The following is a 144,179-nucleotide window of genomic DNA, read 5'->3' on the forward strand; positions in this document are numbered from 1 at the left end:
GATAAACTTTTGTAGGTCCTGTGGTTCTTGAGTTATGTTGTAAAGAGGGCTGAAACAACACTTTTGTAAAACGTACATAACTCATTCACAACAATAAATCAAAGTATATGATTTGTAGAATGAACTTTTGCAAAACATCAAAGCATTATTTTTCAATAATATATTGATTCAGATAATGAAAAGCAATTATTTGGCTGCTTCGACCAACAATACCTCATATACCCTTAAGGGTACTACTCCTTTCACTGTGGACCAGTTTTTTTCTTCATGAATTGGCTTGTTTTTCATATGTGACACGATCTGGTCCATGGGGGCCAAAGGAGGCATTTTTGAAAATTGAGTTACTGTAATTATTACACTACACATACAATAGGCTATCATTTACTGAAAAGCCCAAAGGTCTAGCATACTTGGTTCTTAAGTTATGAAATTTTTTGATGTCTATTTTCTTATGTATTTTATTGTTTTTTACTCCATATTTTTACCTTTATCTCAGTTTCAAATTTGCAGCCTTTGGCCCCATGGACCAGATCGTGTCACATATGCTAACACAGTTACTGAGATTGTCAAACACTTTGCCCCTCCCCCTCCTTTTTTCAAGAATTCTGTGTCTACAGATTGTTTGGCTTAAAATTGTTGTAAATTATTCTGATTTTTGTTACTGCATACGTCAATTAAGTTCAAACCCAAACTCGTGTAAATGCATATGTGACCATCCAGCACAACTGAGCCCTGAAGTCGCCAATCATCATTTTTGAGATATTCAACCAAAATATTCTGCTTGAAATTAGCTTTAAAATGATGTATATCATGTTTATAGTACTTGACATTTAAGTAGTGAAAAATCAATAAAACAGTCAATAAATCCTTTGTTTCCTATTGTTTATTATTAAGTTCAATCCGGGCTCAGTTGTGGTGGATGGTCACATATAAGACGAACATATTTTGTGCCGGTTTGACTGGGACATTTGCGGACTAAATACATGAAAATATTTAAAATTCAAACTATTTTCGCCCAAAATGAAGATCAATGTTGGTATTTTTGATGTGCAATTTTTGCCCAAAACCTTTTGTTTTGAGGGCTCAAAGGAAGATGCACAGTGCAATTATTGGTTTAATTTGTTTTCTATTAGGATTATTGGGGGATGTCGCCGTATTTGTGGACATGTCCTCCCGTCCCCCACTTCCGCCGCCTAAGAGTTTCAAGCCTGTACCTTTGTGTCAACATGTCACTATATCTGCCGTTGACCCTTAATATCCCTACACCGTGATGGCAAATTGGGCTATTCCAGTTAAAATCCACAAACCTTCTATGGAAGACATTACCTTCATTCGCTACTTGCACGGTTCCGCCATTATGCACTATGTGCGGGGAGAGCCTCGAACTGGCAGCATACATGAAAGGAAGAATTATGTAACCTTACACAGAACGTTATGACTAGTTCAATTCCCATTCATGTATGCTGCCAGTTCGAGGCTCTCCCACATAGTGCATAATGGCGGAACTGCAAGTAGCTAATATCGCACACAGGGGTGCAGATTTCAAATGACATCACTCATTCAGATAACTCCATTTGAAATTCACACTCCCTGTGTGGTAGATTAAAGTCATGTCTTCCATAGGGGGTGTGTGGATTTCTATTGAAATAGCTGATTTGACAGAGCACGGTTAAGACATTTAATATTTATTCACATACAGGAAAAACAATATAAAAATTTAATAATATAAAAAATACAATATAATAATTTTATATAATAATAATGCCATTCAATAAATTCCAATAATTTCTACATTTTCATCAGCAAGATGCACTTTTTAGCACTTGATTAAATCAAACACCAAGATTTAACAAATCCAAATACTGTAATATAATAAAAAATATACAATATCAACATAATATTTAGAATATGTTGATGCTGAGTGCTATACAATAGCTATTATAAAAAACTGCCCTCCCATGACAAAAGAAAGTATGGGACAATTTTTTCAAAATGCCTTTTTTGGCTAAAATTAACTGTTTATATCCCTGTTTTTTGTAATAAAAGTTTGGCTAAGTTATATCTTCAAAAAGTAGGTAAATTGCTAAAAGAAGACTTGCTTCCTCAGATTTGTACACACAAAATATAGGGATTTGGCAAAAAACCACCACAAAAGGAAGTATGGGACATACAATTGTACAATTGTGATGATTTTACGTAAATAATAAATTTTTTTAAGGAAATTGATACCAGTTAATAAGGTACACTGATTTAACACCATATAGTATGAATATTACATAAAATATTTAATAAATCAAGGAAAATCTGGTTTTTGCGCCATATCTCAATAACATCAATTTGTCCCATACTTCCTTTTGTCATGGGAGGGCATAATACATCAATGATCTTGAGGATCCAGAGCAGGGATCCTCAACTGGTGGCAAGAGCCATACTTGGGCTATTAAGTATTATACCACATTCCAAACAGCACATGATGGCTAGTAAGGGGGAATTTGTTTGCTTGTACCTTGATTAATCAAATATTATGTTCAAGGGGAGCCATCCTAACCAATATAAAAAGGCGAAAATCCAAGAACTTTGGGGGGAATGACCTCAGGACCCCCAGTGGTGAGTTGCCCATGGATTCCACCAGAGGTCCTAAAGCTAGACCATGAACCCCTCCCGTTAGTCAATCACCTCCACTCTCAGTAGTGGGGCTTTTGAATTCTTTACATTTTTAAGTTGCACTTATTATGGAATTTAGTTGAGGACCCCTGACCTAGGGCATATTAACTTTATAGGTACAAAATATGTACCTTGCTTTGATACATAGTAGATGATGATAAAATAACTAAAATATTAGAATATTCTCCATGTAACATTTGATATTGGCAAAATGGAATATTTTCACAAAGTACCAGTGTCACACAAAACAGATGCATGTACATGCTGTATCAAAATGATTGGTATCCATCAATGTTGATGGTTATTGAAAAATCTTCCAAATGCAACATTGGATACTCTTGAAATGTCCAGAATGTATAGTTTATGACTTATACAATTAATCGACCAATTTTTTGGATATTAATATGTTAAATTATGATGTGTCAGACTCATCCCATATCAACAAAAATGACTGTGACTTGTACAGAAAATGAACCTTATTCTGATCTCAAAAATAAAGCTGAAATTGGTTAACACCATTCACATTTTTTATCTGAGTCAGGTGTAACTTTACTTTTAATATCTATTACCAGTACCAATACATATAATAAATCTCTATATTCACAAATATATATCTGCTATATAAATGAAGTAAAATGCTATGATATTCAAAATAACCTAAACATACTACTGTGATAATCAAGATTTATTCAAATGGCACCTCTTAAGCATGATGGTCAATGTAGTTGACTGAAAAATAAAGTGAAAATGAGCAAAATTAAAAACCATCTGTACAATGTTGAAAATATGCTACATATGATCACTTTAAAACTTCTGTGTACTGTTTATGTAGTTATTTTTGCATTTAGGCTTTGCGGATTTTGAATTGCTTTGCTTTTGTTTAATTTGCCATTATGAGTTTTCAATACATAAAAGAATATATTTACATGTTTTTATTTTCACTGTAGCTGGGCAAAAATTTCTTCTTTTAAGAGGTAAGACTGGAAAGTTCAGGCTCTGAATAACCAAATGCTATAGGATTGCCATATAGGATTGCTACACCTGGGAACCAAAATAGTGTATTGCTGGTATTTATTTTGACAAAGGCCCAAAGTCAAGCAATGATTGGTATCTTTTAACTTGAGCACTACAAAGGGTTTGTATGTTGTGCTCAGTGTCTGTTATCAGCACAATGTGAACACACTGATTGCAAACAAGTATCAATCATTAATATGTTTTGATGAATCCAAGTGTGCGAAAATATTGGATCCAAAATGTGATAATGATAAAATTGGATGTTTTACGCCCAATATTGATTGGTCTCACTTATGATTTTGGTCTTGCTGAGCGGCGTGCCACTTGGATCATGCCGCTTGCAGGTAAATGCATGTGGCATGATGAAGTATCACAATGCTCAGTGGCATGACGGTATGGAACCAGCGTTAACAATCATGTGAAACAAAAGTCGTCTCTCTTAAACTTTTAAGATGTTGTGCTTCTCATCTCCTGGAGACGTGAAACATACGTCATCCATTTCTGTCATTTCTTTGTTTTACATGGAATCAACAGCCATTCATCATTGATTCAAACGTTAACTGTCATGTTAACTTAGTCATACCTGCTTCTTATTATATTGTCCGTAGTTTTGTATGCGCCACTTCACGTCTCGCGGAGATGAACAGTAAAACCTTCTGCCTGTTTTACAAGTAGAGGAGCATTGGTCAAAATGTTTATAGAGTACTATACTATATACAAATATTGAGATGACTGTAGCTTACTAAAGGTTGTATAATCTTTGTATAATCATCTTTAGACTCCTGTTTGGTGTCAGGTGGTTGCTGGTAAGTGGGGCATTGGTCATGGGGCTCGTATTTGTTCCTCCTCTAAGCCAAGATTCAATGGATGAACGCTCGTAGGAATATCCGTCTGTAGTATGCAATCAGAAAATACACAGAATGGTTTAGAAACACTGGAACAACCATAGACTAATACAGACTATTTTCCTAGAGTCAAAAGTCCCTGTGCATTGTATACTGTGAATTTTCCGCATATTCTTTCATGGAACGATCGGCCTTCATTATCGGTTGATGCTAAGACTTAGACTGTTTGGAGTTTATCTGTACCTCTTTAGTCCATGGGAACAACATTCAAAAATTACATCAGGCAATGATCCTCAACACATCAGGTCCTGTCTAGAGAGGGGGTCATATACACATAGCTTATATGGTATATATATTTTTTATTAGTCCAGCGATGGATTGGAACATTCAGAGACTTACGACCTTCTCTTTCCAAACTGAATGCAAGTTTCATGCAAAGGTAAGGTTCTCTGTACACCAGTTCTCTAAGAATTGATATTATTAATATGATGGGGCTATTTTATCAATTTTCTTCAGAACATTCCAGTGAGTGTTGCAGATTTTACCAGGCTGTTTTACAATGTACAGAGGCGAATTGCGCCATCGCCACCATGCATATTGCTGAAATTCATCTGACATTCCCCAACATTCAGCAAACACCCAGCAAGTGGTCAATGTCGGGGATTGAATCCAGTGGCAGCACTATGGTGGGGAGGGGGACATTACTCCCAATATTTTTTGCCCCCCCCCCCCCATTTTAAGGAAAAAACCCCAAAATTACACAAATTTCCACTCTTTGCAGCAATTTTGTGCAAAATATGTTGATCCCCCCGAAATTCACTATTCCCCCAAAAACAATTTCCTGGTGCCGTCACTGTTGAATGATTACTCCGAGGCATATTCTTACCTGCTGCAATGACAGGGTCTCTCATAATTTCCCTGGTGATAGGACATAAGTACTCATCAGGTACCGTGTCATCTGAAACATACAAAATGAAGACACATTAACAAACTAATCTTTGCAAGTGTTCATGCTGAAGACATACTTGTAGGTGAAAAATAACATTTGTTCCCCGATTTCTCCATTTTGTATAAAGAATTTCCTCGCGGTGATGAGACAAGTAAGCAAAGAAAATGTGAGGAGAAAATTTTCATTAATAATTCACATCATTATCAGTCGGAGAATGCACTGATAAGTATAAACGAATCCGCTGAGCCAAGTGATGGTCAGAATTAACCCCCATAGCTGGGGGTCATCCGCGCCACACTAGCTTAGTTTGTTTGGATTGCGATCCAAGACGCCCACTATCGTGAGCGCATCGGAGCACGTAGCACTTGCGCCCGTGTCACAGGAGCAGTAAACGCTGCACGCCTATGATACTGGAGTCGCGTAAAATGGATGGAAGGCCCCCAGTTATGGCCCCCAGTGGGGTGTAGGAATGTGTCAAGTCGGATTTATGTATACTAGTCCCAAACTCTTCTGTCTTTCATGAGTTGTTGTATCTCTGATGGTTGTAGGCCAATATCACTCATGACGGTGTCATGGTATTGAAGTGCCCTTCAATCTTTATTTGATTTGCATCAAGAGGGTCCAGAAAATCTTTGAGACTGGCCAATTATATGCATGCAGTGGTCAGCAAACACATAAGCGACATTGTCCAATAAATGACTACACAAAGGGAATGTCACAATATACCACAAGTATTTAGAATGCGGTGTTGCGACCCAACATTTAGCACTCGATGTAAGTTGTGCTGCATTCATTATGGGATGAATTTTAAGGAGGTGCAAGGTCACTTACCAGTTGGTTGTCCAGTAGCAGTGTAGAACCCTTGTTCTCGGATCATCTGCACACCACGCAAAATCTTCTGACGATGACCTAGGGGCTCTGTACACAAGAAATTGCCAAAAAAAAGAAATTACTATTACAGTAAATTATTATTGCCTGCTGTCAAATTTGTAAACAAAATAATAGAGTTTACTTTATTAGTCCTACTTTACAAAACCTTCAAATTTCATGATCAGAATTAGTTTTGGAAATTAAAAAAAAAATTACCTTTAAATTTTGCCACATTTTTCAAGATTATGTCAATGAATTGCATAAACTTTTCCAAATGGTTGTCACAAAATAAATTTAAAAAAAAAAGATGCTTCAAATGTGTAATCTGTATTTTCTATAATATTTGTACTTTAGGCGAGTCCGTGACGTCAACCTGTTGAAGCACCTGCTTCTTTTTGGGCATACGCTTGTGATTTAAAGCTGCACCCATTGAAATGTCACTGATTCACTGAGAGTAAAAGTACTGCACATAGAGGTTTGATTAGGAGAGAGTAGACTTTATTCCATAGCCACATGTACGATTATATGGGAAAGCACCATAGTGGATTGTTACTATGGGGACCAAAACACTGTACTTATGGCATTTTGTGGTGGGGGAGTGAAATCCATTGATACTTAGCATCTTAAAGCTATAAACCTTACAAAGGTCTGCACATAAAATCGGCACAATGCATTGGACACAGACTGCAAACAAGCATGTACTAAAGTAACATTTTGACAGCTGCATTGAAAAACAATTTTGAGGTACTATATGAATTGACTCAGGCTACATGAATGACACACAAGCTCTCTTTATTCTAGTATCATTGATTTTCTATTTTCCCCTAAAATGAGTAACACATACATGGAGTCCAAGCTCACCTAATCAACATGGTGGAGTCATGTTCTCTTATTCTAACCTCTTTGAGTTTCTATTTCTCCTCCAAGTGACACAAAAACATTGCTCAGTCCAAGCTCTCTTATTCTAACCTCTTTGACTGTCTATTTTCCCCTATTATGAGTATGAGTAACACAAGCAGGGAGTCAAAGCTCTCCTAATCAACATGGTGGAGTCCAAGCTCTCTTATTCAAACCTCATCTATTTATCCTCTGCAAGTGACAGACACACAAACATGGTGGAGTTCAAGCTCTCTTATTGTAACCTCTATGATTTTCCCCATCCACACTCTCTTATTCTAACATCTATGATTTTCTATCATCCTCCAAAAGCATAATCAATTTACATTAATTTACTTACTGATTCCGAGATCACTCGTCAAATGTTTGGAATCCAGGGCTTGTAATTCCTTGCCGTCGATGTGATTCTCTTTAAACACATCACAGTACTGTTTCAAGTCAATATTCTCCAACCATTTGCATACTTCATCAATCGACCAATCAGAGAGCAGCTGAATGTGACATTCTTTAGGTGTGGTTGTTTCAGCAGCAGGTGCTGATGGCTTGATGACTGCTGTAGCTGATGACTCTCTAGAAGCTGTAGGTAATGAAAATAGAAGTTGATATTGTTAATGTACCCGTTAAGGATTTAAAACATTGATGAGATAACTTTCTTATTGACATCAGAAGCACTTATTATGGTAAACATATTTGACACTTGTAACTGTCATTGATTTGAACTCTCTTATAGACCTTTTTTCATGACGACACCATCAATCCAAACTGGGTCTGAGAGCCTGTAATCCCGGGCCTGTAATACATTGGTCTAGATGTAAACAATCAAGACACACAATGTGAAAAACAACTCATCACTTAAATGTTCTCATTAGTTTTTTATTTATTTTCACCTCAATTATCACAAAATAGTTTGTTCCAATGTGTTCCGCATTGTTTAAACTGGTTTGTGGCATCAGTGGCAAATTCAAAACTGCATTGCGCACCTGGTCACAGCGCATCACACAAACAGATCTTTCGCATTGGCTGTGTTTTGCGTTTTTACGCAGATCACTCTGAATTTTGTGTTTTCACACAGGTTGTCTCTTTTGTCCAATTTTAACTTCTGACATCACTGCATGGAAAAAGGTCTATAGAAATATAAGTAGATTTTGAGTAGAATTATTTTATGTCAAGACCTGGGCCTCGATGGAGACACCCTAAATAGGTGGATGAGTGGCTCGCTGAGACTGAGATATTTTACCTGCTGGTTGTTGACATGGTATTCCTGTATCATCTAATTGCCATATCCGTACTGTCTTGTCATTAGATCCAGAGGCCAAGTATCTACCATCTAATGAGAAAGCTACGCATGTCACATATCTAAGAAATGAAAAGCATGAGAAAAAAGGTCAGGCTGCAGAAAACTGATGAGGCCCCATATACACTGCGCACAAAAAGTATCCGTACACTTTCTTTTAGACACTAAAACTAAATTACAAAATAAAGTAGTCGATAGATGGAGAATTTTGTTCTGCATATTTTGATACCTCATTCGGTACGATACAGATTTATTTTTGCATTAATTGAACCAGTAACAAAAGGTAGCAGAAAGCACCTTGTCACTTTTGAAACTCGACCATTTGTCATTCAAATGAGTATAGTTTAGTGGAATAAAATAATATCGTGCAGAACAAAATTCACCATCTATCGACTACTTATTTCGCAATTTAGATTTAGTGTTTAGTGTAGATTTAGATATTGCTTTTGTTGTACATGTTCAGATACTTATTGTGTGCAGTATATTTTAAAACCACATGTCCGAATGGCCCTCGATTTATTCGGTTTATTTTAAGTGTCAGAGCTGCATCTTCTGACTTAATATCCAGAGGAGAACCAAAATCCATTTCCAAAATGTCATTGGGCAGGAAGAATCTCCTATGTGTCATTGGCCCCTGAACATGTTTAAAACAAAACCTCCTATATAACCTCTTGGCAGTTTTGTTTTATACAGGTTCAAGGGCCACAAGTACATAGGTGGCTTTTCCTGCCCACATGAAAAGTCTCTACACAAGCATCCTCTCCTCCTCAAAATATTCAGTGAAAAAAAATGTTACTGTACCTTTTGTGTCCTTCTAATGTGTAGAGCATCTGTCCCAAGATCTGAGGAAGAGAATGACATCATTAAAGTAGTATTTTAGTACTTTGTCAAAGTTGCTAGTTATCAGCTAATGTACCGTACCCTCTATGCCTTTCTTACAGTGTTTGTATTTCAGCTCAATCCTCTTCATCCCTACCACCATTCTTACCATGTTGCTAATTGGCTCAATAAACCATTATTGTCATCTTGTAACCAATCAGCAGGTAGTACTCATGTGGAGTTAAACAATTTCTCCAATAATATATATATATATATATCAGCATTTTCAGGGACATGCAGTTCTAAATATTCTGTGCAAAAACTGTTGATTAATTTTTTTTTGCAAAAAAAGTTTTGTGACCATAAAAGCTCATGATTTTTATCTTTAACAAACAAAATGAATGATACCAAAAATATGTTACACCCTATAATCCAGAAGATACATTATAAAGAAATAACCCACTTTCTTTAAGTGGCAATGCCACAGGGGTACAAATACTCTTTTCCCCCAGTAAAAACTCAAAATTATGCTTTTTGCAACAATTTTGCACTAAATATGGTGATTTTGTCCCCCTTGAAATTCACTCTGCCCACATGCCACCAAGGCACCTCCCTGTTTTCTTTACAGTGTGTCTGAAAATATTAGAAATATCTCTACAAGACCATGATTATTTCAAAATGTACTTACCGGATTCCAGACAATCACTAAACTATCACCAGCACTGGAATGGAAAAATGGATTGTAAATAGTTACTTAAGATATTATTCATAACCTCATGAATATACATGATGCATGTGATCCAATTATATTTTATTATTTGTGAATTACAAACTCAGTGTCATTACTAACTCAGTATTTTAAATTACCTTGTATCAGAGGTGTATGCACAGTTTTTTTACCCAGGGGCAGGACTTGTTTTGTGACTGAGCGAAGCAAGGCCCGTAACGGGTGGGATCCGGGGTTCGCATTGTACCGCAGAAAACGGGGCCCCCAAGTGCTCCTGGATTTTAATTGTTTTGAATGCATTGAGAAGTACCTCATGATCCTTACTTTTATGTAGATTTTTTTCCTTTTTTACAAGGTGCGCATGCCCTTTCACCACCCTGCTGGATACACGCCTTAATATTTTAAAATAACAACATTTATAAAATGTTGTTGTTGTATCTTTTTATATCAAACATTTAAGAAAAGTGATTTTGTGACCATTATATAACCCAATATCTAAATATTATTAAAACATTTTGACTAAAACACATAACATGTAAATATTAGTTTAAGAACATTTTTGCTAATAAGTTGATATCGAAGTGAACTGAAACGTTACAGGGTTCAAGAACATACTTACCCTGATGCTAGTAAGCTTCCATCAATAGAGAATGCCACTGACATAACTTTAGCTGTATGACCAGTCATCTTACAACGCAGTCTGGTGTTCACTTCTACATAAAGAAACAAAACAGGTGGTCCAATATAGCATGACCAGTGTTTCTAAATTTTAATTCTGGGAAAAACAGTATTTTTCATCTTTTCCATTTGGACTGACATAATTATATTGAATTGGCCAATTATGCTGAACACAGCCAGTATTTACTCACAGTTAATCAGAGGTTTCATCTGCCATGCAGATCATCAGAAAATTGAACATATCCGATTTGGGGCAAATTTTCATATTCTGGTGCCACCACGGATTGTACCACAAGCTACCACATTCTCTCACAAACCTCAACATTCAACATTTTAAAAACAAGAGAAGGTACATACATGTACAAGGCTAGTACAGGGCACAGTGGGCCTGGGCCCAGGGGGCACAATCGAGGAGGGGGGACTTTGAGAGGAAAAATAATAATAATAAAAAAAATTAATTAATTAAAAAAAAAAAAGACAGTAAGAGGATGTTGGAATAAGTTGTCATCCTTTGGCCCGGTTTTAGGCAGTGAGAACAACAGATGGGATGTAAAGTTCACTTTTTGAAATATTGAACAGGCAAATCAGGGATCCTTTGTTTTCTATAGTTCATTAAGAAGTTCAATGGACCTTATCCCAGCACTTGTTCTGCCGACATAATACGGCCCCTTTGTGGTGGCTGGTCACATTTTAGCACTAAATTTTCCAAAGAGTCTGGGGGTCTAATCATGTTGCTAGGCCCAGGGGCCAGCAAAAGGTAAATGCAGCCCTGGATACATACCTGGAAAGACATTGAGGTCCCATACTTTGACCAAGTTATCTGCTCCACAAGTTGCCAATAAGAAATGCCTCTTGTGTGAAATTGCATCTGGTATATAATTGGGATCTGCAAGAAAATAGGATTGTTGCGGAATGTAATTAATAGTGTAAGGCATGCACAATTTGCACATGTTGACATAAACTGGTCCCAAAAAGTAACTTACCAGGTAAGAAATTCGTCTGTCAAGTTCAAACGACAAATCGTATTATACTGAATAGCATATGAGTGGAAGCGGTGTACATTTACGGAGTTTGACACCTCATTTGTCGCAAACAGATCAAAACTTTTGAAGTTATGCTCATTTGAACAAGCCTACTATCAAATTTGAAAGTTGCAGGTCCGCCCCAATGAATTCACACAATAAACAGACACATGAAAGGATGTTCAGAACTTTTATTCTTTGTCAACTCACACTTTCCTGCTCAAACCTTCCTCACATGAACTTGGTCTTGTCAGGTCTTGAACCAACGACCACATGAACGCAATACTCTGGACACACCCCCCACCCAAGGTCCCCTAAATCCCTGGTCATCATATTGATTCTTTCATTCGACTTAATTTCTTCAGATGATTGAATAAGGACAATTGTCATTGAACTTTGATCATTCTTCATCCTCACAAGAAGCAATAGGAAAGTTAGTCATGCAAAGAAGAAGAGGAGAGCACTGATTACACCTGTATACTGCCAACCATCTCAAGTGGTATGAGTGCAACTTTCATTCCAGTGGATAGGTTCGGTTAAATAAGCATAACTTCAAAAATACTCATCCGTTTGCAACAAATGAGGTGTCAAAATTAGCGTAAATTAACACTGCTTCCACTCATATCCCATTTAGTGTAACACAATTTGTCGTTTGAATTTGACAGACAAATTTCTTACCTGGTAAGTTTCTTTTTTGGAGCAGTTTACATGATTAATATCAATATAGTACACTTTGTTGTCCTTATTCAAAACTTGTTGTCAGCTTGCTGCTCCAAACTTGTAGGTACAAAAAATGTGAACAGTATAGACATACATGTTTCTGCCACCTACATTTTCTTAAAGAGGAAGTACCGCCAAAGCAGTTCTTCTGGGGGTGAACCAAACCTGCCTGGTTATCAAATTAATCAGTGACAAGGTAATCTCTGAATTTGCCTGTGCTAATTGATGCAAAAACATTAAAACATCAATTAGCACCTGTCAAAACCTTGTCACTGATTAATTGGATAACCAGACAGGTTTGGTTCACCCCAGAAGAACTGCTCTGGTGGGACTTCCTTATGATACACCTCATGCGCCCCTCCAGCAATGTACGCAAAGTGTCTCCGCCCCTTCTGTCATTCAGACAGGGAAACGTGTGCATTGTTGGGGAAAATGTATGGAGCCATTAATTACAGACAGGGCCATTGCAATAAGAATTTCAACTTTTGAAAAAAAATATGGTACCCACTGTTTAATTTTTTTTGAGCAGTCCAGGGGATTTGCGACCCATGTCCCCCTTTCGAAAACCTGTGTACACCACTGCATCCCTTCCTACTATGCACCCCTACATCATTTTTTTGAGCAACATCAAAGCCCTCCCTTTTCATTGCATCTGTACAACCAAATTCCATCAAATGTCTGGATAAAATTACCTTAAACCTTCCAGTTCAGGATTATGATTAATTTAACTTTTTGATATGCTGCATTTGTTATGCAAGTAAATTCCCATTTGTATAACTTTCATTTCATAATTTGAGTAAGCTCCTCGTAAGCTCCCAAAACATTCATTAGCAGGGACTGTCTTTTGGACTTTGCAGAAGAGCATTAAATAGCTCTTCTGGAGCCTTCATGGAGAGGTGTTTAGAGCATTTACAATACAATGCAAGGAGAGAATGGTCAACTAAGGAGAGCTAAAAATCACTCCCCAGATTTAAGGAGAGCAGTAGAGAGTGATTGCTCGCACTATCCTCAAAGGCAGTCCCTGCTTTAGATTGAATACACAACCGATACACACTTACTTGCTGAACCATATGTCGGAGATATAACTAAAGCCGACACTCCCAAATCATTGCACTCAGAGTCTAAGTAAAGACACTTGTTCTGTCCATAGTTTGCGTCCCAGATACGTAGGTCTCCATCTGAAGATCCTGAGATGACATAGTTATTGTCAGGGGTGAAGGTACATGCTGCTACAGTGTTTTGATGACCCTCGAATTGCCTGCAATATATGTAAATAAAATAAAGATATAAATGTATTGTTATTCCTAATTATCTTTATTGAACTTCTTTTGCCATTAACTCAGCTCTTTCCTTGAAATAAGCCCAAATCTTCAGGGCTACATGTATTCATCAGGCCCTTGGGTGTTTTTTTTACACTTGTGCTGGGATCCTCCTAGCCTCATGCTCCAAACAACCAAGTTCAAGTATTTTAAATACTTGAACTTAAAAACCCTAACCCTGCCAATTACACCCACTCCACTCAAAATCACTCCAAAGAAAGGATTGATGCCCCCATTGCCCACCCTTAGCATGAGTGGGGGAGGTGGGTTCCAGGCACCTTAATTACTAAGAAAGGAGAAATATATCATCTTTTGTTTTACAGATTTTGGCGATTTTTGTAGGTCATTTGTAAAAAATAAATAAAGAGACAAACCCCCCCCCAAAAAAAAACCCCACCCAATTGCCCAAGTTCAACTGACCCTACTTTATAAAACCCTACTCTGCCAAATTAGAGTCACGCGGTAGCTTGACCAGCAAGTTTTAAAAAAAGCGACTGATAAAGAAGAATAAACAGATGCGCCATGAGACTATATTTACACGGAACAAAACGCTATTGTTCTATGATATTTTTTAAGCTGGGTACAAAATATATCTAAAACCATGCTCAATCTTATTTACTGTCCAAAGTGTCATATTTTAATAATTCATTATTTCAAAAAGTTACACCAATCTTACAGTCAATCCCATTGTTTGATAATAAACAAACATTCTTGCTTTATTTCACGCGTATTTCATAGCCAAAATTAGTGGAAAATCATAGCTAATCATACTGATATCCACAATCTTTAAGTCACTGCTACAGCCATACATGGCTGTCACTGTCGCTTACTACTTTTTGAGATTCACTTCCAAATATACCCTAGCATTTTCCTGGATACCCTCCATACAAATTCTAGATCCCATTCGCCAAAAAATCAAGTTTTTCACAATTCTTTTATTCTTTCCGGACCACAGCATACATTCATCATATTAATAAATACTCCACTTTTACACGTCGTTATATCGAGACGTCCCTGTGGCGAGCGGTTAAGGCCATGGACTTATTATTTGCTCAAGTTCAAACTTCCCACCACTTTTTTTTTTCAATGTTTTATTAACCAATTTATTGTCATAAATCAAGAATAACACCATTTTGAACACCCATTGCTATGGTGATATTATTTTTTTTCATCAAACAAAAATTTATCAGTGGCTCTGTTCACAGCTCAGACTGAAATTATATTTGGAATAAATATTATAAATTGTCACAAATTAAAATCACAAACCGCTAAAGATCGCCAACAACTGCAGCTAAATATTGATATCCAACTAGATTTCCCCACAGGGCTATAAAGAACCACAAACCGCGAAATTTGGATATCCAACTAGATTGTCCCGCAGGGCTACAAAGAATCACACACCACGAAATATGGATATCCAACAAGCTTAAATTATAAATTAGCTCCTGATAGAGGACAGGGCTTGATAAGGGAAATTCAAATCACAAACCGCGAAAGATCGCCGACAACCGCCTTTTAATAGGGATATCCAACTAGATTGCCCCGCAGGGCTACAAAGAACCACAAACCGCGAAATTTGGATATCCAACCAGATTGCCCGTAGGCCTATCGATTATAAAGAACCACAAACCGCGAAATATGGATATCCAACAAATTAAGACCACAAACCTCGAAAGATCGCCAACAACTGCTGCTCAATATTGATATCCAACTAAAGAACCACAAACCGCGAAATTTGGATATGCAACTATTGCCCCACAGGGCTTCAAAGAACCACAAACCACGAAATATGGATATCCAACAAGCTTAAACTATAAATTAGCTCCCGATAGAGGGCAGGGCTTGATGAGGTAAATTAAAACCACAAACCACAAAAAGATCGCCGATAACCGCCGCTTAATAGGGATATCCAACTAGATTGCCCCGTAGGACTACAAAGAACCACAAACCGCGAAATTTGGATATCCAACTAGATTGCCCGCAGGCCTATCGATTATAAAGAACCACAAGCCGTGAAATATGGATATCCAACAAATTAAGACCACAAACCGCGAAAGATCAACAGCAACTGCCGCTCAATATTGATATGCAACTAGATTGCCCGCAGGGCTATAAAGAACCACAAACAGCGAAATTTGGATATGCGACTAGATTGCCCCACAGGGCTACAAAGAACCACAAACTGGGAAATATGGATATCCAACAAGCTTAAACTATAAATTAGCTCCCGATAGAGGGCAGGGCTTGGTGAAAACAACAAACCACGAAAGATCGCCGACAACCGCCGCATAATTATCCAACTAGGTTGCCCGAAGAACTATACAAAGAACCACAAACCGCTTGAAATTCGGATAGCCAATTATATTGCCCCGCAGGGCTACAAAGAAGCACAAACATTAAAACACGATTATCTTGCCTAGTCGGGGCATTTAGACGCTTAAATATATGCGCATTAACCAGTTCCGACTTGAAGTAGGCCTAAATCGGACTTACTCTCTGTGTCTCTCTGGCATTGTCAACATTGGGTGTGTGTTATTCATATTTACATTTTCTTTACATATTTACGTTGCCTTGAATAATTAAAGTGTATTAAAATGTATATTAACATTACAGTCACGCGTGATGAGCAAGTTTTAAAAATAAACGACTGATAAAGTTTTGTTTAATTTATTTTGTATTGTCATGAATCAAGAATAGCAATCTCAAACATCTTTCCAAGCTTAGACATGATTGGCTACATTCATAAAAAGAAAAGAAATCTACCAAAAAAACGTTGACAACGTAAAGAAATCAGCAAGTTTAAAAAAACCCACCTCGGCTCACTTTTTGAAACTTGGTCCCATTTTGCCCACTGACAGCAAATCAGTGTTTTTATTTTATTTCAACAGAATACATCGTTTCCAATAAGATTACAAGCCTACTTGTTATTCGTTTAATTCAATCATTAATCATGATTATTATAAAACAAAACACAATAGGATATTGGTTTACCATGCAAGAACAAGATAATAACCTTTCAGGTCGTTTCAGAAAGCTTACAAATTAATATCGCATTTGCACATTAAAGATACATAACACTTCTGGAAATGTTTTAAATTTATATAAATATGATAAAGTTTAAATCAGTACCTTTTACAAATGGGACCAAGTTTCAAAAAGTGAGCGAGGTGGGTTTTTTAAACTTGCTGATTTCTTTACGTTGTCAACGTTTTTTGGTAGATCTCCTTTTACACCAACTCTACTCCCTAGAACGAGTGGGGGAGGTGTTCCTGGCACCTTAAGAAATGTCTGCCTAAAATGACCCCTCAACATTTGTGGTTACATTTCTATAAAGCCGACTAGCAGAGTCTTAACAATTTTCAAATTGTGTTGCAATTTATAAACTTACACAACTATCTTCAACATTACCTGATTAGGGTCTTTGTATTGACATTGACAAATATATCATCTTTTGTTTTACAGATTTTGGCGATTTTTGTAGGTCATTTGTAAAAAATAAATAAAGAGACAACCCCCCCCCCCCAAAAAAAAACACACCACCCAATTGCCCAAGTTCAACTGACCCTACTTTATAAAACCCTACTCTGCCAAATCTCCTTTTACACCCACTCCACTCAAAATAACTCTGGGGGGGAAATGATTTCTCATCCCTAGAACGAGTGGGGGAGGTGTTCCTGGCACCTTAAGAAATGTCTGCCTAAAATGACCCCTCAACATTTGTGGTTACATTTCTATAAAGCCGACTAGCAGAGTCTTAACAATTTTCAAATTGTGTTGCAATTTATAAACTTACACCACTACATGTATCTTCAACATTACCTGATTAGGGTCTTTGTATTGACATCCCATAAACACAGGCAATTATCTGTTCCACCACTGAGCAAAAGTGAAGAATCTGGTGAGAAAGCACAGATCCGTATGATCCCCTTCGACGGATGCTCCAATACGGCTACTGTTTCTCCATTTCTAGTGTTCCACAGGATAATTTTGCCGTCTGTCGAACATGATGCAAGCATAGTCCCAAATGGACTGAAGCAACACCAGTGTACATAGTAAGTGTGTCCTAGGAGAGGGGAGAATGATAGCTCTTTGAAGTCATCAAGGTTGAAGAGACGAACGGTTTTGTCCCCGGAGCATGATGCTAGTAGTGATGTTGAAAATGCACAGCAGTTGGTGTCAGAGCTGTGGGCTTTGACAACTTTCACCAAAGCTAACCCAGACATGGCGGCAATTTACATCAATTTATCTGCAATATTCAAAAACATTTTTAGTTATATAAAATATAGCTATAAATTTATGATGATATCTGTGGTTAGAACAAAAAAAAAAAAAGAGTTTTGCCTCAAAGCTCCTGCGTGCATTAGTTTATTCACCCACAGAATAGTAAAAAAAAATTGCCTCTTTTTATTATTTTTTTTTTCAAAAAAAAGTGTAAAAAATATGATCGAAATGCTGTTTTGACAATTTTAGACCCCCGGTTTAGACTCCTGCTCTTAGACTACTTCATTTCAATACAATAGCAGCATCACTTTATTGTTCATGAAATGCAAGTAATTTCGGGATATCCCCTGCAATCTAACATTTAAATCACAACATGCTTGTGCACGTTGTTCTCCATTGGTATTCTTTTTACCTTTTAGCCAATAGCTGCAGCCATAAAATGGCCAGTGTGGCGTATTCTTAAATCCCGTCATTTAAAACGGCCATTTAGGAAGCGCATTTTCACCGTCATACAATTCGTAAGAATAAGAATAGATGGATGAAAAATCAGAAAATCAAAATATAAATTACATGTGTAAACCTGTCCCAAATATCCTCCACTTATTTGAATAATATAGTCTTGTCTCATCATCTCAAAAATCTACTGGCCCGCCGGGCCAGCATTGTTGAATATTTACTGGCCCGATACAAAATCCACTGGCGCAGGACCCCCGCTAAAATCTGTCCCTGCTTCATACAGTGGAATAGGAGCTCGAGGTTTTTTCACATTTGAAAAAAATCTTTGGAAAAAAAATAAAAACTCATTTCGCATTAGTTTTTCAGAGTTGGATAGCATTGGAAAAAGACCTTATTTTTAATTTGGCCCCTTTAGTGAAACCAAACTCTGGGGGAGGGTAGTACGAGGAACCCATACCGTAGTAGCTCTGCACAACGGTATGGGATGAAGTGTATACAAAAAGCTAGTGCAACGTTGCACTAAAAATACAAGGCTCCTGTAGCTAAAATAGTTGCATGATTGTCATAATATTTTAATTACACAGCTTCTTGTACCGTTACTTCTTGTCTAAACTCTTATGCTTGCAATTGTAATTAATACCCCATTATTTATCCAGAATAAATAAAAATTCATTAACACATGATCCACATCGGCGCACCAAAACTGAGATGGCACTTCAGTGCAAACTTAGATAGGGCAGCACCAATACGAAAATGCCATACCGATAAATGATGTGTCTGTTTTGCCCGTTATTTAAGTTTGTGTTGCGAACTAGGCCAGGGGAGGGGGAGGAGGTATCACTAATTCTGTGGCATCCACAAGTTACATCATAAATGTCATATGATCATGATTATCAATGATATGCTATGTATTAAATGATGTATGTACAAATGTATAATGATCAGACAATTAAATATGATGATACACAGTCAGACCATACTGTGGGTACAATGTCATGTACAATGACTGTCAATGTGTAAATACTAGTAGATTGTAAACAAACATTTTTAACCATGTTTTCTTACAAATTTGGCTATACCATCGGTTCAAAATCCCGGATTTGATTACGATCATCTGTGAAGCAATGTAAGACAGTAATCTGGAAAAGGCTTGAAACTCTAAAGAAGTAAATTTGCATAAAAATAGCCTTGTTTCTTCCGATCCAGCACACTGACAGAGCCTGGACAGAGCTGATGATTGTCGATGATTCGTGATCACAGGTGAGTGATCATGTGTTTTAATGGGCTGTTCACGGTTTATTTGTTGCAACGCTTTCCAATGAGAGGTGTTGCAGTAGCATTCGGGAAACCACCTAACTTAATTGATTTAGTCTCAATGCTGTACTTTGATCGCTAAAAAAACGCCAAAGCGCAAACACTGTTGTAAATCGCGCAGTCCCAGCATCTGTAGCAGAGATTATCATTTGGCTACGTCATCTGCGTAATCGATCACGTGTATTCAGCCGGTCTTTGCAGCCATTATTCAACACACACAGCATCATGTCAGAAGAAGTAAGTAATTTTAAATCTGAAATAATAGCCTTAAAATAGCCTAAATTGTGAAATAAGTGCAACCGGTAGAATGAAAAGAAAGCGCAGATTTCTGCTAGACGTGATTTATAGCATTTACAGTTGAATGTTTAGTTATTTCGTGCAATTCTTGTCTGGTGCATTGTCGGGATTCATTGGAAAAGCGACGCGACATGCATGTTCACACTGTTCATCGTGCACATTCATGTGCCCATTGTTCTGTACGTGGTCATGATGCACAGCTGTTCAGAATGTTTGTGCAGATTGAACTTTGAAGTGAGCCTGATTCTGGTAACCAGGAGTGAAGGTTGATATGATGATTAATAAAGCTTCTTGACTTGTTTTAAGCATCCAGTTGCTGCCGGCTGAATCATTGGATTGATTGGAACAGGCTTTATTTTTAATTTTATATCATTTATTTTATGATTTTATATATAAATAGGGAGTCTCAGGGTGAAACACCAAAAATCCAATTCCTATCTGTTTGAAAATGCTCAAAAGTAATTTACCCATAAATAATTGAATTGGGAACGGGGAGGAATTGCTTAGCAAAAATGGATTTATATGTGCATTACTAAAAACAGCAAGCAAGATTTAATTTTTGTTCCAGCTTTAAATTTAAATAATTATTTATATTTATAATATTATATTGATACCTTCTGATTTTTAATTGTATAGTTTTGAAGTGAATTTTTTTTTCCGCTTCCACCAGACTGGTGTTGTTGCTGGGACTGGTGACAAATTCAAAAATCCATCTCAATACTTTGCTGGGTTTATAATATTTAAAAAAAAAAATGTGATGCGATCAATCAAAATCAGTCGGAACCTCGGAAATATTAAATTTTCAGTTTCTTTTTAGTAAAAAGCATTTAGAAAGCTGCATTTTGCAGAAAACCCCATTGAAATTGAACCACCAGTTCCAAAAATATGAGCAATTAATGATTTTCCAAAACAACAGGAAACAAAAGGAAATATTGCCTTTGCTTTGTCTGGCTACATCTCAAAATCAATATTTCTGAGTTCCGACTGATTTTGCTTCATCGCATCACATATGAAGATACAGGAAAAAATTAATTTGAGGCACTAAAAATCGATATTCCCTAAAGCCCTGTGACCTATCAGGTAATGACGTATTCGGGTACCCGAGGTAAATTTTGGGTGGGTAACCGGGTACCCGTATCAAACGTTTAAAAAAAAAATTAAAAAAAAAAAAAAATTTTGAATTAATAAGTAAACAATGAATGATCCGAGCATAAACTCAAGGTCCAGGGACACTACAAAGCTGGAAAAAAAATTTAAAAAAAAAAATTAAATCCGTAAATGGAATTTATATCCGGGTCTAGGGAAAAAAAGGGTAGGTACCGTGCTCGAATATCCGGGCTTGAGTCACTGTCTTAACTTCAACCATAGACACTGTGCCAGGGACTGCCTTTTGAGGAGAGCGAGAGCAATCGCTCTCTACTGCTCTCCTTAAATCTGATATAGGAGAGTGATTTTTAGCTCTCCTTAGTTGACCATTCTCTCCTTTGCGTCCATATCCCATGCATTTATTGCATGTAGACGCAGACAAAAATTTAATCATTAGTTGATGATGAAAATTAGAAATTTCCATTTCTAAATATTTTTAATAAAAGCCCCAAAATTTTGACCAACCTGCTAAGAATTGAAGTAAATGTAATTGCTTTTGTGGTTGATTAAAAAATAAATTCTAAGGACAAAAATTACTATACTGGTAATATAAGTTTGTTTCAAAAATGGACAAAGTTATAATTTGTATTCACTTCATAATCTTTTATTAGGCTCTTGAAACTTGGTTTCCTGTCACTTTTTTTCAGCTCATAAAGGTGATTTCCATTTCTCACAAAAATTAGTCCCTCTGGCCCCACCAAATACATGTATGAATATGATGTACAGATAGCAAAATGAAAAGGGGATCACTAAGGTCTTAAGCTGAATTTATACTCAATCGCTTTTGCAGAAAAGTGATTTTCACGCATGCTCAATGTTTACTTACATTTCCAGAGCGTCAAGCCGATCAATCGATTCAAATTACTGAGGCAAAAACGACGTCGCTTTTGCAAGTTGAAGAAATCTCAACTTCCCAGCGATATCGCTTGACACAGGAATGCGTCAACCAATCATATACAACCATCTGAATCTATTATTTTGCTAATTAATTTACCTTTCTCGATTATTAATTTTTGGTGATGAATTAATTCAAAGCAATAATTATTGACAGCAACTGATGTTTTAAACATGTATTTTGTGGCATTTAGAATATTTTAATTGTCGTCTGCAATCGCTATCAGCTGCTATCGCCGTGATAAGTATAAATGCAAAAGCGACGAGCGATGCATCGCAAAATTCGGCGATTGCAAATCGTTTTTTCAAAAGCGATTAATCGCATCGCTCGGCGATCAGAGTATAAATTCAGCTTTAGGCAGGATTTGAAGGTTTGGGTGTGTGTAACACAGAATTAGAGAAGGAGAACCGGGACTCCCTATACCGCCACATACAATCGCGCCGTCAGCTATGGGGAGAAAATTGGGGGTATTCGGGTCCTTGCCGACGGTGTGCGGAGACGAACAAAAACTATTCTGCGTCTCATCTGAAGCGTCTTGGTACTCGCGTGCAGGTCGCATCAAGTGCGTCGCTTAAATGCGCCCTTCATCCATGTCGCGCTTGTAGGCATAATCGGTATTGTAAAAACCGAAAACCGATAAACCGTCTGTGTAAAACCGATATAAACCGAAAAATCGGTTTTTGAAAAAAAAAAAAAAAATTGATTTTTTTTTTTTTTTTTTTTTTAAATTTTTTCACAAGTTTTTAATGTTTTTCCTACCCATAAACAAACTCTTAACCCTCCCCTAAACCTTACTACATAATATACAAACCCACCCAAGCCCAACTAACCTAACACCCATGTCACAACCCCAAAGGGGAATTGGGAAATTTAAATTTCACCTAAAAATCGGACCTACATGTATAAACATATAAAAATATTCTTTTTCAAATTTCAAATGTTACTTTGTTTTAATGTTTTTCTGACCTTAAACAAACTATAACCCTTTTTCCCAGGCCTTACTATAACTATGCAAACTCACCCAAGCCCAACTAACCTAACACCCCAGCCCCAACACCAAAGAGGGAATTAGAGGTAAATTGATTTCACCTAAAATCGGACCTAGACATGTTTAGTGTTATTAAATGCATAAATATATGTCAATAATATTTCAATTACCTTGTTTAGCCTCATCTCATCAAAATGGCTATTTTTATGGCTAATTATAAAAGGAGAAACATTTCACATAATTTTGAAATTTCAAAAAAAAATCTAAAATTCTGAAAATACAAAGAAAATACATTAGAGTGCACAAGTTGTTTTCTTCTAGGTAAGAATTTTTATCTTACATACACCAGTTTCTTTCTTGCAGGTTAGAAATTTGATAAATAGGCCCATGCATGAATTTTGTATATGATGACCTATTTATCAAATTTCTAACCTGCAAGAAAGAAACTGGTGCATGTAAGATAAAAATTCTTACCCAGAAGAAAAAACAACTTATGCACTTGAATGTATTTTTTTTTGTATTTTCAGAATTTTAGATTTTTTTTTGAAATTTCAAAAATTCTTTAAAGGTTTCTCTTTTATAATTTAGCAATAAAAATAGCAAATCGATGAAATAAGGCAAAATAAAGTAATTAAAACGTTATTAACACATTCATGCATTTAAAACATCCAAAAAATTAAATACCTGTCCGATTTTCAAGTTAAAATCAATTTGTCCCCTAATAAGGGGGCAAGGGTTTTGGGTTAGGTTAAAGGTTAGTTGGGCTTGGGTGGGTTTGTATAGTTATAGTAAGGTTTGGTAGAAGGGGTAGTCGTAAGGTTGGGGTGGGTTAGAGGGTTATAAGGTAAGGAAAAACATTTAAACAAAATAAAAAAAAAAAAAAAATATATATAGGTCCGATTTTTAGGTGAAATAAATTTCATCCCTAATTCCCGATTCGGCAAGGGTGTTAGGTTAGTTGGGCTTGGATGGGTTTGTATAGTTATAGTAAGGTTTGGCAGAAGGGGTAGTCGTAAGGTTGGGGTGGGTTAGAGGGTTATAAGGTTAGGAAAAACATTTAAAAAAAAAATAAAATAAAATAAAATAAAATCGATTTTTTTTTTTTTTTTTTTTTTTTCGGTTTTTCGGTTTTTGAAAAAACGGTCGGTATCGGTTTCGGTATTGATTTCAAACCGATATAAACCGCGAAGCTTGAATGACAACGAATGCCTCGAGTGCATTCCGAGGGAAACCGAATACCCCCAATTTTTGCTCCATGCCTGTATCAAGATGTCGGTCGAGTCCCGATTCTCTGTCTTTAATTAATTCTGTGGTGTGTAATTAAAAAAAACTGGGTGTGTAAATTTAAGATTTGTGTACAAAGTATAGTCCATGTGGGGAAAAACTGGGTGTGTATTTACAAATTTGGGTGTGTAAAACACTCCCTACACGGCTGGCTGCCTAAACCCTTGGGATCACTGAAGACTGAAATGTTTATGGTCATGTGTCTTATGGTGGGACCACAAAATACCTGGTGGCGTTACATTTTTCTCTTCCCTTTCTGATAAATTGTCACAAAGTTATTCTTTGTCCAATTGCATCAAGTTTGGGCTCATTATACAGCTTGATTATTCTAATTTTCAAATGTGTTTCACAATTTGGAATTCCAATTCGTTTAATTAGCGAAAAATATTAAAATGTTAACGAAGGTAAACCTGGTGGATATGTGGTAGAGGATATGTGGTAGAGGAGTATGTACAATCTCTATGGCAAATGCTTTGAAGACATGAAATCTTTTTGAATTTTAATTATATCATTGTCAAATTGTGTGCTATACATGCAAATCATACCTGAAATGAAAGCTTGTTTATTCATTATTCATATTCAGCTATTAATTTCATCTAATCGTGTTTACAAGTATTCACTGAGAACTGCAAGTCACAAGAACCACAATTTTTTACTATTCACTTACACACAAATGCAAAAATTTTCAGTCACAACATGCATTTTGGCTTTCAATTGTTGTATCTTGAGAATTATACACCCTAAGATAGGAAAATTATACATTTTTGGAAAGCTTTTTACCCCAGGAATCTAAATATGCAGTTAAAATAAATGTAGGATACACTCTAAAGAAAATATTTTCAAAAATGTAATCAACATTTTGTGCATGAAGTTATGTATATTTTCGCACCCTGTATCACCACTTTGGTCAGTCATAACATAGCAAAAGTATACATTTTATTAAAGCTCATAGTGTTGCCTGTCCCAAAATTAGATTTCATTTGAGGTATTCCATATCAGTAGCAAATGCCGTAAATAATCAATTTACTAGTAAAATTTAATTTTTTCATGATATCACCCTATATATTTTCTTACACACCCTGTAAACCAACTTCAAATTTACATAGTTGGATTCCTTGGAACATAAGCTTTCCAAAAATGTATAGTTTTGCTGGTGCGAGATGTTTAGTTTAGTCATGTATCAATTTTAGTGAAAAGGAAGACACATGATCAAAATCAGTGCTTGTAAAGCAAATGTGCCCCACCATAAGACACATGACCTTATTCCCTGCAGCTGCTTCCGAAGAACACTTTAAAAAAAAAATATTTAGGAAAAATAAAAAAAAAGTACTATTTTGCCAAATAATGAATTTTTTTATGATTCTTGGTTCACAACACGGGTGAAATTAAATAACATTTAGGCCTACATGTGACAGGAAACAGGAAATCAAGATGCAAGGTCCTTAAAGGATGACTCTGGCAATCACAACATTATGCCTTTTTATTGTTAGAAAAACAATTATCATTAATATCAAGCACAAATCCTTTAGATTAGAGAGCAAGTTGTGTATTAAAAAAAGTAGAGATCTAATTTTCCCTCGCATTTGCTCTCTCCCCTTCTGCTCAATTTTATATACAGCACGAGCCAGAACAAGTGCGAAAGCTTTTCTTGGGTGGACTCAACTTTGAGACGACAGAAGAGGACCTGAGGGAATACTTTGGCAAGTATGGAGAGATCACAGACACAGTCGTCATCAGGGACAAGGTGAACAAGAAGTCCAGGGGCTTTGGCTTTGTCACATTCAAGACGTTAGCCTCGGTAGACCATGTCATCAAGGATGGAAGGGAGAAGGCACAGCCAGACACAAAATCAGGACACAACATCAAAGGCAGATATATTGAGTGCAAAAGAGCCATTTCAAGAGAGGTTAGTGCAAATTTGTTAATACTGAAAATTTATTAGCGATGTTACTGATGCATGTTGACAGAGTCCGGTGTTGATCAAGTGTGATCATTACTGATCAACCTTTGTAACGCTCGATGGACTGAGATGCACGCATTGACGAGATTGGGCGCTGGAATGAAATAACAATTTTCTTTGTTTTATCTCATTAGTTTGGTTTCAAAATTAAATTTATATACTAGTGAAAGCGAACATTTTATGAAAAATACTGCATTACAAAATGATGCCTTGTGAAAATACATGGAAAGCAAAATGATGACAAAGTTCAATCCATTCTCTTAGTTTTGTGTGTATTTTCTTGCTATTACTTTGTTCATTGATTGACTCTTGGTGCTAGTGTTTTACTAAATGCTGATTGTCTCATTGAGCTGAAGTGTAGCAGGTGGTACAGACAGGGAGGTGCACTCTACCTCTTGAAACCAATGACGAATGGACGGCTCTGATTGCTGACATTAAAGTTTTGGAATCCAGCTTGCAGTGTCTGATTAATAACTTTCAATTTGGTTGATGAAGTCATTATATTAAGCCCAGGTTGGAATTCCCCGAAAGTCTGCTAGAATGTGAAGTATTTTTGTCTCATATATTTCAGGATTCAGAAAATGAAAACATGAAATTACCAAACAAGAAGATCTTCTTAGGTGGAATCGGTGAAGGGATCAAGAGGATGATCTCAAGAACTATTTTAGCAAATATGGTCAAGTGGAGCAGGTAGTCATTCCATTGGACAAAGATAAGAAGCAGAGGAGGGGTTTTGCATTTGTTGTATTCAATAACACAGACGATGTGGACAAAATCTGTGGTAAGTGGATTGGAAGGAAAGCAATGTTCAATTTAAGGAGGTACTACAACCATTCCCATACCTGCCAACTGTCCCTATTTTTACTGAAACAAAAAGCATAAAAGAGGGCGATTTTACAATGTGTCCCTATTTTTGCAAAAATATGACCCTATTTTCAGATTTTTTCTCACATTTGTCCCTATTTGTGAGGTTATAGGGTTGGAAGGTATGCATTCCATTTTGTTTGCATTTTTTTCTTCTTCATTTTGTGGTGAAATGAGAAAAAAAATTAGACAAAGTGCCAGTGGTATGCAAAATGAAGGGGCAAATCTTCTCGGTCTATTGGTGGCATCGGTATCAATGCAGCTTACTTGCTTTTACAGATAGTTCAAGCCAAAAAGTGGTACATCACTTTCAGGGGTAGCGTTTTAAGGGGTCTTGGGGTCCAGGACTCATTGATTTGGCAGGTCCCCGTGATTTAGACCCCTTATTTTTGTACATCTGTGTAGAGTTACATGCCTGGACCCCTGGACTCAGCAGGTCACCGCCAAACCTGGTCACTTTTCAATCGAAGATTCTGCTATGCAATATTCAGTTATATGTTTCTTTCTCTGTATAGGTTTCAAGACGCATGTCATTTGCGGTAAGAAGGTGGAAGCCAAGAAGGCTGTGCCGCAGAACCAAATGGAGAGAGGCGGTCGTGGTGGACGTGACGGATGGGGAGGTGGCGGTGGATTTGGAGGAGGTGGATTTGGAAGAAGGGGAGGTGGAGGTAAGCATTTCATGTCATTTTTCTTAACGCACGATCCATTCCATCCATCCCTAATTTTGGTTTTAGATTTGCCTTGATTTATCAATGATCAACATCCTTGCAGTGTGGTTCTATATGTTTGCAAGTTTCAACTATTGAAGTGTTGAGCAGGCCCTGTCTTTTGAAAATTGCTGGCGAGTGACAAATCACTCTCCTCAAAACTTGTCAGGTGAGCTGTAGGTGAGTGATTTTAATCACTTATATTAGTATTACACCAAATGTAGCGAGTGATAAAAAGCTCTCCTCAGCTTCATTTTAGGCGAGTGATTGCACTCACTCGCCTCAAAAGACAAGGCCTGGTTGAGTTGTCGCTCTCCTAACTTGCTCAGGAAGGTGACGATAAGCTCGCCTGGAATCTCAATGATCAACAATATCTTTTAATTGCTCCCCTGGCAGCTCCACTATTGAACATCCTTTTGGAGAATGATGTGAAGCTCACCTGCAAGTTTCAAAAGTCAACATCTGTTTTTTGTGTGAAACACAATTTTGTTTCAAAAATCACAACTGCTCACAGCTCACTAGTGCAATTTAACTACGAACACCAATTGAAAACACATCTGACCAACTATTCACCTGTAATATCTTCAAATAGAGAATCTAGGTACATTCATACTTCCTGTATGGAATTGCAGTGGTTGTGAAATAAGGTGAACCCTAATTAGGGGTGTCTACGTTTACACGTTTAACCGACTGTAAAATGCACTATCCGTTTAGGAAAATCTCGAACCGTTTAAAGTATTAAAAAAAATTTAAAAAATCACATACGTTTACACGGTTAACGGACCGGATTGTGATCTGTTTAAACCGTTAGACAAATAACCGTTAATTTACATCCCTAACCCTAATATAATATATACTAAATGCCAGATGTAGTTAATCTTTACAAAACAAATCACTAGATTTCCAGGAGGTAGGCTAAATGCAATCAACAACCTCTTTTCTTTTCAATTTTCTGCAGTTTACAGACATGCTAATATAGGTTTGCTTTTTAAATACCTTACTTACCTTTAAAAACTTGCCTCATAAGAAAGAAAAAAAGCAGGGGTCTTCACTCTGCTCTAGATACCAGACTTCTTGTTTTTCCTTGCACTCACTCTTTAACCAATGAAAAACCTTCTTTTTCTGCTGGACCAGCACAGTGGATTGAGTGGAATCTCCCTAAGTTACTATGGGAGAGTGAGTTGGCACAGCGGTTTTTCCCTCATCTTGCACCTCTGCTCCACAGTCTGGGGTTCAAGCTCCGGTCATGCCCAAGGACTGTATGTGCATTTGGTTTATCCGATCCAAGCTCGCTCTGGCAAGTTTTATCCGGGATCTCCGGTTTCCTCCTGCTTCAAAAATCGGTGATTAGTTGTTTGGTTATCAAAAACTTCCTTCCCAATGGAATTTGGGGAGCTGCTCAGATAATTGGTGGATGTTACAATCTAAGTGTGGATATGTTTCCGTCGCGCATCAGCTGCAAACCGGCCTAGTTGATGCGATCTGATTCTGGTGATTCACCAGTCGCAGCAAAATTACAGCGCTTAAATCCTCTGGGAAAATGCGCTATATAAATCCAAAATATTATTATTTATTTATTACTAACTCTGTGATCAGTATCACAAGTGTACATTACTTGAGAGCAGTATGTAACAAATGTTTTGTGTAGGCCTAGCAGTTTATTAGACTTACTGGCATGTGCAGGTACTAGGATTCCAATAAATTAGGAGGTTTTGTTTACAATTTTTGGCAGGTTTCTTTGGCGGCCCAGGGTTTGACGATATGAACGGATTTGGCCATGGTCCAGGTAAACCACCTGTGATAAAGTTGCTGTGTAATCTATTTATTTTTAATTATAAATATTTTTGTTTTGTTTTGTTATAAAAAGCAGATAGTTAAAATAATTAATGTGAGGCCTAGTTATTAAGTATTTTAGAAGTTAGATTTCCGAAACTGGTAAGTTGTAGAATTCTAGTTTGTGTTGAATTCCCTCCCCATGAAAGTTTAAACAAGATTGATAAGCATAACTTGCATGTTTGTTTGTTTTTTGTCTCACTGTCTAGCTCTTTGTGGCCATTGTAGTGGCATTCAGTTTTCCAAATATTTTATTTTTCCATATTCACATCACAGTTTCAAAATTACAGTAGGTGAGCTTGTACAGCGTTTACTTGATGGCATTTGTTTATTCCCAAAAGGCATGCTAAGTTGTCTGTCTAAATTTTTCTTAATTTGTAGTAGTCAAAACTGAATAAAAGCTAGAATTTCTCCCACCACAAAGGGTAAAGGTAAGTTTATATGCATTGAGTAACTCTGTGTGCATGTCAGGGTTGCCAAACCGGTGATTTGGTAGCCCAAATTGGTGACTTCTGAAGTTTTTCCCCACAATTTTGATCGTTTCCTCTCCTATAGAAAGCAATGGTGAAGAAAAAAATTCAACATTGCATGGCTCCCGCAACTTCTGGTAGTTTCCTGTCCCATAGAAACCAATGGTTAAGAGAGAAATGAGCAACTTTTCGATGATTTGACCGACGATTCGGGCTGAAAATGTTGGGCAACCCTGGTGTAGGAATGATGATATTAAAGATAATGTTTTCCATGTTCTGTTTTGCTTCCAGATCGGTTTGGAGGCGGTGATCGTTTTGGCGGCGGCGGTGGTCGTTTTGGCGGTGGCGGTAATGGAGGTGGACGCTTCGGTGGCGGAGGTGGTTACGGTGGTGGAGGCGGATATGGTAGCGGAGGCGGATATGGTGGTGGAGGCGGTGGATATGGAAGTGGCGGCGGAGGATATGGTGGAGGCGGAAGCAACTACAGTCAGGTATGTATTGGATTTGGCACTCAATATGCTCCGTTATTTAATTATCCTTGACACGGGTTGTGAAACCTGTGTGAATGAATACATGTACAATATACCTACTTTCTGTATCACCAAACTCATTGTATCATGTATTCAATACATAGGTCAACAAACTTGGGCGTAGTGAAGAGAATGCAGAGACGCCCAAACTGGTAAATATATAGAAAGTATTTTAGACCTGTATAATTGAATTCATGGTCCCCCCAAAAATCAAGCATAGTCTATGTCTAGTGAAACTTTCAATTGACATAACATTAGTTTCTGTGACACACAGTTGTGATGAGATCATGTCAGAATTTTCCAATCGATGCGATGTGTATCAAGTCGTGTACTATTGATTACCCAGGAGAGCCACCCTAGGGGCAACATTTGCACTCGTTCACTTGAATTCCAACATTACTTTCAAAGTACTCCAACACGAGGGACATGCAGAGATATATGGTACAAAATTGTTTACCCAAGGCCAAGAACCGATTTCTTTTCCATAGAAAGATAAATTGATGATGATACAATTCAGGCATTTCGGTCATAAAAATTTGGTGGCGCTGTCTGGTCAGCTAGCATACTTATGTTTTAAAATAGGGTTCCCAGCCACTTGGGGAAATTAGGGAAAATCAAAATACATTTTTCCAGACACAGAAAACTCGGGAATTTGGGAAAAGCTGCTTAAAGTAAAATTAGGGAAAACTTCCGAATATGATTGGCCTAAGAGAGCAATTGGTTTTCGACCGATTCAGTGCCCCTTCAAAGGGTGAATATGTACTTTTGTATGCGAAGGTAAAGAGCAAATATTTCTCATGGAGTTTTAAAACTTATCAGGGAAAAATCAGGGAATTTAGTTTTTGTAAAATGCTGGGAACCCTGGTTAAACATTGTTTCCAAATTTGCATGCCTTGCATGTGCACAGTTTGTTGTCCAAAGGGACAAAGGAAATTGGCATGTTCTAATATTTGTTATTTCAAGAAACATATGTTTTCGGTTGCTTCACTGCAGGGGTGGGAAACTGTAGGATAGGTACAAATAATCAGAAAAGTGCACAACATAGTGTGTGTCCATATAATTTGGTTCACGTCAAGTTTGGTAGTGACGTACGTTTGTATTTTGCCCGCCGCAGTATCGAATCACACGTAAGTTAAACATGCTGAGTATACATGCACGCATACAGGAGCGGTTTATCTGCACACTTGCGACACAACCGCAAAAAAAGCATTGTTGTCACTACCGAACTTGAGGTGAACCAAATTATAGTCGGTTAGTGTGCATTTAAAGGGATGTGCAGTAATTTAATTTTGATGCCTAAAATTTAAAAGGCTAGTTTGTTGGACTGGTCAAGACTGTGGTAAGTTGTAATCTGCGCTTACCACATATATAAGAAATCTAAATCCCAGATCATGAGATGTTATACCATCATGCAGTGGGAGGGACTCTTAATATTTATTCTGCATTCATATAATGTAAATTCCACCAGTACACCTGAAGGTTACTGGACTCAATTTGCATTGTGGGATACATGTATGTTGTAATCAAATCTGTCTACCTGGTGAATGTCACTAATCTAAATCCCAGATGATATCCCATCATGCAATGGGACTTAACACATATTCTGTATAATGCAGCGGTTCCCAATTATAGCGGCTCCCAATTATGTCACACACGCCAACCCAATTTTTGCCCGACTTACTTGTCACAACCCACAAACTATAGAGGTATACACCTGCAGAGTGCAGGTATCCAGAGGTAGGGGAAGGGTAGACAGTACGACCAAAATTTTGAGTTGTCTAGCTTATTAAACTAGTCGTATAAACTTTACAAAGGCAAACAAGTCGCATAAAATGTCAAGGTTGACTTAAAAAATAAGATGCAACTTGACATGAAATAAGTTCAAAACATGTTCAATAAGTGCCTACTGCTAAATCCACTGCGCAAGAAAATTTAGAATTCAGGTACACAATGCAGCTTTAAAACATGCCATAATGATAGCCTCATGATTTTCTATCGTAAGGGTTTTGCCTGTGACCCTTTTTTTTTTAACCGCTCGCATAATTTAAACTCCACCTGTGATGTGATGTGATGCTAGAACAGGCTGCCCCTGGATCATACCTGGTCAGTAGATCACCCTTTAATGCACCATAGTTGGTTTTGTTATAGAGCCACACATTGGGGTGGAGATGCTTCTAATAGCGGTGGTGCATATGGTGCAATAAAATCCTTTGTCTAGCTGGTGAATGTACCTAATTGGTCCTTGTAAAACTAATGCTGCCTGCCCTTCCTTGGCCTACGAAGGTCAAAATTCCAGTAACAGGTTACCTGAATTAAAAAAAGGAGAAGTTAAAGCCCCTAGACCCGAAATAACTTGTTACTCAAGGTTGGAAACCGGCAGGGGTAGCGCTAGAACAAAGCGCTCCAGAGTCCGCAGGGACCCCGAACTTGCAGAAAATCTGAAAGTAGGGGGTCCGTAATAGAGTTTGGCGAGTCAGAGTTGCACAAATGCAGCATAAATAGTATGTCTGCGGTAGCACTAGATTGAAAAGCTGGGGGTCTGCAGGGACCCCTGAACTCAGCAGAAAAGTTAAAAATAGGGGGTCCGAACTGTATTTTGGTGAGTCCGGGACCCCAAAAAGCAGCCTAGCACTACCCTTGGCAACCGTGAAATACTGCTACTAAAAAGTTTCATTTGGCATGATGGGCTCATGAATATTTATGAGGTTTAAGAATGTTACACATCTTGTCTTTATAATAATGAATTATTTATTTTTGATTTGTTCTTTCATCAGGGTGGCAACTTTGGAGGTGGCGGCGGCGGCGGGGATAACTATAGTAGTGGTGGTGGTGGTTACGGTGGAGGAGGAGGAGGATATGGACAGAATAGTGGAGGAGGTGGAGGATATGGAGGTGGAAACAGCGGATATGGTGGAGGCGGATATGGAGGAGGCCAAGGTAAGCCATGAGAATAATTATGATTGTTTAATAATATTTAATAGTAAACATAGCAAATGTGCCACTTCACATTATATTGCTATCCTAATCTTGTTATAATTTTCCCACCTAACTTTTTGGTGCATCAAGTGAAATAGGAATTTTCATTTGCAGTTGTAAATTAGTAACATTAAAAGATCTGCAACATGTGTAAAACATCTGATTTAATAAAAAAAATGCAGTCAGCAAGTCATGCATTGCGAATCATGTATTTTATAACCATTAAGAGATTCTTGATCAAACTTGCTCACTCCCAAATTGTACTTTTGTGCCATGCAGGATACGGCAATGGTGGAAGCAGCTTCAACAACGACAGCTTTGGTTCAAATTACGGTGGTAGCAACTCCAGTTATGGCCCCATGAAAGGAGGCGGTAGCTATGGCGGCGGAAGGGGACAAGGCCCATACCAATGTAAGTCTAATTCACACAGGTTGTTAAGCTCTGTCCAGGTGAAGTGATACAGGGTTTTTTACCTGTTCGTTGTGCTCGGGCCAGAGGATGATTGAAGTACTTCCCACAATCCGTCGAAAGGACCAAAAAAAAACCAAAAACGTACAGATAGTACAGAGGTACAAGTTAATTGTTGTATAGTGAAATTGCAGCTCAAATGACTGAAAATATACTGCATTCAAGATTGGTAGTGACATCACAGCGGGTTTGAGCTTTAAAATTCTTGGAATCGGCATAACACGCTCTGGGTAAAGGCGGCACAATCAGAATGCTTTCTCTCTCACATTTTGACGTCACTACCAATCTCCAGATGACAAGCAGTATGCAGGTGACCTTGGCCAGTTTGCTCCCAACGCAGTGGGTGATGGGAAGTGCTTCAACCAGACCTTTCCAAACTTTTTTCCGGGGACCCAAATTTCATCAGAAAAATATTTTGCGACAGAGGGGCACATCGTCCTGCTGACTGGCTCCCAGAATGGCTTGACCAGGACAAATGCGCAAAGCGGGCAACAATTTGCAAATTATGTCAGTGCTAAAATGGGTAAAAGTGTGGTTACTGACCAATACGATGGTACCCTGCACATAAATGCACAGATATGTATTTTATGTGGCTGCGGCCCCTAAAAGGGTCGCGACCCACAGTGTAGGAACCGCAGGCTTAAACCATCCTCTGGTGTTGACTATTACCATTTGCATTAATTTTACAGCTTCATTTGGTGGCGGCAGTGGTGGTTATGGCGGAGGTGGAGGAGGAATGGGAAGACGATTTTAAATGTGCACCAAAAAAAAAAACAGACATTCTGGAAAGGTAAGCACTATTGAGTGACATCAAGACGGCTTCATCATACGGCAAGTTAAAATACATTCAGGGAAACTCTAAACGCATCAAATGAAAGGGAGCTGTTAGTTATAAAGATGAACCTGGTAATATGAGGGGTATTAGTAATTTGGTAAAAAGCATTTAAATTTAGAAAGTGAAAATTTAGCATATTTAGTTATTGCACAAGATGATGAAGAACTGTTTGTAGAATATCTCCATGAGTGTTAGTATTAACCATGTAAAATTTGCTATCCATCCAATTCCACCACAGGAAATGATATGCCATGAGGGTTTAGCCAGCTAGCCAAGGGAAACAAAGAATGAAAGAAAGCTAGATCTCACTCACTCAGTCTTATATGGGATTACTAGTCAGAGCAGGAACAGAACAGGCCCACAAGCAGGCAGGCAGGCAGGAAGCAAGCTAAGTGAAAAGAACAGTTGTCAGGTCCTTAACCAGGTTCATATCTCCATAAACCAAGGTTATAACCCAGCAAACCAAGTTTTATAACCCAGCAACAGAGACTAGCTTTACCTATAGTGTAGACTTCATTCCATTGAAGAAATCAGTTGATAGTGATGTGCAAAATATTAGAAGGGAAGAACTCGCCATTCCAGCTGTAGGAACGCAACTTGATCCGAGAAAGTACAATTCCAGTTGAGGGCTAGATTAAAGTCCAGGATAGATCATTCCTCAGACTTCCGGTTATTATGTGCTGTGAACTGAATAGACTGGTTTGATCATGTGATTGATCATGTGACTGAACTTGATGTGCAAGTTAGTTTACCCCCAGTCTTGCATCATAGATTTTCTCACTTGCTCACGTAGGAAAAGACTTTCACAATACTTGTGTAGGCTTCTTGAATTAACCTCAACTCGTTTGATGACTCTGAATTTCCTAATAGCAATGCCCCAAAACTTGGGAATTTTGTGTAATAAATTATTTTATTTGTAAACTGATATGCTAGCTGAAAGCAACTTAAAGGTTATATTTATTAGGTTTGTTTGTTACATAAGAATGATTCAGTACAAAAATTATCCTACTGTTGGAACTGTGGCATATTGACTTCTACACATACTGTGGAAATAACGCATATTTAAAATTTGCAATGCTAGGGAATCTTTGACGGAAGGTTTTTCAGAATGGGCTCATGAAAGTATATAATTGTGTGATAAAATTATGGCATTTCATTTCCTTTTTTTCATAAAATTTTAATAATTCATAGACCTTTTATCATGCATTGTGTATAATACAAAGTTGTGGCCACAAAGCAATTCCGGCATGATTTTCAAATATTTTGTGATGGTATTAATGCATCAAAAGTGGTTACGTTAACCAGTTGATACCAGTGTCTTTTGTGTAGGTTTAGGATTATGTAGTTTATTTTAGTATGTTCAATGGAATCAGTGTCCCACAATGTAGTATTTGAAGAAGCAAAGGCAGGTTGACAAATTAATCAATAAATAGGGGCTTTAGCTGAGCCAACGACTCTTTCACAGACTTAGGCAGTTTGCTTTTGTAAATAGTTTTTATTGTGTCGATAGTCAGTGTTAGCGTATGTAGGCAAGCAAGCTAGGTCAGATCGATACAGAGGTGTTTTTTTATTACTATAATAATCATTGAAGAATTTCCCTGTTACAGATACAGAACTATTTATATTTTGAAAAACTTGCTTACCAGAGAGAAAAAAAATCATGCAGATGGAATTTGCTTGTGCTTTTTTATTCTTGTGCAGTTTGGTGTAATAAATGTTGAATAAGATAAAAACTTAAAATGATCCGCTTTCTTTTGAGTCATGATGGTGTTTTAGCTTCTTTTTTTCATTTTCAAATTGTGTATCGCTTTTCTCCTTAAAATACATATAATTTCAATATGTGTTAGAGAAAACCTTACGCATCGTAAGGGTTCCAATTAGGATCAAATTCCAGTTTGGCAATTTGGATTGAAAGAATTGCAATTCTATATTTTGCTGTGGTGCCACTTGGCAAATCAATGTGGGGGTGTTATGGTTATAATGGTTAGAAAGCACTTCAAGCTACAAGTATTTAGTGCTCTAGATTCACATGGTGCAGTTTCTTTTGCAATATGTGCCGGATTCAATTGTGAGTAACAGGTCTAGTCAGCTATGATCAGATATATGCATATATTTATCTTGAAACAGTCCAACCTCCCTTCATGGATTTGGCTCTCCAATAGCCATTTGATCTTCATAGAAAGAGGTTTTAATACTGCTTGAAAATTCATGCTCGTAAGCATTTTAAAAGGACATAATGTTATGCAAGACCCAATACCAGCTTTCAGTGTTATTACTTAGTGAATTTGTTGATTTAATATAGCATTTTAGATATATATACACATAATTCACTTATCCGGCCAATGTTTGGTTCCTTCTTGGCCAGATATAAGGGGTTGGACTGTACGTGGTTTCCATTGTTTGCTCAATGCTCAAAGAATTCATTTCGCCCTTGCAAATCATGTTCATGTAATTGCAAGGTAGCCAACCAAGCATTTACAAGTTGGGATACAGGAAATAGCAGTGTGTGAATAGGCTAGAAGTAAGTTTGCCTTGTGAACATTACCAAACAACAATATATATTACTGGTAGTGTTTCAATTCATTGTAGACTTGGGAGATGGACATTGAACCTTAATGAACAAAAACAAGATCAGAACGCCCCTATATTTATTTTCATTACTGATGATGATTACATTCTTTCGAAATGGATATTAGACATCATCCTTTGTAATATTGGAAGTTTGCTGCAAGTGACTATATGGAATCGTAAACAGACTGCATATAAAATAACAGGCCATTTCATACATAGTGAATTGTAGGTACATGGGATGTATGTACTAGCTCTACTATGTCAGGGATGTTAACAAGTGGCGTATAAGGCTATTCCAGTTAAAATCCATCCACCCCCTATGGAAGACATCTCCCACTCGAAGTGTGAATTTCAAATAGGGTTACCTGAATGGGCGACTCCATTCAAAATCTACACCCCCTGTGTGGGAGATTAAGATCATATCTTCCAAGGGGTGTGTGGATTTGAACTGGAATAGCCCATAGCAGTGAGCTGTATGTAAAGAGCAGTTAGTGGTGGTGTATCATTCAGGTAAATTCACCCGTTCCAATATGAAGTCAGGTGTAGACAGCGGGGAAAGTAATCCCGGTTTTAACAATGAGCCAAGTTTCTAGAGCAGCAGTATTTGTAGAATGAGGCATGTTTTACTTCAAACTTTTACTAGAACTCCGTTTATGAAGCCAGTGTGAGATGAGCAGTGTTTATAGAACAGTCAGCAATGTTTCTAGTGCAATTAGTGTTTCTTGAAAACACATTTTAAGAAACCAGTTTGAGATGAACATCGTTTCTTGATTGTTAGTGAACAGAAGAAAATGTTTAGCCAGTGTGCATCAACAGTATTTCTAGAGCAATTGAGCAGTGTTTCTAGAGAATTACCCAGTGTTTCTAGTGAAGTTGGCAGATAATAAGAAGGCAACTTGAGAAATAGGAAGATTGAGATCCATCTATCAGGCTAGCATTAGTGGTAGCAGGCAGGCAGGAAGGCTAGCAATACAGAATTGGAAAGCTTAAGATACTAGACGACTTGTAGCAGTTTAATGAGGGCCCATCCATCAGTTCATGGGTTCACTTCTTCATCCCAGATAGGACAAAAGCAGGTAGTATTTTAGTGAGTGTTAAATTGGTGAATATTGTCAATTTTAATTCAGTGTTAGATCAAAATCAGAGTTGCCATATTAGCAGTTAAAGCTCCCAAAGAGATTAGAAAATTGTCACAATTTTGTGATGGGTAGAGTTTAGGAACATGCTAGTGGAACTTGGGGTGGTCCTTTAGTTTAGCCTAAGATTCTTAGTGGGCATCTATGATGTATGGCAACACTGATTTGGCACTTAAATTTTGATGTAATAGATGAACTAGTTATTTGCACTTATTATGCAAATAAATAGGAACAGAATTTCATTGATGCACAGTTTTTATCAGTTTGTGTTAGAGCTGAGAGAGAAGTTCTTGGGTAGTTTCACAAATGTAGAGTATGATACAGCAGGAAGAGTGTTTCTAATTGCAGGAAGAGTGTTTCTAATTGCAGGAAGAGTGTTTCTAATGAGTGGTTTAGTGATTACAGTACAAGAGTGGGGTGGAAGACAGTTTTGAATGATTGTATATTTATGCTTTTGCATGCTTTTATATGTTGATACAATTTTGTGTACCTTGCAAAACGTGCATGAACTTGTTTGAAAATGGTAGATCAGAATCCTATGAAGTCATACACTGTAATAACACCATCTTGGTTGCTTTGCTTTAACAGTAGGATATCACAATTGTTTTCTTTTCTTTCCTTTCCATCATCTGTACATGGTCAACTGTTTGTTGCATGTCACTCTACAGGGTTCCCGCAGATGACGGAAAAGATAGTCGTGGAAATTTGGACAAAAATCATGAATAAATAAATTGAACATTGTTTTTTGGTCATGGTAAATTTCAGAGAAGGGTCAAATGTCAATAAAGTTTTTGAATTTTGGTCTGTGAAAAAACTGAAATGAAAGTTGTAGAAATAAATGTCAGAATTCATGGGAAAAGTCATGATTTTGGATTTTTGTTGTTGTAAAAGACAAACTGAGAATTGTATATAAATGTGAGCAGCAAGGTCAGGTCGACCAGGGATAGTAGCTGTTATATTGTCATATTCAAGGAAATGTTGTGATTATGTCATTGAAAAGTCATAGAATTCGAAAATCTGTGGGAACCCTGCTCCAGTGCTGTCGCTTACGGTCGAAAGTGCCGCCAAGACACTTTTACAGAAATCTTCTATTGAAGAATTATACAGCTTTATTCCATAAGCTGCTTAAACTTCCTCAGTTGAGTCTTTACACTAGTATAACACATAAATATCTTACACCAGTCGAATAGACCAAAAACAACATTGCTTAAATATTCTCTACCATATTTTGTTGGTTTGTGTTGTGATGTCAAATATGTCACCAAATGTTGATAAGTCACTAAATATCAAACATGTGCATGCTCAACAGCCGAAACCATTTCATACTGGGTTACGTTGTATTTGTCCACATTTCTTGCAGTGTCAAATCCATTAGAGAAGTGTGCTTCATTTGCTTTGTCTTCACCTAATCTTACAGGTTGTAAACCAAAGGAAATAAATCTGCTCTTTCTTTTCCTTCCACCCACATTAACCCATTTTTATGACGGTCCATGATTAACTTATTCACACCTTTTTTCATAACTCATTTATATGTATTGTAAGTCTCCTTCACGTTGACACATCTCTCTCCAAGTCCTTTGTATATCTGTTGTTCCTTATATCATTCATACCCTTACCCACTGTACAGTCTGGGACAGAAGGAAATGCATCTTATAGACAATTTTCGTAGTTGACCACTTTGTCGCGGTTGGCGGCGTTTTGCTCTGCTAACTCAATTTAGCGGAGCAGAAAACTGAATTGGAGTTAGCAGAGCCAAACGATGACCCAACGGTGACAAAGTGGTCAATTACGAAACTTGTCTATTGCTTTAAGGCGAGTCAGAATGACGGTGCCCGAGCTAGCGGTGTTTGTGTTCAAATATTGAGAAAAATATAGCCCACACTCACAGGGAAAGGTATGGGTTTCATCATGTGAGATCCCAAGGCTCATTGTAAGGCAAAAAAAAAAAAAAGGTTTGTCTCAAAGCTTGCGCAAGACGTTGTAAAATAGCATGATTTGACAAAAAAGAAATGCGGAAAATTTTTTTATTTCAAAATTATTATTTTTTTAGTTTTTTCCAGAAAAAACCAGCGAAAATCAGACTTTTTTTTTATCAAAATACCATGAAAAAGTCGGGAATAAAAAAAAAAATCGCATTTCGCATTTGTTTTTAAATTTCTTGTGAGCTTTGAGACAAACCTTTTTTTTTTTTTGGCCTAATGGGTTTAATTTTTCCTGGGAGGTGGAAAACTTTTGTTTTGGCCTATTATTTGTCATAACTCAATAGCTGCAATACAAAAAACTGCTTATTTTAGCAAAATAAATTATATTTTTTGTCGCGTAATACTAAGACTAATATTTTCTCTGGGCCTTAATCATGCAGCTTTATTAGATGCAGCAGAAGACAGTCACTTCATTGTCTTGCACTATACCCGCAATGTTAATTTGTCTAAAATTGGGAAAAGCTTGCTTTGTATGTGTCTGGGTTCAATTCATTGTTACTTGTTATATATATTCCCATTAAATGACCACCATAATTTTGAATTTTCTTGCACATGCAATTTCTGCAGTGGAATCATCTGTTGGGCAAAGCATGTCTCATTAATGTGATTATTTGTATTGATCAGGTCGGGATTAGTAAACATGGCCTAATATTTTATATTTGTTGGTTATTTGTACAGGTTGACTAACATGAATAGATATCACTGTAAGGTGCGTATGATGTCTTTCACACAACCAGGGTACTGCAGATGGAGGGTGCACTGTAAGTCCCACAACCAGGGTACTGCAGATGGACGGTTGCAGTATTCCAAGGGTGCTATGTAGATCATCCTACACCTCCTACATCATGGTACTGGGAAGAACGTCATCATGGATACATGAGACTTGCACCAAGGATATTTGGAGAGTGCTCATAGGGAGCTGTATGACAACTGGATGTGAATTTAAGCAGCATAGATGACAGTAATGCTGAGCAACATGTGGAAGGTACATGTATACATGATCCAAAAAAAGAAAAATGGCCCCCTCCCAATGTTGATGCCTGTATGTGGGTTTCTGACCAAATTAACCAGGATGAAAATCTTCCACCTGCAGGCATGAGAATTTTCAGTTTAAAAACTGAATTCAGTTTTTTTTATAGTCAAAATTTCCGCAACTTTATTTAATTTCAGCCTGTTTTTGGTACTTTTTGCCCAATTTCACGCGCATTTTCAGTTTTTTCAGTTTTTTTTAGGAAAGTGCAGTCTCATGCCTGCACCTGAAAATGACCTTTTTCAGCAAAATTGGCCATAAATCCATATTTTGTGGCTTCATGGTGCACAGTATGAGGTTTTAAATACAAAAATCATTAACTACAGACATTTTTACCCTAGAAATGGCATATTACAATATTTTTTATGGTTATTTTCACCCCTAAATTATTTTTTCACATTTTTGGCAGTGAACCCTGTCATAAACTTATTATGTCGCCGAAAGGTGCTTAATTCACTATACTTCAACAATTTTTTTCCAACCCCATCCCCCCATGTCAACAAGAAATCTACGCCACTGCTAATCGACAAGTCGCTAGCTTGCCCAAGCGTCAAGTCGCAAGCCAGTTTACTTCAAGGCAACTTTGACGCACCGATACTTGCTGCGATTGCACGCTGCTTGCGATTTTGAAAATGCGACCAGCGTCTGATTACAAGCATGAGAATTTTCAGTTTTAAAATTGAATTCATTTTTTTAGTCAAAATTTCCGCAACATTTAATTTGCCCAATTTCAAGCACATTTTCAATTTTTTTAGGAAAGTGCAGTCCCATGCCTGTGATTAATTGCATGTGCATGCTGTGCAACTTGTCAGACTATAAATTATTCTTGGTTTGAGGCATAAATCCTGATCAGAAAAACACCTTCATTATTTTAATCTAAATTATATGATTTCCTCTGTCCAGGAACAACTGCAGCGGATGTAATGGAAATTCTGGAAGACGATCAAGATTTGATACAACATCTACTTAGTATGTGATGTAAGTATTGAGCACCTAAGATTACCGGTTGAATAATTCAAGTACATGGGTTGCCGGGGAGAGGTGAATTTCGGGGAGTGGGGGATGGAGAAAAACTGACAATTAACCTAAAATTGAGAAAAAATGACAATTAACCGAAAATTGACCAAATTTGATATGTGTGCCTCCCTTTTTGGCCATTATAGCATTAATGGTCGATATTTTCACACAAGTTCACTCCCAGTAAAGTAATTTCAGAAGTGGGATAACTTAGTAATTTTGTTGCCATTGGAAATTTTGCATGGTGAGCCACTGTTCTCATCCCATGCCAGAGGAATGTGCAAAAAACTAGCTGTATAGATTAAAAAGGTTGTCCTGTTACAAGTAAAATACCATTGTATTTCAATTTGCCAAGTAATCACTCATTTTTACCCTTTAATTTTCTTACAGTGTTGGCCAAGAAATCTTTACGAATAACAGACCAAGAAGAATGTCAGATTAAAACATCAGAATTATCTACTGAATGACTTGGACTGTGAATACAATGAATGGATGGAATTCAAATGGCTTCCTCACCATAATCCACTGAATGGGTGTGATAATAGAACTTACTAGTATCAAAAAATTGATCAAAATCTTTACTAAAAAAAGTATCTGAAACTACAGTGGTAAATTGTTAACACAAACTCTATTCACACAAAGTGTTTGTGAAGTCCCAGGCATATATCTTTGTACATAATGACATACATGTTCAGTGGCAACTCTTTAACACGAACCCTCTTAACATGAAGTTCCTGATAACAAAAAGTATGTTTTACATTCCCAAGCATACATTTCACATGTTATTAGAACTAGATAACACAAACTACTGATAACAAGAAGTAAAATTTGAATTCCGCACAACTTCGTTTTAATGAGTTTCCACTGTAATAATTAAATTTTAATTACATATTAATGTTAACACAGCTCCACTGAAAAACTGGGGCCCAAATTAGGTTGAATGTAGTACAGTGTAATCGCCAATGAAGAGATTTACACATGTTGGTAGTAGAAATTAAAAGAAACATAAAAGTGGACGGCAACACTTGTATTGTTTGCTTAAAAAGTTACCTTTTTCAGAGTCTTGGTTAGCAGCGACGTAGCTTGCGACACCATCACGGCGTCTTCATTCAGCGTAGTGTTTACAATCCTCCGGTCAAGTGTCAGCAGATCATTGTAGATGGCGGGCAGGTCGTATCCGGCGTCCCTGTTGACCGGAGGATTGTAAACACTACGCTGAATGAAGACGCTGTGATGGTGTCGCCAGCTACGTCGCTGCTAACCAAGACTCTGAAAAAGGTAACTTTTTAAGCAAATGTCAAGAATGACACGAGTCCAATATCAGTATCCATGCTGCTACTTGTATTGTTCATCCGTAAATTGTCAATGTGCAGATTAGCATTTAGCTATATCTTCTACTATGGTTTCATTTGGCAGAACTTGATAATATTTTTTAATCCCAAACTTAGTGCTGTATTTTTCTGGAATGGAGAGTATGCACGCCACAGGCCAATGAGGCCATTCTTCCTGTTACAGCAAATAGACATCTTGTGCAGATGAACCATCAATAAGGTGTATGTACTGCAATGAATAGATCATCTAATAGTTTATTCAGCTGACTGACAAAATAAATAGTGCTTTAGCACTAATAAACCACTGAAATTGTGTTCTTTTGTTTAGAAGTTTGTAATTAACGGGTGACCCAATTGACGGCCTTATCCCCTTTTTTACCCCATCAAAATTGAAATTTTGGCATTGAAAAAAAAATTCATATTTATGTCTGAGCCTTGGTAAAATTAGCTGCGAAATATGAAATGTTTATGTACCATTTGTGCTACATGTTTTTGATGGTAGACCTTGTAGGTAGAAAATTATCTCCCTTTAAAGGTGGATGGTCCAATATTTTTGTATTGTTTTTTGTACCTCACATTGAGGCCTGTACCAAACTGATCCAAATCCCAAGTTTTGAGGTAAATTGCACTGGCCGTTTTGATATTAGAAGTAAATACATGTTTCACAACGTTCCATAGATTAGAAAGTATGTGTGTGGTGTACCGCAATAATTGGGGATGAGGCTATCAAGAGTGGGTTTTTAGTGGGTTTGCTGTCAGACAAGTTTAGAACTGTCAAGCTTTCGTCAGGAGTAGCTCCGACTTCTTCAGGACAAAGTACCTAAGAATGAGACATGTAGGCCGCCCTTTGCCTACTGATGGCTCTGAAAAGAGCCGTTCGCTGAAGACTGCCAGTTTGACAGTTCTAAACTTGTCCGACGGCGAACCCACTGAAAATCCACTAATTGTTATGAATTCCCACAATATGAGGCTATCACTTTTACATTCATAACATCCAAATGGAATTTATTTAGACCTAAAGTTTCACTAGGATTATGAGAAAAATGTGAGCCTTCCGATGCTAAAATCATCATTTCGATACAAAAAAGTGAGGGATGAGGCTGTCGATCAGGTCACCCACCTCTAAATGAAATGTTCAGATACAAAATGTGATAAACACCCTTTTCCAGCTTTTTGAAATAAGGTCACCAAGATTTACCCGATTATAGTACCTTTAAATTGAGACCATACTATAAATATTATGAAAAGCAGCACATTTTCTGTATTGCTTGATCAGTAACCTTTATATTTGCCAATATCCTAAATTGATAAAACTGGATATCGGTTTTGCATCTGAACTCCTCAAATAAAGACATTAAAAGAATTAAGGTATCAGTTGTACCCTAAACAAAGACAAATAAACTGGGCTCAAAAAAGAAATGAGGTCATATCTTAAAATCCTGTCCATCAAAATGAAACAAAATTTCACACAGGACTACTTCAATACTCATGTCTAAGGGAGTGTTCATAAATACTTTGGTGGGGGGTTGGAACCTCGGACGTCAAAAATTTGTTGATCCCCCCTAAAAGGGTGGATTTTTTATCCCCCCTTTTATTGTCTAAAAGTTTTTGATCCCCCCACGTCCTAAAAAAGAAACCAAAAATATACACCATTAAGGGATCCAAAATGAGCGTTTATTGCGTTTCGACAGTATTTTTGTGGGACATGAGAGCACCTCAGACCTATCGATGCATTCTGAATACTGAAGCATGTCTTTCTGATATCAAATAATTTTCATTTTTAAAAATCACAATATAATACAAATTTTATGACAAATTATAAAAATTTGATATTTTTCAAATTTTTGATATATAACAGTCCTCGAAGTAAATTATATAAATCTAATGATATATTCTTAAAGTGTATGTAGCAGGAGGAAAAGCCGACGGTCAATTGAAAATTTTGACCTTTCATATTGAAGATATGGATTTTTTCCCCAAAAGACCTAATTTTTTTATTGTTTTGGGAAAAAAATCCATATCTTCAATAATGAAAGGTCAAAATTTTCAATTGATCGTCGGCTTTTCATCCCACCTACATACACTTTAAGTGTAAATCATCAGATTTATAAAGTTTACTTCAAGTACTGTTAAATATCAAAAATATCAATTTTAATGATTTGCCATAAAATGTGTATTAAATTGCTAATTTCAAAAAATCAAAATTATTTGATATCAGAATGACATTCTTCATATTCAGAATGCAATTCATATGTCTGATGTGCTCTAATGTCCCAAAATAAATACTGTCCAAACGTTCATACCCCAGCCCTTAACAGTGGCATAGATTTCTTTTTGACATTGGGGTTGGAGGAAATTTCTTGGAAGTCCAGTGAATCCAGCACCTTTTGCAGACATAATAAGTTATGGTACATGTATATGTGCCATATTGAAGCTAAACTGGTGAAATATAGTACAAAATGGAATTAATTGGCACTTTTTTCAGACTGTGACATGTGATACAGCAAGCGGCTTCATGCCAGTGCATTTGTTAGTTGTTAGCAAGGTAACCATATGGATATTGACATGTAAAATATTGAAGTAATCCTGTGTGTAATTTTGGTTCATTTTCATGGACAGATTTTCAAGATATGACAAAAGTTTCTATGTGAACCAGTTTGTCAAAATTAAAACCAGCAGTTATGGCAGATTTAACCCATTGTAAGACATTTTCCAACAAATCCAGGCTGCTGGTCAGTCATCTACCAATGATGCATAATAGCCTGAATTTGTTTGAAAAATGTCCCACGATGGGTTGAATCTGCTTTAATACCTGTCCACTATAGGTCTGATTTAAAGCCTTTTTGTGTACGATTTCCTTCAAATTTTTAATTTGTTATTTTATGTATACTTAAAATGCTGAAATAATGCTAGTAATAATTATTGGGAAGGGTTTCTGTCCATTTTGAGCTGAAATAACAAGGTATAGTGAAAGAAACCCTGCTGGTTATTTTGGCCGTTTAACACGCATTTCTTTAGGACATAATTATGACATTATGTCGAACTTTGCTCTGTTGACCTACAAAACACAACAAGGTGCAAGTTGTGACATGTGTAAGCATTACAAATATGCCAAAAAATCAGGTTTGAAAAAATTAACCAATTTCATATAAGATCGTACATAATGGCTTTAAGACCTCATTTGTTGAAACCTGTTTAGAATTTAAGAAACTGATTGACAACCCAAGGAATGCTTTGTGTACAAATACATCATCCAATGGAGCAATCTGCATATTATGAATTTGCCTCTTCATTGGACTTTTGGATCAACATGTCTTGATTTCTTGACAGATTTCAGCAAATGTCTAAAATCCTAATAAAAAGATGCAGCTATTGGCTGCTGGTTCTAATTATGACGTATCTGTCTCTATTTAGGATATACAGGGGTGAAAAGCACTGGTAGCTTAATTCTTCAGCTGTCTGTATAGAATTGCAATTTTATTTCCTGCTGTCCATTGAAAAGGAACATTAATTATCATGATTATGAAGGAGGGAAATTGTGTAGGGGGGGGGGACAAGCAATTTTTGGCACATTTACATGGAACCTTTTAAATGCGACCTGCTCCTACAAAATGAGTGCAAAGTCGCAAGTTGGTAGTTTCAAGATTCCTGGCTGCCGAGTTGATTTTCTTTGCTTGACGCAGAGTACACCTCGTACAAGCCAGTAGTATGTCCTTTGTGAATCAGGGGTGAAAACAAGCACTGTGGATACTGACATAATTTCCTGAAACTGCTTTAGCATTCCCTGAAAATGTATATTTCCCTACTTTGTACAGGGAAGTTCCTGAAGATTTGCATCCCTGGTGAATGGCTCATGTGCCCTATTCACAGGGACGTACTACTGGCTTGAATAGGTGTGTGAAACAAAAACAATATCAATGCAGCAGCCAGGACTGAAACTACAACTTGCACAACTTTACCCTCATTTTGTGGTAGCAGGTAACAAATAACATGCTCCAAATGAGGCCTAGTAAAACTACAGAAATGTTCAAGGATATGCAAAATATTATACTTGCATAAACTTATGGGAACCCAAAAATTTGGCATGTGCAAAGGGAGTCAAAGATTTTTTGGGAGGCATGGGAGGGGGGACAAAATTTGATCAGACGTTTCTGTAAATTCTTTGCATAAATATCACACATCACAAAGTCAATGGAACTGAAATCGATCAACTAATGGAAGATCCACAATATTTTATTGCCATACAATGGATAAACATACAACATTGTAACAATTAAACATAAATTACTCAATTTAATTTTGGTAAGTAGCCATTATAGGTACCATTATTTCTACTTTGGTATACACTAGTTAGACTAGGTAAGATTGTTTCTATATTGATATGCACTAGTTTGACTAGGCAAGATTTTTGGTTTGTTGCAATACATTTGTATACTTTGATTGGTAGCAAATAAGCAAAATAATGTATATTGGATGTACCGTCTATAAAATGAACATGGTATGAATACTGCACACAGCTTGGTTCAAAGTCTTTGATAATCTTCATCATTGGATAACAATTTAGTATATTAAAAAGTAAAAATAGGTTCTGATTGTCTGAATGAGTCATCATCATCACATTGGCATAATTGGTTCTACAATGAAATTTTGTGATGTCTATTTTCTTTTGTAATTTATTGATTATTTGCTCCATATTTTCCCTTTATTTCAAATTTGCTGCCTTTGGCCTCCATGGACCAGATTGTGTCACATATTACTGTACATATACAATATATATATTTCAAAGTACATTATACAATGATCCAAGGACGTTAATGATGGCATGGGACTTGGTAGCTGTGGGACTTGGTAGCTGTGGGACTTGGTAGCTGAAACAGATAGGGCTTGATTTGCTTTAAAAAAAATTATATTGCAATTTTCAGTGAAACATTCTTTAGGTGATGTTCTTATGATATTTGTATATTGCTACAAACTTAAATTTGTGTAGTAGGTGAGTATTTTGCTCTGCTACACCAGGTAAATCGCATGCTGGAAATAGAGAACAATTTATCTGCATGACATTGCCAGATTTGATCGGATGTCAGGTTTAATGATAGAGCATACGTACATGTAATTGCTACGTAATTTATAAACAGATGCAGCATAGGACAAATTATAATACACCACAGTGGCAAGTTTCCCATGTTCTAAAAGGTCAAAGTCCAGTTTTTTCTGTCTTCTAAAAAATCCCAAAAATTCATCAATTCTAGGGAATTTGGTCAACTTTCTAGAAAAACACTGGGCCAAAAAGTAACAAAACAAAATGGCAGCTCATGGAAATTTCATTGGATTTGGGCTAGGGTTCAACATGTATGTACTATGGGCCTAAAGGCAAGAGTTTTCTTGGGCATGTTGCTGAATGTACATTCAAAATAGCCAAAATATTAGGTGGAAATAAGCATAATTTTGCATATTTCCCTTCTCTGTGTTTTCCCTGTACTACTACCGATTCTGTGATTTTTCCGTAAAACTTGCTATTAAATTTATAATACACAAATCTCTTGAATACTGCTACTTAACTGCAGCTGTGACTGTTCAATATGATACACAATCTCTTCATAACTGAACCAGCTCACTCCTATGTCATAATGATCAAAATATTAATATTGCTTGAACAATGCGATACCAATTCTTCCCAGGAAAACCACACATTTTTAATACATATAAAATTGTCATCAATTTTGTAATGCACACCTGCAAAGATACAATATGGTATTACAATAAAATATTGGTATTTTGGCAGACCGTTGCCAAATTTAAAAATAATCAAATTAAATGAATGATCCAAGAATACGGGATAGCTTCAATTAGCTTGAACAAAACACAATCTTTGTGCTATTTTGTCTCTGTAGATGTATTTTGCTTGGGAAGTTGGGATAGTACACATGACTGCAAAATTAGACTGTCACAAAACATAATGACATTGTACAGCCAACCTCCCTTATCCAGATCTCTCTACCTGGCTCTGTGATCCTCATAGGAAAACCAGTTTTTAATGCTGTGATACCTCACTTTCATGATTTGACTATGGACTTGATTTAATATACCTATGATATATATATATGATGCATACAGCCACAGACTATCCATTAACAGTCAAGAGTCCCTGTGCTTTGTATGTTGTGAATTCTTGCATATTCATGAGGGCCGATCGTGCGTGTCTAACAAGCACGCCAGCATTACGTGCCTTCGCGTGTATATGCGTAATAGTGTTATGTGTCTTTGTGGTAATGCAAAGGTCCTTCAAAATATGCGGTATATGCATAGCAGTTTCGATTGGTCCTCATTATCGGGCGATGTGGAGACTTGGTTAAAAATTTCACCGTTCTATGTTATTATTACCCTATTTTATGCAGCAATATTACTTTGTTGTTCCAAATTTTGCACATTAGACATTTAATACCTTTAACTGTAGATAATTCACTTATCCAACCACTCCATCATAGTTGGATAAAAGAGGTTGGGGACTGTACTTCGCCTTTACACAAACAGATACAAATTCTGTTCTAAATACACAGCTATAATGAGATGCACAAAGACATGTACATCTCATATCTATATAAAATTCAGTATATCTATATTAATTCTAAAAATAAACAACATTTAAGGGAGTACTACACCCCTGTGTTAAATTTGTGACTATTTTGGCATTTTTCTCAAAAATAAATAACACACTGGTAACAAAAGTTATGTATATTATTGGGGCAAGGAATCCAATTACTACACTGAAATTTCAGTGAATCAATACAAGTGGTTCAGTAAATATGATAGGAAACGAGGTACATCCTAGCGGTACCGGTACCTTATTTCTTATCATAAATAACGAACCGCTTATCTTGGGTCACTGAAATTCCAGTAGTAATTGGATTCCTTGCCATAACTTTTGTTACCAGTGTGTTATTAGTTTTTGAGAAAAATGCAAAAATAGACTCACATTTATTGAGGGGTGTAGTACCCCCTTAACAGCACACATATTAAACTACTCCATAATCAAAGAAATACATTCTATAATACTACACTCACACAGCAGAATATTGATTATGGTTGGTGGGATTACTATAATGGTGCAACAAACTGCCAGGGCAACAAACTAACATTAAATTAATAGAATGAAGCACTGTACATGTGAAATGACCATGCAAGTGAATGTTGCTTCCCCAAACATACATCACTTGTATACAATCTGATTTCAACTTCACGCCAGTTAAAAAATTGAAATAAATTAGCTTGAAGCAAAAGCAATTAAGTAGAAAATAATATATGTTATGTATATATTTAAAAACATGACCCACCTGGATGGTCAATTAATGATATTTCAGAAATTATTGCAAAATTGCAAACCCATCTGTATTTCAGACACATTTTTTTATATAACTTGGGTAAATGGACAGATAGCAGTTGGCTAGCTTACCAAGCTGAGGTTTTGCAAAATTGTAGCATAAATACGAACGGAAAATGAAAACATGATATGTTTGTTATAGACATTATGAAAGGGAATTAAATATTTGACAGGCCTTGTCTTCTAAATATTCATATTATTTGTTCATGTTGTTATTTGGGTTTGTGAATAAAAAGGAAAACAATGATGTTTGGATCATTTCAAGGCAAGACTTACATGTAATGATATTCCTTAATTTTCCTCCTCATCGAAATCACATAAGGATGACATATTCTATTGTGTACTATTCACTTATAATACAGTAAACTTATGCTGGTTTCATACTTTCCTGCCGCTTACCGCTTTGCCAACGATTTTGCTTCACTATGCAATCGCACCAGAAATGCTAGCGGTGACCAGCGACAAGATCACTCCACCATATTGCCCAAATCGGAAGATCACTAGGAGTTGAATTCAAGTTAACTCTGGAGCAGTGCTGCTCTGACGTATGAGAACAGGATACGAATTTTGGCCAATGAGCACAGAGCGGTGTTTAGCAGCAACATTGGCTTTCAGAGTCATACTGCTCCGCTTGCAGAAAAAGGCAAGCGGAATGATGAAGCGTCACACCGCTTAGCGGCATGTGGCGGAAAGTATGAAACCAGCATTTATACACTCATAATGACACAGATTCAAAATTGTCCAATACCATAATACCGCTCCAATTTGTTCTGGCAATTTCTGGCGGTGGATCAATTATTCATTTATTTATCAAGCAACTACCAAATATGCCTGAAAAGAACTTAGGATCACATACACACATGACAAAAGTTGCATAATGCAATTTTCTCACCTACACATTTTCTTTTGAAAAATAGCACCTTATAATTCTATAAAGTACGACTAGTTTAGCATCCTATTGGCCCTTTGAACAGTCATTTCAAAACAAGACTCTATCCCAAAGTGCATGATGTTTGTGCGTACGCCTTTCATAGGTGCTTTGCTAGAAAAGTAAAAAAAAAAACCCAACACTTTTACGCATGCATTTGCAGGAAGAACCTCGTTTTGGGACCCAGATGATAGATCTGTGCAAAGGGGTCAATCTAGATCATTTTTTTGATTATGGGAATAAAGATTGCATATGACATTTGCCGATGTGTCTTAGTGGTCCATTACTCTATATTACTGCTTGATGACACGGGGTGCAAGCATTGTGTTATGTGCATAGTATTTGCATTCTGCCGGTGGGCTGATAGGCATCGTGTCCCACGATATATTTTCTTTCTTGAAGCCAGCTTCGACTAATTGTGGTATCTGGGTTTCCTGCAAAGAAAAAAATAACAAAATGTTTTTATGTTTTCCATAGTTCATCACATATCCAACATTATGGGATCATCAAGTATAGATACCTGGCACACTGATGTGTATAATCTCTTCCACTGCTAGTTTGATTTACATTCTCTTCACAAACACCATCTCCCAATAATGCTACAGTGGAAACTCGTTAATACGAGATCGCTTAATGCGAGAAACCGCTTACTACGAACAGACACACATGGTCCCAATTTTCCCCTATTATTTACTGCTTTTTTTTGTTTTTTGTTTTCTATTGTTTTTACGACGGATAAAACGAGCTAATTTCTCAAGCTGGATTTATGATGTATATCATGTCAGGAGTTGACAAAATATTCGTTCGAAAAGTGACGAAAACTCAAAGCATGACTTCAAATGCAACTGCACTCTTGTACGTACAAATCAGTGCAAGGAGAACCAGACCAGGGCAAAAGGACCTCCGAGTACACTCGCGCCACAGAAAAATGCCTCTTACCGAAAATCAAAAAGGAACATTAGCCTATCATCATGATCATAACGATCGAGGGAATTTGGAACTGTGACATTGCTCCTGCAATGGCAGCTGCAAATCTAGTATATAAAATAATGATGTTTCGCTCGTAAAGTCTCACTGTGCCGACTTTCTTCCGACACATTTTTGGCATCTGACTTTTAAAATGAACTCCGCTTAATACGAGCTAAACATGCCGGCCCCGGCGATCTCGTATTAACGAGTTTCCACTGTAATACTGTGTTTCTTTTAAATCTTTCTTTGAGTGCACAATATGCTTCTTACAAGACCAAAATCATCGAAATTTATTTTTGTATATTTGTGACACGATCTGGTCTACGGGGGCCAAAGGAGGCATTTTTGAAAATTGAGTTACAATAATCATCACATTATACTAACAATAGGATATCATTTACTGAAAACACCATTTTGAAGGCCTAGCATACTTGGTTTTAAAGTTATGAAGATATTTGATGTCTATTTTCTTATGTATTTTTTTACTCCATATTTTTGGCTTTATCTCAGTTTCAAATTTGCCGCTTTTGGCCACCATGGACCAGATCGTGTCACATTTGTTTATTTCTTCGATAGTTACCATTCACCAACTCACCTGAAACATTTGTACAATGTCTGTGTATTTGCCCTTCATGTATTCACCCCATGATGTCAGGTTGCAGTACGATAAAACACCGCCAGGTTTAAGAAGCCTGGAAGCATGGCCCTTGATGAATTCAAACTGATGCGTGTGCCACGTTTCTTCTGACAATGGGTAGGTGTCATATAAAATACCTGCAATGAAAAACAACAGTATTTAGCACAACACTTAATTTTGTGCTCACTGGTAACTGATGACCGGGGGGCATTCAGAGAGGCACATGAACATATCGAGGGGTTAGTGCAACAAAGGGTTTTCAACAACTCTTCCTATACCTTTGTACAGGAGCCAACCGTTGTTAAACCGTGATGACCCCACACTTTTACTGTAGCGTATACTGCCGAAGCGAGACTACGCGTTCGCGAGAGCGTAAAATCCGTCCATGCCTGGAACCTTTGTGCGTATGCCAGCTTACAAGTTGAATTCAGTATTTTCCAGGTAGCGGCTAAACATTGCCGTTTTATTCTGTAGTTTTATTGCTGATATTAAAAAGAGAAATCATCGAAGTTTTTGTAAGGCTGAGTGGCAATGATTAACTGACATTCCTCGTAAAATAATCGTGAATTATACGATATTTAGCTTCTTTTCGTTGTTGAAAGGATTCAATCATGTTTCACCGTTGTTCATCACCGTTTAACAGCAGCGTCTGCGTGGTTTACTTCAGCGGGGCCGCGCTAAGTAAACCACGCAGACGACGCTGCTGCATCGTTGTTAAACGGTGATGAACAACGGTGAAACATGATTGAATCCCTAAATCTACAAATTGGGCATTTCGAGATATTAGCAAAAACGTTTACAAGTAGATAGCCCAGATGCAGCCCTTTGTTGCTGCTCTAAACACCAGAGACCCCCTGCAATGCATTCACAAACTCTATGGAAGGTTTGCAGATAGCCCTTTGTTGCACTATACACAAAATAGCACTTTTGCTCAGACCCACATTTGGGAATCATGCTCTAGTTATTCAGCCTAACCTAGAAGCAATGTCCACAATTTTATTTGTAGTTCTTAAGCTCTAATTTGGAAAACCATCAAATTGGCTATCTGGCACCACATCTTTCCACTAACCTGTAAAGGAGTAACTTTGGCCTACAACCACACCAGCATTGCATAGTCCAAGGAGTAGGACCTGATCTTTTCTTACAGTAGCTACAACACTATACTCACGACTATTATACTCACGACTATGATCACTACTAGTCTTATTACAAGACTGCCCTACCCCATCCCTAAACCCTGACCCTAAACTCGGTAAACGAGGACTGGTCCTGGACTCAAAGTCTAGCAAGTTGCACCATATTCGGTAATTATAGCTTAAATTGAGTACGGTAATGAGTATAGACATGTCGGACAACTTACCATCGAATTGGCCATCTGGCAGAGTTGGTACTACATCTTCCCACAGACCTAATAAAGGAGTCACTTTGTGTGGTTGAGCTTTGGCCCACTCCTTTAACCTGTCAAACACACCAGCGTTGCATTCTATGATCACATGCTCCTCAATATTGTGTTCCTCAATTTTAGTAGCAGCTATCGCCAATCCAAACCCAATCTCTAGAACTCGTCCACCTGTCAACAGGGATGGAAACAAGCACTGACATTATTTCCTGTAACTGTTTAAACATTTCCTGAACATGTGTATTTCCCTATACTTTGTACATGCAAGATCCAAGCAAAATTTCCTGATTTCCTCTGAAGATTTACATCCCTGAATTTACATCCCTACATGTATGTCAAAATAAATAAGTAGGACTTTACTCGTCCACCTGTTAACAGAGATGAAAACAAGCACTGACATTATTTCCTGAAACTGCTTTAACATTTCCTGAAACTGTGTATTTCCCTATACTTTGTACAGGGAAGATCCAAGCAAAATTTCCTGATTTCCTCTGCAGATTTACATCCCTGAATTTACATCCCTACATGTATGTCAAAATAAATAAGTAGTTACCGTACTCGTCCACCTGTCAACAGGGATGAAAACAAGCACTGACATAATTTCCTGAAACTGCTTTAACATTTCCTGAAAATGTGTATTTTCCTATACTTTGTACAGGGAAGATCCAAGCAAAAATTCCTGAAATCAGGAAATTTCCTGAAGATTTACATCCATGTGTCAAAATAAATCACTAGTCACATATACCGTATTTCGTCGAATAGTCGCCCCCCTCAAATAAACGCCCCCCACCACTTTTTTCAAACAAGATGTTTCAAAAATTCCGATATTTCCATGCTATCTTGTGTAGTAAGCTTACCAAGTTGCTCACATGGTCGCGAGTACATGTAGCAGCAATAAATGACTAAAATCTGCATCCGAACCCGGAAGTGAACCAAAAGTCAGTGTCAAAAGGTCATAGTTCGTCATTTTAGCGTGACTTTTAAGCTTACCTAATGAATTTAACGGGAATTTTCGTGCTAAAAATGACCTCTAATAAACGCCCTTGGGAAAATGTAACGCCCCCGGGGGCGTTTATTCAACGAAATACGGTAAAGTTTTCTGACGAGTAAAAGTAAAAAAATATTTTTGACCACATGTGGAGACACTTCCGGGTCAATCATGCATTGTCAGGTGATGTTTTCCCAGGCATTGCCATGGCTGTGCGGATTCAGCCAATGAGAGCTAGCTGCCCTCTCTCAGCTAAATTATATTGGGATTCAGGTTCCTCCCTCCTCAGTACGCTGTCGAATAGAAATTGGGTTGAGTATTTTCGCTCTTATCTTGGAATCCCCCTTTTTATTGATTTTCCTGGGTTGTTTGTTTTCCTGTGGCCTCAATTTGAAATTGGGGGAGGTCAGCGTAAAAAATGTGCCATGACACAAAAGACAATGTTTGGAGGTCCATTTATGTATAAAGGGAACCCCTAGGCTACAACTTGCTTCAAAAGATCCAGGACCAACTTGGGGTCAGAACTCCAAAAGTAAACATAATTTTATTGTCCACTTTTTCATTTTGCCATTGGTGACACTATCTATGGCATTCTCAAAAAGGGGCAAAGAATTGAATTACGTTAGTTCAATTTTATTGTTGAGCCTATAGGCCTATTACGGTACTTACAATTGATTGTCGGGAGTGTAACATTTTGGTCGAGCTATGAAAACTGAAGTGGTAGGAGAAAATTAGATGCAGGGAATTGCCAGTCTCCAGTAAATGCGCCGTATGATATCACCATTTTACCACATAGTTTAAGGGTCGGTTCATAGTGAATATTCGAAGGCGAATATTCGGCTTCGAATACGTTTTGGGCGTCAAAATATATGCGGCTTCGAATATAAAACTATGAACCGGAGAAAGATATATTTCTACAATTCACAGCGTTGCCCTACTGTTAACAAGTATTGCCCGTTGACCAAGGAAAGCAAAATTTAGAGAATTTCCTTAACGAAGTAAATAAAATCATAATAGGTAAACTCCATTGAACTATTGTCATGATTTAATGTCTATATAAATGGGTCTAAATAGGAGCAGTGGCGTAACCAGTGGGGGCCGGGGGGATGCAAGCTGCCCCCCGGAAAAAAACCCTGGAAGAGTAAAAAATTGGGAAGGGGAAAAGGGGGAAAGAGAGAAAAAGAGGGAAGGGAAGAGAAAGGGGAAAGAAGAGAAAAAAGGGGAAGGGAGAAGAGAAAAAAGGGAAAGAAAGAGGGAAGAGAAAGGGGAAAGAAGAAAAGAAAAAGGGAAAAAAAAGGGGAAGGGAGAAGAGAAAAGGGGAAGGGACTCAAGGGAGAAGAGAAAAGGGAAAGAAAGAGAGAAGAAGATCTATAGGCCTACTACTTTCATTGTGAAATTTGTACTCTGAAACACTGATATTTTCTAATATGCCAAAAACCAGGAGCTTCATGGCGCTCAGCCCCTTGACCCCCGCCTGGGCTTTGCCCCTGGACCCCGTAGTAGACCCCACCGACTCCACCCGCTTAACGCTTTTGGGGCATTTACGACCTGCCTGTAACAGGCGCGGAGGTTGACCCATACCTTCTTGTATGTTTCAACTGCAAAGCAAATCAAGAAATTAATGAGTCAATAGATATAAATAAATAAAAATAAATAAATAAGTCAATAAATACATAAATAATTAAATAAATAAATAAATAAATAAATAAATAAATAAATAAATAAATAAATAAATAAATAAATAAATAAATAAATATAAATAAATAAATAAATATATCAATATCATAAGATATGATTGAAGCGACGACAAATATGACAGCCCTCACAAGTGTTATATATGAGACCACCCACGGTGACCAACCAAATATATATATGGCTCAAAATAAGCTAAGGTGTCATAAAAGTGTAACACACAATTATTTTTCCAGCTCTTTTCTTTTGGTCTCCAACCAGGTTTAAATTATAGTATGCACATATATCGCTTCATAATACACTAAAAGAAAGATAAGTTATAGACCATTTACTTCACAAATTTAATTTTCTAGCCCTTGCGTCGTTATATTTGACAGACACAATTTTGATGATTTTCTGCAATCAAATAAAAATTTATAAAGTATTACATAAGGTATTTTGTGGTTATTTAGGTGTAGGACCTACAGCAACTGATTGTGGAAAAAAATGTGTCCAAAAATTACAATAAGGAGGATAAATTGTTATAAATAAAATATGTGTGTCCGTCAAGCCATAACATACGCAAGATGTCTGTCAAATGTAACATACAGAATAATAATTTGGCAAAAACAGTAGTTCAAGATGGGAAATTGAATAAAGATCACATGCAGTTTATAAATCACATGTTTTAAAACACTTTTATAAACTCTAAACTATCATCATAATGTGAACATCAAGTGATTTTTTATTTTTTTAAACGTATTGCGTATTTTACTTTTGACAGACACATACAAATCTTGCGTATGTTGCTTGCGTATAAATGTTTGACAGACAACACTTAACAATGGATTGTGTCATCAAAAAGCTTCTCCTCACAAAGTGATAGTGCCACAAAGCTAGGTGGAGCTAACTGCTATGTCATGTAGCATAATTAGCTGTATCACCCTAGTTTAGCAGGAATTACAACACCGTCTTGCGTATGTTACTATTTGACAGACATTTCAAGAAAAATTTTAAAATTGTTATATGTTCAAAAAAGATGGCAGCCACTTACAAATTGATTATAATATGGAGAAATGAAGTTATTTACAATAGATTTACCCTTTAGTTTATGCTTCAAGTCTTTGTTTATAAAAACTGAGGGACTTCAAAATCAATCAAAAGTTTGACAGACAATAGTAACATACGCAAGGCAAACTTTTAAATCCTTTTTTTGATCTGTTAACTTATAATTCATAATGCCTCTTTCTGTGTTTTTTGATTGATTTACTGCACCATTTTGGGAAACAGGTCACATGAATTTCTATAAGGATCCATAAAAAAAATTAAAAGCTGTTGAAAAAAGGTGTCTCTTGGCATGTTACAAATAAAAGTGTAAAAATAGGCATTTTTACAGCTATTTTTTATTATTTTTATTATTTAGAGTGAAAGGATTTTACTTAAATTGTGTATGCTATGTCTTTACTACCTAAACTTGCCACTAAACTAGCAAATATTCCATTTCTATAATTATTATTTGAAAAAAAAGATGTCAAAATATATGGCTATAATATGACACCTTAGCATATTTTGAGCCATCTGTCGAGTTCAACAAAATTCAACTCCTACAAATATATTTCAGGTGAATACTTTTTTCATTGGCTGATATCCACTTGAGATCGGTATCATCAAAGTAGTATTGCTCTCATTTCATGATTCATTGAGCAATCAATTTTGGCATTTGACCGAAATACGCGTCAAAAGATAAAAGGTCTCTGTTCGAACTTGTGTAGGCCTACATTGCTAGGGCCTAAATGTGTTTTAATGCCTGATTCACAAATTATAGAAATAAACAAGAATTTATTTTAAAAGAACACGCAATGATATGGTACCAACGCTCGTGGTTTTGGTTGTTCTACATAGTTTATGAAGATATTCATTGCAAAGCGCTATATATCCATTCCTACATATTACTTATTTTGCCCTCTTAATTATTAATTATAATTATGAATTTGACTGATAACAACGCATTACATCTTTATTCCGCCCAAAATAACATCGTTTATAGGTGCCAAAAGCGTCAAAGAATTCCGCTAGTGCGGAAAAGATGACAAAAATGGGTGAACCTCCATGGCAAATGCATTTTATATCAATAACCAATGATTTACCACCCCCCCCCCCCAGACCCTCACACATCCTCCGCCAGGGACAGATGCATATGGGGACCTAGAACTGGGGCCAAACATTATTTATGTAAAACCGGGGTGGAGGCATAAATCTGAATTTGGAGTATGGAAACATTCACTTGTACATTTAGGTTATGTTTGTAAGCCTAAATATCATATTATTTGCATAAAACATTACTTACCATCACTACAGCATTGGAATGCTATTGCCTGCCAGGCATTTTCCTTTATTTTCATAGCATATAAAAATGGGTATGCTTGTACTGCACTAATAAAGGGCACACCACTAAATCAATGCGCCATTTGTGTAACCCTAATGAGTTCCGGTAAAATACAGAAACTATTTGAGGCTTTAGACTTATTAATCAGAAAGAGTGTAGATCTTATAGCTTAAATAAAAGTGGAAAGCCTATACATAAATTTGAGTCACCAAAAAAGACGCATTTTTATCATTATTGAGAAAATAGGTACGCGAATTAAAAAATGGCAGAATCGGGTTTGCAGTCTTGAGAGCATGTCAAAACACCAAAAAAATTACGCTCTTTTTGGAAAAAAAATCCATATCTTCAATATGAAAGGGCAAAATGTTCAATTGATCGTCGGCTTTTCCTCCCAGCTACATACACTTTAGATTTATAATATTTACTTCGAGGACTGTTATATATCAATATGTGAAAAATATCAAATTTTAATAATTTGTCATGAAATTTGTATTATATCGTGAATTTCAAAAAATGAAAATTATTTGATATCAGAAAGACATTCTTCGTATTCATAATGTAATTCGATATGTCTGATGTGCTCTCATGTCCCACAAAAATACTGTCGAAACGCTCAAAACGCTCATTCCAGATGCCTTAATTTTCATTGGGGATTTTTGAAATCATCGTTCGTTGAACGATATTCAGGTGACCTCGAGCCTTTCATATAAATCAATAGTATCTCACTATCAGTTGCGCGATATTTAATCCGGTTCAACTCGGCGTGTCATCATATTTTATTCGTTGCCGTATATATTTTGACGTCACAAAAAGTATTCGCAGCCGAATATTCGCCTTCGAATATTCACTTTGAACCAGCCTTAACCCAGCGTTTGCAAAGACTATTTCGGGGTTTTCAATCAGCGTTTTACGATACAATTTGCCGGCCAGGATCGGCGTAAAAGTGCTAAAAATACGTCTCGGACATGAAAGATGACATTAAAACTATCCTAAATTTTCTTAAAAACCTGAAAAATGTGGAATAATGAAATATTTGATCGGCATTTCTTTTTGACCGGAGTCGGGTAACAGGAAACTGGGAATTTGTGTAAAAACAGAAATGTTGAAAAATATTGAGGGCGTTCTACTCAGCAAATGTTTATCTTACAATGGCTTTAAGGGACCCTTCACAAATAATTGTAACAGAGAGCCTGATGCAAAAAGAAAAATTCACATATTTTTTTCAGTCAGGGCCCGGCCGGCCCCCCTTTCAGACCTAAGGCTAAAATCACTTTCAGCCCCCCCCATCTTTTGGCCATTGATAAATGAACATCAAGTCAACCCCATATATGTGAGTGGACGCGGCGAATCAGCCGTAAACTCGGCAAATTGTATTCTGAGTTAAAGTGTAATGTATGTGAAGGTCGTATTCATAGGTGTATCAATTCGTTGCGACAAGTATCTTATCAAACGCTGTTTAAATCAATCAATAATACTACTGCTGAAGAGAAAAATAAGGCGTTTTGGGTCAAGCTGGGAGAAAAAAATCCCAGGTCGACCAAAAATAGCGTATCGCACACGATAGACCACCTAAGTTATCGTAAATCGGTTTCTCCCAGGTCGACCGTAAATTTTGGGTTGCCACATTCCCGCCACATTCGGCCCATAAGCGCCAGGATTTTTAGCCAAGTCAACCCATGACAAGCATGCAAATAGCCCTACATACGTGCCCGACCATGGCGATATAGGGGCCTACTACATGTGATGAGTATAAACCATTGAACGGCATTCATTCATAACTTTGTGCAAGCGCCGGTGTCAGCTGTGACTTCCGACATCAGTTTCAGTGTCTTGGCATCTAAATTAATTCAGTCATAAGCCCGGGTCATAAGCCTCTCATTTCAGTCGTATAAATTTAATAGAGCAGGCCCTATTCTTGTTTTAGTTTGCAAAATACAGAGGCAGATATAGTCCCGGGATATAGTCATACTTCCAAGTTTTCTTCTTTCTTGAATTTGCGTCAACATGTAGGCCTAAACTCGCTTAAGCTTACATCCAAGTTCGCATGGACGGTACTACGTCTACGACTCGATGTGTCAGACTTGTGAGAAAAGGAAAGAGGTCACAAATAGGATCAAATAAAATAATCCAACAAAAAATACCCTGCCTAAAGTGCCGGCCATATAGGCCTACATGTTATTTAACTTTATTATTATCCACCACGAATGGAGTGCCAATTTCTATTAGCCTAAGCTGTCTTTCTATCAACAAACGTGGAATCTCCCAGCTTGACCAATTTGGCGAAAATAAGCTTCTACCTATTTCTATAGAATAGTTCTTGTCTTTGTTTGCTTTGGCTAAATCCTGTTCAAGTGAACAAAGCATTGTATTTTGTCTAGGTACCGGGGGTATGTATAATCAACAATGAACAATGAGAGGATATTTCTGAACCTCGTTGACTTGGGGATGATTTGAAATGACCGCCAATTATGACTGTTGGATATTTATTACCAGAAATGTAGAAAAAGAGACACATGTAGAACCGATCAAAAATACAATTTTGTCGAAGGAACAGAGTTCAACAAATCATAACCCCGCTTTTGGATATCGTTTGAAGTCAAATGATATACCATTTTAAAGCTTATCGTATATATTTGCTAAACACGAAATAAAACAAAATTGACCGGGGCCGACTTTACGGCCGATTCGCCGCGTCCACTCACATATAGAAAATAGTATTGTAAACTCATGTTCATGTGTTCCACAAGAAAAATTATGCATTTTTGCATCAGCTCCCCCCTTACAAGTGTTCATGTGTTTGTGAACGGTCCCTAAATTCAGTAAGCTTATGAAAATTAATTTCAAATTACCAATAGCAACTCCGTTCGGCAGTGAGTACAAATAAATTTAGATCTGACTTAAGTTAACTTATTTCATAAACGGTAATAATTCGCAATTATCATGCTAGGTTAACACTATTATACTAGAGTAATAATTGAGAAAGTGCGTAAATGGTAAAGAAAATAATTAGTCCTCACCTTTGGAGGCCGCGACGGATGCAATCATGTGCATATAAGGAGTTTCCCATCTCTCCATCACAGGCTTTCCCATTATCTCTAAATGCGTGTTGGCTTCATTGAAATCTGCCCCTGCTTCCTTCCACGAAGTCTTGCAGTTTTCCCCCGAAGCAAAAATTGGTTGCGACATTTTCGTTCCTGAACAAATTATTGTACAATTTGAGAAAATACAAGACAACGGTGTTTTACGGTATAGCGGTACACGTGCTTGTCGCTCCGGAATCCTTGCCAAATAATCTCCGAAATGTCATCGATAAGTACAGTGTTGCCAGAAAACTATCCCTTTGCGAAATGCCTAATAAATAGACTGACTAAAGTCTTGTGCATCCTTCAGAAGAAATTATTGAAAGCAATAAACAAAAGAAAAAAAATTATAAAAAATAAAATTAAAAAAAAATTATGAATAATTGTTTGTGCGCCAAGTTGAACTCTTGTAAAATTCTGTCCATTTTGTTTGCTTGCTTTTTTTGCCCATGTTTAGGCGATAATTTGGTTCACCTCAAGAGTGATGCAAGCAGATTCCAGATCATTCCACCTGTAAAAAGTGCCCATCCACCATTCTGAAATGATTACCCCTTCTTTGGCTGTGTCTCGTGTCAAAAATCGTTACCCCCTGTCCCCCTCTTTTGATGTGCCAAAAATCTTTATCCCCATTTTACACATCCATTTTGAGGAAGCCAAATTTAAAAACTTTACTCTAGGCAAAAAATCAAGTGTTGTGTTGCTCTCAGCAATTGTCCCCAATCCTGAAAAATCAGGGTCACGATTTTTTTGAATGACGATACATTAAAAAAAATGTTTTTTACAACTGATAGGCCTATATTCTATTGAAAGGCTGGACAAAGAGGGCAAGTGCCGGGGAACAACCGTTACCGATTTGGCATAGCCTTATCAAATAGCTTACAACAAAGTACCGTATGCTGGTTTCATACTTTCCTGCCGCTTGCCGCTTTGCCGCTCTGAAGATGATTTTACTTCACTGCGCAATCTCACTAAAAACGCTAGCGGTGACCAGCGGCAAGCCGATATATCGATTACTCCACCGCTTTGCCGCGGCGGCAGCACCGCTGGGAGTTGAATTCAAGTCACCTCGGGCGGTGCACACCGTCATCATCCCTATATCTTCGTGTTAAAAATTGCCGTGGTAGTACGATGAATCCTCACGTTTTTCAACAACTACGCATGGTGATTTTTTTCGAGATAGGCCGTGCGACTCAGGCTATGCATACAATTTGAGATTTTGAGAGCCGGCCACACTGTTTCTATTCTATGTTTTACGATTTTCGCATGATCAGTATATGGCTGGCCGTAACCGCCACAACGTGGAGCTGCTACGCGTAGCTTACTTTTCGCTTCGCGGAGCTAAATTGACCAATCATGTTAGATCTTTTCATTACGCGGAGCCAGTTGATGCATCATCGTTCCAGAGAGAAAAACTCTTGCCAAAATTAATGTTTACTATGTGGATTTTAAATGAATCGAATGTAAATAAACCACAAACAGTTGTACAGGATCAATACCATTGTTTGATTAGTGTATAGTCAATGTTACCTTGCATGCATGTGCCATGTGTGTGGCGTGTTTGTTTGTTTGTCTACTGTGTCAGGCCAGGATCACTGACACCCACGGTACTGATACTGTCATACTATCACGGTGATCATATTGTTGAATGTTGTTGACTTTAAAATAATCATGATGCAGTCATGTCTACAGTAGAATTCACCACGACCTTAAACCCCATTAAAAGCTATTAAACCAAGATAACACTCAATGAAAACAGCTCAACTATGTTACATCAGATCTTCTCTGGTTAAATACACACTGCACTTGTGTCTGTTTTACCTGTGCAATGAACAATGAGCTGGTATTATAGTTTCAGTTGGGTGAATGATTATAAAGCGAATGCAAGGTAACAATACTGTCTGGGCTTTTGTTTACGAAATGAGACAATAGTCTGCTTATTGTTAACCAGCGTTCTTGAAAATGAGAAGCATAATGGTTTGCAGACTTAACACGGTTTAGAAATAATTTGTTCATATTTTTTGGTGTTATCTGTCGTTTACATATCCTTCCTAAAACACAAAAGTACCAATATTTCCAAACACCTAAATTAGCTAAAAATTTAGGAAATGTTACAAAACTATATTTTCTAGAATTTCAGAGAATACTTTAAATATTGACTGGTTATTTTTTACACAGTGACGTCATATAGGCAATGGCATAATACTTCTAACATACACTAGGTCACGCGTCAATGGTGAGCGCACTGAGTATTGTGTATAGGAAAACGGGCAGTACCGTAACTACAGTATGTATGGCCTACTACTAGTATATAAAGTAAATCCGAACTGGTTTGCTGAAGGTCGAATTCCGCAGGCCACGCCGCGCAAGATGTACAAATCAGCTCCCGGCGATCTGCAGATCGCAGAATTGTGTGCATGGTTTACCACCACTCTGCCTAGCTATATAGTTGTGTACAATACTGTATGAGTTTCTTGTGAGTGCATGTCCATCTTAATAATAAGTCGGTTCGTACTTTTCATAAATTACTTTTTGAATCATAACTATCGTGACCGAGGATATCTTGCAACTACGTGAAGCTCGTCTGGCAAATTCTTAATGACTAAATTCGCTTCACGTAATGAGTAAGTCGTACTTGATTGGTCAGTTTTACCTCCGAGTAATGAAAAACTCTAACATGATTGGTCAATTTGGCTCCACGGAACAAAAAGTCAGCTACGCGTAGCAGCTCCACGTTGTGGCGGTTGCGGCCTACCATATCAGTATCCCATATGATATTTCTATTGTAAGAAAATTTTATTTGTTGTCACGTAAATCACAGGTTTCGTTTAAATGTACTAACTGGAAATTAAATTAACTAATTAGTGAGGACCGGTATTTTGCTGTGGATATGTTTAACTGCAATTTTGATGTAAAACATTTGAAATCCGCTGTAAATATTTTGATAATATTCAACTCTTTGAGAAAATTATTTTATAAAGGAATGCTGGTAAAACCAGGTGCAATACAATGTACATTATTGACACACTATCACGCTCTTTATCTTCGTCAATAATAGAATAATCGATTTCAATCGAATTGAATGCATGAGTTTGTAGTTGACTACTGAGCGACCTAAGCGATCGATTGCTAGCCAATCAGATAGAACTCCTTTTCTTGCGTTCAGTGAAATACCACTCGCCTGTCGCTCACTACCACTCGCCCGTCGCTCACCAACGGAGTATTAAATTTATATTTATCGTATAGGACGTCGACACTGTGCGGTGCCGCTCTGACGTATGAGAACAAAATACGATTTTGGAGCGGTGCTGAGCGGCAAGAGTAGCTTTCAGAGTCATGCCGCTGCCGCTTAGCGGTGTGCCGCTCCGCTTGCAGAAAAGTACAAGCGGCATGATGAAGCGTCATGCCGCTCAGCGGCAAGCGGCAGAAAGTATGAAACCAGCTTAAAGGTCCGTTCATACTACCACCGCATTTGCGATGCGTTGCTTTGCGATGCCGATATATCGATTACTTTTGCCGCAACTCAACGCAACTCGTCGCATTTCCAGGTTAAAATGTATTTAACTTTATTGCGATATCGCAATGCAGTAGATGCGGTGCGACAACGCATCGCATCGCAAAGCAACGCATCGCAGATGCGGTGGTAGTATGAACGAACCTTAATGGCGCTATGATAGAGTTCATGGAAACGAGAGAGCGCCATCCCTGTAAATGCCACTGATCATTAAGGGTACGTGTAGTTAAAGGGTGAAACCTATCAACACATACAATTATGAACAAGATCGAACAAACTTGTTCATGAATGCGGTAATCATTCACCTGATACGTTGTGGCCCAGTGAGCAGAGCATTAGACTATAGTGCGAGGATAAAGAGAACTTGTGGAGAAGATTGATGGTTCGAATCTCATGCAGTAATTTCTGACAGATTGTGATGTCTGTCAATGTTTTTTTTTCTGATTTGAGCGGAAATTCTATTCTCTATTTTCTTGATTTTATCTTTAACATTGTTTATATAATTTTATTATTTTATCTGGTAGGCCTATGTGTCTTTTTTCATGATTCTTTGTTTTTATCGTTTCATTTTAGAGTAACTCAATCCATGTCCATTCAATCAAATGTTGTAATGAACCTATTTGATTGTATAGGCATTTGTTATGTGTCTGAGACGAACTGTCGCGTGCGACAAGTCTTTCAATTCGCGCGAGTGTCCTTGCCTATATGCATCAGTGGTCATAAGAGGTATATCATTTTATTCGAAGGGGGGGGGGTCCCAAATATACGGGGGTCATAATAAAGTCTTGGAAAGAATAATAGGAGGAGGTCATAAAATGTTTTATGACCAAAATGTAGGGAGTCACACGATGACCACAGAAAGTGTGTTATTTTATTCAAAAAGACTGATTTCAATACAATTTTGGGGTTTGGGATCATAACATTTTTGTTGCCGAAATAGTAGGTGCGCAATTTTATTGACGCCCCACCCCTTCCGAAAAAAATGATAGCACTCTAAGAGGATTCAGAAGATAACCTCTGCCCCAATAATCCCTAGCTATATTTGTTTGAAACTGTTCCGCGGAGGATGTATCATAATAGGCTCAGTCTTCAAATGATATAAAAAAAATTTGAATGAGTGAACGAACAAAATCATACAACGACCAACTGAATAGAGGCTGTGCATATGAAGTATATCCCCGGGAGTATATCATCCCGTAAATATGGCGGACTACTCAAATGCATTCAACAAAAGCATGATTGCATCTACCGCGACAGTTCGTCTCACACACATAACAAAATGCACTACGATCAAATAGGTTGATGACAACATTTGATTGAATGGACTGCACTGTGCCATGATTACGGGGAAGAAACCTGTTCAAATCCTTTGTTTGGAGCCAATCGATAAACGCAAGGCCTCAATAGCTATCATTGAATACTGGCTAGGATTCCACAACACAATGAGAACATGTTATAAGGCGATTTGGAAGACACACAATACGGCTTTCCATATTATGTGCACTCAATAACTATTCAGTATCGAAGCCCGGTATCAAAGTTACGTAATGTTACTATGTCAACGGAATCACGCGCTTAAGTAATGAACCACGATCGAAACAATCAGTACACAAAACAGGCATACCAAAATAGCGTGATCGTATAATGATCGCCATACAAACAGTGCTTGGTTCCGATACCATCACGGAGTTACGTAACTACTTCGTGGTCTGATAGTTACATGATCAATGGTCTGATCTACTTGGGTTCGATCCTTTTGAGAAAAGAAAAAATAGCTGATCATTTATAATGCATAAATGAATAAAGTAATGAAGTTACACAATTTGAAACATTGAGGCCGTTCTATTTTTCGAAGGTCATTTAACTGTTAAATGTAGTGGAATATATCACGCATTGATAGGTAGCAGGTGGAGCAAATTTTGTCAGCGGTTTTTGTTGCCGTTTGTTCGCAGTGCCTATTTATCTAAAAAAAATAAGAAAATTAGAATTAAATTTAAAAAATCACAATATTCGTTCGTAAAATGGGGACAAAATCCAAAAACATTTCTTGACCCTTCTTCACATAAAAGTGGGGGCAGAAATCAAGATTCGAACAAGTACCATTCACCATTCAAGGCGCACCCTCTACCGACTGAGCTAACGGGTCAGACAATATAGAAGGGTGTAATTTTGAACTGAAGAATATTAAAAAATATGAAGAAATTACAATGTTATAAAAAGATTTACCAAAATGAGTTAGGTATAACGTATGAATCGATTTACAAATTAAGTCCAATGGCATTTTGAGAAAGAATACCTGAAGAAACCCCAAAACATTTGCTGCTCTAGCAATTAACCTAGTGACCTAAAGTATTGGGTCATGTCACGATATTTTTTTCTGAGGCATTATGTCCAGTTTGCTCAATTTAACATATACGTATCCTTAATGCTGTTGAGATTTTACAAGGATGGCGCTCTCACATTTCTAAGAATCCAAAAGCGCCATTAGGCGAACGTTTACGGTAGCCTACAACACTTACAACAAAGGGCCTAAAAATCTCTTGAGTATCCGAAGGCGATCATCATCAGTCCTAAGGGGGGGGGGGAATAGGAGAAGTTGCGTGAGCAGGTCTTAAAAGTCATGCACAGGTCTCAAACCCCCCGATTGTTCTAAAATTTTCACCTTGCTTTGGTCGCTAATTCCCAAATATTTCCCCCGATTCAGGGTGCATTCCCGGGGTGCATTTCACTGACTTTTGACAAAAGTGGGGAGAGCATTCTCCCACCCCTTCGCATGTCACTGTGTAGAGTTCAGTTGGCAAGACTTCTTTACTGGCCCAGTACTGTCACTGGGGGCACCGTATGGGTATCTGCTCCAACCAGGCTGGCTCCAACCGAAACTTGACCCTTTTTTGTACCGCGCCGAAATCCAAAAGACTCCTTTTATTTCAAATAGAGCACTGAAAGATGCTTGATTTAAATTTCAACTCTAAAAGACCCCTAAATTCCTTATTCCTCACATTCCTGAGTTTTCACCAAGATTTTCAACCTGAAAGCCAAGAAACCCCTTACCCCTTTTAAGTTTTATTGCAAGTCTAAACACTTTTGAATGTTTTGGGTCTATTTGGCTTCGGCTTCTGAAATTTGGGCGCCAATCGTAATACTGCAGGCAAAACCGGAAATTTTACAGGAGGAAAAATTGACCTGGAAATTGAGGGATGGATTAAGGGGTCGGTCACCCAATTTTGCACATTATTATGTTTTGATGGATCCAAGTTGTGATAATATTGGATCCAAAACATAATAATGATAAAATTGATGCTTTACGCTAATATTTATTGGTCTCGCTATGAGTTGTAAATATTGGACTCGACTACGTCTCGTCCAATATTTTAAAACTCATAGCTCGACCAATAAATATGGGCTCAACCGATCCAATTTTATATCAGTATTTTTAGTGGGGCCTGTGAGTTAATGTCTTGGTTCTCGTCCAGAGGATTTTCATGAATGGATGAGGGAGGGAGGTTATTCCAATCCAATGTATATTAATGCGCATTGTCAGTAGTTTGCGGTATTTTCCAACAGTGCTCGAGGAAACGATGAGGCCTTATTTTTCAAATGTGTTCTGAGCCTGAAATCCCTTAGAGAAGCCTCCCGAGTAGCCTACTATCAGTGTAGTGTACCGTACAAAAAGTGAAGTGATCCGTGTTCGGGTCTCTAACAAACTTATTTTTATGTATGAACATTTCATAAACCATTCAAAAATCAAAAATCTAACAAAAATTAAAAATCTTAAAAAAATCATCATATCATTTTGTAAAGCGCTCTTTTTTAAAAGTCATAGTTCATTGAATTTAGGCCTACAACCGTATGACAAAACAGGCGAAAATAGTAACTTTTTGCAATTTAAAGAGAATTGACCATTGCTCATTCTAGTGACTCTAGTATGTAGACAATATTATATTAGTGTGCTTTTTCATTTAATGACATAAAAATATTGTAAGGAACACTTGAGGTTTTGACCTTTAAAACCTACATTTTTGTCAAAAAATGTGCTGATAGGTAGGCCTACCGTAGCTTTCAACAGATTTTCCACATTCGCCTTGCTATAACAGTATAACATTGAATTGTGTTATCTGTTGACCTACCCAACAAACACAAAAACGTTTTAAAAACGTTTTAAATAAGTTATATTTTGGCTTTTGGTTTAAGTAAAAACGTTTTAATAACATTAAAATGTCGGGTTATATAAAGGTCATGATAACGTTTTAAAACGTTTTGTATGAAAAACACTACAACAATATTTTTAAATGTTATTGTAAACTATTTTTGCCAACATTTTGGCCAAATATTGTGTCAATACTTAAATAACATTATGTTAAAATATTTGAACCCAGCAAACACAGAAATGTTCTTAAAATGTTTTTTTCAAAACGTTTTAATAACATTTAAATGTCGGGCTATATAAAGGTCATGAAAACGTTTTTAAAACGTTATTGAAAATATTTTGAGCAAACATTTTTCGCAAAATATTTTTTCAACCCCAAAATAACATCCTGATTAGAATGTTTTGTATCAAGTTTTCAAGAATGTTTTTGGAATGTTATTAAAACGTTTTTATACCCTTTATATAACCCGACATTTAAACGTTTTCTGTAAAACAGTTTTGTTTGCTTGAGCAGTAGATTATCAAAAAATGTTTTTTAAGGTTATGAAAACGTTTTATACTCTTAATATACCCTTTATATAACCCGACATTTAAATGTTTTCTGACAACCTTTTATAACCTTTTGCGAATGATGTCGAAAACGTTTTGTGTTTGCTGGGTAGTGACTAAAAGTGTTTTTAGGGGGAAGTATTAGCTTTCGTTTGATATAAAAAAAATTCTGATTGGATGAAGGGAACACTAGTTGTTTCGACAAAAACCAATCAAAGAGGCCCATTTTTTAGCTAGAAGCTTCACAGGTCCTACATTGCTATGCGCAACCGTAGTGTAATCAATGACTGTGGTGGAGACATTCGCTGCTTGGTGTTCTCTGCCCTCCGGGGGGGCATTTCAATTTGAAATGGATATAGGTGTAGGGCTGGCGCTTTCGCACTAAGGGGCATTCGGTGAGAGCAACATGTAAAAAATATGGGGTCATTGGGTGAGAGCATGATTTTTGGCATTCGGTGAGAGCAAAATGTAAAAAATATGGGGTCATTGGGTGAGAACATGACCTTTTTCTTGAATGGAATCTTTGGGTGAGAAATGGCTTCAAATTTCTTTATTTTTTCAAAATAAGTAACAAAATCAGAGATAAATGAAAGTTGCTGTTCAAATTGAACTTGTAAGGGTCTTTGGGTGACAGATCAAATGGAAAAATAGGGGGTCTTCGGGTGACAGAGCGCGGAGCGAGCATGTGTTCGTAAAAAAATATGGGGTCTTTGGGTGACAGCGATGCTGAAAAGGGGGGTCTTAACAGCCCTACATACGCGTTACCTCCAAAGTTGGAGTGCCCCCACCCCCGGGTAGGCCTAGTACTGTGCGCATGATGATGATGGTTTATAAGAGAATCGTTGTAAACCTTTCCATACCGTATGAATCCCTGAAATTGAGGAGGGAGGGAACAAGAACCAAAAACATTAATTTTATACGGCCGTACACGGTAAGCTTATGTACCCGGGGGGGGCACTCAACTTTTATAGAAGTGACGGGTAGGCCCTATGTGCCTACCGGAGTCGCGAAGTAGGGGTATATCGGGACACTTATTTTACAAACAAAATAAAAAAGGGGGTCAAATACTTTTTAAAAAAAAGGGATCATTGGTATAAGATTTCAAATTTTCCTAATTTCCAATACAATTTTTTTGAAATAAGAGAATTTGAAAGTTTCGGCATTTTGTGGCATTTTGATGATTCTATTCTATATAGGTCATTGGCTACCGTAAGCCGCAAGCAAATAAAGCTAAATAAGGGGGTCATTGGGGTAGCCGCAACTAAAAAGCGGGAGTCATTGGGTATGACTTTGCTATATAATTCGGCACATATAAATCAGAATTATTGCCCGAATTTGTCAGTTTTTGACTCAAGACGCAAGCTACTGTCTCAAGACTACGCACGCTAACGACTATCATATCTGTTCAAAATATATATTCAAGGGCAAGGAACCACATCTGGTTTCTTTTAATATACGAAATCATTTACGGGAGATACATGATCATTTTCTATCCCGGTATCCAATGATCCGGGCCAATGATTTTCTTCTCATATCAAACTCGTGCATAGCAAATTCCCGTGTATCGATCCCGGGTATTTATTTTAGTATCTCTGCTGACAAAGTAATTATTAGCCAAGCGATGTCGGTGTGCCCCCCATGTCAAAAAGAAATCTACGCCACTGATGGGGGCTTTGAGACGAACTATCAAATTAATGTAAGATAGCATAAAGTGCACACCCCCTAGAGTGACTTTTCCAAAATGGAAATGTCTGGATTTCCATGTTTGCTTTCTGAAAACGACTAGAATTCCAGTAGCCGATGTATCATGATGTATTGTAACTGGAAAAAACTTGGAAATACAATTAAATTGATTAAAAATCACGGAATTGTCAAAAAGAGCTCTCAAATGGAGGATTTCCGATTTTGAACTACTTTTCTGCTGTGTATTTTTCGCCTTTGGACACTTTAAAAGTCCACTGAACAATTATCTGATTTATAGAAAGTCTTCTCTGGCGGAAACGCACAATTAAGGGATTATGAACACGATGGGGATCAAAAATGTCAATACAACAAATTATAGGGATATACCGGTAAAAATCAATTTTAAAAAAGAAAAAGAAAAAAGGAAAGGGACCAAATGTCATCAAAACTATTTCTCAAAAGAAACTTTTGAGCCTTTGTTTTGACAAAAAGTCTATAGTCCTAAAAGAATACAGAGAGCAAAAATGTTTCTAAATCAAATATGGGGCTCAAAAGGGTTACAAATGTACTAATTAAAAAAATATAGGGATCTAAAGGTCAATAAATCAGAAATAGGGATCACACAGGTTAAAAAGTCAATAAAACAAGAAAGAAATTTTACTCAGGCTTTTGCAATCAATACAAAAGATGTCCCATTTAAGAAAGAAACATCACCATTATGCTAATTAGAGTTAGTGGTTTAACGGTTATAGGTTTGGGGGTCGTTTGCAGTGGCGGAGATTTCTTTTTGACATTGGGGGGATGGGGTTGAAAAAATTTCTTGAAGTATAGTAAATCCAGGACCTTTTGGCGACAGAATAAGTTTATGGTTGACATTTTGGCTAAACTTTACTATACCCTACCACATTTGGCCGTCGCCGAAGCTACCCTAGTTTTAGCCCTGCTACACCGACGGCGCGAAACTCAATGATATGATTACATTGAATAATGTATGGATTAACTCAGTGCAATAAATAAATCACTTAATTCAGCAAATTAAATAAACGCACGAGAGAGATTCAAAACAACATTGTAGTAATTTAATTAATAATGCCACTATACAATGAAGAAGAGGAACATTAGTAAATTTTAAATTTAATTAATTGCTTTGCTTCCCATAATCAGCCAGGAATCATAAATCTGCATAATGATCGGTTTCCATTCATTAATTATCTTATTTAAAGAAGAGATAAATAATTATTAATTAACTTAAAACATTAAATAAAAACATTAACTTTAAACAATACTCTGTCATTAATTACCGTATAATATGTAAATTATGATGCACACGAGGAAGGTTACCGTTGTTGCAGGGCTACAGGGACTTCGCAGTTTGATAATTAATCAATTAATTAACGTTCTTAAACAATCAACTTTTATCAATATTCAGTCATTAATGTTATCATGGTTATGCCCATGAGGAAGGTTATCGTTGTTGCAGGGCTACAGCGACATCGCCGTTTGATAATTAATGAATTAATTAACAAACAAACAAACAAACAAACTTTATAAATATTCACCCATTAATGCGATGCCTATGAGGAAGGTTATCGTTGTTGCAGGGCTACAGCGACATCGCCGTGTGAACTTTGAACGACAATTTCTCAACAACCCTACTACCGATTTCCATGATTTTTGTACCAAATTTCTTCTTTTTAAAAGACCTTGCTAAGTATAGGCCTAAATGATAAATATTATCATGATTTCACGTTGTTCATAAAGCGCCCCTACCACTCACAAGCTTTACGTTACATTGACCACATTCTTACGTTCAATACAAATCTGAATAAAGGTGGACGATAACAGTTCTGTTTCATTCACAATGTTTTGTTGAACTTGTAAAAGAAATGTCTTATGATGCTTATTTTTTCACCTAATTAGTCGGGACTGTATGACCATTTTCTTCTTAATTAACTTTTCAGTGGTCACGGTCCTGTTTTTATTTATAACAACTGCAAAGTATGAAATCACATAAACCAGTGTATACGTCGTTCATAAAAGGCCCCAACCAGTGATAACCAGGTGCAAAGTTCTGTTTCTTCTTAATTAACTTTTCAGTGGTCACGGTCCTGTTTTTATTTATAATATCTGGAAATTATGAAATCACATAAACCAGTGTTACGTCGTTCATAAAATGCCCCAACCAGTGACAACCAGGTGCAAACTAAGTTATGTGCATTATGCGCTTACCAATGACAACTTAACTTAATATTTCCTCTTGTCAACAAACAAGCAACTCCCCATTTCACATGTGCATCATATCATTTGCGGCGTCGCTGTAGCACAGCAACAGCGATACCTTCCTCCTCTTCATTACATTTAGTTGATCAAGTCATTACAAAATACGCAAAAAGTCTAGCTTTGCGCCGTCGCTGTAGCACAGCAACAACGATACCTTCCCGCCGTCGGTGTAGCCCAGTAAAAAGGTATAGCTTCGCGCCGTCGCTGTAGCACGGCAACAGCGATACCTTCCCGCCGTCGGTGTAGCCCAGTAAAAAGGTATAGCTTCGCGCCGTCGCTGTAGCACGGCAACAGCGATACATACCTCCCCTACATTCATTTGGTGACATGACCAAATAAGGTACACCTCAGTGCCACCGGTGTTAGCATACGAAAATAGGTATACCTTCGCGTCCTCGATTTATCCCCTCGAAAAGTCTAGCTTTGCGCCGTCGCTGTAGCACAGCAACAACGACACCTTCGCGCCGTCGGTGTAGCCCATTGAAAAGGTATAGCTTCGCGCCGTCGCTGTAGCACGGCAACAGCGATACCTTCGCGCCGTCGGTGTAGTCCTGTAAAAGGTCTAGCTTTGCGCCGTCGCTGTAGCACAGCAACAATGATAGCTTCGCGCCGTCGGTGTAGCCCAGTAAAAAGGTATAGCTTTGCGCCGTCGCTGTAGCACGGCAACAGCGATACCTTCCCGCCGTCGGTGTAGCCCCGTAAAAAGGTATAGCTTCGCGCCGTCGCTGTAGCACGGCAACAGCGATACATACCTCCCCTACATTCATTTGGTGACATGACCAAATAAGGTACACCTCAGTGCCACCGGTGTTAGCATACGAAAATAGGTATACCTTCGCGTCCTCGATTTATCCCCTCGAAAAGTCTAGCTTTGCGCCGTCGCTGTAGCACAGCAACAACGACACCTTCGCGCCGTCGGTGTAGCCCATTGAAAAGGTATAGCTTCGCGCCGTCGCTGTAGCACGGCAACAGCGATACCTTCGCGCCGTCGGTGTAGTCCTGTAAAAGGTCTAGCTTTGCACCGTCGCTGTAGCACGGCAACAACGATACCTTCCTCCACCACACTCATTTGCTAATATGACAACTTTAACAATTAGGCCTACATAAGGTGCACCCTTACGGAAATAGGTCTACCTTACCGCCGTCGGTGTAGGCCCCTCATAAAAGGTCTAGCTTTGCGCCGTCGCTGTAGCACGGCAACAGCGATATCTTTGCGGCGTCGCTGTAGCACAGCAACAACGATACCTTCATTCACCATCACATCATTATTCAATATTATGATACTTAACGTATTTACTCCATGAAATAAATGCTACTCATTCTTAATCAAACCACTCATTAACAATTAACATTCCTCTTATCAATATAACTTTAATCATTATTAACAATCATTGTTAATTACTTACAACAACCCTCTTATCCCTCACACTCATTATTATTATGTCATAATTATTAATTAACTACCATCGCCCTCTAATCCATCATAATAATTAGAATTATATAATCATTCATAATCAATTACAATCGGCCTCTTATACGTCACACTAATTATAATTATATCATGCTTATTAACATCATCTTTTGATGCGGTCATCATTTTTACTTGAGTACATTAAAATCTATTACGCATAATTAATACTTCTAAGCCATTATATAATGCAATATAGTTATTTCATTATGCTTAAATTAAATTCAAATGACATTACTATTATCTAGAAGTAACCACAATAATTTAATTGTACAGTCACTTATTACCTTGATGAATGCAAACTTCATTTAGTCAAACGCCGACATACTTTATTAAAAACCTGACTCATATAATACCTCTAACTTAATTTAAATCTATCCCATTAATAAGTCATTCGCGCCGACGTCGGTGTAGTTTTACAAAAAAAGGTGCAGCTTCGCGGCGCCGTCGATGTGGTAGGGTATTCTAAAGGTACTCCGACATTTTGCCACATTGAAGCTAATCAGATGAAATATGGTGCAAAAGTGGAATAATTTTGCACTTTTGGGCGTTTATCACGGATTAGGAACATTGATCAATTAGTTTTAGCATTCTAGGGGACTGGTGCAACTTTTGGCAGGTGGGTGCCAAATTTTGTGGCGATGTTTTGGGCACTGTTTTCTATAATGGCCTAAAACATGTTGAAAACGTTAGGAACACGCTCAAATATTTCCTGATAAAGACACTGAAGGTTTTGAATTTGGATTCCCACAATCTTGCACGTCTAAGAAGGGGGACATTTTTGGCAAAAGGGGGAGGGGGTAAGTTGAATGGGGTTCAATACAGTTTGGCAGACAACATTGAATTCAGCATCGTGAGATTTAAATGTCAGCTTTTACGCAAACTTGTAGGACGCAATTGAATAAGCATATTTCCGGAATATCATAGGTCATTTATCATCACTGGGTGACTTCAATTGACTCCTATCAAACACGACTTATTTGCCTAAACAATAAAATCCTTATCCATCTATCGTAAAAACAGGTAGCCAAATAACGTAAGAGAGACATTGACTAACGACTGACGAGCCAATAATATAAGGTGACGCCTTCAAACGAAATGAGTACTTTGTCGGGAAAACATTATTTCTGAAAATCGGATTATTTTCCATACCTTAAAACCACAATATACGATTTCCGTCAAATTTTATTATTCTTTAGCTTTATGCTTTATCAAATATTATGGAAAATCATTAGTAGGCCTACTATATACTGCCAGGAAGCTTTTCTGTCTCTTAAGGAGCCAAAATGAAAAACAAAAACAAAAACAAAAACAAAACGAAAAATAAAACCCTGGCGGACCTTTCAAGGATTAAGGGATCGGGAAAGAGCGTTTTGAGCGTTTTGACAGTATTTTTTATGGAACATGAGAGCACCTCAGACGTATCGAATTGCATTCTGAATACGAAGCATGTCTTTCTGATATCAAATAATTTTCATTTTTGAAAATCACGATATAATACAAATTTTATGACAAATTATAAAAATTTGATATTTTTCACATTTTTGATATATAACAGTCCTCGAAGCAAATTTTATCAATCTAATGATATATTCTTAAAGTGTATGTAGCTGGGAGGAAAAGCCGGCGATCAATTGAAATTTTGACCTTTCATATTGAAGATATGGATTTTTTCCCAATAAGACCTAATTTTTTTTGGTGTTTTTTTTTAAAATCCATATCTTCAATACGAAAGGTCAAAATTTTCAATTGATCGTCGGCTTTTCATCCCACCTATACATACACGTTAAGTATAAATCATCAGATTTATAAAGTTTACTTCGAGTACTGTTAAATATCAAAAATATCAATTTTAATGATTTGCTATAAAATGTGTAGGCCTATTACATTGCGAATTTCAAAAAATCTAAATTATTTGATATCAGAATGAAATTCTTCGTATTCAGAATGCAATTCGATATGTCTGATGTACTATAATGTCCCACAATAAATACTGTCCAAACGTTCATACCCCAGTCCCTTAGGGTCGGTCGGCTGGGCATTTTTTTAAGTATTATCAAATGACTTTAAATAAAAATTATAGGCCTATTTATAACAATTATGTGCTGATTGCATAATTTTTCTTTCGCTTTACTCGCGGTTTTTTCAGTCAAAATAAACTACTTTTTGCCCGAAAGCGGCTGATTTTACATGCATATTCATGCATATTCATATACAACAATTTCCGGAACTCGTCCATTGTCAGCCCAAAACGGCTAATTACATGCATATAGACCTGCAACAAATAAATAATAATAACATTTTTTTTTAAATCCGAAAACGGAAAATCTGGGTTGGACGGGCCCGTAGAACAGGGTTTTGTTTCTGTAGCCTTATAACGTGGAGTTCTACAAGTAATAAGGGGTTTTATATCCTATAATCAAGACAGTAATTCGAAATTGCCCTGTTTGATTCCAGTTAAGTATAGGGCCCAAGTTTGGACATAAACATGTATATGCCAAAAAAATCAGGTTAGAAAAAGATTACCAAATTCATTTTTATCTCCAAATCAATTTAAGCGACAAGCGACCTATTTGCAGGATCGTCTCACCAATGTTGTAATCAATGAATATCACTGGTTCGAGTCATAAAAATAGGAACACATAGTCTCATTTGTACGCTACGATATGTGCTTAAATTCACGAAGCCATATATATTTCTGACGTGAAAAGAAAGTTGAAACCTAGGTACGAGATTACGAGTTGGTTTTTGATGACACGGTCCTATTTTGGGGTGTGGTAACGCCCATTGTTTTACAATATAGACTATATTAAAGACTAAATTTGTTGTAGGGCGTTTAATTGGGTCAAGACAGTTGGATCTTGTTGTTTGGTTGGAGATGTTGACATCATTCTAGCTTCTGAACAACACGATGACGAGGATATTCTCGATATTACTCCTTTTTGGTAAGTTATTGTTATATGGTTTCTAACTTTCTATATTATTCTTCATATTCAAAGAAAGGCTGAGTCTTTTTAGGGATAAATGTTTCTTGTTGCATATTTATGGCATCTGATGTTAAGTTTGTTACCAGTAGGCCTACGTGACCTAAAATCCAAATGCGAAATGTGTTTATTTATTTTTAGAGTTAGGATTTATGGTAACAAACTTAACTTACGGTTCAATCAAGATGTAGACAATTGAAATGGTTTTAGCTGTTTTATTTTCATGGAGATGCAGGTTTTACTTTACACTAAGCCTTTGTATCGGGGCTTCCCAATTTCTTATTTCTCGACCCAAAAGGCTAAGAGCCTACAATTGATTTGTTGGCCTATCTGTTCCTTGCTTTTGTCTTCATTCTTTTGTTTCTTCTTTTTCTTCATACAGGCCAACATGCATTAAGCTTTCAAGCTTGGCTTGACTTGAGCATTTTGCTTGAGCCTGGTCCTATCCGGTGGGACCCAACCCAACGTGTGTCCACCCGGACAGACTGGTTAAACGTTTCCTTGGTGTATTTAATAAATGTTATAAGTATAGGGATATGAACTCTTACGTCGGCGCCCCCGGGCGGCGCCCCAATGAATTGTATCAGTAGTGCGGCTGCAGCGTATATAATAGAAGTTATGAACGATAAAAGAAGGAAGTTAAAAACAGGGAAAATATCGCACAACATGAGGGAATTTCACAAAACGTATAAACAAAGTTGCTGTTTTTAAACTTTGTTTATTCCCTCATATTTTCGATGTTTTTAATTTTATCCATTGTTAGTGTGGCACTGTTGTATCCTATTGGATCCATCCTTTGGTTCCCTGCTGGTCAGTTGGAACATATTTTCCCTGTTTTTATAAAAGAAGGAAGGAAAGAAGAAAAAAAGTAATAAATGGTTTATTTGATCTTGTTCAAAAATTAAGTTTCCGGTTGCTATAAAATAGAGAAAAAAATAGTAATTCATGTTCTGCCTTCCACCTCCTTCCATAGAGATCGAGTTTCTAAACTCCGACTATATAGAACAGAACTGCTTAATGAATTTGATTTTTACACCATAAAATTCTTCTCAGAGTAGTTTAATTAAGATAGGCTGATTTTTCAAAAATTCAAAAGTGCCCATTTTTGTGTGACCCTTAAGGGTATTGACCCTTAAGGGTATCCGTAGGGAGAACACTTTGTTTTACGGCCAGGTCTGGCCAGGTGCATGTTTGTTCGCAGTCTACAGGTGTAACTAGGTTGTTGTATATTCTATAATTTTCCTGGTGTGTTAACTGTGATTACATCTAGACACCAGTTTATTTTTTATTTGAACGGGACCCTAATTTAATGAGAAAAACGCCGAAAAAGAGAGGCCCGGCAAAAGCCGATTTGCAGACAATTTTGTAGCTACAGACAGCTCGTATTCCATATAACAACTACGGAAACCAATCAGTGCCAGAAGTGTTGATTTATATTTCATCCACTTAGGTTTGGCTTAACCCACTAAAAGGTAAAACTTTAAGGCTGATCATTTTAATTATAAATGTAGTGTGTGTGTAAAAGTATATTTCTCAAAATGGAGGAGAGCGCCTATGACTATTGTCCGTTCTGACTACATGGTCTATGATAATTATTTTCTTACCGAAATATATTCACTTAACACAGACCACGGTTGCCAAACAAATGAGGGCAAACCGCGGGTCAAATCATTGAAAAGTCGCCCAATATTTTTTTTATCAACCGTTGGTTTCTATGAGATAAAAAACTACCAGAAGTCGCGTAAGCCAATGTTGAGAAGTCATGCAATATTTTTCTTAACCATCAATTGGTGTCTATAGGACAGGAAATTGTCGCGAGGAAAATCTTCAAAACTCATCCTATTGACCTAGGCCTATTACATCGCGGGTTTGGCAACCCTGCAATATATACAGTTATATAACATCGCACCGCATTGTGAGGTGAACGAACTGAATGTTGACATTGTATTCAGGATTTAAAACAAGAACTGTCTTTAACCAGACAATGCGGTTGGTATAAAACATAGCGTGTGATATCATGATATCAACTTCAAAATCTAAAAACAAAAGTAAAGAAATAATTTAGGGCGAAATAAATAAACAGCGTACAGCAGGTGCTATCTTGTCAATAATGATAAGAGGAAGCTTGCAGAAAGGGGAAGTTTTGAAGAACTGAGTTGTTTTCCCGGCCCCTGTCTGTACAGAAAGTCAGTGAGGGTTATTTACTGGTGTGCACCCTAAAAGGCCCTTGTCATAACCCACACCACCTCAATGCCTTCGGCAAAATATTTCCCTAAGTTCAGGTGTGCCATTTGCGCATGCGCGAAAGTAGTTTGATTGACAGATTTCACCTCTGACCTCGATCAGCTGTTTTTGCGACAGTCATAACACTGACAGAAGTATTCAGTTGCGAAAATCGAATTATTTGCCTCATTTTAGCGACGTGCTTGGACTAGTTTGCAATAGTAATATTAGTATTCAATTCACTGAATATTTAGAGAAGCAAATGACATGATGGATAAGGACAGTTTAAGGCCACGGACATCGAATATACCACGAAAACTAGCTCGTTCACGTAGCGTTTTCGTTGTCCCACTGGCCTACTACACGTAGATTGCCTGGCGATCGGAGTGTTATCGTCAGAGCACCTCGGACTACACGAAAACATGACGAGATTTGTCCCATTCACCACTGCATCACACAGATCTGTTGTTCATGCACTGTCATGACTGTACATTCATGATCATTGCAATACAGTGTATGTCGTGTATGTGTATACCGTTCTCCTGGCTGAGTATGTTGGGTGTGTTGTTTGTACCTCGACTCTGCAAGGTGAGTTTCTTTTTATAACTCATTAATTTTTTAATGCACAAGTAAAACTAAACGACACAACATTAATTTTAACTGGCAGTGAGGATTCGCTATAGTATAGACGAATCCAACGAGCCAAGTCATGGTCAGGAATTGGTCGGCCATTAGGCCAAGTAAAATAAAAAACATGTTTCACGTCCGGTTTTCAAAAAAAGGAGGAAGAGGGTCTTTTATTTTCTATTTTTATCACAAAATTGGTGTAAATAGCCATACTTAGAGCTCAGTGTTTTAGCGTATACAATAATGCCTGGAAAAAGGAGGAGAGTTACACCCCTCAAATGATCACAAAACCTTCCTAACGTGTTTCTTGTATCTTAACAAGGATATAGAAAGCATCCTAACTTCCTAGACATATATTTTGAAAAGTTATAACCGAATTTCAAAAAATAAAAATATATTTGAAGAAACCTCTCAAAAAGGAAGCGGAGGGGACGTGAAACATGTTTATTTTTTTATTTGGCCTTATTAGGGTCCCTGCATGCACCAAACAGGTGTTGTGAGTGCCCAATTGGGTGGATTAAACCCGCTTAAAATTTGATGTGAGATTCTTTTGTGTTGTAAACTGTCATCATTCTTTTGTCTGCGTGTAACACGGGTGGTAGAATGCAGTTTAAAATATCCTTCAAGGGCGCATCATTTCACATTTTAGGTGAGATAGTTTGTCCCTGTCATGCTATGGCCGCCATTAAGGTGCAGGAATGCGTGAAATTTGATTCGCCTATAGGACAATATGATTTTGACTTCATCTTCAGTCTCAATCCCAACCCACAGCAAGTGAGCAAACATAAAGTCTTGATTTTTGCAGAGTATGTAGGCCTACTATATGTTTACAAAGCAATCGTGTAAAAACAGAATTTTGAAAAATATTCAGGGCTTTCCCCTTAGCAAATGTTACAATGGCTTTAATTACAATGTCATTATTGTCATACTGTATTGTCTTTCCAGAAACTGGCACACGAAAGGTCCATTCAGCAAGGCATATCTTCCAAAAATCTGAACTATAAACACACACTGAAGCAAAGCACCTGCAACCGACAGCACAGCTTTCCTTATTGAGGAGGATGTAAGTAATTTCATTTACAAAGTTGTAGCCAAGGGGTGCAGCACACCACACAAAATGCCAATACCTTATTCCTATGTGTTCCTATATTTAATTCTCAGGCACGACAGGTATATATGAAATGAAAGTGCCCTCTGACAAAAAAAATAAAAGAGAAAATCAGAAGCGCCAAAAGAAAAGAAAAGGGACAAGGAACCCTTTACTACCGAAATTAACCTGATCATGACCGAAAATAGTGTAAAATACGAAATTTTTGCGTATACGTCCCAATAAAGCCTTTTTAGAAGCTCAAAGACATACAACCTCTCTATGTATATTGTATAATTGTATGATGCAACTTTTTTTGCAATGCAGAGTTTTTTTGTGTACCACCTAAGTTTTATTTTGCCCTCCTTACTAAAAAAGATGGCTATGCCCATGAAACTATGCACGACTAGTAGACTTAGTAAATTACAGATTAGTGCTTTAAATCTGTCTCCGCTCTCACAGTTCATAAAAAATAAAAAAAATTGCAAAATGATTGCAAGTGACTACTTTTGACTTTATGACCTTTGACCTCACACCTATTGAAATAGCATATCATGACTCTGCTACAATAATTTATCATTTTGGAAGGAAAATCTAAAAATTTAAAAAGATAGTACATTAAGGATTTAAGGGAGTACTACACACCTGGCCAATTTTGTGCTTATTTTTTTGCATTTTTACTTAAAATTATAGCACATTGGTGACAAGTAAGATATGTATAGGGCAAGGACTCCCAACTACTGTACTGAAAATTCAGCAACTCAAAGCAAGTAGTTATTGATTTTTGATCAAATATATAAAATTTCCAGTGCAGTAGTTGTAGTCCTTGCCCCTATAATATACATATCTTACTTGTCCCCAATGCCCTATAATTTTTGAGAAAAATGCACAAATAGGCACAAAATTGGGCAGGGGTGTAGTACCCCTTAAGGCACACAAACAGCCTAGATACCATAATCCTGATAATAATGTGTAATAATTAATCATTGGCTATTATTTTATTTTATTCCAATTTCCAGGTGCAGCAGTACTACTGAGGATACTGGTTTCGTGAAAGACAAAGAGGATGATGGTTTGGAAGTCAACAGCTGGCATCTGTTATCTGTCGCATCACTCGCTAGCCGTATTATAGGGCTTTTTAAACACACTATATCCGAGAACTGCTAAAACCCACTAACCGCTCCACCCAAAAGGGGAATTAGCAGTCTGGGTTTAGCAGTTCTCTGGATATAGCCAGGTTTTACGATATAGCATGGTTTTGGACCACCACAGTCAAAAGGCCGTAGTAGGGCTATCACTCGCATGCATTGAAAACTTTCCCAACATTATGTCAACAATTAAATTTTTTGAAGAAAATCTTTTCTGGAGGGTGAACATTTGATGAGAACTTAAATACTTGCATAAACTAACTAGTAAATGTTTGCTCCAATTATTAAAATAATAAGGACCTCAACAAATGACTCTGACATCATGTGATGTAATCGTAATGCATAGTTCCTTACAGGCTGTAAAAGTTGCATGGAATTATTGGAAATGTTCTAGGCACTTTTCTTTGGTTTGCCTCAAATTCAGCAGTGACGCTAATGTCTTTTCATGGCTGCGCCACAACCACCCTTTTTTGCTACACAATTAACTATACGCACACGATTCAATACGGCGCCCACTAAAATATGCACCTCCGTCACTACTGAACTTGAGGGGAACCAATGTATAGCCAAGGTTCCCTAGTCCAAAAATACGGATCGCTAGTCCGAAAAAAATAGGAAATGGTTCACAAGTCCAAAAATAAATAAGGTTTACAAGACCTTAGCAATGGAAAATCTGCAGCCATTAGGACTAGCGACCATTTTTTTCTTGGACTAGTGACATTTATGACTAGCGCACCTTAGGATTAGCGGATGCAGGATAGAGTAATTGTAGACCAAATTGTTTAGTAGCTGCTACTGGTTTACCTTCATCCCCGTAAATATGATGAGTATCCAGTCCACTAATCAAGGGTTTAGGCGCAGAAGGCCTAACTGCAATAGCTGCCCCATAGACATTTTGATAATTTATCTAAAATATGACACTTGGCAGCTATTGCAGATAAGGCCTCGTTAATGTCTGTTATTTATTAAATAAATAAAAGAAGACCCTACATGTAAACCCTTAACATAAAACTAAAATAAAAGAAGGTCCTACATGTAAACCCTTGACTTATAAATGCTTTTAAAGGAGTGTAAGTGTTCATAGTTTATTATTGGCAGACACTGTTTCTTTCATGAAAGCTGTGACTGTGCATCAATGCATTCACACCCAAAGCCTTCAGGAAAGACTAGCCGATGTCAGTCAATGCTACAATGTAGTCTTTTGTGAAGGCACCATATTAACACACAAGCTGGACTCGAATTTCAGTCAGGGCCATTGCCTGCAGTTTTTCAGTTTTGGCCTTTGTGCATGATCTTTGTTAACTTCAAGGTGTTCTTCATTCCTCTTGACAAGTGGTGCCAAATGGCCTTGACAAAGGGTCCCCCCCCCCCAAATGAAGGTCTGAACAAAAGCCTTCTCAAAAGACTAGTGGCTGCCAATAAACTGTAAATAAATGGTCTTTTTGCACTCATTATCTCATACTTCATTACTAAATGTATTTTTACACCTATTTCTCTGGTACATAATTATTAGAAAGACAAGAGTTCATGAAATAAACAAAATGCATGGTGAATATGTAGCTTTGATCATTGTTTTAATTTATTTTGAGATCTGTAAGGAAGTGAAAAAATAAAAGCACTATTTTTTTCATTTTTTTTGTATGAAGAAGGAAGTCCAACAAACCAAAACAGTTGAACACACCTACTTAATAGATAATAAATGATGGGGATTTTTTTACTACATGTATCCTCTATTGTGTGATGGAAGATATCCAATAAAAAGTCTGCACAAAAAGTAACAAAGCTGAAATATGCCTATAAGTTCAGAACTAGTAATCGTTTCCACAATATTTCTACATAGAAAGAAGGATGATTTATTTACGCTCATTTTGATACCCCATTGGTGAAATGTCGTTCAATACTGATAACACCGTACATAGTGCTTTTAAAGAAAAACCACAAATTTAAAAGTTGCCATTTACAGCAATCAATGGTTTCAATCAATGACTTCATATCAATACAAATAACCGCAACTTTCAATTCGGTATTTTTCTTTAAAAACACTGCTGTGTTGTTATTATTGAACGAGATTGGACTAATGGGGTATCAAAATGCGCGTAAATAAATCATCCTTCTTTCTATGTTGAAATATTGTGAACACAATTATTAGTTCAAACGCTACAGGCATGTTTATAACAGCTACAAGCGTTACTTTTTGTGCAGTCTTTATTTTTATAATACAATTCAGCATATTCCTCTAAGTGATTGTGATCTGGGACAAATCCAAAATTGGATCTAATCTATTAGAAATATTCAATCTAGAATTCAATCTTATTTGAAAATTAAAATAAAAAACATTTGGATGGATTTTTAAAAATCTAATTTGAATACATCTAATTTGATTTTAATCTAAGGGGTTAAAATCAATCTAAGCAATTTTAATCCCATATATTAAAATTGAATTAGATTGAATTCTAATCTATTGGATTGAATATTTCTAATAGATCTTAATAAATTTTCACACATTCTGTTACACCTAATTTATGAGTCCCGACTTTCAACACAAGTATTGTTCTTCAATTAGTGAGATTGAAGTGCGTTTCTGAATCCGGTCATTATTTCAGTCCTTTTTAATATTTCATTTGTTCCATGACTTCCATCTGCCTCCGCTGCAAAATGTGACATGAAATGGCTCACAGTGGCATTGGTTAATGGTGTCTGGCAGTTGGTTGTTACTTGTACAGTGTAGCTCTGACCCCGGGCTCTGACCTTTTAGTAGGCCTGAAAAGAAAAAGAGGATTTTAGAAAATTTGTCAGGGTAAAGCTGGGACAGTGGCACAATCCTCGCATGGGGCTGTTACAGCGCTTGGTTTGAAATCCTTGCCCACCCACTTCCCCAAATGAGCACATGCATCTGTATTCCCCAGCCCCCCCTTGGCGGTGGTGGCAGATTTACCCCCAGCTAGCTGTTCCCTTGATTGCAATGAAAGTGTAGTTTTGCCACTGGTGCCCCCAATTCCCCCTCCCCCATCGGTTGCACACCACAGGGTTCATTTATGTGCCATATTAGGGGCTGTGCAATAATTATCGGGGTAATAAAATGTCCGAACGACCCACCAAAATAGCTTGCCCCCCCTCTCAGCCTGCAACATAATCGCTTTCCTCCCTCTTTTGGCCTGCCAAAAATCTTTGCCCCCAACACATGCCAAATTTTTTGGGATCCCAATTTGCAAACCTTAAAAGGTCTAGATATGTTGTGAGCACAGCGAGCATGAAAATTTGCATATTTCAGCGTTTCCATACTGTTTTCCTAAGCCTTTTTAGAGCATTTTATTTAAAAGGCACCCCATGAATGTGTGCTGTAAATTGCTTGCCCCCCCTCGGATCGCTTGCTTGCCCCCAATTTTACCCTTCTTCCAGGGCTCATAATTATTGCACAGCTGAGCCCCTTATAGGTATAAGGGGGCTATCATTTTCTTCAGAAGGGGGGGTCATGAATATACTGGGGGGTCATAGAATTTTAAGACCAAAAATAGGGGGTTATAATTTTGTAGCAATCATAATAGGGGGTTATAGAATTATTAAGGGCTGGCGACTGGTGTAACTTTTCTTACACTTTTTTGAACAAAATGTGCACACAATCTTTATACAATGTAAGATTTTTGCGCCTCCGTATGCCTTCTTTACGCTTATGGTCAAAAATTTTAACGCTTTAGCGTACTCCGCTCTAAAATTTTGACAGAAGGGGGGGGGGTCCTAAAATTTTTGACCCACGATAGGGGGTCGAAAATTTTAGCCCGCGATCCGGCGATGGAGGGGGGGTCATAAAAATTGACTTCAGTCACCGACATATTCATGACCCCCGTCAAGAAAATTACATCCCCTGAAAGGTGAATTCAGTCAAATTTTGCCATCAAACACTGCATCATTTTATATCAAATTAAACTCCTTGATTATAAAGAAAGCCAAAACTGAAAATCGTTTTGTCATAGCACTTTCCGTAGCAAAATTACATCTTGTCACAGATTGACTTTCATGATATCATCAAAAACATTCAGCCAACATTAGAAGCTTCAATTGGCAAAACAAATCAGGATCTAGGCTCATGATGGAATTTCCGCTCATGACAGAGCAGCTTTTCTACGGTGCGGAACTGCTATCAAAATCCTCTAAAATTCCATGTGCGATTCTCTCATTACAAAAATAAATCATATATTTGGGTCAAGTGAAGTATTGACAACATATTCATATAGGTTTCCTTGACCGATCTTTTCTTTACGAGGAAAATTTACAAAATATTGTTGTATTTTAGCCTAGTCGTAAGAGATTCCCATTGAGTTTACATGTACGAACCTGTTATTCCCACCTAGACCATGCCAAAAACATGCCCACATTTCAACTCGATTTATCTACCAAACTGGTCATAGATCTCCAACAATTTTTTGATATGACATAAATGAAAGTGTTACTTACCTAATGTATCCATTTTCAGTCGAGATCTATGACTGGAATTCCTGGAATTCGTTGCCAAATATTGGTATTTTCCTCATTTTGCACCACACAAACCAATGGAAAAAGTTACTTCCGGGTTGCCGAGAAGGCAGGGAAAGTAGGCGGGGCTTGTGAGAACAACTTCTAGAATCGTTTGAGTCGGGACGGTAGAAACACCGAGTGCATTAAAAGTAACGAACCCAATGTGGTGGTGTGGTCATAACCAATGGTGGCGGCATGATTTTTCCCGTGCATGAGGGTTTAGGGAAAATTAAATTATATGTCTAAACTTGAGGTTGCATGTGTAAAACATGGTCTTTTTTAACGCATGTTTGGGGTATTGAAATGATATTTTTTTTTTTTGCACAATCATGGTAAAGATCCATGTCATACATAAGAGATTATAGGACATACAATACTTGGTAGGCCTAATGATAATGCGTAAACTTTGTACCTGTTAGGGAACTGAAATCAGACTGAAAACACAAACGTCATTCGAGGCTCTGTCTCACCAGTTGCATTTACAAGGCCCTTGTTATAACCAGTGGTGGCGGATGATTTTTTTCTGGGGGAAGGGTCACACAAGGTTCTGAACAGAAACGTCACATACGGACCAACCCACACTACCGAGAACCGCGAATGCCGAGAACCGCGAAAGCCGAGAACCGCTCTAGTTTATATAGTTTTAAGGAACATTTGTGAAGACTTTTCCAAAAATTGGTATATGGATATGTCATTTTTCCAAATTATCCCAATTTCTCCCGAAATTAGCTCAAAAGCCAACTGTAGCCAAAAATTTGCCAAAAATTTTGTGAAAACTTTTATAAAACCTGTGGCCATTTCCATTAAATTTGGCAAAAAAACCCACAAAACCTTTTGGTACAGCGACGCGATGAGTCCAAATGTCTTGGAAAATCGATTCACTTTCAAATTTTCAGCGGCACATCCCTACGTACCAAACCAAACTTGAGTACCCGGACCCCCCCTGCTGAAAAGCCTATCGACCTGGGACTTTATTGCTCTGCACTGTTTAACTTGGCACATTTTCAACATGTCTATAATAAAGGTTCAAATTAAAATTGTGTCATAAGTTTGGCCAGTAATCAACGTTTTGGGAAAGACGGTATGTATACATATATGTGTAAAATGTCTTCACCAAAGTTTTACAACATCTTATCTTTGCTGCTATGGGAGCTTATGGGGTTTACAACCTCATTAGAAGCTATATTAGACATAGTGAGAGATAACGGTTACGGTACCAGGCAATTCATGGCATGCTATAAATGATAAGAAGTAGTGAGATCTGGGATACTGTAAAATTCCGTCTACAAGCATAATTCCAAAACTCAAATTGATTTCTGAGGGGGGGGGGTCTAATGTCAACACGTGTCATGCAAGCTCATGCAGGACACATATCATTAGCTATTATTTGACCAGAATATGGCGGTTGGATGCATTATCATGATTATTGCAAATGTATGTGGTGTTGGTTACCGTAGTAAATTTGTTTATGACCCCCCTATTAGGCTCTATCGCCGGCTAAAATTCAAGTTGGCCGTCCGAGTTGACTCGCAGATTCAAATGTTGAGTCACCAGACCTTAATAAATCTATACCCCCTATTTTTGGTATGAAAATTCTATGATCCTCAGTATATTCATTACCCCACCATATCCCGAAGAAAATGACAGCCCCTCCCATATATAGGCATATGTCCCGGCCTATGTCTATGAACCATGCTTGTATTTTTTATAGAGAATTCTTGTTTTAATAACCACGGCCTACGAGCTGTGTTTAGTAGTTGCGAACGGGAAAATTGAAAATTGTTAATTTTTACATTTTTTTACTCCGTATTATCATGCTATTTCATGAATTTCTACTTGCTTTTTAACCAAGAAATTGAATGAACTTGATGAAGTTGCTTCTCTAGTAACAGTAGGTCAAGATATATTGTGTGCCAAGTTAGAGAAACTAAGCAAAGTAGGCGTAGCAAGTCAGAACCATAACATGCTCGATTTGGCAGTGCATAGAAATGCATAGTATTCAACATATTCAATGACAGTGTGTGGGTAAGCTTTGATATCATATGGCCATGCATTTTGAGTTGGGCCAGTAAATAGGTAGTCCTGCCAGCAAGACTACAGTCTTTATCATAAACATAATGACATCTACGGACTAGGTATGACGAGTTACAGTTACCATGGTTACTGGAACTAGTAAATAGGTGGAGATGTTCATGGGCGCAACATTTTGGGGGTCATCTTTCTTATTTTCTCAGTTAATTTGTAGTTCGAGAAACACTAGCAATGAATTTGGAGTAGGTATGAGAGGCAAACCTCAGTTAACACATTTGCTAGTCAGCCAAAATGGCTTAAACCGGGGCTCAAACACATTATATTACATAGAAATTTAAAAGAACAGCTAGCTCTAGGACAGGTATCCATACTTGTATACTGCCGTTCTTCCGTGAACGGCAGTATACTAAAACGTTGCTATATTAAATTCACCAGCTAATGTTGTCGGTTTTCACTCATTGTTCAAAATGTGACATGCACAACAAATACAGCCCCCGAAATAGTCTACTTTTAGCGGACCTTAACTCCAAAACAATTTAGTCAAAGTTAAAAATGCGATCCCCAACCCTTTGCTTACCTTTGGACGAATTTGTAGTAATCTCCGCTAGCCACGTGTTGAAAAATGTCTGGTACTTGCCTGGTACAAACATAGAAATGGCCACTTTGCTTCAGTCCTGGCAATGAATATTTCTTCCGTAATCCAATGTTTCCAACGTGGGCGCCACGATGATAGTCTCCTACACAACCAGATTGTGTCGGCCTGACGCTCATCGATCCTAATCGCTGAAGTGAGGACAGAAAAGCTGCTATCATCACTGTTTTAAGATCTAGAAACACTACCGAAATGCTGTTTTGTTAGCTGAATCTTTTTGATGAAAGTCAATCTTTGACAAGATGTAACTTTGCTACGGAAAGTGCTATGACAAAACGGTTTCAGTTTTGGCTTTCTTTACTCAAGGCTGTAATTTGATATATTAAATGATGTGGTTTGATGGCAAATTTGAATTTACCTTTCATACCTATTTGGAGGGCATGTATATCATGTGTATTGAACCCACATCATTACATTTCTATCCAATTATGGCGAGTGGTCCGAATTTTGAGCCATACAAGTTTAATATGTGGTGAACTTTGTTTGAGCATATTCTCTAACTGTATGAAAATAATTAAAATGTATTTTTATTTCACTATTTTGTGAATCATTTACAATTTCAGGAGTAGTCACTCTCTCTCATGGATTGCTGGAACTGGATGGATTCCCAGACTTGGGAGCATTTGGTAAGTATAAACACTTACCCAAGAACTCTAGCTTCGAATTTGCACACAATAGTTACACATTCGATGCTAGAGTCAGAGCGTGTTGCTATCTTTTTTCGGTCGGACAGCAGTGCAATTTTTTCACCGGAGATTATTTATTCTGTTAATGTTGAAATTTAGATGAAAGTCATTTCGACGAGTCAACTGTATCTTTTGAGCAAGATTTGCCTATTTTGGACAATTTTGCTGGAGTGTAATGTTAGCAAGGCTTCTTGAGCAAGTAAATGCATGCCTTCATGAATTAAAGCAATATTGTGAAGATTTGTTTTCAAGATTTTTAAGATTAAGATTTAATTCAGTCAATCCTGATAGATTCATTTGCATTGTATCTTGGCACTAGAATATGAAAAAAAAAAGTCTTTCATTTAACATTTTTGTATTCATTTTATTGGCTCAAATTTAAAAAGGCACATCTCATTGTGAAAATTAACATCTTGTGGAAAACAGTGACTAGAATGCTGTTGAAAATCCGTACAATATTGTTGTTTTTTTACATCATATGAAATTAAAGAAACATACATATAACATATTACATATGTACATATTCTAATCTAGACTACATGCAATTGCTGCTTTAGTGCTTTTTAAAGAAAACCAGAGAGGCAAGTCATGTTGGGCTGTTAAACTTTTAAAAATTATTTTTGGAACTGTGCACGGTAGTGCAGTGATTCAGCAGTTGATGTACCATTTTCACATTTTTTTTTTCAGCAAATGAAACTGGTGGATGCCCAGACGGTTGGTATAGATTAGACTCTAAGTGCTACTCACTCAGCGGTACGGTTGATGCTAAGACATGGCAGGAGGCAAGGGAATGGTGCAATGTCAATGGCCCAGCAAATGGAGATTTGGCTACAATCTTTGCCCCAGGATTACAATGTAAGAATATGAGGGTTTCTTAGGTTTTTTTTTGGTTTTTTTTTCATATATTACAGAGATAAAAACAACAAACATGCAAAAAAAAAAATAATAAGAAGAATGGCAATTATACTTGATGCGATCAAGCAAAATCAGTCGCAACTCAGAAATAATAAATTTTCAGTTTCTTATAAGAGAGTAAAAAACATTTACAAAGCTGTATTTTGTATAAAACCCTATTTAAATTGAACAACCAGTTCCAAAGATATGAGTAATTACAAAGTTTCCAAAACAACACGAAACAAAAGCAAATAACTCCTTTGTTTGGCTATATCTCAAAATCAATATTTCTGAGTTCCGCCTAATTTTGCTTGATTGCATCACATATAATGCACAGAGAATGATATAAAATTTCATTTATAAAGAAGAAAGGAAAAACTTTGTATTATATTAAATATACTTCAGAAATGGAGGATTGTATGGCCACTATGCATGCAAGTCCATCAAGTGGGACTAAATTTGGAAGCGAGCAGTCCTGATTGCATCTAGGTTCATTTATGCACATTGTGAAGGGTGCAACCATGAGTGCTTTGTCTGGATAGAGGAAGGAGATCTTTCGTACACTCTGGGGAAACTCAGGAGGTCTTGTGATATTAAAATATGTTGGTACAATGATCCAAAAATAGAAAGTTAAAAAGTTATTGGTGGTTTGATTGAAATCAGATCAGGTCAAAGAAATGCTGGGTTTAATCCTTCTAGGATAAGAATAGGAGCTTTTGCAAACCCTCTACAGAATGTATCTAGCTTCAAGTCAATGTGTCATAATATCTTTGGGTGGTTGGTAATGGAGCATTAAAATCGAATCAAAGTCATCACATCAAAGACAGTGAAAAACATGATGGATTCTAGCTTTCCAGCAATAGGCCATTTCATAAATTACACTTATGATCAATCTTATACTTGAGGTAACATGGCTTCAATCAAAAGATCACCTGTAAATGTCATTATGAATGGTTTGCAATATATAGCAATGTAGTTTTCTTAACAATTATGTTTCAATTACTTGCAGCATTTCTGACAGCATTATTGAAAGCCTTCCCAGTGGATATGTGGATTGGTCTGTCAACAGGCAGCTCAGACCCGACCTTCAAATGGGCTGATGGTACAGCTCTTGACTATACCAGATGGGCAGAAAACCAGCCAGAGGGAGGAACGGTAAGTAATATAAGATCTCTATTGCAAGAAGTTGGGACCCGACCTTCAAATGGGCTGATGGTACAACTCTTGACTTTACCAGATGGGCAGAAAACCAGCCAGAGGGAGGCATGGTAAGTAATAAAAGATCTCTATTGCAAGAAGTTGGGACCCGACCTTCAAATGGGCTGATGGTACAACTCTTGACTATTCCAGATGGGCAGAAAACCAGCCAGAGGGAGGCACGGTAAGTAATATAAGATCTCTATTGCAAGAAGTTAGGACCCAACCTTCAAATGGGCTGATGGCACAACTCTTGACTATTCCAGATGGGCAGAAAACCAGCCAGAGGGAGGAACGGTAAGTAATATAAGATCTCTATTGCAAGAAGTTAGGACCCAACCTTCAAATGGGCTGATGGTACAGCTCTTGACTATTCCAGATGGGCAGAAAACCAGCCAGAGGGAGGCACGGTAAGTAATAAAAGATCTCTATTGCAAGGAGTTAGGACCCAACCTTCAAATGGGCTGACGGCACAACTCTTGACTATTCCAGATGGGCAGAAAACCAGCCAGAGGGAGGCATGGTATGTAAAATATCTCTATACAAACGGCTATAACATGTAAAGTTACCAACCATCAAACCCAAACTCATGTATTTACGAACTGCGAAAGATGAGTGCCCTACTAGTACTAGTACTGGTAATTATGACCTGTCTCCTCACCTTCAAATGGGTTACACAATAAGGGCAGGTGGAAGGGCAGCAAGTAATTTAAGGTCTGACATTTTTTCTCAGTATTACTGTGTACAAGCAATTTATGGATTGATGTTGTGCCTTGTGCATAAACTACATCAACAGCAATCTGCATATCAAGCAGAGGGAGGCCTTGTAAGTAATATAAGATCCCTATTGCAGGAATGCCCGTTTTCAGGCTTCGTGTTACTCCAAATTTCCACAGTTTTATTTATTTTCAGCCCCTTTTAAGAGTTTATAACCTAAATTTGCGTGCTTTTTCAGGCTTTTCTGGTATAGTCACTTCAGGCAACTGGCATCCCATCAGTGGGCAGTGTAGGCTCAAGCTTTCAGTGCTGGTCAGCAAAATAAGCTCTACAGGTCTGATGTTTAAAAGAGCTGATGCTGTAACTACGGTACCCTGCTAATTATATTTAGAGGTGTGCCTACTTAAAAGTGAAATAACTACTTATAAATTAAACATCTTGATTACTGTAAACAAAGTGGGCATTATCAATTAGAAAGCCGTAATATTGTAAAATAAATAATATTGCTTTGAATTTCAGAACAAGTGTGTGAAGTTGGTAAATGATCCCAACAACCCTGGAGAGTGGGATGATGTAGCTTGTTTAGAGAGCAATGCCTTCTTGTGTCAGAGTGACTTGGGTAAGTATACAGTAGCCATTATGAGTAACTAGCAAAATGATGATGGGCAGAGGAAACCTCCGATGTGTCATAACCTCATGGTAGTTTTATTTTAAACATGTTCAAGGGCCACAGGTGCATAGGAGGATTTTCTGCCCAATGACAAGCCTTTAAAAGCTTTGAAACATTTGCAGAAATATTGATAATAATTACAAGAAGATTGATGATTTTTCTGTTGATATCAGCAATAAAACTACAGAATAAAACGGCAATGTTTAGCCTCTTCCTCCAAAATAATGAATACAACATGTAAGCAATGCTTACTAAGCATGCATAAACGCACACACAAGTTCTAGGCATGGTAAATTTTAACGTTTATGTGTGCTTCTGTTAACTTGCAGTTGCGTATAGGCCACTGTAACATTGTGCAGGTAATCAAAGGTAAATTGACAAGGACACTTAGGCATGCAATTGCATGACTATCAGGGTTGACCCATGGTGTTTCAAATTAAGCCATTTCAACCATGATCTTGTTGTCACTTTAAATATCAAGCTGTAAATGGTTTTAAGCTTGAAATTGGGGGGGGGGGGAATTATTGTCTGAAGTGATTTTAGACTTCAAAGTTGATTAAGGTGCATGTATAGTTGCTACAAATAGTAGGCACATGCAGCAAAAATCCCACAATATCAAATAAAAATTGTGTATTCATGTAAAAGATACAGCAAATTGAAGGTGAGTAATGTATTTACTCTGTCTATTTTTTTTATAGTTTCATGAAAAAGAAAATTCTTCATGTTTTTCCTCTTATTTTTGGATGTAAATTCCCTAAATTTCTCCATAATTGATGATTTCAGACCCAGACGTATCCGATAACATAACCATCATTAGTCAGTGCGAAAGTGACGAATATCAGTCCTACTTTGATGCATGTTTCCGAGTTGAGCCCACACCAGTGACCTTTGATGATGCCATAGCAATATGCCAAGGAGAGAATGCCGAGTTGGCGTCCCTTACAGATCGCTATCAGGAGGCTTTTGCCCAAACAGTGCTGTACAATAATGGATTGGACAATATGTGGATTGGTTTAGAGAGAAACCAGGTAGGAAATATTCCATGTGCGCAGCCCTGTATTTGTTACTTAACCAAAAAGACACTGCCATGTCTGTATTAACTTAAAGACCCATTCAGTGATCCCAGCGCAGGCATAAAAAAATTAAAATTTTTATTTTTGAAATGAAAAATTTGACGAAAAACAAAGAAAACAGCAGTATTAACGAAGTTGAAGCCCCATTTAAATACATGTAGCAACATCTATGACAATGACAAAGGTATCAAAATCTGATTTTTATGATCATCCAGATGAGCAAATCACTGAATGGGCCTTTTATCAAAAAGACTCTGCCATGTTTGGTGGGGGGGGGCAAAATTGTATACTTCTGGATCTGAATCATGAACCTTTTATTTTATTTATTTCTTCTTTAACCTGGGACATGCAATCAGTGACCAGCACTGTTCTCCCTTGCTGCCCAGGATACAACACAGATAAACAACAAACATGTATTTAAAAATATACATAAAAGTCATAAAATTAATACCATATAAATTATACACATACTAGGTACAAGAAATTTAAATAACATATGATAATTACATTTACAATGTGCTACATAAAAGAGATATTATTGCAAGTTGGTATATAATTTATATTCTTGAAGACATTTGCATTGACAGGAAGGGGATTTTTGATGTTTCGGGGAAGATCATTCCAGGCCTTAGCCCCCCTGAACAGGAAAGTTCTCTTGCCAGTCTCAGTGCGCATCTTATTTAGAACCTTGCAAACTTTGATGCTTGTTCGTAAAGAACATGACCCAAATTCAAAGGCTAATATTATTTCTCAAAGTAGAAAAGTCTGGTTGGTGTTATATTAGACAGTATAGCACAGCTGCAATGCATGACTTGATGGAATGTTCATATTAGTATTATGCACTGTTCTAACCAATTGATTGATTGGTAAGCGATGTCTTCCAACCACCGGATCAAGAATTTAGGGTTAGGGTTAGAGTTAGGGTTAGGGAATGGTTAGGGTAGAGTCCGAAGTTTTCCGTTTTACGGAAAACTGAAGAAAATCACGGAATCGGAGGTACAACACGGAAAATTACATTTTTGTATGATGTGACAAAAATTGTTAAAAGATAAAGGAAATAAATGTTAAAAACAATCATGAGTTGTGTATGTAAATGAACCCCCTATATCCCTCCAAACATCGTAATAGTCAGCTTATTATTGTGAGAATATTCCAATCAGAGCATATTGATCGAGATATTTAACACTTTATTGTGACAATAATATCATTGTTTATACATTTTAAGCTTTATTCATGACACGGATTTACAAATTTTACAACACGGATTACAACACGGAAAATAGAAAACGGTAAACTTCGGACTCTAGGTTAGGGTTAGGGTTAGGGAATCATTCTCGATCCGGTGGTTGGAATACATCGCTTACCTCATTGATTCAACTCTCAGTGATTCCATGGGCAAAATCTAGGATTCAATTTGATTCTTCTTTTCAAATTGAACATCTTATTTGAATATAAGCATTTAACAAATATGTTTTCGACACTGTCGTTCATTTCTTGTCTTCTTTATTTGCCCCACCATTATATTTGACATATAAAATCTTGGCCTTTGACCTCATTGTTCTCTATTTGATATATTTTGTATAGATGTCTGGTGATTATAAGTGGCAAGATGGATGGCCTTTGACCTTTACTTCCTGGGGTATGCATGAGCCGAGTGGTGAGGAATGTGTTACCATGACGAATAGAGAAACATGGAATGCTACAGGATGTTTTGACATGAGACCGTTCATCTGCAAGTACACATTAGGTAGGTTATTATAGGTTTATACATATGCGCTATATAACAGCATGCGTGATTGGTCGATAGACAGGCATTTCCGGTCGTAAACAAGCCGTGCGAGAACTGATGGACGCTCGCGAGTAGGATATTACGCGCCTATTTACGCAAAACACAAGTGATATACGCAATGTTCGTGCACGTCCAAACACGACAAACTGAGCAAGTAAACGTTTTATCACAATTAGCGATGGAAAAACTTTAAAAAAATGATAAGGAACTTGTAGTTTTTAGTCTAAAATGATGGTATTTTTAGTTGTGGAGGAAAATAACAGCAAGCAGAATGTTGCGTTTGTCGGGTATAAACAATCGTTTAGTCATGAAAATATATGAATGAACCCCTGATTCATTATACGGCTCTTCCATTTAATGTTCATACACCCTCTATGGAAGACATGACCTAAATCTGCCACACAGGACATTCAGGTAATATCATTTGAAACTCATAGCCCCTGTGTAGAAGATTAAAGGCATGTCTTCCATAGGGGGTGTATGGGTTTTACCTGGAATAGCCCATAGGGGCAGTGTGCCGGTATTACTTAGGGTTGCCACACCCGGGGATTGGTAGCCCAATTAAGTGTCCGTGGACTCGTCCTGCGACTTGAAAATGGCTGCATTTGAACCTCAATGTGAAAACATTCATTAATAAGATACTTGATGTTTTAAAAAAGACTAAAGGGGATTGTAGATAAGGTGGGAAAAACACACTTTCATATAGTTTAACAGTTTGTGCTTGCATAAGTGTACACACCTCCATCCCTCCCTCCCTCCCTCTCCAAGACACATGGGGTTGGATGCATAGATGAATTGACCTCAATGTTTATCAACAAAGGCAAGGGACTGGTATATCGATATTCTTGAGTGAGCTGCATACAACCACTACACTGTTCAATAGCCCTTAATTGCAGAGATGTCACATTTCCGGATTTATCCGGATTTCCGGATTTTGGGGATTAAAAAAAAAAATTCCGGATTTTCGCTAGTCATGTTTAAGTTTAAATGGAAGCAAACTTGGGTCAACAGGTTTGATATGAACCTTTTAGCTGTATCCTTTGGCTTTAAGTGGCTGTCGGGGTGGACTTGGGGTGGGGGGGGGGGGGTAGTTGGGGGGTGGGTGAGTGTGTGTAGACCACAGAATTAAAACCAGAGAACCAGGACTCGACCGCCATCTTGATACAGGCATGGAGCAAAAATTGGGGGTATTCGGTTTCCCTCGGAATACGCTCGAGGCATTCGTTGTCTTGCAAGCGCGACATGGATGATGGGCGCATTTGAGAGACGCACTTTATGCGACCTGCACGCGAGTACCAAGACGCTTCAGATGAGACGCAGAATTGTTTTCGTTCGTCTCCACAAGACTGTCGGCAAGGACCCGAATACCCCAATTTTCTCCCCATATAGCTGACGGCGCGATTGTACGTGGCGGTATAGGGAGTCCCGGTTCTCCTTCTCTAATTCTGTGGTGTAGACCTATGTATTTCCCTTGGGATAGGCCTACTATTTTAGTCCCAATTTGTAGTGCTAGTGACATCAGTCTATATGTTACAAATTACTCTTATCATAAAATGTATTCTACATGCACACTAGTACCCCCCCCCCCCATGTGGCCCCTCCCCACACACTCGAAGTTGAGGGGGGGTCAAAAATTTAATGAATCATTGTTTTTAAATTGCGCATTATATATATCAATTTCGGTCATGTAGGCCATGTTATTAGTCCAAAAAAGGACTTTGAAGAATGTCTCCCATGTACAAAAGTATAGGAAACTGAACATTTAAAACCAGCTTTTTAGGGTGAAGGAAGCATTTTTTCCAAAAAATGTCTAAAACAGGTTTTTATGTCAAAAATGGTCTCTTTTGGGGTGCTACATCTGCTAAAATGTTTGTCGTCCTGAAATTCTAACTACTGTCAAGGCCCATGGTGGGGTATCTGCCGCTTGGTGGGGTGGGGTGGGGGAGGCAGTGGATGCCAAGCACAAAAAAAGGTTAATTATTGTCTTATCTTTCTGCTTCATATATATATCAACATCACCCATATTGTCCATGTAATAAAGCCAAAAAACTTTTTTTTAAGAGTGTCTCTTGTACATAAAAGTATAGGAAACTGAAAACTTTAAAGCATGTTTTCTGGAAGAAGGAAGCACTTTTTATTAAAAGTGTAGAACAAGCCAGGCGCTTTGAACTGTTCTTGTTACCCTCTGAAATGGACTTTACTGTGGTGCTAAATGTGCAGAAACCATCTGGCTTCGGGGGGCTTCGCCCCCTCGACCCCTAACGGGGCTTCGCCCCTGGACCCCACCGGGGCCCTTAAGCTGAGCCCCGGACCCCCGGCTCCGTTCTTGCGCGAGAGCTTCGCTCATTGCGCTCGCTCACGCTCGCAAAGTTCAGGATTTTTTGGGTCAGCCTGTGACATCTCTGTAATTGTGATTTAAAATCACAGTCCCTGAACAAAATATGATGCACGCGCATACTAACAGGCAAGGAACAATGGGAATTGTGATGATGTGCGCACATGCTGCCAGGCAATGACATCACAAGTCAACTCCTTTGTTAAGAGGACAATCATCTTCCAATCCACTAATTATTAATGTTGAGCAAATGGTCAAAGGATTTCAGAAATGCATCAAGTGTACTAACATTTTTGTGCATGATTGTGGATAATTGTTAACTGGCTGGATGCGGAATTTCTTGAAAAGTGGAAGGATTGTTCAGCTTCTTAGCACACAACATTTAGTCTGCAGCTGCATGGTTCTGAAGATGTTGCAGTGTATTTATTTATTTGTTTTTATCTAACTATATCTTATTTCTTTAATCTATATTCCATTTTCAGTATCGGTTCCCCAGCACCAACACCCACACCGGCTACTGTCCTGGAAACTTTGGACGTTTTGGAGATTACTGTTATCTAATTGACCCAGACATGAGAGCCACATCATGGTCCCAAGCTAACGAATCGTGTCAAGCACTCTATGGGAGTCATTTAGTTAGCATACACAGCGATGATGAGAGAGATTTGGTGAAAGTACACGGGGCAGTGTTTCAAGCTACTAGTATGTGGATTGGTATGGACATCGATATGGATGGTGAGTAAACGGCTCTTTTCAGAGCCACCAAAAACTTTTACTTTAGCAGATAGGTATGGTCTGCTTGTTTTATGCTCAAAAAATGCAGTCTTTAGTGAATGGCTATGGCTAACATAATGCTTGAATAAGTTCTATGAACTCAAAACAAGACCAGGTTATTAAATCAAGGCATAGCAATAGCTATTTGAATTGACTGAACCGGCCCCTAAAGATGTAGAGGTCAAATTTTTGACAAGGAGTTTGGATGACAATGACAGGCACTTGTCAAATCCTACTTAGCTACATGTAAGACCCTGGTGTGCAATTTGTGATTTTAATGCAAGAAGAAGAATCTTGTATTTAATCTGTTAGCACATAGGCAGCGAGTGAAGACATTATAAGGGTTGGAATAATGTGATCACATTTGAAAATGTTATCAGTCTCATCACCTACTTTTAATAAAAACCCTCTAAATTTGATTTCAGGTGAATTTCAGTGGAGTGATGGTTCTGTGGTGAATTATGTAGACTTCATGGATGGTCAACCATCAGGCATGGGAAACTGTGTAGAGATGGACCTGTTGAATAATGGCCAGTGGAAGAGTGATGATTGTAATGATAACAGCCCATACTTCTGTAAAGCACCTGTTTGTAAGTCTACATAGTTTGTTATGATTTCAACATGTTACGGCTCTCACCTAAAGGGTACCCTTGAAAAAACAAGAAATAAAACAACCAAAAAAAAAAAACCAACCCCAAATCCAGTTTATGGTGTACTTAGCAACCCTGAAAATTGAAAAAGTTATAGACCCTAAATTATTTGTTAATCAAGGTTGGAAACCATTTTGTTTTCAAAGCTGCATCTGGATAGAGTTGTAGGTTTTAATAACTATTGCCTCTATTGAACAGCCAGGGACATATTGAATTAGTATGCATTGCTAGCCGTTCAATAGAAGCAAAAGTAATTAAAACATACAAATAATTTTTTTGCAGTATTTCTCCAGTTTCCAACCTTGATTAGCAAGTAATTTAGGGTTTATGATTTCTTTTATTTAAATTTTATTTATTTATTTGGATTCCGATAACCTGTTACTGGAATTTTGATCTGGGTAGGCCAAGGACGGGTAGGAATTCTGTACCCGGGAATTGGTGAGAGCCTTACAACATGCAATATTCAATATATATCAATAGTCAATTTCGCATCCTCGAGAGAGTGACGTCAGTGTGTGCTCCAGTGCGTGTATTATTGAATTGCACAGTTTGACTCAAAACCACAGGCGTGTACATGGTCCTACCAAAGCACTGACATCACTCTCTTGAGGAAGACAAAATGGACTATTATGGTTTCATCACAGAAATATTAAGACATTTTATTTTCAAGATTTCATTATTTATGTTTTTGTCAAGCATTGTAGTTTTTCTCACATAGTTTGATGTTGTTTTTCTACACAGATGATTATGATGCAGGTGGTTGTCCATTGTCAAGCATTGTAGTTTCCCTCACATAGTTTGATTAAGACATTTTATTTTCAAGATTTCATTATTTATGTTTTTGTCAAGCATTGTAGTTTCTCTCACATAGTTTGATGTTGTTTTTCTACACAGTTGATTATGATGCAGGTGGTTGTCCATTGTCAAGCATTGTAGTTTTTCTCACATAGTTTGATGTTGTTTTTCTACACAGTTGATTATGATGCAGGTGGTTGCCCATTGGACTGGTATAAGCTTGATAATAAATGCTATACATTGGCTGGACAGAGTTCACCTATGACATGGCAAGATGCTAAACAATACTGTATGGAGACTGGTGCTAGTGATGGCAACCTGGCAACCATCAATTCTGCTGGATTACAATGTAAGTCTCAATATTATTACTTAGAAAGCGGTCATTGGTTACACGTAAGCACCAGGAAAATGCGTGATTTTTTAGGCCAAATTTTGTGCACCCGTCCGTAATATTCCCAAAATGTGCGCATTTTCCCCCAAAAGTTCAAATATGCAGTTTTAGGTATTAAATTACGCGGCGCAAAGATGAATTCATTAATAATTTAAGTCCTACGGTCTATTTTCTATACTTTTTTCTGCATGGATTGTATTGCAGATTGCATGGATTCTTTCAATTTTAGTGAAAACGTTTTTTGGGAAATGAATACTTTAAAAATTGATATCTTTGAAAAATCTGAACGGAGAAATTTCAGAAACAGGGGAACACAGAATTTTTGAACAGAAACAAAGGCGGAATGCACAGTAGTGTATGTTAGTGTATGTTATAAACCTGGAAATTAATAGACTATGCCATAGTCGATTTTTGATAAATAAAATGTTATTAATCATGATGAACGCATTCAGTTGAACTCGAAATTATACTGATATTTAGTAGGCCTACATCAAAATACTAGTATAAAATGGTTATGAAATAGTTTAGGCTATATAATTATATTTGTGACAGTAAAAGTAAAGTATAGGCCCTACGTAGGCTTATATTATTTAATGCAACATATCATAATACACTCAATACTGAACAATTCTAATTTTAGAATCTGCCAGTTTATTATCCGAAAAACCGACTATGGACTTTCACTTTTAAGCAAAACTTTACCCCGGGACTCACACACTGTCAATCATACTTGTTTATCAATAAAATCTAACCACAAGACTAAGCATGGTGGTACAATACGCGCTAGATGCATACGTTCATCCACCAGCACAAAAGCGCCGCATTCCCTAGATAGTTGTGTACCATGTATAGTTATAATGGTACCAGTACGCGTCGGGAGGATTTAAACAATAACGAGATCTGGGCGACCAATCACAAGCCAGATTCATTTTTAAAGATGCATTACATCATCACCAATTTTAGTTAGGCCAGAAATTGGCCTAACTCTCAAGGCAAAGTCAGTAGTCCACTTGGGAAGCTAACAAACAGAGGCGTGACGGTGACTGAAAAGATCAGTTGTGAAAATCTATCAATTGTGCACTCATTAATTAAATCAGAGTTTTAAGCTTAAATGTAATAGCCAGAGTAGTGCACAATTGGCAAGTGGACTACGGAGAAGTCTAGGAAATTAATGACTAGATATTCATATTGTGTCTGTTTTGAACTTGTAATTACACAGCATTTATGACGGCCATTTTGAAAGCTTTTCCAGTTGATGTATGGATTGGTCTGTACACAAACAGCACAGATCCTACATTCCAATGGTCTGATGGTTCACCTGTCACTTACCAAGAATGGGCTGATGGACAGCCAGATGGTGGCCTAGTAAGTATACAATACATATAATGACTTAATAAATAAATTGCTATGAAGAGATACCCACTCAGGTTTGTGAACATGGGCATGAATTATTACCTTAACATTTTACTTGCAAACTCATTGCATTCAACTAATAAAAATTCAAACACTTATGATTAAGACAGGTGTTTTTAGATAGAATATATATAGAGAGAGAATCTGGTGGTCTTTCTTTCCAGCTGACAGAACAATGTGAATAACTATAACTCTAACTCTAACCATAATCCTAGGCCTAATGATGGTTTCATACTTTGCTGCTTTGCCACTCTGATAACAATTTTGCTTCACTGCTCAGTTGCATAAGAAATGCTAGCAGTGACCACTGGCAAGCAGATATATTGATCGTTGTACGGCTATGCCCAAAGTGGCAGATTGCTAGGAGTTGAATTGAAGTCAACTCATGAGTGGTGCCTCTCTTTTGGCCAAAGAGCACATAGCGGTGCTGCTGAATATTGCAAGCGGCACAATGAAGTGTCACACCGCTCAACAGCAAGTGGCAGAAAGTATGAAACTAGCATTACCCTAACTCTAATCAAATACATCAATCGATATATTCAGAGGTGCAATTTTAATTCTGTATTGCAGGTGGTACTTTGTGTATCTTTGTAAAGATGCTTTGTTTCAGCTGCTTTGTAATATACTTTTCAAATGTTTATTTATTTCAGAATAAGTGTGCTAGAATGTTGAATGTAGCAGAGAACCCTGGCAAATGGGATGATGATGAGTGCACTGTCCAGAATGCTTTCCTATGCCAAAGCAACCCAGGTAAGGACTGGCATTGTAAACTTACAATGAGTTTGTTTTCATACATATACTGCATTGTTTGTATTAAATGCCAGGGAGCATTTGCATTTTTCCAAACAAGGAGCATTTATTAGAAGTGAATTTTGAGTCAAAAAAGCTTCAGAATCAGTAAAATCGCTCCCGATGGTGGCGCACACAGAACCGCAACAAAATTACACCTATACAGTCACATAATCATCCAGGTTGGTAGGAGGAGAAAAATACATTTCTGGTGAAAAATAATTCAGTTTAAGTGTACTTAGCATTCCAAAAAGATTCATTTACAATGATAATCACTTTTTTGTTTTCCAAGTTAAGCTTAAAATATTGCATTTTTCTGTTATAGCCAAAATAACAATTTCTCGATCATGAGAGGATGTACCTTCTGCGTCAGTGTACTTTTCATAGAATAACACGATCGCGCGACCTGCATGACCGAACCTTGACCTAGCCTAGCAACGACCGTGTGATTGGTCAATTCTCAAAAGCTGTGTTTGTGCCGTAAGCGCCGGTAATTGCGTAGTACGCTCGGCGCAAATAACTCTGCGCACCCAAGTTGGCTCTCATGATCGAGAATTTAATATTTTGGCTATAAGACATTCTATGCATCTCATGCAGTAGAAGGTATTCAGAAATTTTGCTCATTTGTACTTTAACTTTAATGTTATTTCTTTGTAATCCCCAGATCCCAACCTTCCTGGTAACCCAGACATAATCAGCAACTGCGGCCGTGAGGGCTATCAATCCTATTTTGATTCTTGTTTCCGTGTGGTGTCTACACCCATGTCATACGATATGGCCATGGAAACATGCAAGAATGAGAGTGCACAATTAGCCTCCGTCACAGACAGATATCAGGAAGCATTTGTCCAGACTGTGCTGTATAATAACAGATTGGATTCCATGTGGGTTGGGTTAGCAACAGAAGAGGTTTGTATCAATGAGGCTGGGAAAGATAGAAAATGCAGGGAGGGTTACAAAATAAATCCCCATTTTTAACTTGGTACAACTTTTAATGTAGATGTGGTTACAAACTTAAATTTAGTCGCAAATGAAAGGTTAAACTTGAACTTCCACCAAGTAGCATCCCCTCAGGTCTAACAGGTCCCGAGAAACAGCTCCACCCGGATTGACAGAGAAAATGGTTACTACATGTATGAACATATATAGTTCAGGTGAGACAATAAGTGGACCATTTAGTGGATTTGGGTGGTGCATTCCACTTCCTGCACCTCCCAGCTATACAGGCAGTACAGGTATGAATGTGGCCTATTTGCAGGGCAGACTAGTGGTAAAATTACCTGGGGAAATATTGATAATCCATGAACAAAGGGTCAACTCATTTGAGGGGGAAACTCATTTGAAGGGTTAAATTGAGATTTCGTTACAGTATGCCACCAATCAACAAGGAAAACTTTTTTATGTGACCAGGGGTTAATGTGTATGTTTTCAGGTCAAAATATACAGGTCATGACAGATGATGGTGCTCTTCAATGTGAAAGCTTCCTTCAATCTTGAGTCGTAATAACTAGAGATATTACCGTAAAACCTCGTCTATAGGCATATAGAGTGCTTTTGATGAAAGCTAAATGAATCCATGCGCCATCCATCGACACAATTACAACATTATGGAGTTTTAGCAAATAAATTACCGATACAAGTATATACAAACAAGTACTATGGCAAAACCAATCTATCGTATCGGCATATTTACGCTTGTTTCGTATCAATTTAGCTTTCATAAAAAACACTCTATATGCTTGTAGACAAGGTTTTATGGTAATTACAGCTTCTTGTAAATATCTTATTTTGTCTTTGATCTTAAAAGAATTTAAAAAAAAAGAAGTTATAGACCCTAAATTACTTGTAATTCAAGGTTGGAAACCTTTTTTTTTCAAAGCTGGATAGAGTTGTAGGTTTGAATTACTATTGCCTCTATTGAACAGCCAGGGAAATAAATTTTGATGATTTCCCAAATAAGCAAATCACTGAATGGATCTTGAACTGCAAACTGAGAACAAGGGGCTAAGTTTAATGCTTGTAAAAGTGCACTTACAAGGATGATGCTATTTAAAAATAAATTTATCATTGTTATCACTATCAGACATCTGGGCAATACCAATGGCAAGATGAGTGGCCTTTGACCTTCACATCCTGGGGCATAGATCAACCTAACGGTGAGGAGTGTGTGCATGTGGATGCCAAAGGATACTGGAATGGGGCTGATTGTGCTATGATGAAGCCATTTATTTGCAAGTACACATCTGGTAAGTAGTGTGGAATTCCTTACATGCGCAATTTGTCACGACTCACCGAGTTTTGAAATTTTCAATTGTCCATTACGCAATTCCACTTGATGTGTAGTGGGAAATTTTCGTTGGGTTAATTTTTTGCAATTTTATTAATTCTGGACAGTTTAGTGGATGTATAGGCCTAATTCATGTTTCGAAACATATTTGCATTGAGTACTATGTGTAGTAAATATATTTGCAGGGTTAAAAATTTGAAGCTGCCTGTTCGACCATGAAAGCACAAAAATTACCCCCAAAATCTACCCGCTATACAGTAAATATCCACTTGCCCAACTTGATATATCACTTGCCCTGCTCTTTACACATATTTCTTTTCCTAAACCCTGATGAAGTAATGATACGATAGTGACCAGACAAGGCGTAGTAGGCAGTGCGGGGTACTTTTGTTGGAGGGGCACCTGATAGTTCACATAGGTATTTATCAGGTAATCATATCTGTCATTTTAAATATAGTTGCCCATCGGGCAGACATATCAGTGTTTTGCTTTCCCGACGTCAACTTTTGGTTGTACCATGCTACTGGGCAGAGGATTGCATAGGTGGTAATAACAGGTGTTCAAAAAAGGCTTCCAGCATGCTACCTGTTACTTACTGCTAGCCCTCCAGCACCTCCTTCATAATTCTGCCCCAGCAGATGGGAACAAGTGAGAATCTATTTGATGACCTAGCATTGTTATTTTCATCACCCACAACCTCACCACCAGTCCCTCCAGCATCTCTTTCATGATTCTGTCCCAATGGATGGGAACAAATGAGAACCTATCCTTGTCTCACCACCAGCCCCCTCCAGCACCTCCCACAGGTATCTGCCCCAACAGATGGGAACAAATGAGAATCAATATGATGACCTAGCATTGTTGTTTTTCTCCCACCCACAGCCACACCACCAGCCCCTCCAGCACCTCCCACAGGTTTCTGCCCCAACGGATGGGAACAAATGGGCACCAAGTGTTTTCTGTTTGATGACCTAGCATTGTTCATTTTTCTCCCACCCACAGCCTCACCACCAGGCCCTCCAGTTCCTCCCTCAGGTTTCTGTCCCAACGGATGGGAACAAATGAGCACCAACTGTTTATCTGTTTGATGACCTAGCATTGTTTGTTTTTCTCCCACCCACAATCTCACCACCAGCCAGCCCTCCAGCTCCTCCCTCGGGTTTCTGTCCCAATGGATGGGAACAAGTGTGCACCAACTGTTATCTATTTGGTGATATAACATTATTGTTTTTCTCCCACCCACAGCCACACCACCAGCCCCTCCAGCACCTCCCACAGTTTTCTGCTCCAACAATGGGAACAAATGAGCACCAACTGTTATCTGTTTGATGACCTAGCATTGTTTGTTTTTCTCCCACCCACAGCCACACCACCAGCCCCTCCAGCACCTCCCACAGTTTTCTGCTCCAACAATGGGAACAAATGGGCACCAACTGTTATCTGTTTGATGACCTAGCATTGTTTGTTTTTCTCCCACCCACAGCCACACCACCAGCCCCTCCAGCACCTCCCACAGTTTTCTGCTCCAACAATGGGAACAAATGGGCACCAACTGTTATCTGTTTGATGACCTAGCATTGTTTGTTTTTCTCCCACAAGTGAACAAGTGGGCACCAACTGTTAATCTATTTGGTGATATAACATTATTGTTTTTCTCCCACCCACAGCCTCACCACCAGCCCCTCCAGCACCTCCCGTAGGTTTCTGCCCCAGTGGATGGGAACAAATGGGCGGCAACTGTTATCTATTTGATGACCAACTCATGGCTGCATCCTGGAGTGATGCTCATGATGATTGCCAAAGCAAGTATGGAGCTGAATTGGCTAGTGTTCATACCAACAGTGAAGAAGATTTCATCAGACAAAGAGCAGAGACTGCCTTCCCAGGGTCGAGTGTATGGCTGGGCATGGAACGTTCTATGTGTAAGTGTAGTTTGTCACATGAATGTAAACTTGTTGTTTGGGAATTGTTTTGCAAAGTAAGTTTTTTATGGATTACAAAAGAGAAGCCAATATGTGATGTATAAGAAGTAGGATCAGAGAACTATTTTGACACTAGCCAGTCATCAGACATGTCACAATAAATAATGTTACAACTAATTCAGGTACATCTATAACCTTCCTGACATACAGTCTGTCCACATAGAAGTACAAAGTAAATAGACCTCGGAAACTGGAGGCATGAGAATAATTATTTCAGTGCAATGCGTGTGTAAATGCTTCTTTGCCGCGCCAACTGCTGCGCGATTTGTACTTGCCAAGCGAACCACGCTCTTGACCCCAGATGCCGCAAATTTGGTTTGTACTTCTATGCGGACAGACTGTAGTGAGTCTTCTTGAGATGGGGTAAATTGCTACCAGCCAATTGGTTATGAACTTTGGGGAGGGGGGGAGAAATTTGCAATATTACAGACCTGAAAGCAAACATTGATTTTTGCAGTCATAATTTTTTCTTAAGGAGGGTCAGACTTAGCTCTAGCTGTGTTTGCCCTCAAATATTGAGACAAACAAAGCTGACCCCTATAGAGGAATGGTATGAAATCTATAAAGGAGATCCCAAGCTTTGATACAAGGGGTGTCATAACCACCCTGTGTGTAACTTTTTTTGGGAGTGGGGGAGTTGAAAATGCCTAAAACTTTTGTTCTGATATGTCATTGGTCCTAACTTAAAAACTACATGACCTATGGGAATATAAATGCAATTATTGGCTTCCTTTCTCTCTCTTCCTCTTACACTCTTATTTCTCTCCCTCTCTGTATTCATTTCTGTCTCTGTGGCTTTGGTTGCTTCCCTCCTCTCTCTCTCCCTATCTCTCTTATATGCATATTCCTGTATTTACCACATCCCCTATTTATTTATTTAGACATGCTGAGATGGACAGACAAATCATTGGTTGATTATGTTAACTGGATGGATGGTGAGCCAGACTCAGGTGATTGTGTTACAATGAATGGTCAGGATGGCTGGAGTACTAATGATTGTACAATGACCAATCGCTATGTCTGCAAGGCACCTGTCTGTAAGTATAGTAGACTAGATTTTGGGTTCTCGGGTTGGGTGGTTCTCGTAATAGGCCTATCTCTAATTACCAAACACCCGTACCCATATACCTGCCCTGTCCTTTTAAACTACTGTGATATGTGCATATGTCTCTCAGTGATCCAACTTGACACAACTCTGTTTTGTAGTTGTGACCCTTACTTCGGTATCCATAATCTGGAAACCCATCGTTCGCCTCGTCCAAGCCCTGAGTGTCCTGCTACTACATTGGAAGACCCTGAAAATACCCCCGGTATCTGGATGGAGGCTGTTACTAAAGTGATGAAATCAATAGGAAAAAATGTGAACGCAATAAGGCCTAATGTAATGGGTTATAGGCCTTACCATAATTGATTATTTTTATGGACCACGGAAATAGTCATTGAAAATGGTCCTATGAGATGTACTCCACGCACACGCCCGTTGATACTCCGCAATAGTACTCTGCGCATGCAATAGCGCACAGACAGAGGACAGACACTCTGTAAATAGTATTATGATTATGCATTCAGGGTAAGCTGTTGTGGTGGTAAAAAAAGAAATTTTACCACCGAAAACATTGAATACATCAAATATTTTTCATTCAGTTCCAGCTGTTTAAAATAACAATATACACAGTGGTAATTATAGTGGTAAAGATGTAATATGCAGCAGTAGAGAGGCCATGCTGCCAAAAATTCTTTATTCAACGATTTTGTAGGACAAATGTTTCAATTTCAAATGGACACTTCATATATCAAAAGTTAAGAAGAGTCTGGAGAATCTTTCCTGCTATGTTGTCAAATTTGTAACGCTATAGCATTCTCTTCTGTTTCAATAGCAACGGTCACAATATTTTATGATTTTTTTTATTTTTTACACAAAAATGTCATGTTTTATAGAAACTTTTTATTTGGTGTGCAGAATACATGGATATGGATATTTAATATCCATGAAAAAATCATCACTTTCAATACATTTGATTAATGGGTAAAAATGTGATTTTTTTTTGCAAGTATGATGAGCAAAAGTGTAATTTTTGCTTGGGAAATTAAAATGGTTTTTTTTTTGCGTCATGCAAAGTTTATCAATCTATTGAGATGTTAGGTCAAAAAAGTCTGTAACAACATTATTCTGTGACCTCTGATTTATTTACCTATGACCTCTTGAAATTAGTAGGCATATTTTTAGTGATTTTTAGCATTTTGGCCAAAAATGGATCCCTTTTCATCATTTTTATCAATTCCATATATCACAAAAGTTTGTATTACACTTTATATTATTGATATACACAAGACTTCTTTAATTTCAAGATATTAGGAGAATTCAAAGAGAAAACAGTTTCCATTCAATGGCCATTTGTACACCCATATTTGGTCAACTTTACTTCAAATTTTGCTCAATTTATTTTCAGTTGACTATGAAGAAGCAGGATGCCCAACTGGCTGGTATAAATTGGACAAGAAATGCTACACATTAGGTGGTCAGGGAAGTCCCCAGACATGGCAGGGAGCTCAACAACAATGTATGGATGGTGCTATTGCCAATGGAAACCTAGCAACGGTATATGTAGAAGGACTGCAATGTAAGTTTGTTACTTTCCTTTATTTATTGCTGGGTAACTCAAGGTGGTGGGTTCAAATCCCTGCACGGCTGACCTGTGGTGCACTTTGGGAAGGTGCCATACCATGCTTGCCTTTTTAATACTTGAGAACTTTAGCTGTGAATTTGCACACAATAGTTACACATTTGAGGCTAGAGTGTGTTGCCATCCTTTTTTTTTGTAGATTAGTGTTGATTTTTTTTGCAATGCATGTTCAATATTCTGTTGATGTTTAAATTTGGATGATAGTTATTTTGATGAGTCAACTATATCTTTTATAGCAAAGTTTGCCTATTTACGCAGCGATACTTGCAAATGACCTTTCTCCTATAATTATGGAAACAAATGTCAGTGTTGGTAAATTCCCATCATTTTCTTGTGGAAAACACATTTGATAGGTGTTTGTCAGTTAGCTTGTCGGTAGGAATGTCACTGTATGACAAATAGAAATATAATGATTGATGCTTTTGTTTTGGTTTCTAGCACTTTTGACTGCAATCATGAAGGCATTCCCTGAAGATGATGTGTGGATAGGTCTGTATACCGATGACATGGATGATGCATATAAGTGGGCTGATGGTGCACCACTTACATACACCAATTGGGCTGATGGACAACCTGATGGAAATACAGTAAGATGATAACTATTGATTTAAACCTATGATCTCAACAGAAAATTCAGAAGTACCTCAAATTTTCGGTCACAACTTTGAGACCTTCATCAGGAGACTGGCAACACAAGTTTGGGATCAGTGACATTTTGGACCACACCGCGGTTGAGTGATGTTGGCATTGATGTTGTGATGATCAGTCCTTCGTTTTTAAGGAGCGCAATTGCGCTAACGCTCCTTGGCGCTCCTGAAGTCTGATCCTTTAGCGCAATTCACTGCGCTCCTTGCAACATGTGAAAGAAAAATAAAAGCTTCGATCTCCAATATTTACGACCGTCCAGAAATTATGTAACATAAAATGCAAATTCGCGTAGCATTGTAACATAATTTTAAAATAAGAATAAAATACACACCGCCAGCATATATTACACAGATTGCGATATTGTCTAGAATCACTGATGAGTTATTGCAGTACTGAATGACGACACGTACGTGAGTTGGTAATTCTAGGGATCGGAAAGAATTGCTTCACAGGTGGTGTGTAGAGATATGCCATCGGTGAATTACGAGGCCGTAGAAGAAAAAAATGACAAAAATATGCCCTTGAATTATGTTTTATAGTCAAAATACTCCAGTAATTCAATAAATATCATGATATTTGGCCTAAAATTGAACTCATTTGCAATGAAATGTCATTTTTATTAAGTAAACATGGGTTTTAACTCATCCATGTGACTTGCAATGCTGTTGAATTCTGCACTTTGCCGAAGTTGAATTGCATTTTGTGGAATTCGGCGAACTTTTATGGCATAAAGCAACATTTTTATAGTAAGTACACTGCTTGGGGACTTTCTTTAAAAGGGAGGTAGTTGGTAATAATAGCAAGATCGCGTTTTTTGCTGGGCCTTAACTATATTTATTAGTAACACATCATGATTATTATAACCTAAATGAAAATCACAAAATCTGATACTGATATATTGAAACGGTACATTCAATACTTGACAGATTAGAGAACCCTTAGGATTTGAGCGCATATTTTTAACACTTTCAGGGGGTGCAGGGGTTCTGAGAACCCCTGGTTTTAAAACCTAGTGCGACCCCTGTCAACTATTGAACTAATGATTAAATTTCGAAGTTTTGTCTGCGTCCACATAATAAATGCATGGGATATGGACGCAAAACGATCTGCCTTCATGTTCAATTGGGAGCTCAAATTGAGCTCCTCAGTTCTACCAGGAGTGTAATTTTAAGTGCTCAAAGTTGCTCTCCTGAACAATTCCAGGAGAGCAATTAATTAAGCTCCACTGATTTATTTAAACGAAGGACTGGATGATGATGATGATGATGATGTAGATGATGATTGTGATGCTGCTGCTGCTACTGCTGCTGCTGCTGCTGCTGCTGCTGCTGCTGCTGCTGCTGCTGCTGCTGCTGCTGCTGCTGCTGCTGCTGATGATGATGGTGGTGGTAATGGTGGCAGTGTTTTTTTGTGGTGATGATGATGATGATAGTAATGATGATGGTGGTAATGTGTTTGATGGTGATGACAATGATGATGATTGTGATGGTAGTGATGATGATAATGATGATGATGATGATGATGATGATGATGATGATGATGATGATGATGATGATGATGATGATGATGATGATGATGATGATGGTGATTGTGATGATGATGATGATGGTGATAAGATGATGATGATGACAGTGATGATGGTGGAGATGATGGAGATGATGATGATGTTGGTGGTAATGGTTTGATGATGATGATGATGATCATGATGGTGGCGATCATGACTATGATGATGATAATGACAATCATGATGATGCTGATGATGCCAATCATGATGATGCTGATGGTGATGATGATGGTGATGGTGATAGTGATGATGACAGTGATGATGGTGTTAGTGCAATAGTGTTATAGTACAATGATGATGGTGGCAGTGCCAGGAATAGCAATATGGTTTGGGCAATAATGCAGATGTTGAAATGCGGTACACTGAAATTGCATCAATAATCATTGACCATATTTTGTATTTTGTCTAATGCTCCAAACCTTTTCCTCTGTGTACAGACCACAAAGTGTGTTGGTATGCTGAATAACCCAGACAATCCAGGACAGTGGGATGATGTGGAGTGTATGGAAAATAAACTCTATCTTTGTCAAAGTGATCCTGGTAAGTAAGGAATATAATTTAAGGTTAGAAAACAGCCAATTGCGCGGAGATTGCACAGAACTTTTACACATGAAACACAGGAAGAAGAACAAAAAAACATGTGAAAATATGAAATTATACACCCGTGTCATGTAAGATATATTGTTTTAGCATTATGATATCTAAATCACACAATTTGTGACCATTTTTAGACATTTTGGCGACCATTTTGAAAAGCGCCATCTATCACCATTTGTAACGGTAGCATACTTTTTAAATGATTCCCCATTCTTCAAAGTATAAGATACCACTTTCAAATCTTATTACCTGTGATTTGATCACGGAACCACTATTTTCACCCTACTATACATGCATTCCCAACTAGTATTTACACTTGGATGCTTTTCCTCAAAGTTCTTTACACGCGTAAAGACACAACTTCAGTATGATGATAAATATGTCAAACTAAGCAACACTGGTTTGAAACAGATTACCAAATGATTGACATTACTGTAACATTTCAAAAAAGGCTGATATTTCAACAAAATGACCGTTTTTGTTTACATTTCATATTAAATTATGCATAAAAACACAAATTTTGCAGGCAAAAGAAAATTTTGCCATTTCGTGCCGCGAAATCGTTGGACCCTGCACATAAGGGAGGACAGCTAAAATGGTTCACACAGAGCCCTAAGAATGAGGCATTTCTCTCATCTTCCTGATTTGTGAAAGTATATGTGTACATCCATATCAAAACGATGCACTTGTCGGCTGCTACATGTGCGCCATTTCACATAATAGCTAGGAGTAAATACCAGACTCATCTCAAGTGGAGGTCACTTCAAATCATCCCCAAGTGACATGGTTATGGAATGTTCTCTGTATTAATAATAAGCCATGTGACTTGGGATGATATAAAGTGACCCCCACTTGAAATGAGTCTGGTATTTATACCCAGTTATTATGTGAAATGAGACACATGTAGCAGCCGACAAGTGCATCCTTTTGATATGGATGTACACATATGCCTATTTAAAATAAGTGTCCATGTATGAGTAAGCATCTTATCAAGGCATTATCTGCATGGTGTAATTGAATAAGATTGTGATATTTAAAAAAAATCCTTTGTTTGAAAGCTAGTTACAAATGATGCATCCTTTGAAGTTTGCATACTACATATTTGTACAGTTTCTTGCTGCATGGTGAGTTATATGCTTCATCAAATCATTGTGGGTGTGGTATAGGCCTAGAATGAGTCAATCTGGACCTGTAGGGACTTGTGCACACCATGAATACAGTTCAGTAAAAGGCGAAATAAGCCAAATTTGTTTCCTGTAGGTGAAAAATCTGAATGCAAAATTAAGTTCTATTTTAATTATTTTCCAGAGTCTGCAACGATGTATGTAGCAGTATGCCTTAAATCATTTTTTATTGTCAAATCAGTGGAGGCGGAGTAGGTTAGATATGGGAATTGAAAGTTAGAACAAATTACTGTGCACCTGATCTGTGAACTTTGTCTTGACTATTATTAATCAGAGACAGAAATTGTTTGTTTTTCTCTTCTTTCAGATCCTGCTCTTCCAGGTAACCCAGATCTTGTCAGCTTATGTGAGCGTGGTTATCAGTCGTACATTGATTCATGCTTCCGTATTGAGCCTACACCAATGACGTATGCTATGGCCATGGAGACATGTCATAATGAGACGGCTCAGCTAGCCTCCTTCTCAGACCTCTACCAAGAGGCATTTGCCAATACTGTGTTGTACTATAATAGTTTGGAGTCATCATGGATTGGGTTGATGGAAAACCAGGTAATTATTCTAAGAGTAAAGTAAGGGTCATAATTTTTTATTATTATTATTGAGTAAGATTTTTTTGTTACAAAAGACAAGTAGAGCAAAGCAGAGGTCGCTGGTTCAAATCCCGCTTCAGCCATCCCCTTTATTTAATATTATTACCTGGTCAGATTCTCTGTATATAATATTTTCTTTACTAAAAACTTTTTTTTTGTTTTCATAAGTTTTTAAGAATATTATGATTGTATAAACTACATTTTTGTACTCTCTGTCAGTAAAATACTGAATCTATAATTATATAGATCTACGTTTGAATTTACCACTTTAGTAATTTGTGTATACATCTCTGCTGCTAACATATCCTGGGTGCGTCCAAAACATGGTAATAAGTTAATACCTTTGACTAATCCTAAGGCTGAATATTGGTAAGGACTGAAACACTCACCCTGGACCAATGGTCCATAGGTCAGGGGTCAAATTGAATAAAATTATAAGTGTTTTTCTATTCTCTAAATATGGTAAAAAGCTTACTTACTTACTTGCTTATGTCGGCTTGTCTAGTCGGACTCTGCTGATGGCACTCCACACAACTCTGTTCTGCATGCAGTTCCTAATGTCTTGTCTCTCTAGTCCAGTATCCTCGATAAGTTGCTTTATGTAGTCCTTCCGTGATTGTCCTCTTGATCTTTTACCATGCATAGGCAAAAAAAAAAGCTTAACAAAGTATTAATGCTCTGCATGCTAGACATAGGCTTCAACATAAAAAAGTTTTGAGATATTTTTTCAAAATATCATCAAGAGCTTTCTTAAGAGCCACTAAGCCAATACTAGGCTAGCTTGCTTGTACTCAATTTAATGCATTTTTTATGCCAATTCCAAATATGGTAATGAAAAGTTTACAATTCTAAAATTGTTGTAGTCGACACCCGCATGGAGAGAGGTAACCTTTGTAACACCACCTCAGTAGATTTTTTTGTTTGTCTCTCACATTAGATGACAGGAGAGTATGAATGGGAAGATGGGTGGCCTTTGACCTTTACATCCTGGGGCATGGATGAACCAAGCGGTGAGGGATGTGTGGCTTTGACTAATGGAGAGACTTGGGATGATACCAGCTGTGAGGAGATGAGACCATTCATGTGCAAATATTCACTGCGTATGTATAGTTACTTTGTCTCTAGAGTTCAAACTTACAATTAACAAGTGCTCATGAAATTTGTATTTTGTTCGCACAAAATAAAATGGTTATTTTAGCAATGATACCATTCTATCAAAACTATAACTAATTTTTTAATTCTTCAAAGTTCTGTATACGAGCTTATAACCCCTATAGGTTACTGTGTAAAATGACAGCTATTCAAATACAATTTTCTCAGCTATAAAGGGACTGGTTCTTTCAAATGTGCATTTGAAGCAGTCAAGTAGTCAAGTTAGCTCAATCGTTAAAATTGTGGAAAATTGAGTTGAAATTCCCCTGGACAAGGAACTTACTGCTAATTGTCTTGTTGTAACCTCGGGGAGCTGATCCTGTTTACGAAAGTTATTTGCAGAATGTCTAGGGTGTGCGCTCTTGAAGCAGCAAAGTCCCTGATTTGTTGTTAAATGGTTTATGGAATGATGTGGGGCCGTAGTGGTCAGCAACAACCTGTAAAGTGTGCTGAGGCTTGTGGGTCAATGTCTAGGCATTGCGCCTGTGTGTAGCACACTATAAATCACTGTGCTTATTATTTATTATATTTGAGTAGTCAAGATATATAGTGGCCACTCCATGGGTGTGGCTATTTGATGATGATCATAGCATATTCTACAATAATAAATTTATTGATGTGAAGACAAAAACTCTTCATGATATTGCTTTGTGCCTTCAGATTGATTCAGTTGATGAAATATCACAAAATGAATGATATAGATGAGTAATATTTTGTGACTTTGTGCTGTATTTTATATATCACACAGAAGCACCACCACCATCAGAACCTACTCCAATACCTGGCTACTGTCCCAGCGGATGGGATCAATATGAGGGCGCATGTTATCTATTTGATGCTGCCTCTGCAGCAGGATCATGGGAAATGGCGGAGGAGGAATGCCAGAAAATGAATGGAGCCAGTCTTGTAAGCCTGCATAATAATAATGAGGAGGATTTTGTCATGACACATGCAAAGGCAGCGTTCCCATCGGCTTCTACGGTGTGGGCTGGCATGAAGAGGGATGTGGGTAAGACATGGATTGTTTTTCTTGTCATCTTGTATGCTTTACGGGGGCATTGGCCTATGTAGCTGACTAGTACCATTTGGTGGGTGTGTGGGCGGAACATGTAGAACAGGAATACACATGTGTTTGTAACTATGAAACACTGGATACACTTGAAAATGGGGAACCCATTTGACAACATTACTGAAATACTCAGATAAGTTTCAAAAGGGGTCTATAGAGGATTTTAAAGCATTGGAGTTTTACTTCTATAGCACTATCACACGCATACACAAATAAGGGAGGGTGGAGTTGATAAGTTGTGTGAGGCCCATTGTTTTGCATTCATATAGTTCCAAAAATATATCTTTAAAGCCAGCATTATAGGGTAGATGTTGGGGGCCTGAACTCCAAATGCTTGAAAATGGCACTTATTACATCTGAACTCTTCATATGTTTGCCACTTACAATGATTTAATTTCTATTTGTTTTGTTGTTACTTATGTTTCTTTTTCATTGGGCTATTACTGACTTCATTTGAAATTCACACACCCTATGTGGGAGGTTAAAGACATGTCTTCCACAGGGGGTGTATGGATTTCAACAGTAATCACCGGTAATAGCCCATTGTATTGCATCCATAAGTTGCTAAGTTGTATATTACTGTTTTCACCTCAACAGACATGTTAATGTGGAGTGACCAATCTCTGATAAACTATGTGAATTGGTTTGGTGGTCAACCAGGAACTGTGGGTGACTGTGTTGAGATGAGTACAAGTGGTGCAGGAGGATGGAGGGCTAACAACTGTGCCTTGAATAAAAATTATGTCTGCAAAATACCTGAATGTAAGTAGTCCTTCCTGTGTGAGGTTGGTAGTGACATCAAAAAGCGTCCCTGCGTGGCTGACAGTGTTAAATTTTGCTGCGCTTAATATTCTGTGATTGTGAAAACAGTGTTTTGCAGCTACGCAACCTAAAACATGCAGTATGTCACTAAAAATCTCGAGGTGTTAAGAAGCTGATCCAAAATTGGGATTTCTGGATATGTTTTTTTGCAACAGAATATAAGCCAATTTCGTATCACACAATACCATTGATTTATACTTGATCATCAAAGTACTGATATGCAGTGAAAGAACCATTTTTGGTGTTGTCTGCTTAGCAGCCAATATGAATTCATTTTATTTGTGACACAATCTACTCCATGGAGGCCAAAGGAGACATTTTTGAAAATTGAGTTACTATAATTATTACCTTACACAAACATTAGGCTATCATTTACTGACATCCACACAATAAAAATGAAGAAATGGCATTGGGCTGGCCGTCTTGCAAGATCAACAGGTAATAGACATGATAGATGGACAAAGAATGTCACAGAATGGAGGCCTTGGCTGGGCTCAAGACACCAAGGTAGATGGAAAGTCAGATGGAGGGATGAGATATCAAGTTTCATATATATATCAGGTGGGTGGTAAAGGCAAATGACAGGAATCTTGGGTGCCAACTTGGAAGCTTTTGCCCTACAGCGAGCTGAATACAGCTAATGATGATGATGATACTGAAAAGGTCTAGCATACGTGGCTCTAAAGTTCTGAAGTTTTGTGATGTGTATTTTATCATGTATTTTTTTAATTTTTTTATTCCATATGTTTGCCCCCATGGAGCAGATCGTGTCACATTTACCTTTTCTTTATAAATCAAATGTTTCATAAGTCTCATGTTGAATACCTTTTCTTTATAAATCAAATGTTTCATAAGTCTCATGTTGAATACCTTTTCTTTATAAATCAAATGTTTCATAAGTCTCATGTTGAATACCTTTTCTTTATAAATCAAATGTTTCATAAGTCTCATGTTGAATGATGCTCTTTTTTGTTTCAGTCAATTATGCTGATAGTGGTTGTCCGCCAGACTGGTTCAAACTGGATGAACACTGTTACACATTGGCTGGCCAGAATTCCCCAATGACATGGCAAGACGCTAGGCAATACTGTATGGATAACAGTGTTGGGGATGGGGATCTGGCTACTGTTTATACAGGGGGATTACAATGTAAGTTCTATAATAATAATCATAATATTTCTATAATTTGTCTAACCTAGAAATAAGAAATATTCTAGAAAATGCTGGAGCAACATTAGGCAAACAAATGTGTGTGTTTGGTCTCATTGACTGACCCTCATTTTGAAAAAACAAAACAACAAAAAACTGACCCTAATTTCTGAGAATCCAGAGCCAGCATTTTTCCGGTCTATATTTTTGCATTCTAATTAATCAAAAATACACATTTTAAACAAAATGTATCACTTAAAACCTGCTTTAACATTTAAATAAGTACCACAATAGCATAATATTGCAAGTTATGTACACACCATTTGGAGGTTAAACTTCATATTGTTAAAAAAGTGGGCCAAACATAGTAATTTTTTACCTTATGCATGTATGCAGAGTTACTCACAATTCCAGAAAAACACAGCACTATTCACTATTTTTTCAGATTAAAGATGTTATCCTGTGTTAATCTTTTAGTAAGTTCTAACTGGCAATAAAAGTCAAATTTTAACACTATGCAAGTGTCTACCCCATGTAAAGATGCAAGCAAGATTTAAGATAATAGCACCATCATTGTTCAACTTAACTCAAAAATAACTTCCGTGTTTACGATGTATTATTCGCCAATACCATCGCCATTACTGATTGTGTGTGGATCATGGTAAGCTTACACAAGATAGTATGCAAATTGTTTGTTTCCAGTGGAAGTTAGGGGGACATTTATTTAATTCAATTTTTCAAAAAGACTGGAGGGTCGTGTGTTAGAGAAGGGGCATTAATTAGAGGATATATGGTATATATTTGTACCTATTAGCTATTCATTGCTGCATTTTATCATTTTATCAATCCTACAGCGTTCCTGACTGCTATCATGAAGGCATTCCCCGTAGATGTGTGGATAGGTCTGTATAATACTAACATTAGTCCCGAGTTCCAATGGGCTGATGAATCACCTGTGACCTACACCAGCTGGGCTAATGGCCAACCAGATGGTGTTGTTGTGAGTATTACTATTACTTATATGATCATTTCAATTGTTGCTTTTAAGTTTAAAAAATACATATATACTTGAATTATGCTACTTGGCGATTCGCTGCCGCTACTCAAAAACCATGTTGCTTCTTGCCTAAAATTGGGCTACTTTTGCAAGTGTCAGGCCACGGCTGTAATTTGACATATTTTCCTTTCAATTCAGCAAATTATAAAGTAATTGAATCTCTAAAGCTCTAAATTGTAATAACAATGGGTTATGTGACAACTTATTGATACCAGAATTTTTTAGTAAAAGTAGAAGTAAAAGTGCCCAAATATCCTTTTTTTGGTGTTTTTTTGAAATCCTAAACGTTGGGCTACTTGAGTCATTCACTGCGGTCTTGTGAGCCAATTTACTGTGCCTTGGCACTGAAAAGTTTTGGTAACACTGCAAACAATTTACTAAACAATTTCATAGCAAATGGATTCTATCATTTGTTTGGGGAGAGCAAGGCACAGTGCTTGAGTACTTTCCTCTGGTCCATGAAGTCTATTGTACATAGGGTCACACTTCTTTACTTCTTTCCACATTCATATGATAGCAGTAAGTTTCAGAAAGAGTAGGCTGTTTTTCCCAGACTACCATAAAAACTTGATAGTTAGCATTTGTGCTTACTATCTAGCGCTTTTGAAAACATAAAATGGTACCAAACTCTGCCGCTATGAGCTAATGGGGTTGAGACACAAATTTGCAGGTTTACTTTTTCGTAGATAACTATGTGTATCGATGATTTGATCAAAACCCTATACACTTTTGTGGATGGGGCTCTTCATGTTTGCATGTTTCAAAAGCGCTCGATAGTATGCACATGCTAACTATCAAGTTTTTACTGTACTTCAAACTGTCTCACCAGCATCTAGAAGGGTCAATTAAGAAATTGATGATTTGGAACTGGTAATTGCTATCCTTTGTAAAAATAACATCAAAAGAATAGAAAATGAATAGGATGTAATGAAGGATTTTGTTACTGTTTTGCAGGGTACTGGTTACTGTGTAAAGATGGTCAATGATCCTATGGATCCAGGCAACTGGGATGATGTGTCATGTGATCATGCTAATGCCTTCCTATGCCAGAGCAGTCCAGGTAAGCATGACTTTAACACTGATGATAAACAGATGCCATTGCACTGTGATGTATTTGCTTCTATAGTCTACCTCATCTCAAGTTGAGAGTAATGGGTAATACAGGGTCCATTTCACTCAACTTTATGAAGCTTTGTAAGTCTCAAAATCATTCATAACTTACAGTGGTGTAGCGTCATAGGGGCACATGGGTGGGGGTTGGGGGCACGTGCCCCTCAATCGATTTGAAAATTTAGAAGATCCCATAGGAAAATTGCTGTAAAATGGCTTGTGCCCCCCCCCCCATCCAGCCCTGGGGCCCCCAATCTGGGTCGGTGCCCCCCCCCCCCCCCATATGATGATACGCCACTAGGTGGTTAAATACCATATCTTACCACAAAAGTCCACACTTTCAATAGTGAAATGTCAATGCATAGAGGTCCATGGTTATGCTGTTAAGTATGTATGCAGTTCATTGGGTCCACATTTGTCAATGAAAACATGTAAGGGTGTGTGGGGCACAGCTTTAATATAGCATAGAAAGATGTAATTTGGAAATGAGATTGTTTCCAAGACATTTGAAAGGGTACTGTCTTCTTCACTGATTTGTACCTTTTATTAAGAAATTTAAGAAATTCATAGAAAAAATAAGAAACTACTATTTTTGAATTTGGCTTTGGCATTAATTCTGCAACACATGTTAAGAATCCATTCATGTAGATCAAGAGTCTGGACTAATTTAAATTAATTGTAGCTTTTATGTAAGTGATATGATATATAGACAACTTTGTAGGAGAGATTCTGATGAGGATAAGACTCAACCACAAGTGATATTTAATGAATTGTTTTCATTATTTTCATCTTCTATTTTTCTCTCAGATCCCAATCTCCCTGGCAACCCAGATGTAATATCAAACTGCGGTAAAGAGGGATACCAGTCTTACTTTGATTCCTGTTTCCGCATCGACACCCGACCTATGACGTATGATATGGCCAAGGAAACCTGCGAAGCAGAGAGCTCACAGTTAGCCTCCGTCACAGATCCGTATCAAGAGGCCTTTGTCAAGACTGTGTTGTATAATAACAGATTGGAGTCTATGTGGCTCGGGCTAAAACGTGATGAGGTAAGAGTTGCCAGGGTGAAAGGTTTATCCTGTGTTGCTGGAGTGAATGTTTTAAGTGTGAAGTTGGGGATTGATTAGGAATGAATGTGTTACAGGAGGTTAGGGAACAAAACAAATGATAGATGAAGTCCTACTGAATATTTGTTACTAAGCTCACCCCTCCCTCCCTATCAAAACTATGATGTTGCCAACATTAGCTTACAGGAGAGTCAGACTGGAATAGCTCATTTGCTAGAACTGAATGTGCAATTTAAAAAGGATGTTTTGGTTATGTACACATCTACTGTACTACATGTGTATGCAAGAAAATCTGTGCTATCATTCAATTTGTATTTCAACAACTCTTCAGATACCTTTGTAATGAGCCAACCGTTGTTAATCTGTGATGAATCCACACTTTTGCTGTAGCGTACACGCAAAGTTAACAGAAGCATGAACACGTGTGAGCGCGTAAAATTTGACATGCTTGGAACTTGGGTGATTTCATTTTTTGATGAAACAACCAAACATTGCCATTTTATTCTGTAGATTATTGCTAATATCAACAGAGAAATTATTGATCCCTTATGACTAAACTGACATTAGACACTCTTTAGCTTGTTTTCATTGTTGAAAGGGATTCAATCCTCCTCCCCTACCCCTGGCTCCACTTTTTTCAGGGCAAATACAGGGGAAAATTCCACAAAAAAAAATTACACAAAGATTACACAGAAAAACAATTTACACAGGATTACACAGAACAATAATTTACACAAGATTACACAGAAAAAAAATAACAACACAGGATTACACAGAAAAACAATTAACACAGGATTACACAAAAAAATAATTTACACAGAATTACACAGAAAAACAATTTACACAGAATTACACAGAAAAACAATTTACACAGGATTACACAGAACAATAATTTACACAGGATTACACAGAAAAAATAACAACACAGGATTACACAGAAAAAACAACAACACAGGATTACACAGAAAAACAATTTACACAGGATTACACAGAACAATAATTTACACAGGATTACACAGAACAATAATTTACACAGGATTACACAGAAAAACAATTTACACAGGATTACACAGAAATGCTGTGTACACAGGATTACACAGAAAAACATCCTTGCATTTTTAATTCACCCCAATCCAAAATACACTGAAAAATTCCCCCTGCATTTTAATTTATCCAAAAAAAAAAAAATGCAGGGGAATTTTTTCCCCTGCATCTCAAAATTCAAAAATCCTCAAAAAAAATTAAAATAATTTTTCCAAAAATTATTTACTGGGGCGCCACCAATTTTTGACCACGTTTTGTATTATCAAAAATTTTTTGATTTTTACTTTTAATATATTATTTCACAAAAATTATCCACAAGACCAAATTTGTCTTGATAATTTTTTAACATAGTCATATCTTTTTTTTCAATCGGTGGTTCATTGGTAACAAACTCAAGAGTCTTTTTCAATACCTCGTACTCCTCTGTCCTTTCAGGAAAAATCCAAGGTGGTCTTAAACACAATCTCATCCTGTATCTATCCTTATACCACCCAATGTAACACATCAAAAGGTTGATTGCCTGGATTCTTACTTTGTTTCCGTTGTAACCGCTAGCAGCAACAAACAGGTTTTTGAGACTAGTACCATTCCACATATAAAAATCTCCTTTGGACGAGTCTTCCAGTTTTTGGAATATTTCATCATCAGCGAGCTCAAAATAAATCGAATCTGCCATTTTTTTATTAAAATAAAGATGATCGTAGCATTTTGGATTCTCACGAAGCTCTTTTGGATTCTCCCGAGAGAAGAATTAGGATGGAAGTCAAGCGTATGACAAAAATTTTGAAAGCCTACAACGATGCTAAAAAGACGGAATGAGTAGGTCGTGCAAAAATAAAAAAAACCTCTTGTGATTAATAATCACAAGAGGTTTTTTGTTGTAGTTTACCACACCCAGTTTAAAATGGTTGTAATCAAGTAGGTTACTACAAATGCGGCGTATCCAGTAACTAAAGGATCCCATCCAGCACAAAATTCCCACGGTTCTCTAGGTGCGCCGTCTTTGTATCTACCTTCAGCTTTTACTAATCCGTTTTTGTACCAACACGTCATGTACGTGGGATAATTATCATCAAACACCATCTCAGCCTTCATTTTTGTTTTTTCCTCGTCATAGTACCATCTCCAAACGCCGCATGGTTTTCCTTCATCATCCCACATTTCTTTCCGATACTCTCCGTGACGCTTTTAGGTTCTCAACCCAGTTGTCATCCGTCAGATTTGGAAGATCCATTTTATTTTTAGTTATACAAAACAAGTTTGATTTCGGATTTTTTATTTTCTACGGATTCAATGTACTTGGAGACTCTCCAAAGCTTCTTTTTTTTCCTCTTTCCAGTCCAGCCTGTTCTGCCTCTGTGCGAATTTCACGTTCTTTATCAGCAGTAAGTTCAATTAGATCCGCTCTGGTTCTGTGCTTGATTCCAGCCTTGTGACCTCGGTAGTTTTCCATTCCCGCAGAATGTGATGGAAATCCTCATTGCTCACAACCCCATCTTCAAGAGCTCTAGACACCAGATCATTCACCGTGTTCAAACTGGACTCTGCGGTTCTTTTGACACTTTCGTGCTTTTCGACCTTCTTCATCGTTGCTTTTCCGAGAGCCACGCATGCTCCACTAAGAACACCTCCAAAAATTGCTATTCCTCCGAGAGGAATGCTTACGAACGCTCCAACCCCCGTAGCTAGAGTTCCGACAGCTCCCGTTCCGCTTCCAACTGCGACGAGTCCTGCTACTTGAGCCGTGTTGTAAAACACATTCCAAACTGTTTTGTATTTTCTCCTTAGTTGATCTCTTTGGTCAACTTCCTTTTCGAGGGAGTCGCGGATTTCGGATATCTTACTTAGTCGAAATTGAACTCCTGATCCTCTCCTTGTGGAAGATCAGGGTATATTTATGTGCTGTAGGTTTTTCATCCTTTTATTTAATTAGTCAATTAGAACTTCATCATCCGTAAAGTTTAAAACGTGGTTTTCAACGAAATGCTGTATGATTTCTTGCTTGGTTAAATTTTTTCGTAGAAGCTAAGTATTCCCAGTTGCTCAAAATTCATGTTGATTCCAAGGAGACTTACCAGGGCTTGAGTTCTGTAGACATCTGCTGAAACTCCGTTGATCCAAAAGCAAAGCTTATTTTCAACGTACTCGATCGAGACATGATGCATAATAGTAGTGTCCGTTTGAACGGATGCGGAAAAGAGGGTTTGCCGCGCGTTATTTAACACTTTGAACGATATCGAGTCGTCGGTCCAAGTAATATTTAGGTACATGAAGAAATTCACATTAGACTGAAACGTCAAAGAACAAGCGCTTTGCTGGGGCGTTCATGGTTCACTCGATTTTACCGAAAAAGAGAGGTTCCAAGGCTGAACAATAAAATGTGGGTTGTTGAAAAAAATTTCTAAAGGTCTAGTGAGTCGCATGGGGTCAAATCTTTTTCGGGATTCGCAAATTCAGTAAACCCAGCAGTGATGCCAATTTGCATAGGCCTAGCGTTGAAAGTGTTGTTCATTCCGCTTTTTAATTTCGATCAACTTGTCTCTCTCCAAGTCGATGTTTCTTTCTCTTCGGATCGAAACATAGTGCGTTCCGTCTTCGTTCATCCATACCATGAATCTCCCCAAAACATGCAAGCTGGTATCGTGCTCGTGTCCAATTTGCAGGTCTACGTATTCTTTTGTCACCGCGTCCTCGTTGTCCGTGGGAGTTCCGAGACCCGTGACTCTATTGCCGCTCATAGCGAGTTCGCCGGTCATCGAGTCGCCATCCTTCGAAACTTTTCGGCCGCTTAACCATGAGGGTAGGCTGGTCACGGAACCCATCGTAGCTGCATCTTGAGGGTCGGTTGGATTCGTCAACCCCGTTATTTTTTTTCCTCCCATGTTAATCCTTCCGGTCATTCGCGCTCCAGTTTTTTTGACGTGCGCGAAAGATCAACATCTTCGCCAGCTATTGACGTTGATTTTTTTTGATCGTTGGTCCCGGATAGACATTCTTTCTTTTATTTTATCGGATTTCAAATTCCAAATCCAGCGGTTGATCGTGATTATCGAGCTTTCTCGAAGAATTTTTCCATTCTACTTTGAAGTTGAAGTCGAGCTCGTGGATGGTTCCGGTTTGTAGTTTTTTTAAACTCGGCTTTTGTAGGTCGAAACGGCAAGCGAAGTATTCTCCGAACGCGCGTTTGTGAGATCGATAGACCCAAGAACTCGACCTCCCTGCAGAACGTCGTCGTTGTTTTTGAGATTGTCCGTGGTTGACAGCTGATTCAGGTATACGAGAATTCTTCGAGGTAAAATTCTATCGCACGATCTCCGTGTATTCACCATCCGCTAGCCACCCTTCATCGTCCAATCCGAACATTTCTCGAACGCGGTCCGAAACCAAATCTGATACTGCTCGGGATTGTCATGTTGAGTTTCCCATCGCGTTTGTCGACTTCGAATTCGAAACCATCGATTTGACTCGTGAATTCTTTCACGAGCAGGTCAAAATTATACAGCCCCGGGCTTATTTTTATCGCTTCTTCAGGTCCCTGCCCTCCTTGAGTGTACCTCCACTCTAGTTCCTCTTCGACGTTGAACCAACCTACTCGACCCGAGATCCTTTTGATTCCAATTTTTAAGTTTTTACCGTTATTGTCTATACTTTGCAACGGGCGATAAGGTTTTCCTTTGCCGGTGCCGTAATTGTGACAAACATTTTTTCTTTTATCTTTCAATAAAATGAGAACCGGAGGAGTATTCGAACCGACGCTTGGTTTCAGTCTTGTAAATCAAGAAATTCAAGTCAGCAAAAAGGAAAATTTTACGTAAGATTTCCAAGTTTGTGGCAAAAGTACAAACTTCCGAGAGTCACGGAAAAAGAGGTGTACGATGACTGGCTCTCCAACCAGATGCAATTTTGGCAAAACCAGCTGAACTTCGCGGTCTGGTGCGCCACGTCAGGATGCGGGTGTCCAAAGAACTTCTCAGTCACAAAGATCCGATGATTCGATCCGTGTTTAGATTTCACGCATATTATCAGATCAGAAGAATCCTGTCGGAAATGACCTGTCCACTACCCTCGGTGGAATTCTTCAATCCTTTGAACAACGGGATCGACACCCACGCTTACGAAAGAATATGCAACGAATTTGGAGTTAGCCCTAGCGACAACTGGAGACAAAAATACGACCCTTCTAACGGTATGGGTATTTACTTTTTTAATAAAGTTTTTTACAAGTATCAGTTTATAGTCTCGAAACATTGGTCCGTCGTTACACGTGGTAGGGAATATCATAAATCGATGAATTGGAAAGTAGACCAAGATTCTGATGGTGCCTTTACCGGAGCGGATGATTCAACGGCTACTATCGCGTATCTTGAACAATTTTTTGATCACGATCCGGGTTTAACGGACAGATCCATTCGTAAGGGTGACGCCATGGCTGCCATCGGAAGTTTTGTTCTAGATTCGTCGAAAGGATTCACGAGAGCCGGGGTGTCGAGGATCAACGACAGCATCCGAACTTACACGTGGGCAATTCTCGGATCCCAAGCTCAAGCCAGATCCAGCATCCTGCGTTCCGGCAAGGCGCTCGACGCTCAAAAACAATTTCTAGCAAACGTCGAGGATGTGATCAACTCGGTCGTGGATTTTCCGGACTCGATCGACAGATACCAGAGAACTCTTCAGTACGCTCAAAGCAAACTGGATTTTGTCGTGGCTCACGGACTTTACTTGCTCCCGAGCAACATGGAAATCTCGTGGGATCCGTGAACGGATACAACAATTTCAACCAAATCGCCACGGATGACATGCAGATAGGGCTAAACTCAGACGTAAACACCGACTCTCGACCGAATGTTGAAGACAGTGCTCCTGAGGAAAGTCCGTTGTTTGAAACGGTTAAAAGTCCATCTTTGGCTGAAGGGGTTGAAAGTTCACTTATGGTAGAGGAGGTTGAAAGTCCGCCCTTAACTGAAGACCTTCTACTAACGCATGATGAAAAAAAGCTTTCTCTATTTTTGGCAGCCGCTGCAATTTTTTTATTCTTCTGGGTTTAAAAAAAGTTGGATACACGCAAAAAGCCTTCTCACTAAATTCTAGTAATAAGATTTTTTTACTTCTTTTGACAAATTCCATAACTGTAGTGTACAACAAAATTCCAACACCTAAAGCTAATGTCCATATGTGATCAGCTAGAAATCCAGCAACAGACCCGCAGCTTTGAGACAGAAATTCACAACAGCCCGATGATCCCTGGAAGTGCGATCAAAGCTTTGTCTCCAAGTTTCAAAAGGAGATTAGCTATTTTTTGAGCTGATCCTTAATCCAATCGGTCCACGTTTTTGGCTTTGGAGGCTCTGGTGGCTTTGGTCCTGGACCCGGGGCTGGTCCTGGAGGCTTTGGTTTTGGAGGTACAGGCTTAGGTGCGGGAGTGACGGCTGAAATTGCTGATTTGGTTGCTATGAGTATTCCCTCAACAACGGTAGCAATTGTCATACCAATTGCGGTTATGATTGATACAATAGTAACCCCCTCTCGTCGAAATAACGTGCTAACTTGTTCACGCAAAGAGCCATCGCTATCGATAAAATTTTGATAGAATCTATAACGATGAAACGAATTTTTGACCTTGATGTCTTGGTCAGCAATAGCTTTGTCAAAATCCTCAATTTCTGTTTCCAGTTCTCTAGCTCTTTCAGCGTCTTCTTCGCTTACTGGTAATAGAGGTTCTTCTTCCTCACCTTCGTATGTTGGATTAACGAAACTAACTGAACGATCACCTTTGGATTTCAAGTTTTTAGTTCGGTGACTTTTTCACCCCTTCTTTCGACAAGATGGTTGTAAACGCCGGACAGCTTTTTTAGTTGTCCTTCTTCATTCAAAAATTACTGATTTCCTCTTGGTTTGCAATGGGATCCCTAACTAACTGTTCACCCAATTCATCTGATTGTTGAACCGATTTTGCAAACGGATTTTTACGTGCTCCACCCTGGGTGGAAGGCCCAGTGGGGGTATTGATTGCTTGACTGATACTACTTTCAACCTGTTTGGCTAGTTGTTGCGTTTTTTCACTAGAGCTTGCAAAATCCTTAACTCCCAGCGTTTCTCGTAAAAACGGCGCAGCTCCATCTCCATATAGTTTTTTAATATAGCTAAAAGCTAGAAATTTTCGCGACTTCCTTCTTTGGTAAGTCTTACTTTTTTGCCTTTTTCAGTATTTGACAAAAAATAGTATCACGCTCAAGCGACCATGTTGTGCCATTGCGAAACGTATCCCTTCTCTCGTAGCGTCGTCGAGAGAGAATTTTTGCCTTTGATTCTCGACATACTCTTTCCAACACGTGGAAAGTTTTGTGTTAATATCTCTCTGTGTTTCAATGTACTCTGGAACCTCTGGAATTCCTCTTTGAATAGCATCGTCGCGAAGATCTTGGAGTCGGCGTTCTAAACTCGCCACGCTGTTGATGTCATCTTCAGTGAGATGATTTTCCCATTCGACGCTTCCTCTACGTCTCTGGGAGTACACCTTAACCTCTGTTTCAATCTGTCCACCTCCAAAATCAGTCTCAGCCGGTGTACCACCAGCTGCTCCCGTGGTATCTCTGACCGTAGCTTCATATTCTTTGAAGTCATCCATCCGAATGTCTTCTCCAGGATTAAAATCTCCCATCTTTTGGTTTTTATTTTACGTATAAATAAAAGATGTCGACTGAATACGGATACAAATTGAACCCATACCGACAACTTCGCAAAGCGCGAGGAGTTAAAGGTGATAGACGTGAGTATTCGGAATACATGCGTTCCGAGTACCATCGACCAAACCGAATTCTTACGGTGAGATTTCCTGGTCTTGGAAAAGATGACGTAATATACCCTGGAACGAGTTTACTTTGGTTCAAGATTGCTCTAAATTCCGCCTCTGGTGGAAATCAAGATCTTAACAGGACTATCGTAAATAATCTCGGAAGAGCGATAGTGTCAAAAATTGAGGTTAAATTGGAAGGGCAGAGTATCTTCACTCTGAACGATGCTGATATTTTCCTATGCTACCAAGATCTCTGGAAGACGAGCGAGGAAAGAGAGAACGCCTCTGATCAGGGTATCCAGTCTGCGGCAGGTCGAAAAATAAGAATCGACGCTGGTGACAAAGGTACAGATGCCAAGGATGTCGCCGAAGGGAAGTCCTTCGGCGACAACATGTTTTGTATCCCTCTAGACTTTGAGATGCTGAATTCTCATAATCCATATTTTCAGTACGAGATGAAGGACAGGCTGAGTTACGAGCTGACGTTCAACAATTACGGAAAAGTCGTGGTGTCCACGGATACAGCAGCCAGCTATTCCATCTCAGATATTACCCTTGAGTTTGATGTAGTCAATGATCCTGAGCTAGCGATGACTCTTAGGAACAGGGTGAATGGAAAAAGCGTCGTTATATGCGACAGAGTCATCAGACACAGCAAAGAGTCGCTTAACAAGTCAGACACCGTCTGGAATATCGCTCTAGCACCGCGAGCAAAGTCCATGAAAGGTATTCTGATTCTCTTCGTAGACCCAGCTGCGGATGGAGGAGGAGCCAATTACGCTCGAGATACCGAAAAGTTCTACAACCCAAAGATCAAGAAAGTTTCAACAACGCCGACGGTGTTCCAAATCAGCTGTACTCCTCTGGGATGCTGTCTCACCATCACTTCAAAGAAATTCAAAAGCACTTCGCGGATGGAAAATTCAGAACCGTTCCACACGTAATCAAGGAAGCGGATTGGCTGATGTGAAGAGGCGAGATTATCTCACGACCAAGTATGGTCTCTGGTTAGACATGAGAACCACGGATGATGACACGTTGCATGGATCTGGTAGGAAAATTGAAGGAGCTAGTCAGAGTATTCAGATCGAGATCGAAAAAGAAGCCGAGACGGTAGGAGCGTTGAACGCTTACGTGTACTACATACAGGATGCACGGGTGAATATCGAAGCCGGAAAATTGCAGAGTGTGAACTACTAGACATTCTGCCTATGGTAGAATAAAAGATGTTTCCAAAACACGCGCACTCGGCGATAATCTCAGGCGAAACCATGTCCGCAAAACCGAGCATGTTTTAAATCTATTAGAAAAGCGAATATCGCGGATTTTTTCGCTACATAGTGATCATCTGTCCGAACTGGGTTAATAATTGACTTACCGCAGTAGGCAGTGGATCTTCGATAATCCCTACCAAGTATTTATGATCGATCCGGAAGAATGGTTTCCTAACAAAGACGATCAATTTCAATTAGCGATCAAGGTATTTTGGGAAACTATCGGAAAAATGGATGACTCCCAGGTTCTGTTTCTGATCGACGATAGCATAGCCGAAGAAGGAATCGACAAAAAAGAAGCGTTCTAACAAAACTCGCTTGTTCCGGCAGACACGATAACTGCTCTCTTTGGATGCTCACTCAAGCTTACGTAGCAGTTCCCAAAACCATTAGAAGACAGGTCAAATGGCTGTCTACCTTCTATTGCAAAGATGAAGATGATTTCGTCACCATCATGAAGGAGAACAAAGTAGTTCCCAAAGAAAAGAGGGAGGCATTGAATGAAAAACTAGAAAAAAATCAATATTCAAATTAAATCTATTTCTACATCCACCCAGAGGATTTGAGTACAGATAAAAAAAAAAAATGCTTGCTGGCGTGATTTTGCAATCTTAGCCGTAAGATAAAGAAAATCATGACTGAAATTGAAGATATAGTTAACGAGGCGATGACCGTGGACGTTTTGCCCACCATAGGCGGAATGTCTACCTTAGACGGTACGGCTACACGGGAGGAACCTGTGAGGAAGTTTGGCTAAACGGAACAGCTGCGGGACGGTTGATAGGCGTAGCAGAGGCAGGAAAAAGCAAAGAGTATTTGGGAAAGAGCATCACCTCCGCTGAGATCGATAGGCTTGATCAAAAGAGCCTAATGAGACTCTACGCCAGCTAAGAGGCTCACATGGGTGGGATAGTAACCAGATCAATGAAAAAAGCACTTCGTTACCGCTTACGTAAATTTGGTCGGACTCTTCCTTCCAAAAAATTTAGCGATTACCGATCGCGATGCTCTGGAAGAGTCTCTGAACGAAGGACCCTTTATTGATTTAGCTTTAAACAAATGGACCTGTGGGCTGTATCATAGTTTTGGACATATGCTAGCTCCGTTGGAGGCTATTCTGTTAACTAGCAACGGTGTTAACAAAGTTGACTTTCCACCAGAAGCGAAGTGCACAGTAGACGACTCCCCAAGTATTGATGTGATTGATTGAGATCCTGGAAACTAAAAAATCAAGAGGAAGTATTTATTCCTCTTGAATTTTTTTTTTGGTTGATTCCCATGGTACTTGAGCAAATTTGCTCAGGTGCTGCTCAGGTGCTGCTCAGATACTTCTCAGATACTTGAGCAAATTTGCTCAGGTGCTGCTCAGGTGCTGCTCAGATACTTCTCAGATACTTGAGCAAATTTGCTCAGGTGCTGCTCAGGTGCTGCTCAGATACTTCTCAGATACTTGAGCAAATTTGCTCAGGTGCTGCTCAGGTGCTGCTCAGATACTTGAGCAAATTTGCTCAGGTGCTGCTCAGGTGCTGCTCAGATACTTGAGCAAATTTGCTCAGGTGCTGCTCAGATACTTGAGCAAATTTGCTCAGGTGCTGCTCAGGTGCTGCTCAGATACTTCTCAGATACTTGAGCAAATTTGCTCAGGTGCTGCTCAGGTGCTGCTCAGATTTTTTTCTAATAATAAAAGATGAGTGATCAAGAAACCAAATCAGTAAACGTTCCGTCCAAGGTGGAAGTGTCAACAGCGACAGCAACATCTCGAAGCCGGCAAAGGTGATAGCAAAAGTGAGTCAAGCAAAAGTCAAAGACCCAAAGAGGGTTGCCGCTGGAAAGGCATTAGCCGTAAAAACAGAGAAAAATTAGCAAAATTAAAAGCCTATGAAGCAGCGGAAACAACACGGAGAACCCGTCCACCATAGACAAACGTCGTACACACCTTCAGAAAATCAACCGTGTCAAACTGGTTGTCAAGTCCAGTTCTTGTTGGAGGAGCGGTCGTGCGTGCGTTGGAGGGATAGTGGCATATGGGTATTCTACCTTAAACGGTGCGACTAAAAGCCCACCCACCGTGACCACAGTGGTCGATCATCAACCAAAAGTCGATCCTTTCGATGATTTTTAGTTACAATAAAGAAGATAGCAGAAACCAATCCAAACGTAAAAATGATCGTGAAACGGCGCGTATCACGCAACAACGATAAGTCTCGGTATATGGGCTAACTTTCGTTCGTTATGAAAAAGTTCCTAAAAATGAAGCCGGCTAATCTCTCGCAGCTTGATGCGGAGGATATTGGAAAGTTGACTTTGAGCGTCTTTCGGCTACGATGCTCAGAGATTGGCTCGTGAATCAAGGAATTCTTCCGATCAAATTATGGCTTAGTCCAAGGAAAACATTCTGTCAAGGTAGGTATATTAAAACCCTCTTAACACTATTTGTGCTAAGATGGTTTTTTTTTTTATTAATAATAAAAGGATGGCACTTTTGAAAATTGAAGATCTAGAGTTGAACAAAGATTACAAAGTTACCAAGATCGATGTTGAAACCGAATTCACTTCCTCGCCAATGGTGACCGATTAAAGGTAGATCCTCTTATTTGGGCCGATACTCCTGATGGAGAGGAAGAAATTTGTTGTTATAATTGGTTGGCTCTATACATCGTAGCCGTACCGTCAGAAGTAAAAGAAGAGTCCGCTGTTTTATTTTTCCATACGGGAAAAAGAGACGTCTTTTTGAAATATAAAACCGAACAATGTATGAATTGGTACGACTATTTTATGGCTTATTAGTGATTTTTTCAACCACTTCCTGAAATTATAACCGCGACTGCAAAACATTCATTTTTTTAATTTTAAAATAAAGAGAAAATGGCAATGTTAATCGGAGCCGTGTTTAACGCTTTGGCATTTTCAGGAAGCAATTATCTGTTCAACTCTCTCAGTTCGAAAGAACGCAAAAAACACGAGCTCGCTCTCGAAAAACTTCAGAACGACCGAGATTCTTGGAATCTCGCGCGTCTTTCAAGAATAGATTATATCAACGATCAATTAAAAAACAGGGTCACGCGGAAAGAACCTTTTGGACGTCGATGACGCTGATGAGACAGTATTATAATTTAACGGGAATTTTGATGGATTCTTTTCCACCAACCACAACTTTATGATGGAGAGTATCTCGACGAAGATCAAACAAAAGCGATCCAGAACGGGGAATTAGTTTTGCTCGGACTGGGATTGCTCGGAACCGGTGTGGTTGCTATCAAATACTTTAGATAAAAGTATTTGGGTGGGAGCTGAGCCTCTAATCTCTGGAAAATCATCGAGAGTTACGGGATAATTTCTTCGTTTGAGTAGATAAAAAAGAGTGTAGTGGATGTTAAAATTATTTCTCTTGGGTTTATTTTGTAAATAAATTTTCAGTATATTATCAAGATCGCATAACAAATTAATGCGATCGTGACAAAAATCAACGGAAAATTACCCGTAATTTCGTAGTAAATCTTGTGAACGGCTTTTGGGTCTGATCTAAAGACTTTTAACAAGTCTTTTTACTCAGGGACTCGAACATTTTTTATTTTTTTAATTTTTTTAACAAACTCGTCGATCAAAATCTCAGAAGTACTGTAACATTTCCACTGTATTTTGAGTTATATTTTGGCAGGCTTTGCACTTTCATGCTGGTTCTTTAAACAACTGATTAAATTCAGTACCGTATAGACAAATCGGTTTTTTGTTCTGTTTTCGAGTTGCGAGTTTTCTTTTTACACAATTTGCAAAAACAGCGCTTATATTTACTCGTACACTTCATTTTTGTAACAAACTCGTCGATCAAAATCTCAGAAGTACTCGTAACATTTCCTAGATAGATTTCGATGTATTCTTCAAACTGGTAGGTCTTGGTTTCGCAGTATTTTTTCGGTTGTTGAATTTGGTCGATGTTAACTCGGGGTGAGTTCTCGTTAAGAGACGTGTCATTTTCTAAACCACAATCATAACACACATCGTCTACTATGTATTCTGAGTTGCAATTTTTACATTTTGGTAGGCTTTGCACTTTCATGCTGGTTCTTTAAACAACTGATTAAATTCAGTACCGTATAGACAAATCAGTTTTTTGTTCTGTTTTCGAAGGCGAGTTTTCTTTTTACACAATTTGCAAAAACAGCGCTTGTATTTACTCGTACACTTCATTTTTGTAACAATAAAAAATCTCCTTTAGACTGAATGTCTAAAAGAGATTTTTTGTTGGTTATAGTAGACTGTACGACTAGTCTGAGTCTTCATCATATTCCAACTCTTTCACTACAAGTTCAAAACTGTGGTACATGTTCTCCGACGTTTTACTCATTTTTAGACCCGTGGGTTTAACATGAAGAGTGGAGAATTTATCTAGGACCAAGTTTTCTAGCGTTTTGGTTAGAAGTGAAGGACTCCAAACCCGGTTGTTATCACTAAGGGTGATGACACCGGATTTTCCGATTCTAGTCTCTATAAACTCAAACTTGGTAACTTCATAAATTCCACATTCTTCTAGTTCAACCCATTTCAAAATATCTGGCAATTTTTGCTCTTCATACAATTTTTCAAATTCTTGCTTCGCTATGCTTGATTGTTTTGCCATTTTGTTCGCTTTTTTATTAATTAGGATTTTCTTAAACTGTTTTTATTTTTTTTATTAGCGGGATTTTTCTTAAATCAAATTTTTATCCGATTTATTTTTTACGGGTCTGAGCCGTCTTGGTGACGGAGCACGCGCAGTTCAATGCCTTCGCGGTGGATCCTTCGTTCCACTCGTTGGGTTTGTCTTTCTTTTTCTCGACTCCTCGTGCTCTGCATGCTTCGCTTCGCCTGGTCCGACCGGTCAGCGGTGAAATGGCCTGAAGTTCGTAATCCTTATGCGTTCCTTGCAGACCTTTGATTTTGAACCTATCAACACCACTCTCTTGAATTTCGTGCACGGTCGAAGACCATTTTGGCGCACTGCCTTTCGTGAAACCTACTCTGTTAACGATGTGTCTAACGTCGGTGCCAGGAGTTAGATTAAGTTTATCCACGCGATTGGCAACTCTCATCGCTCTTGCCTTGTCTTCTAGACGAACTTGCTCAATGTGATCGGGGTTGTGTTGGCTGGGGCTATTCCTATGGCGCTGTGAACACGCTTGTTGTACGATTCGATGAGTTGGGGTAAAGAGTCGACCCAATTGTTTTTTCGGTGTGGAGAAACCAGCGTTCAAATATTGTGCGGCGTGAGATGGAAACGATCGATTCGCCAAGAGGGGCGTGATTTTTAGCGCCAGAGAATTGATGTTGAATGTTGGAGGCCTTCATCAGATCCTGAAATTTTTTCGAGGTAAATTCCGTTCCCGGATCGGTCCATAGGGTTTTGATCGACTCTCTGGACTTGGCGTTATTAATGATCGCCGCATGGCGTCGGTGTGTCGGATTTTTTCTTGAGAGGCTCGGCGTACACGAACCTAGAGTTTGCGCTAATCACGGTCCGGATACTCTTGTGGCCGCGGGTCACTCTGGCTATGTCCTCGAAGAATCCTAGGCCGCCTTGGTAGGTGCCTGGAGGTCCGCCGGTGGGGCGTATTCTTTTGGTTTAATCGCACGCTTGGTCATCTGCTGCGAGGCTGTGGTTTTCTTTTGGTAGCAAAAGTATCGACTCCATTTTCTTTATCTTTAACGATGACCCGATGCGTTTTGACAACTGCGACACGAGATCTGGCAGTTGTCTTTGAAATGAGCTCGGGGAATTGTCAATTCTGTCGATGCTCCAGTCGAGGTCTAGCGGTTCGAGACACACGGCGCAGCTGTAGCCCTCGCCTTAACTTTTCCCCGAGCCCAGCATTCGATAACGTAATCTTTCGCATTAAACGCTCTGCCCTTCCTTTTGTCCACTATCTTATGATTGGATATCCTCTGCTGAATTGTCTTCGATGCCATATAGCACGGGTTCTGAAACACGACCAAGACAATATTCAAAGTTTTGCATCTAGTAATGGCCGTTCAGTATCCATCTCGCGGTAGCAAAACGGCTGTCAGAATCGTGAATGTAAAGTTTGTCACCAACAGTCTGACCTTGAACGGAGTGACCAGTTCTGCACCAGGGTCTCTTGAAGAGTTTGGGCGCTTGATCTTTTTCACAGTTCTAAGGACTCCGTCACGTCCCTTCACGGTCATCTGACTTTGAGTAATTGCCGTGACTTTGTATTCCGAATTGGAGGTGATCTTATGCGTGCCAATCTTCTTCCAGGTTTTCCCAACGGCTAGATCTCCAACTCGCCATTCGAGGGTGTCGTTCAATTTGAACTGAGCCCAACGGTTCACTCGGTCGACCGATTAGCTGGTAAAGGCAGCGTGAGGGCCTTCGCAGCGAGCGATGGCAACGTGGTCCATGGGACAACTGGGAGGTATTTCTTAGCAATAGCAAGCGAATCATCTCGCTCCCGAAGCAGTTCGTCAGTAAAGCCTCGTCATTCTTTTTTACGATCTTTCAGATCGTACCGTTTTGGAATTTGAAGATCGAGTCTTCGAGGAAATATCTGCCGCATTATTTGATCATAGTAAGCATCAAAGTCAACACTGAGTATTTGACCCACTGGTTCGTTCTGAGCTGGGTCACCGTTAGCGATGAAGATTTTGTCCGGATTGGAAATCATAAAATTGCGAAGCCACTCAAGCTGAAAGACAGGGTAAAAGTAGATCTCTTCAAACAGGACAATGTTGTATTTTGACACATCAAACTTGGTGTAGTTTTTTCCTCAGAATCCCTCGGTCTCGACCCAATAGTTTGTGCATGGTTATGGCGGTGTAACCTTGTTGCAAAACGGAGTCACACAAAACATTAGTGGGACATACAACCAGCATGTCGTCTCTTTCGTTCCCCCAATGCAGGGCTAGTCTGCTTGTGCCACATCGCGGGTATTTGCCAGTAACCAGCAGGGGTTCCGGAGTTCCTTCGCAAGGGCATTCAATTTCGCACTCCTCGTCCTCGTCAAACACAGTCTCGGTCCGATGTTCGATTATTCTTTTGGCTTCGTCGTCGTCGTATTCATCCTTCATAAGAATCCGAGTCTGAGGGGTGGGTTGTTCGAGGTAGAGCGCTTGGTTCTTTGACGATCTTGAGTTCTCCTTCCGGTAGAAGCGGGTCTTCGACAAATCTCAGGTTACCACTCCGGCTGCCAAAAGTAAACCACGGGGTTAATCTTTGCCTCACGTCTTCTTTCGCCAGAGTCGTAAACACGCAGACCGTTCTCACACCAACCACGGAGCCTCCCAACGCAGACACGATCTTGTGGAGGAGAACCCTCATGCCGTTGAGAATGAGAGCGGCAACCGCTCGACATCCTTCCGAAAGTTCGCGAATGGATTGGTCGATAACGAGATGAAGATCCGGAGCAATCTCGATATTTAAACGATCTTCTCCGTGACGCTTCGCTTCTTCTTCATCTTGGAACAACTGACCAAATGCCGCCTTGTTGTTTTTTCTTAGCCGTCAGACCGTACCGAGATTGGCTACGTTTTTTTTATCTTCGTCTTGAAGATCACTCTGGTACATTTCGTCAATTACGCTAAGCGGGATCAACCTCAATAACCCGTGAGGTACTAGGCGTCCTAGGACCGTATACTGAATACCGCAAGAATCGGCGTATCGCAGGACTGATCCAGGCACAAGGTCTTCATTCTGCGGGAAGAGGATCAAGTCAGGCTCGCCAACACGCACCAGGTAAAACACCTCATCGCGAATGTCCTTGGATGGCTGAAGGTCGAGGCGATCAAACGTGGAGAACACCGGAATTGTCTTAATGTTTCGAATGAAGTGGGTGTAGGCTCGGACTACGTCTACCCCAAATACACACAACTCCTTCGGCCGACGATTGATTAATCCGCATCTCGGGCCTCTTCTGAACCGGTTAAACAACGCTAAGGTTTGTTCATTGTAACGCGAGAGTCCAAATTTGGGAGCCACCTCATTCGACAGCTTCTTGATCCAATTCATAACAGCGGCGTGATTTGCCTCGGACCAGGATTTTCTATCGTTCGGCTGATCGCAAACTATGCCACCGGAAGCGCCCGCTTTACTCGAACGGTAACCTTGGAATCTTTGGGATGGTTGATGGAAAATCCATCCACGACGCCGCTTCTGCAAGTCAAACTACCTGGCTCGATATTGTGGTCTTGATGAAATTCTCTGACGAAGTTTTCGGGCTCTTCCCGGTGGCGGCAACAATTCGACAGGTGCCTTCAAGCTCGATGGTCAAAATCTAATCCTCGGAACCGACGAAGTAAAGTGTTTCGTTATTCTCGTTGGGTCGGGGCCATTTATCAGAAAGTTTCATCGAATATTGCGGACGAGGGAGTTGGGGGTCGGGTTGCTTTCCCGAGTATTTTTGTGCACACTCCTGAACGTTTTTATTCACGAGCCAGATGTGCTTATTATGACGGAGAATATTAAATCCAGCGTGATTGATATGCGTGTCGCCCCGCCGTGCATCGTACCTGCTTCGAACATATCCTCCAGCGTCAATCACTAGACCCGAATACGAAATTTTTCCAACCAAACTTTGGCATGCGTCCACGACAGTTTCCAGCTCGAACCTTCGCCGGGTACAGGATCGTCGGGTCTGGCTAGTTTCAAAGACCTTCGTAAGTAAGCAGCGGATTGGGCTTTATTCTCGCTGCTTCAAAATATCTTTAAACTTTCAAGAAACACAGTTGCCATACATCTGCCTGATTGAAATTCAGGACTGTCCCATTCTGTGGAGTCCGTCCAATGAGAAAAAAACTTGAGGAGCGGATTTGTCCGCAACTTCTCGACATTATGATCGAAGTTGACGGGGTTGCTACCGGGCTCGATTGAAACAATTTTTACGTGGGGGTCAGCGATTCCCTATTTTCCAACCATTCCATCATGTTTAGTTTTTGAAAAAGATCCTGAACAATATCGGTGGTGCTGTCCTTGAACTCGTAAGTTGTTTTTGTATTTTCCCGCGTTCGAACGGCTGAGTTTAACGCGGACTCGTTTCAGCTCCACAAAGGCCCTGGAGTTTTGGTGGAGCGTAACCTTTAGTTCTATCGTGTAAAATTGAGAAGAATTTAGTGAACGAATGAGATCGTTTCTATTCAGAGACCGGTAGCCGTTGACACCCTCTTCTCCCGCCAATGTTTTTAGCTTAGTTTTCGTCATGTTCTCGAAAGCATGAGGGTTAGCCAGCAATTCTACGAGCTGGGATTTGTTCAATTTGCTATATCCTTTGTATCCCCTTTCTTTTAAACTTGACGTTTCAAATCTTTGAGCAAAGAGGGAGGTGGTTCGAAAGGAGATCGTGAATTTGATCCGTGTTCATTTTTGAGTATCCTCGGTAGCCATGTTCTTTGGCGATTCGCTTCAATTCTGGAAGCGTTGAAAATGGTAAAATCGGTAGATCCATCTTGTTTTTTATTAATCGGGATTTTCTTA

General features: G+C 38.2%; 4 protein-coding genes and 2 long non-coding RNA genes across 7 annotated transcripts in view; 4 read left to right on the forward strand and 2 right to left on the reverse strand.

Annotated features, from left to right (window-relative positions):
- Positions 1 to 3,160: 3,160 nt before the first annotated feature.
- On the reverse strand, positions 3,161 to 19,736 carry LOC140142684 (WD repeat, SAM and U-box domain-containing protein 1-like). 2 transcript variants are annotated; one of them, XM_072164681.1, is made up of 12 exons: positions 19,575 to 19,736; positions 17,638 to 18,064; positions 13,558 to 13,757; positions 11,539 to 11,643; positions 10,699 to 10,792; positions 10,041 to 10,074; positions 9,335 to 9,375; positions 8,477 to 8,595; positions 7,580 to 7,816; positions 6,304 to 6,390; positions 5,410 to 5,481; positions 3,161 to 4,569 (listed from the first exon to the last, which is right to left on the reverse strand). In XM_072164681.1, the coding sequence occupies exons 2-12, from the start codon at positions 18,039 to 18,041 to the stop codon at positions 4,421 to 4,423; spliced, it is 1,542 nt and encodes a 513-aa protein (XP_072020782.1). In that variant the 5' UTR covers positions 18,042 to 18,064; positions 19,575 to 19,736; the 3' UTR covers positions 3,161 to 4,420. The 2 variants fall into 2 exon arrangements, with proteins under 2 accessions (XP_072020782.1, XP_072020781.1); XM_072164680.1 differs by having other exon boundaries at positions 19,561 to 19,736.
- Positions 19,737 to 19,935: 199 nt separating this feature from the next.
- LOC140143024 (uncharacterized) lies at positions 19,936 to 36,528 on the forward strand. The gene is given in 10 exon segments (XM_072165055.1): positions 19,936 to 20,046; positions 26,038 to 26,325; positions 26,951 to 27,014; positions 27,017 to 27,160; positions 27,759 to 27,911; positions 30,545 to 30,744; positions 30,888 to 30,935; positions 33,558 to 33,720; positions 34,039 to 34,170; positions 34,917 to 36,528. Coding segments are annotated over 10 exon segments (1,269 nt in total). The 5' UTR covers positions 19,936 to 20,034; the 3' UTR covers positions 34,982 to 36,528.
- Positions 36,529 to 40,879: 4,351 nt separating this feature from the next.
- On the forward strand, positions 40,880 to 44,439 carry LOC140141830 (uncharacterized). The gene is made up of 3 exons (XR_011857463.1): positions 40,880 to 41,736; positions 42,685 to 42,759; positions 43,189 to 44,439. It is a non-coding gene; the product is annotated as an uncharacterized lncRNA (long non-coding RNA).
- Positions 44,440 to 48,327: 3,888 nt separating this feature from the next.
- LOC140141924 (guanidinoacetate N-methyltransferase-like) lies at positions 48,328 to 63,773 on the reverse strand. The gene is made up of 4 exons (XM_072163805.1): positions 63,503 to 63,773; positions 55,402 to 55,611; positions 54,000 to 54,178; positions 48,328 to 52,869 (listed from the first exon to the last, which is right to left on the reverse strand). The coding sequence occupies exons 1-4, from the start codon at positions 63,669 to 63,671 to the stop codon at positions 52,729 to 52,731; spliced, it is 699 nt and encodes a 232-aa protein (XP_072019906.1). The 5' UTR covers positions 63,672 to 63,773; the 3' UTR covers positions 48,328 to 52,728.
- An 18,773-nt stretch (positions 63,774 to 82,546) lies between these two features.
- LOC140142824 (uncharacterized) lies at positions 82,547 to 86,831 on the forward strand. The gene is made up of 3 exons (XR_011857590.1): positions 82,547 to 82,998; positions 83,983 to 84,100; positions 85,144 to 86,831. It is a non-coding gene; the product is annotated as an uncharacterized lncRNA (long non-coding RNA).
- A 4,057-nt stretch (positions 86,832 to 90,888) lies between these two features.
- The window catches only part of LOC140143025 (lymphocyte antigen 75-like), an 80,285-nt gene continuing 26,994 nt past the window's right edge, over positions 90,889 to 144,179 (forward strand). Inside the window, exons 1-26 of the mRNA XM_072165056.1 lie at positions 90,889 to 90,997; positions 93,031 to 93,093; positions 93,841 to 94,008; positions 95,057 to 95,202; positions 96,481 to 96,580; positions 97,415 to 97,659; positions 102,311 to 102,563; positions 103,028 to 103,192; positions 104,226 to 104,396; positions 105,658 to 105,803; positions 106,502 to 106,601; positions 107,305 to 107,549; positions 108,724 to 108,886; positions 110,595 to 110,849; positions 111,791 to 111,946; positions 113,360 to 113,530; positions 114,032 to 114,180; positions 116,243 to 116,345; positions 117,894 to 118,135; positions 119,114 to 119,276; positions 120,077 to 120,337; positions 120,995 to 121,159; positions 122,198 to 122,368; positions 123,223 to 123,368; positions 124,380 to 124,485; positions 125,343 to 125,587. Of these exons, the coding sequence (XP_072021157.1) occupies positions 90,889 to 90,997; positions 93,031 to 93,093; positions 93,841 to 94,008; positions 95,057 to 95,202; positions 96,481 to 96,580; positions 97,415 to 97,659; positions 102,311 to 102,563; positions 103,028 to 103,192; positions 104,226 to 104,396; positions 105,658 to 105,803; positions 106,502 to 106,601; positions 107,305 to 107,549; positions 108,724 to 108,886; positions 110,595 to 110,849; positions 111,791 to 111,946; positions 113,360 to 113,530; positions 114,032 to 114,180; positions 116,243 to 116,345; positions 117,894 to 118,135; positions 119,114 to 119,276; positions 120,077 to 120,337; positions 120,995 to 121,159; positions 122,198 to 122,368; positions 123,223 to 123,368; positions 124,380 to 124,485; positions 125,343 to 125,587 (4,407 nt within the window). The remainder of the gene's footprint in view (positions 90,998 to 93,030; positions 93,094 to 93,840; positions 94,009 to 95,056; positions 95,203 to 96,480; positions 96,581 to 97,414; positions 97,660 to 102,310; positions 102,564 to 103,027; positions 103,193 to 104,225; positions 104,397 to 105,657; positions 105,804 to 106,501; positions 106,602 to 107,304; positions 107,550 to 108,723; positions 108,887 to 110,594; positions 110,850 to 111,790; positions 111,947 to 113,359; positions 113,531 to 114,031; positions 114,181 to 116,242; positions 116,346 to 117,893; positions 118,136 to 119,113; positions 119,277 to 120,076; positions 120,338 to 120,994; positions 121,160 to 122,197; positions 122,369 to 123,222; positions 123,369 to 124,379; positions 124,486 to 125,342; positions 125,588 to 144,179) is intronic.

Source organism: Amphiura filiformis, chromosome 20 (genome assembly GCF_039555335.1).
Source record: "Amphiura filiformis chromosome 20, Afil_fr2py, whole genome shotgun sequence".
In the NCBI taxonomy this organism is placed as follows: domain Eukaryota; kingdom Metazoa; phylum Echinodermata; class Ophiuroidea; order Amphilepidida; family Amphiuridae; genus Amphiura; species Amphiura filiformis.

Excerpts from the sequence above, each read along its gene's own strand:
- LOC140142684 (XM_072164681.1), bottom strand. The coding sequence starts at position 18,041 with ATGTCTGGGTTAGCTTTGGTGAAAGTTGTCAAAGCCCACAGCTCTGAC. Across the intron at positions 13,758-17,637 it reads AATACAAAGACCCTAATCAG|GCAATTCGAGGGTCATCAAA; the intron begins GTAATGTTGAAG and ends CATATATTGCAG. Across the intron at positions 11,644-13,557 it reads TCCGACATATGGTTCAGCAA|ATCCCAATTATATACCAGAT; the intron begins GTAAGTGTGTAT and ends ATTTTCTTGCAG.
- LOC140141924 (XM_072163805.1), bottom strand. The coding sequence starts at position 63,671 with ATGTCGCAACCAATTTTTGCTTCGGGGGAAAACTGCAAGACTTCGTGG. Across the intron at positions 54,179-55,401 it reads GCCAGATGGCCAATTCGATG|GTATTTTATATGACACCTAC; the intron begins GTAAGTTGTCCG and ends TTTTCATTGCAG. Across the intron at positions 52,870-53,999 it reads ACATTGTACAAATGTTTCAG|GAAACCCAGATACCACAATT; the intron begins GTGAGTTGGTGA and ends TTTTCTTTGCAG.